This window comes from Monodelphis domestica, chromosome 3 (assembly GCF_027887165.1).
Source record: "Monodelphis domestica isolate mMonDom1 chromosome 3, mMonDom1.pri, whole genome shotgun sequence".
NCBI classification, from domain to species: Eukaryota; Metazoa; Chordata; class Mammalia; order Didelphimorphia; family Didelphidae; genus Monodelphis; species Monodelphis domestica.
Window position 1 is genome coordinate 415,223,930 of NC_077229.1, and position 144,179 is coordinate 415,368,108.

Genomic DNA, 144,179 nt, shown 5'->3' on the forward strand with positions numbered 1-144,179 from the left:
GGGAGATTAAGAGACAAATCCAAGGTCACATAGCTAATCAGTGTTATTTAAAGAATTCAAACCAGGTCTTCCTTCCTTATCACTAAGTGTAATATTTTATCTACATAGATCTACTACCTTTCTATAATCATCTTCTTTGTGGAAAATATATTACTAGGTGCTAGAGTGATACAAAGATAAGGCATTGATGGGAAATTCAAAGAGCTTACAAACAAGCTGGAAAGGGGGTGGGGTGCGGAATAGACATAATGTAAAATGTGAAAGTCCCCAACATGAACACAAGCCCTAATATGAAGGCTATGAAATAAGAAGAGAGAAATCGTTTCTAGCTTGGAGTTGGGAGAAGAGTTATAGCATCAAATAGGAGTTGAAGAAGAAAGGGGAATTTGAACAAGATCCTGAAGGAGAGGTAGGTTTTTATACCACTATTCTTTCTTGATTCTCCTCCAATCTATTTGACCATTCCTTTGACATCATGATGTTCATACACATTATGATATATAGGGTTAGTCCTAAATATTGTCTTAGGCAATATTCTATTCTCCCTCTATATTTTCTTTCCCCTTGGTGATTTAATCAGCTCTCATGGATCAATTATTATCCATATGCTGATGATTCTCAAATTTACCTCTCCATCCCAAATCACTTAGCTAATCTCATTTCATATGCTTATTGTACTGCCTATTTGACATTTCAAACTAAATGTCCTCGTTTAGAACCTTAACTTTAACATACTGAATAACTGATCTCATCATTTCTCTCAAATTTTTCCACCTCCCACTTCTAAACTTCCCTCTTTTTCTTAAAGACACCATCATCATCTTAATATTACAGAGGGAAAGAGGATCCCTTCATCACATCACCTAAGAAACATCCTCGATCAGCTATCTCATGGATGTTGCACATGATCTAAGCCCTGGATTCTCATGTGCAAAACTATGTCTTACCTTTGTCTATTTATGATTCTTCCTCAGGAGGTAGACATATAATAGTTATTCTTCATACAATATTTCTCTTGATATACATAATATTCTCTTGGTTCTTGTTTCACTCCTCATAATTTCATATAGGTCTTTTCATTAAAAAAATTAACCTGGACTTCATTTCTTTTTTCTTTCTATTTTATTCTTTAGAATATTTTTCCATGGTTACATGATTCATAATTCCCACCTCCTACCCCCTTTCCTTTCCACTCCAGGCGCTAGCAAGCAGTTCCACTGAGTTATATGTGTATCATTGTTCAAAACCTATTTCCATGTTATTCATATTTGCAATTGAGTTATCTTTTAACATGAAAAAACTAATAATATCCCTATTGAACCCTGTGATCACGCATATGATTTTCTTCTATGTTTCTGCTCCCACAGTTCTTTCTCTGGATGTAGATAGTGTTCTTTCTCATAAGTTCCTCTTGATTGTCCTGGGTCAGTGCTTTGCTGCTAGTAGAGAAATCCATTACACTTGATTGTGCCACAGGGTGTCAGTCTTTGTGTACAGTGTTCTTTTTTTGCTCCTTTTGCTCTGCATCAATTCCTAGAGATCTTTCCAGTTCACATGGAATTCCCTCCAGTTCATTATTCCTTTCAGCATGATAATATTCCATTATCATCAGATACCAAATTTGTTCAGCCATTCCCCAATAGATGGATATCTCCTCAGTTTCTAATTTTTTCTGGCTGTCATTTTTTAAGGTGCAGTAGTATTCCATCATGATCACATATCTCAATTGTTTAGCCATTTGCCAATTAATGAGCATCCTTTCAATGTCCAGTTCTTTGCCACCAAATAGAGAGTGGCTATAAATATTTTAGAACATATGGGTTCTTTTCCTTTTTTCCTGATAATCTTGGGAAATGAGCCTAATAGTGATATTGCTAGGTCGAAAGGCATACACAGTTTTATAACTCTATAATTCCAGATTGGTCTCCAAAATAATTCTATCAGATCATTGTTCTGTACAGTTATTATACATTGTCATGAACTAAGGATAAACCTGGGCAGAGGCCTATACCCCTATTTCAGAACTGTTATTTGTATCAGAAAATGTGGACATGGGCCAGAAATCAGTGATAAAATAAGTTTCATTTAGTAACTTATTTGGATCCACTGTCAGGAATTAATATTCCAGGTGGCGACTAGATTGTCAGAATACAAATTCCAAAATAAAATTTAGGAGGCTGCAGTTAGGGAAAAAATCATCTTTGAAATTGAGTATAGCATGTAGTGAAGATACTGTTTCCTGCATGCAAGGAAATGTCTGTCCATTAGTCACAGTGTGTTAAGAAGTAAGTATGGTGGAACAATTTCTTTGTAGCAGCTTCCTTAAATTTGAGCCCACTCTCCCCAGAAACAAGTGTGGTAGAGAGAAATGTACCCCAGTTTAGGGGGGATAGTTCTGTATTTTCATCCTTTCTATAGCTTCCTGGTAAATATCCCTTAAAAAGGTTAATCAAACTTAATTGATTATTCATGATATTTAGGAGAAATTTAAAGGTCAAATGATCAGTGGGATTCTAATCGCAGGTTTAAGGAGGTAACTAGTCAATCAATGTGGGGGAAATGTGGTATGTTGGATGGGAAACTCACCATCTAATGGTAAGATTAGAAAGAAAACCTATTCCCACATAAGAATGCACCTAGGATCCAAAAGTGAAGATGTAGACAGCTAAACTCTGAAAATGTAATCTTTTAGTGCAAAATGAACTGGGAGAATAATTCCAAGAACGTGCTATGTAAGTGAATGTGAAGAGTAGTTGTAATCAATTACAATACATTTTGTAGCTGAATTTTGCTTTTATAAGTGTATAATTTAAAGCTTCAATCATATTTTCCCATCCAAATTATATAGGGAATAATGTTTTAATTTGAAGACTAAATCATAATACCTTGTTTAACAATGATTTAGCTGTCCAAGTCTAGTAAAATCCCGTATAAGTATCCCTTCAGACTCTAATTTTGCTGAGTATAAGCAGAATTTGAAAAAAAATCAGAGAATGTTTCCTACTCTATTGATGGCCAGTTCTTCATACAGAAAGGATATTTGAGATAGAACTTCTTGATAGTTATGTAATTTGAGTTAGAAAAAATGTAAAAACAAATATATATATACACATACTGGTGGTTATGGTGGTGATGTGTGTGCATGTGGGTGTGTGTGTCCCAGTATTTGATACTGGGTGTTCCTTTAACTATAAGTGTGAAAGGGGGAAATGATTTTAACCTTGATCACCCACTTCCTGAGCAAATAACAAACTCTGAAAGTCCCCACTCAGCAGATAAATCTCATGGCAGTGATCAGAGGGACTTGAGGGATTGCTAGGGCTTGAAGAACATTTTCTCTGAGCAGAAAATGTCTGCTGTTAAAGACTTTGAAAATAGTTGAAGTGAGCAGATTGAAGAAGTCACCATGATGGGGCCCTTATAAAGCCACAGAAAGGCCCCTGAATCAGATTGTGAAGATGCCCTTCTAAATAGTTGCTTTTCACAAAGAAACTTTGTCTTTCTTGCTGAAGCTTAAAACAAAAAACAAAAATCCCTGCCCCCTTTAACCATTTTCTATGTGCATTTCATTTTAGTCAAATGACTTACAAACAGATAAGTAATTCCATAGGACTTAAGTAACACCTCTTCTGAGATATTTCCCTAATTAAAAATGACTGGTATAGGAGAATACTGCAATATTCTTGGCATGTGATGATGAGAGACTTCATAAGAGTGATTATTGTTTGAGTTGAGAAAAGGTGGGTATTAGGGTGTGTAGAATAGACAAAATTTATCAACTTATTGGATATCTGGGATGAAAGAGAGGAAAGGATATAAGATAAATCTGAGACCGTGAAACTGGGTGACTAGAATTATGATGGTGTACTAAGAACAACAGTGGGAGAATAGAACAGAGAAAGATTATGGGGTGGTGAGTGAGAAAAAAGAGAGAGAAAGAGAAAGAGAGGAGAGAGAGAGAGAGAGAAAGACAGGGGAGAGAGGGGGGAGATTGGAAAGTAGATTGGGTTTGGTTTGGGAAAAGTTCAGTTTGAGATGCCTTCACAGAGCTTGGAGGAACACTTTTTCCCCCCAATTTCTTATATAAGCCTTTATTTTAAATCTTCTTTCCCTCAAATTAAAAGTATTTAAATTTTCTCCTGCTTTAGTCCCCTCTCCAAGAAGGAAAAAAAGAAAAAGAAAGAAAGAAAGAAAGAAAGAAAGAAAGAAAGAAAGAAAGAAAGAAAGAAAGAAAGAAAGAAAGAAAGAAAGAAAGAAAGAAAGAAAGAAAGAAAGAAAGAAAGAAAGAAAGAAAGAAAGAAAGAAAAGAAAGAAAGAAAGAAAGAAAGAAAGAAAGAAAGAAAGAAAGAAAGAAAGAAAGAAAGAAAGAAAGAAAGAAAGAAAGAAAGGAACTCAGTATAGTCATTTTGGAGAGCAATTTATTTCTACATCCCAAGATTCACTAACCTATACATGCTCTTTGTTTTTTGTGTTTTTTATATATTTTACTGGAGACAGCTATGTGGCTTTGGGGATTGAGAGCCAGGCAGAGGAGAAAGAGAAAGGGAGAGAGGTTTTCTGGAAAAATAGATTGTGTTTGGTCTGGGATATGTTCTGATCAAAATTCCTTCATGGTGCTTGAAAGATACTAGGAAGAACATTGACCCTGGAATCCTGTAAGACCTAAGTTTTAATATGTGTTAGTGACAATCTATCTGAAAGTTGACACATTGGTGATGAGGGAGAGGATTCATGACAGTGACTAGCAATTTATATACAACCATATGCAGAAAATAAGAGTATAATCATAACTATCCCCATTTTTCAAATAATGTAACTGAGGATCAGAACAGTTAAATGATATCCTTATGGTTGCACAGTGTATGTGTCATGTACAGGATTTTTAAATCTGCAAGCCCAGCATTCTTTTCACTATCCCATGCTGCTCTGATAGCTATCTTGATCACTGAAGATGAGAAAAGGTCACTTTAAAAATGCTGGCAGATCTGTTCCTTATCACGCCTATTTACTATCTGCCTCCCAATTTCAGCTATAATGACAATTGGAAAGATCTAGTCATATTTTAGTTGTGGCCCACACCAGGCTTTCTATAAGGCTGAATTCTTCTCTCTCATTTTCTCTGCAATTTTGTAAAACTATCCTATTTGTATTCTATAGTGCTTTCAAATAATATTTTATGAAGTCAAGATGCTGGAAAAAGTTATGGAGTCAATTGAGCTCCCCCAAATTCCTCTCCAAACAACTTTATTTAAAATAAGACCTCAAAACAATTCTGATGTATAACCTATATCATATTACCTGCCATCTCAGGGAGTGAGGAGAGAAGGAAGGTGGGAAGACAGAGAACATAGTTTGCAAAATGTCAAGAAAAATTATTAAAAGTTATATCTAAATGCAATTCAAAATATAATTTTAAGATGATTCTGGAGAAACAGAACCCACAAAAGGACAAGTTAAAATAATTTTTCAGCCCATGGCAACTCAGAAGATCAAAAGGAAAAGTCTGTCACAGGCAGAAAAAGGTCTTTTAAACTACATGAGAGTGGAGTATAGTCCAGGGCAGGCAAGATCTTGGAAAGATAGCATCAGGCCATTCCTAGACAAGCCAGCAGCAGGTGTTTGGGGCAACTGAGTTCTCATCAATTTCTTATGGGATGCTCAGCCCACAGATAGTTAGTGGGACAACTGGTCAGAAAGAGTTTACAGAGATCCCTTTCCTGGTTCTAGTTGCAGGACTCATTTGCATTACCCACATGTGATGGTGGATCTGTCTGTCTCAATTCTCTTATTCCATTCCAATTTAATCCTCCCTTCTTCCACTAAAATGATCTTCCTAAAAGGCAGATCCAATCATGTAAGCCCCCTACTTAATAAACTCCAGTGATTCCCCATTTCTTCCAAGAAAAAAATGCAAAATTCTGTTTTGCATTCAAAGCCCCTCATAACCTAGCCTCCTACTTTTCCAGTCTTCTTCTTCAATCCAATGACACCGTCATCCTTGTTCTGAAAACCAGAACAGCTCTGGACATTTCCTCTTTGGTTGTTCCCCATACCTGAAATGCTCTCCCCACTTCATTGCAACTACTGATCTTCTTGAATCCCAACCAAAATTTTACCTTCAACCTGCCAACTCTTCTTAATTCTTGTCCTTTCCCTACATTAAATATTTCCTGTTTATTCAGTGTATAGTTTGGTATGTATATATTTCTTAGAACATTGTCTTCCTCATTGGATTGTAAGCTTCTGAAAGAAAGGAACTAACTTTCTTTTGCTTCTTTTTGCATCTCCAGATCTTTGGACAGAGCCTGAAACATAAGAGGAACTTCATAAATGTTTATATATTGATTGATAGATTTAAACATGAATTCCTTGAGAATGAGGCCCCTGTATTTGCCTTTCTGTGCATCTCTAGAGATGGGTATAGTATTTGGTACAAAGGTAGTTATTAATAAATGTTTATTGACTAATTTATTGACTCTATCCTGTTTATGAAAATCTTTATAAGGACTTTCCTTACACTTATGTACTTATTGTCAATACAAGGAAAATTGTAAACTATGAGAAGAATCGTGTCACCTATCACATAAATAATTGCTAGGAATGGATCATAACAATGAAATGATGATTTTGAAGATGATAGTATTAGAAGTTGGAGTAGGGAAAATAAATCAGCTCATCGGGCCTTCTTGGAAGTTAAACAATAGGACAGGGCTTTACCCAGTGGTAGCCCTTTCAAACCTAATATCTCAGTTAGGAAAGTATTTATAGGAAAAGGGGCACTCAAAGGCCATATCAATAGTCAGCCACAAGTGAAGAAATGGAACTCCAGTAGGTCTGTGGATGCCAATACTCATTTCGATGAGGTCATCCATAACTTAAGAAGATAAAGGTAAGAGAGTCTGACCTGTTGAACCAGTGACCAAAGTTATTAATGATAAAAGGAAAATGAGAAAAGAGACTGTTCATTTTGACAGATGAAGTTTGTTAATGATATATAGCTATATATATTATATATAGCTATATTTTATGACCTTATTTTGTATTATACTTTATTGAAGCTCTTTTTGTTAATTCTTTCAAGTTTATTTAGTAAATCATATCATCTAGAAAGATATTTTTGCCACTTCTTTGCAAGCATTTTTTCTTTTCATTTTTTTCTTGTTCTATTGTCATTGCTAAGCATTTCTAGAACCATATTAAACAACAATGGCAATATTAGGTATCCTGACTTTATGCCCTAAGCTTATTGGGAAAGACATTAGAATTTCTCAATTAAACACAATGGTAGGGACAGGTAGGTAGCTCAGTGGAGTGAGAAGTCAGGTCCAGAGATGGAAGGTCTTAATTTCAAATCTGACCTCAGACACTTCCTAGCTGTGTGACCCTAGGCAAGTCATTTAATCCCCATTGCCTAGCCCTTGCCACTCTTATACCTTGGAAGTAATATACAGTACAGATCCTAAGATGGAAGGTAAGGATTTAAAAAATCCTAATTCCTAATTTGAGAGAAAAACTTTGAAATTTTCTGAGAAAGAATCCTCAAACTGATGCATATTACTATTTTTATTTTTTAATTTATTTTTTGGATTTTGATACATTTTATTTATTTTATTTATTTTTAAGTAATTTATTTAGTCAATTTAGAACATTATTAATTAGTTACAATAATCATATTCTTTCCTTTCCTGCCCTCCCTCCACACTTCCCATATCCAAACCACAATTCCACTGGGTGTATTACATGTGTCCTTGATCAAAATCTATTTCCCTGTTGTTGGTGTTTGCATTAGGATGGTCATTTAGAATCTACATCCCCAACCATACCCCCTCAACCCATGTATTCAAGCAGTTGTTTTTCTTCTGTGTTTCTACTCACAGTTTTTCCTCTGAATGTGAATAGTGTTTTTTTTTAGATCCCTCCAAGTTGTTCAGGATCACTGCTTTGCTGCTAGCACAGAAGTCCATTACATTCGATTATACCACAGCGTATCGGTCCTTTCACTCCTTTCACATCAGTTCCTGGAGGTCATTCCACTTCCCATGGAATTCCTCTACTTTATTATTCCTTTGAACACAATAGTATTCCATCACCAACATATACCACAATTTGTTCAACCATTCCCCAATTGGAGGGCATCCCCTCATTTTCCAATTTTTTGCCACCACAAAGAGCTCAGCTATGAATATTCTTGCACAAGTCTTTTTCCATATTATCTCTTTGGAATACAAACCCAGCAGTGCTATGGCTGGATCAAAGGGCAGACAGTCTTTTAGTGCTCTTTGGGCATAGTTGCAAATTGCCCTCCAGAATGGTTGGATCAATTCACAACTCCACCAGCAATGCATTAATATCCCAACTTTGCCACATCCCCTCCAGCATTCATTACTTTTCATTGCTGTCATGTTAGCCAGTCTGCTAGGTATGAGGTGGTACCTCAGAGTTCTTTTGATTTGCATATCTCTGATTATAAGAGATTTAGAACACTTTTTCATGTGCTTATGAATAGTTTTGATTTCTTTAACTGAAAATTGAATAATCATGTCCCTTGCCCATTTATAAATAGAAGAATAGCTTGATTTTTTGTACAATTGATTTAGCTATTTATAAATTTGAATAATTAGACATTTAGTAGAGTTTTTTTAATGAAGATTGTTTCCAAATTTGTTGCTTCCATTCTAATTTTGGTTGCACTGGTTTTGTTTGTACAAAAACTTTTTATTTTGATGTAATTAAAATTATTTATTTTACATTTTGTGATTTTTTTCTAGCTCTTGCTTGGTTTTAAAGTCTTTCCTTTTCCACAGATCTGACATGTATATTATTCTGTGTTAACCTAATTTACTTATAGCTCCCTCCTTTATATTCAAGTCATTCACCTATTCTGAGTTTATCTTGGTTTAGGGTGTGAGATGTTGATGCAAATCTAATCTCTCCCATACTGTCTTCCAATTTTCGAAGCAGTTATCAAATAGTGGATTTTGGTCTTAAAAGCTAGGATCTTTGGGCTTATCATAGACTGTATTGCTGAGGTCACTTACCCCAAGTCTTTTACACTGATCATTCTTTACGACTCTTAGCCAGTACCAAATTGTTTTGATGACCACTTTATAGTATAGTTTGAGATCTGGTACTACAAGTCCTTCCTTTGTGTTTTTTTTTAATGATTTCCCTGGATATCATTGATCTTTTGTTCTTCCAAATGAACTTTTTGTTGTTGTTTTTTTTTTCTAATTCAGTAAAAAAAAGTTTTTTGGTAGTTAAATGGGTATGGCATTAAATAATACATTAATTTGGGTAGGATTGTAGTTTTTATTATGTTAGCTCATCCTACCCATGAGCAATTGATGCTTTTCCAATTGTTTAGGTCTAGTTTTAATTGTGCAGAGAGTGTTTTGTAGTTGTGTTCATATGGTTCCTGTGTTTGTCTTAGCAAATAGATTCCCAAGTATTTTATATTGTCTAGGGTGATTTTAAATCGAATTTCTCTTTCTAATTCTTGCTGCTGAGATGTGCTGGAGATAAATAGAAATGTTGATGACTTATGTGGGTTTATTTTTTATCCTGAAATTTTGCTAAAGTTGTTGATTATTTAGACTAGCTTTTTATTTGATTTCTAGAATTCTTTAAATAGATCATCATATCATCTGCTCTCCTCATTGCCTATTTTAATACCTTCAATTTCTTTTTCTTCTCTAATTGCTACAGTGAATGTTTACAGTACAATGTTAAATAAAAAAGGTGATAATGGGCATCCTTGTTTCACTCCTGATCTTATTGGGAAGGCTTCTAGTTAATCACCAGTGTAGATGATGTTTGCTGAGGGTTTTAGATATAAACTGTTTATTATTTTTAGTAGAGGTCCTTCTATTCCTATGCTTTCTAGTGTTTTCAATAAGAATGAGTGTTGTATTTTGTCAAAGGCTTTTTCTGCATCTATTGACATAATCATGTGAGTTTTGTCAGTTTGCTTGTTAATATGGTCAATTACGTGGATGGTTTTCCTAATATTAAACCATACTTGAATTCCTGGTATGAATCCTACCTGGTCATAGTGAATAACCCTCATGACCACTTGCTGGAGTCTTTTTGCTAGTATCCTATTTAAGATTTTTTGCATCCATATTCATTAAGGAGATTGGTCTATAGTTTTCTTTCTCTGTTTTTGACCTGCCTGGCTTTAGGATTAGTACCATGTTTGTGTCATAAAATGAATTTGGTACAACTCCTTCTTTGCTTATTCTGTCAAATAGTTTGTATAATATTGGAATTAGTCATTCTTTGAATTTTGATAGAATTCATTTGTGAATCCATCTGGACCTGGGAATTTTTTCTTAAGGAATTCTTTGATGGCTTGTTCAAGTTCTTTTTCTGATATGGCGTTGTTTAGGTCATCTATTTCTTCCTGTGTTAGTCTAGGGAATTCATATTTTTGTAAGTATTCATCCATATCACCTAGATTGCCATATAATTGGGCATAATGGTTTTTAATGATTGCCTTAATTTCCTCTTCGTTAGAGGTGAGGTCTCCCTTTTCATTTTGGATACTGTCAATTTGGATTTCCTCTTTCCTTTTATAAATTAGATTGACCTGTACTTCGTCTATTTTATTCGTTTTTTCAAAGTACCAGCTTCTAGTCTTATTTATTAAATCAATAGTTCTTTGACTTTCAATTTTATTAATTACTCCTTTGATTTTTAGGATCTCTAATTTAGTCTTTATCTGAGGGTTTTTAATTTGTTCACTTTCTAGTTTTTTTAATTTTCATGCCCAACTCATTAACCTCTGCCCTCTTGAATTTGTTAATATATGAACTCAAGTATATAAATTTCCCCCTGAGTATTGCTTTGGCTGCATCCCATTGATTTTGAAAGGCTGTCTCATCATTGTCATTTTCTTCAATGAAATTATTAATTTTTTCTATGATTTGTTCTTTAACTGATTTTGGAGAATTGTATAGTTTAATTTCCAATTAATTTTTTTATTTCCCTCTCCATGTAACCTTATTACTTTCATTTCATTGTGATCTGAGAAGGTTGCATTTATTATTTCTGCTCTTTTATACTTATTTGCAATGTATTCATGCCCTAGTGCAAGGTCAATCTTTGTGAACGTACCATGTGCTGCTGAAAACAGTGTATATTCCTTTTTGTCCCTATTTATTTTTCTCCACATACCTACTAACTCTAATTCTTCTAAGATTTTATTCACTTCTCTTACTTCTTTCTCATTTATTTTTTTGGTTTGATTTATCTAGTTCTGATAGAGGAAGGTTCAGGTCTTTCACTAGTATAGCTTTTGTATCTATTTCATCCTTTAGCTCCACTATTTTCTCCTTTAGAAATTTGGATGCTATGCCATTTGGTAAATAAATGTTGAGTATTGATATTTCCTCATTGTCTATAATTCATTTTATCAGGATGTAATTACTTTCCCTATCTCTTTTCACTAGGTCTATTTTTAATTTTTCTTTGTCAGATATCATAATTGCAACTACTGTCTTCTTTTTATCAGTTGATGCCCAATAGATTTGGCTCCATTCTCTTACTTTTACCCTATGTGTGGCTACCTTCCTCATGTGTGTTTCTTGTAGAGAGCATATGGTAGGGTTTTGGTTTCTAATCTACTCTGCTATATACTTACATTTAATGGGTGGTTCATTCCAGTCACTATCAGAGGTATGATTACCAGCTGTGTATTTACCAGCATTTTGATTTCCACTCCTAATCCTGTCTTTTCTTCTTTCACTATTTCCTTCTACACCAATGTTTTCTTTTTAATCAGTCTCCCTAATTCCACCCTTATTTTACTTCCCTTTCTATTCCCCCTCCCTTCTTATTCCCCTCTTATTTTCTTTACAGTCTTTTTAAACTACCCCCCCCCCCGTGCTCTTCCTCCCTTGTACTGCTTCCCTCCCCACCAGTGTGTTTGTTACCCTTCTACTTTGCTATAGGGAACAAATCAATTCTCTTCTCCAATGTATTTGGTTGTATTTCCCTCATTGAGTCCATTTCAATGCACATAAGAATCGAGGATTTCCTATCTCCAATCTTTTTACCCTTCTAGTGTTTTGATGTTCTCCACCCCTCCTGCCATGTGTTTCTTTGTGACATATAAATTCATCCCATTTTGTTTCTTTTCCCACTTCTTTTAATATTAACCTCTCTTTTGAACTCTAATTGTATATACATATATATATGTATTTATGCATATATATATATATATTTATCTATATACATATTTGTCTTGGCATTTCATCCTATACAGTTTGTCACTGTTCCCTCTAAGTGTAATTTTTCTAGCTGCTCAGATGATAATAACAATTTTTAAGAGTTACCTGTGACGTCATTTCTTATAGGGATACATATCATTTTAAGTTATTGGGTATCTTTAAAAAAGGGGTTTTTTTGTTGTTTTGTTTTTCCTTTTTTCCCTCTTTCTTAATTACCTTTTGATGATTCTTTTGAGTTTTGTGCTTGGGCATCAAATTTTCTGTTCAGGTGTGGTTTTTTCTTTACAAATGCTTGGAATTCTTCCATTTTGTTAAATGACCATACTTTCCCCTGTAAAAATATAGTCAGTTTTGCTGGGTAGTTGATTCTTTGTTGTAGACCTAGTTCCCTTGTTTTCCAGAATATCATATTCCATGACTTTTGGTTCTTCAGTGTAGATGCAGCCAGATCCTGTGTTATCCTCACTATGGTTCCATGGTATCTGAATGACTTCTTCCCAGTTTGTAATATTTTTCCTTGCTCTAATAGTTCTTGAATTTTGCTATAACATTCCTGGGTGTTGTCAGTTGGGGATTAAATAAATTAGGTGATCTGTGGATTCTTTCAATTCCCACTTTTACCTCTTGTTCTATAATATCAGGGCAGTTTTATTGGATAATTTCCTGTAGTATGTTGTTTAGGCTTTTTCTTTGTTATGGTCTTCTGGTAGACCAATGATTCTTAAGTTATCTCTCCTGGAACAATTTTCTAAATCTTTTGTTTTGTGAATGAGGTGCTTCCAGTTTCCTCAACTTTTTCATTCTTTTGATTTTGTTTTCTAGTGTCCTGCTGCCTTGTGAAGTTGTTTGCTTCTAGTTGTTGCATTCTGATTTTTAAAGACTGGATTTCATCCCTGGCTTTTTGGTTATCTTTCTTCTGGTCTGATTTTCATTGGAAGTCATCTTTTATCTTCTCTCCCTCATCTCCTTTGACTCATTTTCATGCTTATTGATTTTGGCTTTCAAGACATTGTTTCATGTTTCCAGATGACTTATCTTGTTTTTTAAGTTCTTTTCCCAGATGTCTTCAGACTCTTTTTTTTTAAACCCTTACCTTCTATATTGGAGTCAATACCATGTATTGGCTCCAAGGCAAAAGAGTGATAAGGGCCAGGCAATGGGGGTCAAGTGACTTTCCCAGGGTCACACAGCTGGGAAGTGTCTGAGGCCAGATTTGAACCTAGGACCTCCCGTCTCTAGGCCTGGCTCTCAATCCACTGAGCTATCCAGCTTCCCCCTTTCAGACTCTCTTAATTGTATTTTAAATTGTATTTTGCATTCTTCCAAAGTCTGTATACAATTTGGTGGGGTTTCTGTTTTTTATTTTGGTGTTCCCTCATCTTTCTCTGTTCCATTTGCTCTTTGTTCATCACAAGTATAGAAGCTATCAATTATAATTTCTTTTTTCTTTTTCTGTTGTTTGCTCATATTTACCCCTTCTTTACTCCCTGCAGTTGCCTGCCATCTTGTTCCTCTCATTTTTTATTGGATTTGTGGTTTTTGAGCTTTTCTGTCAACCTTCATCCTTGGAGCAAATCATCCTTGTCAGCAAATCTCTCAGTGCAGTCTGTAGGGAAAGGGTGTTGGATCTTGAGCTTCCCTGCCCTCTGAAGGATTTGATGGTATTAAGTCCAGCTGAGTTGAGCTGGATATTCCCTGAGGCCAAAACCTCAGGGTGGGGGGGGGCAATATGGAGTGTATCTTCTGCTGCAATTAGGCTGCCCGCTTTACTCTTCTTCTCCAACTGCTTACCCACCACCAGTTTACAACAATCTGAACATGGCACAGCTTTGCCCACACAGTACTCCCTCCAGACCAACACCCTTGTCCTCCCAGAAGTTCTAGCTACCACTGGAGATTTAGTGCTTTAGGTGTGGTAGGAGTCCTGGGACCTTCCTTCTTCTTCCCCTTAAACTCAAGAATTCTCAAATTTATGCTTTTGGGGGGCATACCTTTTAAATTGATTCCAGCAGGAGGGTTCCTTGGCTCTGTCTTGTTGTTAGTTTGATTTTCAGTCTCCTAGGAGCATTTAGTTTGTAGTCAGTAAGGAAGGGTTTTCAGACGTCTGAACTTTCACTGCCTCTATGACGCCATCTTGACTCTGACTCCTCAATAATTTTAAAAATAATATTAATAAAGATAATAATTTATAGCATATAACTAACATTACTTTAATTTTTTTTATTTTTCAAAGTGTTTTTTCACTAAAGGTTTACTATTTATCACTCAAATCTATTGAGTTAATCATGTATTTCTCATTAATTTAAGTTTTTTTGAGATTTGTTGGTTTTGATTAATAATCTGAGACCTATGGCTCTATGAATTGCTAGACTGTCTAGTGCTTATTTTGAAATATCTTCTAAGTTACAACATTGTTGTAACAGATTGGACCAAAAAAGAAATGGGGCAATTATTTCCCACTGTGTCCAAGTTATTTTTATTTTAGTGGATATTTGTCCATTTCTTCCTATGCTGTTTTACTGATAACTTATTTTTAAAAAATATAATTGCCTTTAAGTTCTATTCTTTTGTTATTTCATCTTTTATTTTGGTAATTTGCTTATCCTCTGTATATTAAAAAAATTAAATTGGCTCATGGTTTACTAATTTTATCTATATTTTCAAAGATACAGCTAATTATTTTATTTATTCAATTAGATTTTGTTTTCAATCATGTTTATTTTGCCCACAGTTTTTCAGAATTTTGCTTCATTGTCATTGTTTTGATCTTATTAATTTAATGTTTTCCTAACTTTTAAATTGCATTTTTAAATCATTTTCCCCCACCAATGTTTTTCTCTTTTGTCAATATCACCAATCTGAAATAGAATCCTTAGTTTCCTTCCATACTTTATTCATGAAGGTGTCACCATATCTAGGAAGCTTTCAACATTCCAAAAGTTAAGCTACCCAACCCTCCACATCGAGGATATTTTTATGTTTCTTGACTTAAAATGCACCTCTAAAATGTTCCTTAATAGTAGAGACTTTTTCATTTACTTAATATTTTATTAATACCTATAGAATACCAATTTTCCTCAAGACCATTTTACCTATAGCCCAATTATTTTGGTATGTGGCATATATATTATTATTGAATTTAATATATGTTATTATTTCTTTGTTTGTGACAAGTATATTATTTTTGAAATAATATTTTTCTGCTTCCATTTTTATATACTTATTTATACTTCCTTGATAACTATTTTTATATTGTGTTTAGTTTTTTTTTAATATTTAGGATTTCTTTACTTATAAAGGAGTTTGTTATGATCTAAAATAAATATATATTTATATATTTGTAAATCTCATGAAATCTGAAGAAGAAAATAAGCTGTTTAATACTTCTATTAAGTTTTCTGCATGTGCAAATCATTATTTTAGCTTTCTATTAATATCCTCAAATTCTCTCTTATTTATCTTTCATATTGAATTTTAAGGGAAGACAAAGAATATATTCTATCTAGAATGTTTACATTTCAATATCCTTTTTACACTTTGTTAACTTTTCCTTTAATTACTTAGATTCTAGGATGCTAAGTTTAGGTATGTTTAATATTTTTTATTTCATTTTCTATGTTGCCCCGTGTGTGCTACAGTTGTTTTACTTACTATATTGATATTCTGAGCTTTTACTTCCATTTTGTCAAAATAATCACTTGATAATTTTACTTGATATTTTAAAGTGTCCTGAGTTATAACACTTTTTATTCCCATTTCTCACTCTAAATCTGTAAGTGTTTTCAAGTATGTTTTTTGTAGGTAACATTGGATCATTTTTAAAATCCTTTACGAGCTTCTTTTCTGTTTGATGATGAATTCAATCATTTATATTCCCAAATATAATTTACAAAATTGTTTCTTCCAAACAGTGGCATTACCTTTTCAGTGACTACACTGTGGGAGAGATTAAGAGAGAGGGCAGTATGATAAACACATTTTCATTGGTTCAAACTCTCAGACCTCACAGAATGCTTTCAGTGAATAACTAAAAACTAATTCCTCAAAATCAGTCTTCCAGTAATCAGAAGTGGATAGAGTTCCCATGAATGATAGTGACTTGTCCTTCAGTTGGGTTTGCCCAGAATGTTTGAATAATCACCTCCTTGATTATTTAATAATAATAATTCTCATTCAGCTACTGTTTAGACTAAATGATCTTTGAGGTTGCTTGCAAATATTAAATTGGTGAAGTATTATTTCTTCCAGAAATTTTTCCATGACTACTCCAGCAGAAACTGTTCTTATCTTTCCTTGAGTTCCTTTTGCTCTTACTGTCATAGCACAGAGACTAATACCCTTATAAAATATTATGTTACTAATATTTTCATGTGTACATATCTGAGGTCAATAACTGTATAAGCTACACAGCCCTTATCACACAGTAAAGTCAATAATTTGTTACTGACAGATTATATAGTGTTAGTCCATTTTAATATGTGAGTGATTAGATGGGGTTTAATCAGTTTGAACCTGTTGGGTTAAAATTAGAGTTAACAAATTTCAATATATTTTTGTTTATATAAACCAAACAAGACCTAACTAAATGTTTCTGTTTGTGGTTTTTGTTTTGGCATTATATAGTGCAAGTTGGATAACTATTGAAAGTTCATTTGCTGCTGTGATAATTATACTTTAATTGTGAGGAATTGAATAAATTGAATAAATGAGGAAGAACAGTTTTTGAGTATTAAAAGTATTATGAAGAAAGTATTTGCTAGATTTTAAAAAGCAGTTGATAATTTGCCTGTCAGAAAAATTACTCATTATTTATGACTTGCTGATCAGAAGATAAGAGTGGTTAAAAGGATGCATTTTTTTTGGCAATATATTGTAACTTGTTACACTATTCCAGCCAAAGGCCTCATCTAAGCCTGAATGCTATAAGTGATGTACCCTGCAATTTTTGTTGGGAAATAGTCCTAGCTGAGCAGTTGACCAAACAGAAGAATTGATGCAGCAGCACAGAGTTTTGTTTCATCCACTGATGCTGTACCTACTGAGGTGCTATTTCAGCACATCAAGGGGGTAGCTTATCATAGCAATGGAAGTATTTGTTCACACAGAAGTGATTCTAATTAAGGAACTTTTGTGGATAGTTCCTGAGACAGAAAGAGGATAGGTACAGATTTGTGAGTTCTTCTAACCACATGTTTTCCCTATATATGAGTCTTACTACTTTGGGACTTAATGCACAAATCCAATGTCTTCATGGGTATTATTTGGGTTGGTAGGAAAGTATTTCCAGATTTATAAGTTGAATATTATGTTAATATTATGTGTTTATTCTGCATTTAAATGTTTTGTTAATGTTAATTGAGTATTGATAGTCAAATTATTCATGGGCAATTCACTAGTGGGGACTCATGAGCTATAATTAATAGTTACTCTAAAAGGCATCCCTAGGGTCCAGAGAATATTGAAATGTAACAGCCACTCTTCCTTAAGGGAAATATTTAGGTAGGTGAAGGGTAAAAGAGCCATAGAGAAAGAGTGAATATTCCAGGAAGAAGGGGAGAAGAAGAGAAATTGAGAATATGCTCATTCTATTATGAGTTGGCTCTACCAGACAAATAACTACTATAGTAGACATGTCTTAAGTGCCAAAACCTTTAAGATTTGTGCTGCCCCAAGAATCAGAAAGAACCTGACTTCCTCCTGCCTAGAGCCATCACCTTTGCCTTAGAAATGTTTCATGCTGCCTCCTTTAGAAGTCCTGTCAGTGTAAAATGAACTGGAACTCTGCCTGCTCCAGGCTGCTGACTGTTCTCAGAGATTGACTATCCAGAGTGTGTCTCCTAGAGCCTACAAAAGGGATGTTATATGATGGTCATTCTCCCATGCCTGTCAAAAAAAAAAGTGAGCCACCCACCTCAGGGGACTAGAGCCCTTAGAGTATGACATTCAGTACAATTATATAAATGAGTACTATAATGGGACTTGTGGCAGATTATCTAACAAGGCCATCACAATTTATCTCCTGCCCTCCTCAAGAGACTAGAAATGATTTACACCAGCCCAAGTAGTTTGTGAGGGATAGCAGATTTAAACAAGTACCTTCCCTTTCAACAAATTCAAGAACAAAAATGCCAAAAGACAAAGATCCCTTTAATCATGATGTTAGCAATAATAATGGAAGGGGGGAAATGGGGAGCAGTGAGGAATTCCTTGCCATTCAAAGAGATGTTATTTTGCCACACATACCCCAAAGATCTTCAAATTACAATCAGCAAGCCTTAGTCCATAGTTTGTGGGCAAGAAGTGGGGTGAGAATCTAGAATCGTCTTTGCTGGCACATCTGGTAAGTTTGAATGGCATTCACTGGCAAGGGTTTGCAAAATTAATTACATTCTGATGCTTTGTCACAAACAATAACTTGGCGTGCCAAACCCTGATCCTTTGCACTCTGCCAGATGTAGTGCATCTGCTTCTTTTTATGGCCTTTAATCTCATTTGGCAAAGGACTGCTTGGAAAGAATGGGGCTGAGATGGGGGAAGCAATGGCAAAAAGAGATACAAGACTTGGGGTGGAGGGTTGGGTTATCAGTGAGAGGGGGATGGGGATTTTTCAGGTTTGAGAATGGTAAAGCTTCCACCCTTTCCCAAGAAAGGAAAGAGAGGATGCCATTTCTTTTAAATTATTACAATCAGTCCTTAGCAAGACCATTCTAACACCCTGTTGTTCTTGGCCTCTGCAATTCAACATGCTCTCTTTTAATGGAATCAGCCCCATATAAATTATATTCATATATTTCTGGAAACTGCAAGCTAACAGGCCCCAGTTCTAGTCCTGGTTCTACCACTAATTTGATAAATGACCTTTATCATGTCTTTTCACTTTTCTTTTTCTTACCTATAAAAAGAATTGGACTAGATGACCTGTAAGGTCCCTTCCAGCTATAGCATTCTATGATTCTATAAATCCATGGTCTATCCTTTTATGAATTTCCCAAACAACTGACTGTTGAATGATGCTCTTTGGGAGATCACAGGGATTTTCTTTTTGCTGTGATCTTCTGGGCCCCAGTAGTATCCTCTTACTAAACTCAAAGCCAGCTCTTCTATTAATCCCCACAACGGGGAGGTGACATGCATATTGTAAATCCCCTTCTGAAATAAAGCTGTTCTAAAAATATCTAAAATGTGACCAGCAAGATTCTGAGAACATATTAGGGAAAGTAGACTTCTTGGGATTCATGTAAAACCTCCTCCTCTTTTGAGTTCCCCAGCACCAGGGTACAACAAATTAGTCGACTTAATGATGTGGATTATTGGTTTTGATAAATTACACACTTTATAAGTTCATAAATATCAATTGAAAAATACATATTGAATCAATTTCTGTATAATATCCTTCATATAACACTGTATTTTAAATCTTCCCCAAAATAATTAATTACCCCAAATTTCCTTAATCTCTCTCTCCTGCCTCCTCTCTCTCCTTCTGCCTCTGCCTCTCTGTATTTGTCTGTCTCCCCCTTTCCCCATCCTCTCCTCTTTTTCTCTGTTGCTCTCTATTTGCCTCTCTCCCTCTCTCCCCTCCCTCCTCTCTCTCTTTTCCTCTCTCTCTGTCTCTCTACCTCTCTGTTCCATCTCTTTCGCTCTATCTCTGTCTTTGTCTGTCTCTGTCCCTCTCCCTATCTCCCCATCCTCTCTCCTCTTTTTCTTTCTGTCTCTATCTCCCCTCTCTCCTCTCTCTCTCTCTTTCCCTCTCTCTACTCCCTCCTCTCTGTCTCTGCCTCTCTGTTTCTATCTCACTGTGTTTCTCTGTCTCTGTCTATCTGTGTCTGTGTCTATCTGTCTGTCTGTTTCTCTCCCTTCCAAATTAAATAACTTTTTCTCTGACCTCTTCCTATTTAACCATTGAAACTTTGGACTTTCTCCCCCTTCTCTGGGCTCTTCTCTTTGGTTTGTTGTTTTTTTTTACATATCTCTCTATTTCTTTGCCTAGATACAAACTGACTCATCTTTCTCCACCCACCCCTTAACAGTAGATGCCTCACCCAGGGCCGAAGCTGTTGGATTTCTTGAGCTCAGGGTTTCTGAGCATAAATGTCCTAAGCCAATCAATCAAGTGTCCACACTAATTTCAGAATTAATATGGTAATCACTTAGAAGTAGGAAGTCATTGAATTTACCTAACTATGGAAAAATCAGTCCAAGCTGGAAATCAAATAGATCAAAGATTCCATAAGAAATAGCAGTAAGAGACAGCTATCCTTCCAACCTCAGATAGGCTGGGAAACAGGGTTTCAAAAAAAAAAAAAAAGACTAGGTGTCCATCAATGCTCTTTCCTCAGACTTCTTTTATCTCTGCTCTCTTTCCCTTGGTGATTTAAAGCATATCTATCTCTCTCCTTGGATGTACATTCATATATTTCCAATGGCTCACTGCACACATCCACCTAGTAGTTCTGCTGGCTCCTCAAACTCAATACACTCCAAATTGCACCACTCTTCCCCTTCTCCTTTCCCTGGCTTATATCTTTCTGCTAATGGCATTAGCATCCTTCTATTCATCTAGGATCAAAACTTCAAGTTCCTCTTTCTGCTTATTCCCGTTCCCCACACCCAGCCACCAGCTAATGTCTTCAAATTTTATTTACATAATAGGTTTCACATGTACCTTTTGTCTTCTATCCATGCAGTTATCAACCTGATTCTGCCCTTCATCACTTCTTACCTAGATTATAATAACGAAACAGCCTCTCTGGTTCCTGCTTCATATTTCTCCAACCCACTCCTCAAACATTTGCCCAAATACACAGGTTTTACTTCCCTGATGAAAAAAGAAAAACTTTGGGGGCTCTTCCTTTTCGGCAATGGTGAAAACCAAAATTCTCCAGCCAGCTTTAAATTTGACCATAATCTGCCTCCAATTTAGGTATTCACACTATTTTCACTGGAGAGCTCAGTATTCCAGTGAATGGAAGTATTTTCTCATCTCATTCTGCCCTCTCACACTGCCAAGATTTCCTGTCAACTTTCCCTATTCCTGACTGACTCTTCACTGAATAGCATCCTTTTCTCCCTTCATGGCCCAGGTCAGGAACTGTCTCATCTGGTAAATATTGCGATTATCTATATGTTGTTCCCTTCTCCCTATTAGATTATGTTTATCAAAGGAAGAATCTATTCAATTTTTCAGCTTTCAATTCCTATTAGCTAGCCTAGGACCTAGCACATAATTGGTTCTTAATATGTTTCTTCAATTTTAAATATGAATACAGCTTGTTGCTGTTTTAATATTTTTGCCCATTTTCCAAAATAGGCACATCATATGATTGTAAGCTTGTGCTGAGCCAGACCAATTCTTAGAAAAATAGTGCAGAAGGTTAAATTTATCTCCCCTTTTCTTGTCCTTTGTCTCTTTTTCTATTTCCTTGTATCCTTTCTAGGCCCCTACTGTTCTTATACCACACCCCTGGATGCCTGCTGACTCCCAATCCATTGTCTGCATTCATACTTCCTCCCCACCTCAAAGTTCCTAAATCCTGAACTCTAGAGAGTTATCGATATTCCAAATGCAAGCTTCCCCTACCTTACCAAAATTCAACTAACTGCCAAGAGTAGAGGAATTGAAAAACTTATTTACATTAAAGTGACAATGTCCCAGGATAGTATAATATTTTATCTTTTCTAGGAGAATTCTCATTTATTTCACTGTGATCTCCTCAAAATACCTCTGTTTTAACCTGACTGAATTTCTCATAGCGTAATTTGATAGACTGAAATAGGTATAAATGCAGAAGCCCATGATGAGAAGAGGTCAGCAAGGCAGCAAATTGGCCTTAGGCAAGTCACTAGTCTCTCTGAATCATTGATTCCTATAATTTCAAACAATGAGTTTTTTTTTTTTATTAGAAGATTACTTGTTTCTCTTCCTACTTTAAGATTCTTCCCAATCTATGAGCAATTTGAGAGGCAGGGAGGCTTTCCTTTACCACATAACTCTGCTTCTACACAAGAAGCTATCCCTTGTGGGAATGCTTTATTAAACACAGTTATATTTTTTCTAAGCTGAGCTCTTCCATATTGAAAGCACTAAAGCCCAAAAGTCAATATTGGTATTAATCTGAGGATTAGTGATCTCCTGAGGGATGAGGATGTAATACAGTAATTAAAAATGATCTCACCAGGCCCTTTTCCCATCCAGTCTTTATGTTGAGAATCTATGGTGTCTCTTTGCCTTGACCCCCTCTCCCCCAGGCTCAGTGTTTTCCACTTCATCTCAGGTCTCCCCAGAGATATTTACATATAAAACAAACAAGAGCAAAAATACACTCAAGTTCTTATTTGTGCAAAATACCTATGAAATTGGGGCCAAACACTACACTAAGACATTCTCTGCCTCCCCCGCCAAAGCATCCATCAAGGCACAAAAACTGGAGCTATGCAATTGAGTCTTACATTTATATCTACATGACATTTAAGAAAATTGAAGACTGGAAACTACACATACAAGTAAAACTAGTGATTAGAGACAATGAGATGCAGTCTGAGAAAAACAGTGATATTATTAAAGAGACACTGTCAAGTCCTGTGGGCCCCAAATATAGATTCCACCAAAAACGAAATGGTTTTAGAATTCATCAGAAATGTTAGCATGAATTTTTTAATCAACAAAAACATGTTTTCTTCTTTCCTAATTCTATTTTCTCACAGAAGCATTTAGAAGTGAAGTACTTGTAATATAATTTAGACTTTCTCCCCAGTGACTAACTCATGTACATTGCTGGGGAGGATGGGACTCCACATAACTGAATTTTCTATAAACTTGAAATTTATCCCTTCAAAAGAAAGTACTCTCCTTTGTTTTGTTTTGTTTTTAACAATGAGCATTTTTCTATAAAGGCATTATTCGCTTCCTACCTTCTTAAACAGAAGATATGGAACATAATTTTAAAAATAATATTTCAGGGTCATTATTATGGGTCTCAATCACTGTAGATTATAACCTAGACATGAGGTGTCCAAGCTCTGGGATATACAAAACTAAGTACAGCTCAACCCAGATTGAAACGTCATTGGGAAATGTTTAACAAAATTAATAAAAATTAAAATTAAAACAAAGATAATGTTAACTTGTGGTTTTCTTAGTCAATATGCAATCTTTTTCTGTTTGAGTTAGCTTTCACTGGACAAGACAAGATTTGACTGGACTATAATATAATGAAATGCCCAATGATCACCATTGATAGGATCTCTGTTCCTACTCATTTCATACTACTATGCGTTTGTTGTTCCTGTATCTTATTATTAAGGTTTTTCTGTTTCCTTCCTCTCAGTCGGGGAGTTACTCCTTACTATTTTCAGGACACCAAATTCTTTCACCTTCTAATAGGTACTTACTTCTATGCTGATTTGGCCTACTTAATCCAATAACCAGTACTGTTAGAGTTAGGGAAAGGAAAAGGAAAAAGGCTAACAAAGGGCACTCCCAAGAGAGATAAGTATATGTTTTAGCCTATGGTTCCAATCACTTCAAGGACATAGGACCATTTATTTACTTATTCCCCCCATACTAATGAAAACATAGATCTGTTCAGTATGTCTGAGAGTAAGAAAATCATTCCTAAAATGTGGACCAAAGACAACTAGAAGTCTGAGAGTTTTTTCTCAAAACCATGGGTTGGTTTCTTAATATGTCAATCAATCTCTGAATATGGATTTCTTAATTATTAAGTATGGACCAAGAACTTGGACTGTTACCAAGAACTCAAAAGTTAAACAGTACTTATCCTCCAGGAGACTTAGTCTATCCCATAAATAATTGGGTAAAGGAAAAGAAGATCATTAGTAGCTGAAGGAATCAAAAAAGCTTCCTGTGAGAAAAGGTACTTGAGATCACTTTGAAAGAAGCTAAAATTGCAAAGGGGGTAGGTGGGGGGGAGTGAATTTTAAGTATCATACACCTATAAAATTACACTGAATTTGGAGACAGAAATTTGTTTTGTAGGTAGCAGTCTGTAGGCCATTCTGTCTGAACTGTAGAATATATGAAGTAGTGTATTATTTTTTGTCGAAATGAGCTGGAACTAGAGTTTGAAAGGTTGTAGATGCCAAACATGGGAATTGATAATGTTCCCAGAGTCAATAGGGAGCCAATAGCATTTCTGATTAGAGAACAACATTGTTTTGTTTTGTTTTTGCAAAATCGCTTTGGCATCATCCACCTTTGGTGTCCACCTGGAACTCAACAGTCCCTGGTAGCTCCAAGAAGCTGTAGCATCAGCAGCCCTGGTTGCACCCTGGTAAAACCATCTCAGAAGATGGGATAAATCAGATTGATGGTAACAATCATGCCTGAAACCAGCTGATGAGTTAGAGGTATGGCTATTCTAAGCATGAGAAGACTTTCCAAGGCAGATGAAAATTAATTCCAATGGCCATGAAGAGTGCTGAAGTAGGGACTGTGGAGTTCATAGAGTTTGGTCAGACTTTGAAAATACCAAAGTCTTCTACTGCATTCCAAATCATTGCCAATTGTCTTGACTTTTGTTCTGCCACTGGACTTCAATAACTCTGGAAGAGAGAGTGAAGTTGAAAACTGCAAAATCCAGCTCATGGGCAAGTCAAGACATTACTCTTGTGATTCCACTGGTCTTCAAAAAGGAAAGATGAAAAACAGCATCATTAGTTATTAATTATTAATATAATCTTCTTCAATTAGTATATTATCAAAAATGTACCAAATTTTTGATTCATATTATTGTCTTTCTTTTATTTTAAATCAAAGGCAAACTAGGATTACTAAAGCAAAGTATCCAAAACCTTTTGCCTTTTCATACTCAATTCAAGTCAATAAGTAAGGTATGTACTTTGCCTTCTGAGAGGTATTGTGAAGGGAAGCAGAAAAAGAGAAAATATGACATCTGCCCTCAAGAACAGTATGGTAGGGAAATAAGAGTAATATATACAAAAATGAATGAATAAAGTTCTGTTCTTAAACTTAATCCCTCATTTAATAATACAAGACTAGCTAAAACAAGCAACCAAAATGAATATCAAATAAATAATCCAGAATGGAAACCAGAGAGCCAAGAAGGGCTATTATACATTTGTCCTTCTAGCAGCCTGCTAAGTGGCATAGTTGACAGAGTGTTGTCTAAGGGTCTTCTCTCAGATAGTCACCCTCCATACATTCTATGCCTCCACTAAACTAGAATTCTCTTTGCTCCTTTCATGAACATGTATTAATTCTGGGCCCTCCTACCTTCATTCCTTTGCTTACATCCCTATCTAGAATAGCCTTCATTAGATATTAATACTTCAAGGGGCAGGTAAGTGGTTCAGTGATTTGAAATCCAGGCCTGGGGATGGGAGGGCCTGAGTTTGTAACTGGCCTCAGTCTTAGCTGTGTGACCCTGGGCAAGTCACTTAACCCCAATTGCCTAGACCTTCCTGCTCTTCTGCTTTGGAATTGATATTTAGCATCAATTCTAAGACAGAATGTAAAGATTTCATAAAAAAAAATATATATATATATATTTACACTATAAATCTATAAATATCCATCTGTCTCTATCTCTATCTATCTACTTAACTAGCAAAATTTTTATCTTTTACTTTTATACCACAGTCATTTTTCTTTAACTTCCCCATTTCTTCCAAGATAACTTCCAAACAACCAACACTGAACATTTTCTTGAAAAATAGAAAAGGATTTAAGCAAAGCCAATTGACATGACAATTTGCTGACAATACGTCACATTTCACATTCATAGTTCCCATATTTTTCCTATGATTATATCTCCTTATCGGTTTTCCAGGAATAAGACTACTTATTACAATTTAGGGTCTAATTATTTTTTTATTTTTGTATTTTACCATTTATGTTTTTGTGTATATTGATCTTCAGTTCTATTTACTTCACTCTAAATCACTGTTTCTCTGAATTCTTCATATAGTACCTAAGAATACTCATTCACTTACCTGTGTTCCGTCTCCAGACCTACTACCCAGATACAAAATGCTTTGTGGGCTCACATCTGCTCAAAATCCATTCCTCATAAGTCTCTACCAGTGTGTTCAGGTCTCTGTTCACACATTAGAGGCTAAAGCAATATTGTTGGGTGCCTGGACAAAGACCAAACAAACCTCCATATCTCAATAAAATATTTTAAAGGACATTGCCTCTCTAAATAACTCATAAGTCATAAAGCAAACTTCCTAACATTCCTTTGTCCTAGGAGATTGACAGTACTTGAAGATGTTTAAAAAAGAGAAACAAAGAAATGAAGTAATTTTCAACAGGTCACAGCTCTTTTAGCAAAAATAAAATGTATCAAAAGCTCAGAGTATTCCTATGCCTTCATTTAGCCTGTCTATTAATGAGAACTAAAAAAATAATAGCTCGATACACATAGATTTTATCTATCCTGGGGAAATAATTAGAAGAAATGAGCTTATTAAATATTAAACCACAAACATCCAGAGATAAAAGAGCTAGCTAAGATAGCATCATAGTGCTTTTTTCTTTATTCATTAGAAGTTGTTGGAAAGGATCAAATCCACCTCAATAGCCTATATGAGATTCCTCTGTTTTCTTTGGTCCCTGTTTGCCTAACAGAAAGATCTTAGAAATAATGATTCTTGAAGTATGAAGGCTAATTATGTGATCCAGTCCCATGCTTTTGGACCTACAAACATTTAATTAGTAGTTTCTCAACATCACATCAGACAGCCCTCTTCTGTGTTGCATCAGGAAGAATAAACAGTTTGGGAGGAAAGGACTCCCTTACTTCCACAATACATTAGACATTTGTTGGGCAGTAGTTGCCATTTTATTGGGATGGGATGAGCCTATTCCCATATTTCCTGGTTGGCCCTAATGTTTTGACAGCCAGCCCTGATTAGGAAGTTGCTTCATGAGACCTTAGGATCTACATATGTGGGAAGGGCCTTGGAGATCATTTATCAACACCCTCATCCCATATGTGGAAATTAAAATTGATGCATCAAGTTATTCTTCCAAAACTGTACAGTTATAAATAGCAGAGCAAACATTCAAATGCAGGTCCTCCAACTCCATCTACAAATCTGGCTACTATGCCTCCCATCCTTGTCTAAACCAGAGATGAACAAATCATCTAGTCACAAGGTGAGCTCCTTACGGACTTGTCCCAGGACAGTTTGTTTTATTTTGCTTTTTAAATCATCAAATACCCTGCACCTAGCATAGTGCTTTGGACATAGTGGCTGCTTAATTAAGGCTTATTGGTTTGAACTAAAGAGAACCTATGTGCCTCAGGTCCCATATGAGTCTGTGAAGACATTTTTAATAGCTGGCATTAAAAAACTGTTTACAGTAAATGTCTCTATAGATGTAAAAGATACAATTAAATGAATAGTCACAAGAAAGCATGCTTATAAGAACTTGGAATTGAGATCTGAAGAGAACTATGAAAATTCCATGTTGGTTACCTATGGGACAATAGTATCATGTTTTAAACATTTTGTTTTACAAAATAGGATTTGTTTTACACACGAGGAAACTGAGATTTGCTAGTGTTATTCCCTCGGTATTTTCTCCCTGTTCTCCAGGGTATATGGCTGGCTACTCACAGGGACTGAAGTGATGGCCAGGGGCAAGATGCCTGTCAGAGAAAGCTTATACAGTCTCAGTGGCAGCCCTGCCAACCAATATGGCTAGAGGGTTATTGAAGAAAAGAGGAAACCCAATGGTTGTCCTGGCTTTCCTGCATTAGGCGCTGTACCCATTCCTCCTAACTGCTGAGGAAGAGTTACTTTTACTGGGAGTTCTTAAGTTGAGACCTCAAAGGGAAAAAAAGACAAAGGGACACCAAATGCTAAAAGATCCAGAAAGATTCATCCCTGATCTGGGACTCTGAATTGCTGATGACCAGAGACCAGTGGTGTCCAGGAAGTTAAATATTATATCCTCACCCAATTACAAATTACAGAGAACAAAAAGACTGCTTCCAATTACAGCTTGCAGCAGTGGAAGAGGAAAAGCAGAGTTAAAGTCCTAATGAGGTGTGTGGGAGGAAACTCTTGATGCAGTTTACAGCCTTTGGTTTCCCAAGTGTCATCAGGCAGGCTCTGAAGCAAAAAAGAAGTGAAGGAGATTGAGTATGGGAATGGGAAGGAGGAGAGATTTCTTTGGACTAACCTAAAAGGGGGGGGGGGAGACTGTAGGTTAATTGGTTTTATTCAATAAAGACTAACTCTACTGGCCTGACAAAAAGGTGCTGTGGTTTGGAGGTTTGTTATAAAACTTTTAAAAGTGATATTCAATATCAACATTTCTACAAGAAGAAATAGTAAAAAATACTTGGTATTTAATGCCAGTTGCTTGCCTTTACAAAGCTCTTCTATTGCAATACTTAGTATAAATTCTAAGACAAAAGAAAAGGGAAAGAAAGAAAGAAAGAAAGAAAGAAAGAAAGAAAGAAAGAAAGAAAGAAAGAAAGAAAGAAAGAAAGAAAGAAAGAAAGAAAGAAAGAAAGAAAGAAAGAAAGAAAGAAAGAAAGAAAGAAAGAAAGAAAGGAAGGAAGGAAGGAAGGAAGGAAGGAAGGAAGGAAGGAAGGAAGGAAGGAAGGAAGGAAGGAAGGAAGGAAGGAAGGAAGGAAGGAAGATCCATAATATTGACTTTTTTTCAGTCACTGATTCACAGAATAAAATCCTGAGCAAACATATATGGATATAAATGTTAAGCTATTTAAAGACAATTATGAGGGGAGGGATGGCAGCTAGGTGATTCAATGGATTGAGAGCTAGGCACAGTGACAGGATATCCTGGGTTTAAAACTGGCCTCAGACCGTATTTAGGTTCGTGATCCCCGACAAGTCTCTTAACCCTTATTGCCTAAGCCTTTCTACTCTTCTGCATTGGAACCAAAACACAATATTTATTCTAAGACACAAGGTAAGAGTTAAAAAAAATTAAAGACAACCCAGCATAGTGGATGACCTCTGGAGTGGGAGGCAGGAAGACATAGATCTAAAACCCACCTTCAGCATGTATTTCCTGTATAATCGTGGACAAGTCAGAATTATAAAGAGAGTTCAAGCTAACTTCACATGTCCTCCATTTTTTCAGTATCATTAAAAATTCCTGTAAGAACTCTCTCACAATAGTATTATAGGTTCAAATGACTTTATGTATGTCAAATGTTTAATAAAGTTTTAAAGTCTCTCTAATTGTCAGTTGTTAGTACATTACAGCGTAAATAATATGCCCATCACCTTTAAAAGTGTGAATTTTTAGACCAGAAAAGCTTATGATGGCCATCTATTAAAGGGTAGGAGGATTAACTATCTGTTGTGATAGTAAGATATTGGTTGGTATACATCTACAGGTATGATGGAGCCCAGAATGGCATAAGACAAAGATTTCTAGATATTTTTATCTTTAGTCCCACCATCATGATAATTGGTTGCGGAGTACCACTTTAGCTTTCTTGGTCTGAATATCTGCATTTCTTCATCAGCTTTCAGATCTCAGACTTTTTGTAAAGATAAAAAATGTAGTTTAATAAATCAAAATAAATATATGAAAGTGAACAAGGAGCAAATATGCACAGTTGGATAAACTTATATAACCCACCTCTCTGCTACAACTATCTCGACAGTTATTTAGAAAGAGAGCTGAACCAAATGATATTAAGAAATCCAAGGAGAAACATATTGGATCTTTTTTTTTTTTTTACCTGAGACCAGGAATTCAGTTTTCAGGCAAGTAAGACAGGTAGGAACTATGAAATAGGCATGGGCCCATACTTCTATTACTCTGACTTAAGAGCAGGATCATGGATTTATTCCAGGGTGTAGACAAAGGGTAAACAGGGAGCATTATCATTCTGACTGAGAGAAGCACAATAGTGGATTCAAACTGCTGACACAAACTAGAGGTAAGTCTATAGAAATCATAGATTTAAGTCACAGGAAAGTGATAAGGTGAGATAGTAAAGTATGGCAGGGGAAAGGGGACCCTCTGAACCTATTGAGCCTTCCAGCTAGCTGAGAGGGGTCAGCATTTACATCCATCTCCTAAATGTCCACTTGCCAGTAAACCTGTAGTTTTACTGGTAAGATATAAACAGATGCACCCTACAAAGCTCAGGCCGGAAGGCGGTAATCAGACCTTGGCTTAGTTCAGACCACTTAGGGCATACTAAAAAAATTTACAGATATTTGGTTTCAGCAAATCCTGAGATCCTTGAAGGACAGACACATCACTTAATATCTGTGAAATACAGGAGATTGATTTGAGTTAAAAAAGGACAGGATCATGCAAAGTTCAAACACTTTTTCACAAAGTATACAGAGGTTGGCACTAATACACCCTTCCAGTTCAGAAAATAAGTCTACAATATAAGTAATTAATAGGAAGTAAATAATAAAGAACTCATCTGGAGACGGAGACACCTGAGAAACAAAACTAGAAGAATATAATAATTTCAAAACATCTATAAGAAAACTCTTAAAGGAAAACACATCAGTCCACAACAATTAAAATTCCTAGAAAGTTCAAGCAAGGAATTAAAAGAATATTAAAACGATATTATAAATTAAATATCAAGTGTATATTTTTGGTGGGAGGTAAGGAGGAGAGCATCAGGGGAAAATATTTGAAAGAATTACTAAGAAACAAGAATAAGAGCTACAAAACCTTACCCAAGTAGCAGACTTATTACTATTTATAATTTTACAATGAAATTGACTGTATGAAGAAACCAGAAATATTAAAACAAGGTCAATAGACTAAAAAATGATAGCAAATATAAGGTATCTCATATTAAAAACAACTGACATGAAAAATAGATCAAGTCAAGGTAATTTAAGAATTATCAGACTACTTAAAAGCTAAGAATAAAAAATAACATTGAGGTATTATTCCAAGAATTAATTAAAAAAATGTCTAGATAGATTATAACAAGAGAACATGGTGAAAAGAAAAAGAATCTATGAATGACTACTTGAAAGTAACCCCAAAATGAAAGCAATAATATCATAGTCATGTAGAGTTTACAGATCAAACTAAAATATTTCAGGCAACTACAATGAAAATTTTTTTAAAAGATTAGACATTAAAATGTTTAGATTACAATGAAATATAATGTGCCCAACAAAACTAAGAAGGCATTGAATGGAAAATGAACCTTTAATAGACAAAAAGTCTTCAAGAAGTTCTTGAAGAAAAGAACAGAGCTGAATTGTATTTTGAAATACAAATATAGGAGTCAAGAGGAACATAGAGCTAAATATGAGTGAGCAAACAAGGTTGAAGTGATGACATTTAAATAGAAAAATTGATTCAAGTGCTCACATAGAATTCCCTGTTCTTAGGAATCAAAGGAAGAGTTTAAAAGAAAAGGCAGGAAGTCTGAAAGAGGTTGTAATTTTTATAGATCTTTTTTTATGAGCTTAAAGGAATAAAGGGAAGGAAAAGGGAGGGGGGGACAATGTGCCAGTGAAGAAAGGGAAAACAGATAAGAATAAAGAGCTAGTTATGTTACATAATATATATTTATATACATACATACATATATATACACATATACATATAATATATATATATAAGGAATTATATATTGGAAATTATATATTGGAAAAATATTATAATTTAAACAGTTAAAGAGGAGCCGAACACATACACACAGAGTTTGTTATAGAAATAGATTTTTGTCCTGATATGACAAAAAGAAAGAACAAGAAAGAGGAAAAAGGAGAATAAAAGAGAGAGTAAACTCAGGGAGAATTCATTATAAACCAACCTCAAACTCTGAAAAGAATAACATGAAGAGGGATTTTAAAAGGATATGAAGAAAAAGTTAAAAAGTCTGAATGGATTCTAGTTATATGCTGTTTAAAAGAAACAAACCTGAAGTTTAGAAATCCACAAAGACACAAAATAAGTATCTGGAGCAAAGTCAATTATGCTGCAGCAGAACTAAAAAAATGCAAGAGTTAACAATCATAATCTCAAAGAAGACAACAGTAAAAACAGATTTGACTAAAAGTGATAAAACAGAGGAAATATGCTGAAAGGTATTGACAATAAATTAACATACATACTTCACATATATGCATTTATTGGCATTAAATCTACAAAACTTAAAAAAACTAAGTGAGCTATAGGAAGAAACAGAAAATAAAATATGACAGTTGAAGACAAGATTCACCTTTGAGAAAAATAACATTAGTAAAACTAACAGAACAAACAACAACAACAACAAACCTAAGAGTGTGACTAAAATTAAAAATAATAATAATAATTACATATGATAGATCCCTGACCAATATTGATGGGAAATAGGAATGAGTATACATATTCTTAGCTATTTATAACAAGTCTATAAAAATAGAACCTTAATTAGAATATTAAAGAAAAAAACTAAGAATAGCAAAAACACTGACCACATATAAATTAAAATAATATTCAATAATTAGATTAGAAACTCATTGATAGAAGAGACTAGTTTTGCATATTTTCCCTTAGCATTAAGTGACACACATAGTAGGCACTTATGAAGTGTTTATTGAATGAATGATTGATTCACCTAACTGCCATTGAAGTAAGGATTAAAAATTAATAATTCATTTAATAACTTAATTCTAAGGAACGAGCTGACCAAATCCTAAAGGGGGAAGCTGGGTAGCTTAGATTGCTTACACTATAGATAAACTCCAGGAAGAAATAAAATGAAAAGTGGTATGTTTCAATCTTCATTTCAACTCCTTCTATTCTTTTATGGCATTGGATAGCCTTTTTCATCATGAATCCCTTGGAGGTATCCTGGATTGTTGCCTTATTGAAAATAGCTAAATCATTCACATTTGATCATCACACATTATTTTTTGTAACTGTGTACAAAATTCTCCTAATTCTGCTCACTTCAATTTGTGTTAACTTCATGTAAGTCTTTACAGTTTTTTTTGTGATCACCTTGTTTGTCATTTCTTATGATACATTAGTGTTTCATTACAATCAAATACCATAACTTGTTCAACCATTTCTCAGTTGATGGGCATCCCAGTTCTTTGCCACCACAAAAAGAGTTACAATAAATATTTTAAAACATAGGGTTTCTTTTTTTCTTTGATCACTTTAGGAAATAAACCTAATTACTGGGTCAAAAATATGCACAGTTTTAGAACTTTTAAAAATAAAATTCTAAACTACTCTCTAAAATGGTTAGATCAGTTCACAGAATTTATCTAAAGCCATGAGTCAGAATTATATGTAATACAGAAAGAACTATTTCCAATACAGTCAGAGGTGAAGCAAATATTTCTTTTATCACTACTGTATTTTATACTTCTATTGATTTTATACCTATAACAATAACAACTATATAGGGAAAGATATTAAGAGAATATATAGGCAAATAGAAAAAATTAATTATTACCTTTTGAAAATATAAAGTTTTACTTAATGAAGCCACTAAAAATTAATGAAACAAAAACATGAGGAAAGTTAAAGCATATAAAATAAATCCATATAAATCATCATCTTATATAACCAACAATAGTCAATAGGAAGAGATAAAAAGTGAAATTCAGTTTAAAATAAATTCAAAATGTATATAAAATTTAGAACTCCATCTACCGAAGAATTATATAATTATAACTACAATGCATTTATCATAATTAAGACATTTAATCTTTGGAGAGATTGCTCATAGGTAGGTTGAATAAATGAAGTTAAATAACAATTAGCAAATAAATTGATTCATCCACTGCCATATCAATCACATTATCAAAGATTTGCTTTAGTGAGCTAGGAAAAAAATTTTTTAATTCAGAAATAATTAAAACCCCAGAATCTCAAAGGGAAAATAAATAGAAGAATATGGGCAGTATCATATTCCAAATCGGTGCATTTTGGTACTAGTTTAAGTAAATACTGTTTTTTTTCTTTTCTTTTGTTTTGTTTTTTTAATAGGGAGATTAATCAGAGGAACAGATTAGATATACAGATTGTAGAATCAAACAAACCTAATAGCCTAGTGTTTGATGAGACCAAAGATATTAGCTATGGAGTAAGGACAAAATTGCCATAATGATTTGACAAAATTTCTGGGAAAACTGGAAGGCAATCTAGCAGAAATGGGGTTATTTTAGAGCAATACCACACACTATATGCCAAGATAAAGTCCAAGCAGATATTCGGCTTCAATTTAAAGGTCATATAGAGAAGACATTACCTTTCAGATTGATAGATAGGGAAGAAGTTCACAACCAAACTAAGAGATAGAGTGGCTCATAGAAAATCAAATGGACATTGGATTACTTAAAATCTTTAAAAAAGGGATTTTTTTTTTACACAAACAAAACCATATAGCTAAGATTGTAAGGGAAACAAACCACACAAAATATCTTTGTCAAAACTTTTCCTGACAAAGTACCCATTTCCAAGATATAAAAGAAATTGATTCAAATGAAAAGAAAGAGTCATTGTCCAATTGATAAAGGGTAATTGGATATGAACAGTCTATTTTTAAGGGAGGACATCCAACCTGTTATAAGTCATGTACAAATGATTTAATCAGTACTAATTAGATAGGTTCAAATTAAAGTAACTCTGAGGTTACACCTAAACCCAATCAAAATGGCAAATTTAACAGAAAAAAAGGGGGTGAAATGTTGATAGAAATGTAGGAAATCAGTCATGTTTGATGTACTATTGTTCAGATGGGAGGAGAATAATTGTCTTGATTTTCAAAATAAAATTCTTAAAACTATATTGTGATTGAATTAGTCTTCAATTCCTTAAATGCTAAAGTTCACAGAATTTTTTATTATTGATATCTGTTATCAAAGTAACAGATTGCCCTTTACTGACCCTTCAAGCAAATATTGGATGATCATCCCCTGATTTTTTTTAATAAATTTTTATAAATTTTTAAGTTTTAGTCACCTAGGAGTTAGCCATCTAGTTTCCATAGTCTCTTTCAACTCTAAGCTTTTGAGATTCTGTGAATCAGAACATTTGGCTCTCAGTTCTATTTTGACCATACATATAGCAATACGCAATCATTTAACTGTTAATCATATTTAAAGAAGATATAAAACGTCTGCCATTGTCTACCCCACAATTCAATTTTAAAGCAAAACCATAAAACAGCATTCTAAATGTTACAGAATTCAATAAATATGACCTGTTTTGGAAATTGCAGTTATTCATGAGGTAAAATTACTGTGAGGATGTAGCATGGGAGAGTCACTACCATATATATGCATAGTACATATATATGCTTGTGTGTATATAGAATACATAAGTACACTCCCACTGTGGTTATATTTGAAATTGTGTATTATATTCTTCATATTCAGTCAATAACTTCTCTCTTAGGAGGTAGTTAACAGTCTTTTTTATCAATATTCTTCCAGAATCTTGGTTAGTAATTGCATTGATAAAATTTCTTAAGTCTCTGAATGTTAGTTTTTGCAGTATTGTTAGAGTAAAAATTATTTTCCTGATTCTCCTCTTTCCATTATGTATTTAATCATACCTGTCTAATCAGGTTTCTCTGAAAGCCTTTATTTCATCTTGTCTTGTGGTTCTATAGTTTGCTATTAAATTAAAATATTATCTTTCCTTCAATCACTTCACAAGTGATGCCCACACCCCCAGTTTCTAGTTAATTGTCACTAAAAAAGAATTACTATTAATTTTTATAGTTTCCTTTTTCTTTGATCTCTTAAGAAGTATAGGTCTAGTAAAATGTTTTTTCCACTATCCAAAGCAGCATATGTGTATATATATTTTCAACTTTTTCCATTTTATTAATATTTGCATCAGAGTGATCTTTTAGATTCTACTTTCCCAGTCATAGCCCCTAGAATCCATGTGATCAAGCAATTGTTTTTCTTCTCTGTTTCTTTTCCCACAGTTCTTCTTATGGATGTGGCTAGTGCTCTTTCTCATAAGTCCCTCCAATTAGTTCTGGATCATTGCATTGCTACTAGTAGAGAAGCCCATCACATTTGATTTTACCACAGTGTATCAGTCTCTGTGTACAATGTTCTCCTGGTTCTGCTCCTCTCACTCTGCATCAATTCCTGGAGGTTGTTCCAGTCTCCATGGAATTCCTCCACTTTATTTTAGCACAATAGTATTCCATCACCAACATATACCACAATGTGTTCAGCCATTCCCCAATTGAAGGGCATCCCCCTCATTTTCCAATTTTTGGCCACCACAAAAAGCACAGCTATGAATATTCTTATACAAGCCTTTTTCCTTATTATCTCTTTAGGGTACAAACCCAGCAGTGCTATGGCTGAATCAAAGGACAGACAGACTTTTAGTGCCCTTTGGGCATAGTTCTAAGTTGTCTTCCAGAATGATTGGATCATATATATGTTAATATATTTTATATATTTTAATAAAATCACACATATATTTCTCTATATTTATGTGTATGTCTATGTATCTGTTACTGAAGTTGATGACCACAGAAGGAACATAGAAGAAGAAAATGAGTCAGAAGGAAATATTATTGAATAGAGGTAATGTAGTAAGAGTGATCTAAAATTAATGGGATTAGCAGGGAAGAAGATATATAACATCACCTCCTCTTGACCCTGCAATTTGAAAGAGGTAGAAATAGTAATGACTTCCTATAAAAAGGGAATTACTTTTATGGGATTCTCATGAAAAATTAGTTAGTTTGTAGAATTGAATTAAAAGGAAGAATATGAGGTAAGATAGATCAATTGTCCCCAAAAAATAAATCAAAGATGTAGAGATATTTGTTAAGAAGTTGTCTGGGGCACCAAAGGATACTTTAAGGAGTGACCTTTAAAAGAGACATATGTAATTATAGTGATTATGAGAAGAAACAGTACCAATTTGAGGGAGGATAACTGAGTGGTAAGAATAATAACAAATAGCATATCATTCTGTAAATCTGGAGATGAAAAAATTAATATAAGTAGCAAATGGATAATGTTATAAGCTTCATAAGGAGGTGAGGTTGTTTAACTATGGCAACAATATGAGAATATGGGTTATACGAGTGTTTCTGATGATTACTTATTGGTTCTTGAATATGAAAGAGTGGAAAAGATCAGTATTGTAATATTTATAGAGAAAGATGAGTGGATATGAAAACCAGGGGATATAGAAGGTTTGTAGCAGGGAATGGAGGAGTTGAAGGGAGAGAGGGAATATGGCTGCTGGTGAGGCAAAAGGAGAGAGATTTTCCCTGTCAAGAGGCTATTTTGGAACAAAGTGGGATGTCTGAGAAATGGGCCACTTATTATAGCTTGCAGGGATGTCTTCTCTATGGATTGATGCCAAAGATGCCCCAGAGCAGGTAAACATGGACCCTCCAGAGGGACAACCCCTCCCCCAGACTTTGGTCACCCAGAAGGGGTCTGATAAAGACCATTTGTAGTTGAATGACTGAACTGAGGCTCTGCTCCTTTTATTTCCCCTGAAAAGATAGTCCTCTTATCTGATTGTGATATTCAAATAAGATAAATTTTAATAACCAGTTCAGATTGGAGAGGTATCAGGGAAGAGGGAAGAAGGATCTCCCTAGATATGGTTTGAGTCTCTCTCAGCTTTGAAGCTGAGGCCAGGCCTCACAGGCTGGTGGAGGGTTTCTTTTATTCCTGTCTACGCTATATTTTTGCCAGTTTTCTTAATCTCAAAATCTTAGCAGTAGACAGCAAGCAACAAGAAAAATTCTGATCTTCAGAGCTGTTTGGGCCTGTCTCTGAGCTAAAGAAAATAGAGGCACTTCTATCCAGAGACTCAGAAGAAAAGCTCCACACACTTCCCATACCAGGAAGGAAGTGCTTGTCCAAGACCAACTGCCAATCCCAGTTTCCCCTTCCCCCACCAACTGTCAGTCTTGTCAATTTCTTCTCTCTCTAATAATCCCACTGTTGCTTGTTCGAACACAGTGGCAGAAAGTCTAGAGCTTGTTTTAGTTTCCTTTCCACAGTATTCATTGCAGCAATTTTCTAGAAATGTGTTATCATTGAGAGAAATAGGGGTTTTAGCTAGAATAAGGAGGTGAAAGGAGTCTCAGGAAAAAAAAAAAACCCAGAATGAAGTGGAATCATTTCCCAAAAGAATGGGAATTCTATTTGTATCTGACCCCAGATACTTACTAGTTGCATGAACCTGAACAAATCACTTAACATTGGTCTTCCTCAATTTCTTCAAATGTAATATGGAGATAATAATAGCACCTACTTCAATATTTTTGTAAGGACAGAAGTAAATAATGTAATGTGCTTAGCACAGTGCCCGGTACATACTAGGGCTTAAGAAATGCTTATTTCCTTCCCCTACTTCTAAGGAAAACAGTGAAATAAGCCTGTAGAAGAATATAAAAATTCCAAAAATACCTATTATGTACTGTATGCAGAATATTATGTGTAAGCGATATAGTTTGGATAAATGTATGTTTCTTGACTTCAGAGAGCTTATTCTCTAGTAAGGTGATAAGAATTAAGTGGATGCAGTGATGGTGAACCTTTTAGAGGGGGAGATGATATGAGAAATGACCTCAGGTGCCTATGGAGAGGGAAAGGGGAGTATCCTGGCCCCATGTCTCTTTGGCTTTCTAATAATGAATTCTGGCAAACTCTGTGCTGGGACAACAATTGTGTGCCCAAGACAAACTTCTGAGTGCCCCCTCTGGCACACATGCCATAGGTTCACCGCCACAGTAATGAGCATATAGTAGCCGAACTTGTTTGATTTGAGAATAGTAGAGAATGAATGTCTTTGAAGGGGGCACTGTTTATTCATTGGGATTTGGAAGGGAAAAAATTTAAACATGTATATGTAAATTTAAATCAGATGAACATAGTAGTAATAGCAGAGGAAGGAAGTAAAGGAAGAGAACATATTGAGGAATTAGAACATAATAAATTGCATTTTCCAATAGGATCACATTATAATGCTGGGAAAAGATACACAATTGCAAGCCTCTCAAATTAGAAAAATTATCAAAGAATAAGCCTATAGCCAGGCTTATGGCTAAACAACAACTAGGGTTGTCCCAGCTTAGAAATAACTTTATTATGGTACTCCCTCAAACATGGTAGAGATAGAGCCTAAGAATTTTCAGATCTCAATAATACTACTTAATGACAAAATGATATTTGACAGGTCAGTTATCCTTGATGACCATCAAGGGAAGAGGTTGGATTGGGTGGCTTCTGATGTCCTTGCCAGCTCCAAATTTATGAGTCTATGAGTTGGAAGAGACATACCAGAACTATTCATTAACTTCAATTCTATAGAGGTGACTATTAAGCCTTTCTTTGAAATCACTTTTAATTTGGAAAATATGACATCACGGACCCATTTAAGGTTAAGATAGCTCTGATTTCTCGGAAGTTCTTTATGTTGAGTTGAAACTAATTTCCCATAATGTCCATCCATTGAGCCTAGTTCTGCCTTCTGAGACCAATGCAAAAATGCCTTAAATGTCTTTCATGTAACAACATTCCAAACAGATTAAGACATCCAGAATCTTTTTCTAGCCTCAACATTCCTAGTTTCTTCTTTCAGGCCTCAGGTTGCAGGGTTTCTAATTCTCTCTCCATTCTGTTAACCAATCTCTCAATCTCTTCCAATTTCTTAATTTCTCTACTGAAATTTGGCACCCCAAACTGAATGTAGATGTATTCTGACCAAGACAGATAATAGTGGAACTAACTTAGCCAGAGAATATATTCTTTATTCTAGATATCATATTTTGATCAATATGTCCTAAGATTTATGTGAAACTTTTGGCTATTATATCATATTAAAAATTCATTCTGAATTTAAAACCCACCAAAAATCCTCAAGTTTTTATATACAGATTTTTAAACATTTTCCTTATCCTGCCATTTATAATTTGAAATTTTATTTTATTGTCATGCAAAACAGACTTCCATATTGTAATTGTTGTAAGAGAACACTTATACATGCCCCAAATGTCACCAGTAGTTCTTCCTCTGGAGGTGGATAGCATTCCCCGTCATGTCTTTTAGGATTGTCCTAGGTCATTGTATTTATCAGTAAAGTTTTCACAGATGATCACCTTCCAATATCCAATTATTGTGTGTAATGTTCTCCCAGTTCTGTTTATTTCACTCAGCATCAGTTCCTACAGATTTTTCCAGATTTTCTGAAATTTTCTTGCTTATTACTTCTCCTAGAACAATAGTATTCTATCACTTAACTTGTGCCATAATTTGTTCAGCCATTCGCCTGTGGGGATATAATTAATCCTCTTTGTCTATTTCTAGTTAAGCAAATCAAGAACCCCTACTTAGTAGCTAGCTAACCATTAAGTAAGCGAGCTCACAAGTTACTTACTAGTTCATACCCCCAAAAGGCCACAAGCATTGCCTTGCCTTGGGCAATGCTAGGCAAATTGAAAGACTGCAATTGGTTTCTGTGAAGAGGGGGAGAGACAGGAAATAACATGAAAAAAGGGAGTATAAAAGAAGGGACCAATATGGTCTGGTTTCTCTTTCCTTCCTTTGTTTTTGAAGAGACTCTTCCCTTGGATTCTGTGGTGGTGAGTAGATCTGAAGAGAGAAACTTTTCCTTGGAATCATTCTGAGTTTGATGGAACTCTGGCCAAAGACACCACGTTTTCCCAGTGCCTTTGGTATGCTGAAACATAATCTATATGCCTCAGAAAATGAGAACAGCAAACTACAATCAACTTGGGAATAGACTCTAACCTTTAACAAGCCAATAAGGACCAGTTTTAGCCAAACTTGAAAAGCTTCTCAAAGGATTCCAGCCTACACCAGGTCTTTTCAATCCACTATGCTTCCTTTTGTTGCAGCAAGGATAGAACAGCATGGAAAATACAAGGTAATATCCTTCTCCAGATGTATACAAGTTCTTCTCTTTGGATACACCCCAATTTACAGACATTCCCTCAATTTTCAATTCTTTGTCACTACCAAACGAGCTACTATAAATATTTTTGTACAAGGAGGTCCTTTCCCCTTTTTCATAATCTCTTTGAGAGATAGACCCAAAGGTGGTATTATCAGATCAAAGGTTATGTGCAGTTTTATAATGTTTGGGGAATAGATAGTTCCAAATTCCCTGCCAGAATGGTTGGAACTGTTCACAACTCCAACAAAGTTTTAGTGTCCAAATTTTAACACATTCCCTCCAACATTTATTACTTTACTGCCATATTGATCAATCTGATTGGTGTGAGGTGATACCTCAGCATTGTTATAATTTGTATTATTCTAAACAAGAGTGATTTAGAACATTTTTTTCATATGGCTATTAATGGTTTCAATTTCTTCATCTGAAAATTTCTTGTTTATATCCTTTGCCCATTTGTCATTTAGGGAATGGCTTGTATTCTTGTAAATTTGACTTAATTCTCTATAAATTTGAGAAATGAGACCTTTAATCAGAGAAATTTGTTATAAAATTTTTCCTAGTTTGATGTTTCCTTTCTAATCTCAGCTATATTAGTTTTGTTTCTACAAAAGCTTTTAAATTTAATATAATCAAAATTATTCAATTTACATATCATAATATTATTTCTCTCTTGTTTGGTCATGAAGTTTTCCCTTCTCCATAGATCTACCTTATAGATTATTCTGTTTTCCCATAATTTAATTATGGTCTCATCTTTATATCTAAATCATATATCCATTTTGACCTTATTTTGGTATAGGGTAAGAGACTGTTCCATAACTAGCTTCTGCCATATCATTTTCAAATTTTCCCAGCAGTTTTTGTTAAATAGTGAGTTCTAATTCCAAAAGTTGGAATCTTTGAGTTTATCAAATTGTAGTTTGCCAAGGTCATTTACCACTGTACATTATGTATCTAATTTATTCCACTGATCTACCATTCTATTTCTTAGCCAGCACCAGATTGTTTTGATGATTTCTGCCTTATGGTAGGGTTTGAGAGCAGGCAGAGCTCGACCTCCTTTATTCATATTGTTTTTCTATTAGTTCCTTTAATATTCTGGACCTTTTGTTTTTCTGGATGAATTTTATTATTTTTTCTAGCTCTGCAAAATAATAATTAAGTAGAGTGATTGGTATTGCACTAAATAAATATAAGTAGAATTGTCATTTTTATTATATTAGATGGCCTACCCATGAACAATTAATATTTTTCAATTGTTTAGATCTGATTTTATTTGTGTGAAAAGTGTTTTATAATTGTGTTCATATGATTCCTTTTTTTTTTTTTTTTGATCTTGGTAAGTAGAGTCCTAGATATATTGTTTAGATTAATTTTAAGTGGAATTTTTCTTTCTAACTCTTGCTGCTGGACTTTTTTGGTAATATATAGAAATACTAATGACTTATGTGGATTTATTTTGTATCCTGAAACTTTACTAAAATTATTAATTATTTCAACTAGTTTTTTAATTGATTTTCTATAATTCTCTAAGTATAACAAATCATATGCAAAGAGAGATAGTTTAGTTTCCTCTTGTTATTAGTGATTTGGAATTTTTTTTCATCTTCATTAATACATCTATCTCTTATTTATTATAAATGCATCTCTTATCCATAGCTATGAAAAGTACATGATTTGCTTCTCATCTATTTTTTTTTAAAAATTGACCTTCAATAAGTTTATTTATCAACTTTTACAACTACATTAAGTTGATAAACTTAATAATGATAGTGTTGTAAAAGTTTGAGTTTGACTAATTTTTGCCAGACTGCTTTCCAGTTTTCTTAGCAGTTTTTATCAGAAAATTATTCCCTGAGTTTTCCTCTTTATCGAACACTATAGTTTTAAGTTGTAGTTTTTCTGAATCTCCCTTGTATAGTCATTCCATTGATCTATCTCTCTATTTTTAACCAATACCAGATGGCTTTGATGATGGCTATTTCATAATATAGTCAAAGGTCTGTAAGCACTATTTCTATTTCATCCTTAGTTCTTTTCATTATTTTCCTTGATATTCTAGATATTTTGCTTTTCCAAGTGAATTTTGTTACTATTTTATCAAGTTATGTGAAACATCCTTTTCGTAATTTGAGTACACAAAATTAAAAGAGTAAATTAATTTATTAGCCTTGTCATTTTTATTTTATTGGTATAGCCTATTCATGATCAATTAATATTTGTTCATTAATTCTTTAAAGAATTCTTCTTAATTGTGTTTATAGAAACCTTTTGCCTGCTTCAAGAGGTTGATAGTCAGATATATGATGTACTTTGTAATATTTTGTAATAGCATTTCAATTTATATTATTGCTCTTTGTAATTTTTTTTTCATTATATAGAAAAGCTATAGCTTATAGTGGATGTATTTTATAGACTAGAACTTTGCTGAATCTATAAATTGTCTCAGTTTTCATATTTGCTGATTCCCTGAAATTTTCCAAGTAAATCATCATATCATCAACAGACAGGGATGGTTTTATTTCTTCTTTATCAATCTTTATTTCTTTAATTCTTTTTGCTTGCCTTATTTCAATTTTTGCCATTTCTAGAACAATATAAAAAATAATAGGGAAAATGGACATCCAGCTTCACTCTTCTATCTTTTGGAAAGGATTCTAGTGTATCTGCATTGCATATAATTGCTAATTTTTAGTTTTAGAGAGATACATTTAAAATAATACTAGAAAATGCCCTGTGTGTTTCTATTTTATAAAGATTTTAGCATAAAAGTATTTGTAAAAGATATTGTATATAGTTATTGAGTTGATCATGCAATTTTTGATGTTTTGGTTTTTAATATGATTAATTAAGATGGTTTTCCTCATACTGAACTATCATTGCATTTCTAGTATAAATTCCATTGGATTATAATAAGTGATTATTTGGAAAAATCACTGTAATCTGTCTGATAACATTTTGTTTAAAAATTTTGAGTCAACATTCATTAATGATATAGGCATATAGTTTTCTTCATGTGTTTTATCTTTTCTTGGTTTAGGTATTAAGATTATATTTGCCTCAAAAAAGGATTTTGGCAGTATGAGAGATGAGGGAGGGATACAGAGTGAACTTAGAGTCAATAAACATCAGTTTCTGGGTTTGGATATTGCTTTTTAAATTCTTTTGGATTCTTGGCATCTTAGACAATGGAAAGAGTTGAATTTATTTTTTCATTGGCATATAATTTCTATTTAGTGTAGGTTTGAGTGGTCATGGAGATCAGAGAAAATGTTAATCTTGAAGAAAATGTGCTACCTTGTTGCTCCCAAAAGTCCCATATAATGTCTGTTAATGTTTTAATTTTTTGGGACTTCAGAAAGCCCAACATAATTTATCTCATCCACAGGCACTGACATATATCATAGAAAGAATTTGTGATGAATCATTGGCAATTCTTGCTTAATTGCTTCATTATGAGAAGATGTATTTATCTCCCAAATGGTTCTTTGGAACTTGGCAGATTTGTCATTAAATAAACCAAAGAATTTGATCAATTAACAAAATTAGAAATAATAACAAGAAGACCCTAATGGCCACCTAAGCCATTCAATATAATTAAATATTTCTATGCTGAAAGAAATTATATACATATATATATGTATGTGTGTGTGTGTGGGTGAATATACATATATTACAAATGTAAATAAGCATATAATAATTAATATGATGATGCAAGGTGGAGTAAGTGGAACAAAGAAAACAATATATAAATGGACCAAAGACATAATAATCAAAACTGAAGGCTATAAAATTATGATGATGAAATTTGGTCTCAAAGAGGAAAGAGAGGAGCATACTTTTTACCTTATTATTTTAAGAAGCAGAGTGCAATGGATTTGGAACACTATGTTGTATGGATTTAGAACACTATATTGTTGTTCAGTCAATAATGTCTAACTCTTCTTGATCTCATATACCATAGCATGTCAATACTGTCCATGGGGTTTCCTTGGCAAGGATACTGTAGTGGTTTGCCATTTCCTTCTCCACTTCATTTTACAGATAAGGAAACTGAAGCAAACAGGGTTGTCTTTTTTCAGGTTTACAATAACTAGTATCTGAGACCAGATTTGACTTTAGGTCTTTCTAACTCTAGGTCCAATGATCTAACCACTAAGACCCCTAGCTGTTTCTATCTATCATATATGTGTGTGTGTGTATATGTATATAATAACACTATTATTTATATAAATATATTCATAGAATATGTATACACACATACACTAAATGTCTATGTATATATGTATATATAGAGAGAGTAAGCAATTAAATTAAAGGTTTGACTAAATGTATGAGAATTCTAAGATACTGTGGTCAGCAATTTAAAAATATTATAGTTGAAGTCAAATTGACTTTCAGTAGCTTTATTTACAAAGAGGTAGAAAGAGTGAACGTAGAGAAATATAAAAGAGGTTAGAGTAAGAAGTCTAGCTTATCACCCTAAATGTTGGGTCCCTGGCTCAACTCACAGCAAGACTCATTAACTCCTCAGCCTGAAGACTCTGTGGTGAATTAAGCAAGGGTTCAACCCACAAAGCCTTCTCTAAGAAGGGGGAGGCCTCTCTGGAACTAATTTCTCCAGAAGCCAGGAAAGGAAGGTCAGCTTTTAACTCACCTACATAGAAGCAGGGAGAAAATCCAGAAGCAGTCCAAGAACCAGAGTCCCAGGCTGAAGTCCCAATTCATAGCTCCAAGTGGTAGTTCCAGTCCAAGATACTCCAAGCCCCAGCTTCAGGCTGAAGTCTTCTTAGACAGGAAGTTCAGAACTCTATAGTCTTTTTTCCCTTATCATTTCCTGTCCCTTCCTCCACTTTATGGGAGCCAATTGAAGTCTTTAAATTTTCTTAGCACTGCCCAGGGGGTGGTCAGTCATCTCTGGGTTTTCACCCACTTTTAATAAGTGGCTTGTGAACCTCCCCTATTTAGTGTTAAGTAAAGGTGTTTTCAGTTTTTGCTGATTAATTTAAAAATAGGCAAGGGAAGAATTAATCCTATCTTCACTTTCAGAATATTCATTTTGCTGAACTTTTCAATTTATTTTAAAATTTGGCTCTCTAGGAGGAGTTGAGGAAAGGGATGTAGTCAGAATCATCTCCAAAGTAAAATGAAGACCTCAGCAATGGGTTATTTTTTAAAAATCTAGTCAAGATAACCTATTGCTTACCATACATCACCCAAAGATAGTTTTAATCCTCCTAGTCCCTGTAAACCTTAAAATTTCTTAGACTTATGAATGTTGGAAATTTCCCCATTGGGAAATTTCATACTTGAAAAAATTTCCTACTGATAGTAAGAACTCTATTGGAATATGAAACTCCTTGGCATGGGAGGATCCTTCTCCTCCCTACTTAAGACTACTTTAGGACAGAAACCTTTTGCTAAACAATGGAAAGGGCTTTGACCTATGCTTAAGCATAGAACAGGAAGTTCTTTGAGTCATGATTGATTTTAGAATTGATACAATAGAGATACTTGGAATGACAGAACCAGGTCTTGGAAACTACAATCTCCACCCTACTCAGAGTAACAGGATTTAGGAAGGGCTGCAGCAAAGATCAAGATTTAACTATTTGAGAATATGACCTTTAACAGACATGTGCAAAGGGGGCAGACCTCTGGGCGGTCCTGGGTTAAGCTAGAGCCACCATTGGCAGAGGGGAGAGATCGTCAGTGATTGGTAGATGGGAGAACTGAGGGGAGGGAACTTAGATATTTGGCTTAAAGATAGCAGGATCTGAGGACTGAGGAGTTTTTGCTCTGAAGGAGGATGCTCTGAGGAGTTTTTGCTCTGAAGGAGGATGCTGAGAGGGAGAGTTTTTGCTCTGAAGGAGGTCTGAGAGGAGAGAGGTCCTGGAGGGGGAGCTCCTGGAGAGGTCTTGAGGGAGGCAGTGGAAGGAGAACTCAGGAGGAGTCAGGAGGAGAATTCTCTGGAAACATTTCTTGAAAGGAGGCTCTCTTGAAGATGGAGCCTGAGGATGACATGAGAAGGCCTTACCTAGAGAGATCTTGGGTGAGTGATAAAACCAACTGACTGATTTATCTCTTAGGACTGAGGTCTAGGCCTTATTGGCTTGAGACCCTTCATTCTTATTCCTTTCTTACTTTCTCTCTTTTTCTATTGATTAATCAGTGTATTATAAATTAAATTTCTCTATAAAACCCAGTTGGCTTGGGCATATTCATAAATTGGGAATATATTCCCTGGTGACCATCTTATATTTATATAAAACCAAGACACAGAAGAAAACATATTTCAGCAGTCATAATTGTTATATATTTCCCTTGCTCCCAAACATTTTAATTATCACAGTTTATGGCTCCCACTCTCTTATCTACAACTATTTAACACTCAAAACTAATTTAAATCTAACATCCCTCAGGCTTTCAACTTGGCTCTCACCATTGACTTCTCACTATAACTCACCTACTGTACCTAATGTATTGCCAAGGTTGGTCAGTTTGACCTTTGCAACATCACTTCAATCTATATTCTTTCCTTTGATACTGCTATAACCCTAGGGTAGCCCCTGATCCCCTCCTTCCTGGATTATTTTGACAGTATTTTGGCGGGTCAGCCTGCCATAATTCTTGCCCCACTCCAGTTCATTTTCCACTCAGCCACCAAAAAATTTTCTTAAAGGACAAATCTGACCATATTATTCTTCTACTAAATAAACTTCTGTGACTACCTGTCACTTCCAAGATGAAATAGAGAAATTTCAAAGCTTTACAAAGCCAACTCTCACCAACCTTTTCAATCTACTTCTAGCTTTCATCCGCTTCCTATATACTCTGTCATCCAATAAACTGGGCTTCTTGCTATTCTTCCAACAAGACACTCCACCTCTCAGTTCTTGATATTTTTATTAATTGCCCCCCATGCCTGGTATCCTTTCATGTACTTATTCTACATCTCCTGGTTTTCTTAAAAATTCAGCAAAAATCCTACCTTCTATAAGAAGGTTTTCTCAATCTCTTTTAGTTCTATTATTTTCCCTCTGTTAATTATTTCCTATTTATCCCAGCAATAACTTGCTATATCCCCCAATAGACAATGAGCTCCTTGAGGGGAAGGACTTGATTTTTGCTTTTTTTTAAATATCCCCCATGTTTAGCACAGTATGTTAGCTTTTCATCAGTGCTTATTTATTGACTAATGTAATTTTATTGTCTCCAACTATGAGAACTTTTTTGAGTCCGTAGGGAAAATGTTCTAAGATCTCCTACTTTTGAAATTCCTTTTCTTAATTATTTTTTTCTTTTTTCTGGGGGACTAAAGTCTATTTACAATATTTTTCCATCTAACACTCATTGTAGCTATTTTGCTATTGCTATTAAAAAAAATGACTCAGGTTCTTCCCCTACTCTCTTCCTTAAGCAAATAAAGAGTACCTAAAAAGTATTCCTTAAAACATTTATTATTAATATTGTTACTAAATTAATAGCTAACTATACAGTACACCTACTATGAGCCAGGAACTCTGCTAAGCACTTTACAAATAGAATCTCAAATTATCTCAAATTTCATTTCCATTAATTTTTCCTTATAAAAGAAAATCTAGTTCCAAATGTTTCTTTGTGAGATTTCCTCCTCCTCTGCGTATGCACTGCAATGTTGTTGTTAATGCTATTTGGTATGTGTATGGATTTTTTTGAGGGATGTTAGTGGTTCAACAATTGCTGACAAACACTATCATGAATTAAGCATGGGGTGGTGCCTTGTCCTCTAGTCTACCTTTGTGATATGCTGTCTACCCTACTTATTTACAAAATCTCTTTGGAAGAGAAAAGCCCAGAGCAAGAAATGAATAGACAAGCTTTGGTAGTTGCTTCATAATGACTTATTACTCACACAATGAGGGGTGTGGGCACCTCAGCGGACAGAGCAATTTCACCAAGCAAGCTCAACTCTTAAGGAAGTGCCATCTCTCCTTCATGAATTATTGATCAACTCACTGTGCAGGAAAAACAACAGATGTGATAAACAATGTAACCAATGCTACAAAGAGGGAGTTTATAGTTTATTATTTTACTGCCTATTATTTCCCCATTTGTGATGATGCCAAAAGCACACTTGCCCAATCTCTGCTTAGGGATATAAACATTGTGACAGGCAAAAAATAATTAAACAATTTAACCCTGACTACATATCTCTGAAATGGTCCCTTTGGATTATGCAGAAAATGAGAGTTTCTAAGAGAATACACAGACCCTGTTCCCCAATGGAAATAATCCTCAGTGTTCTATACTGATTATGCCTCATCTGCAGTATTGTGTTCATTTCTGGTCACCATGCTTTAAAAGGATCTTTAAAGAGTTACAAAATGTCCAGATTAGGGTAATCAGAAGGGAGAGTTAGCTCCAGAACATCACAGGAGAAACTGCTAAAGAAACGAGTTGGGGTGGGGGGAGTCCCAGGGGTCTAAGTAAATGGTTTGATAATTATATTCAAATAATTTAATCATAAAATTTTTGTTTTACAATCAAAGAAAATTGCTGTGGTTTGATCTTATGCTTCCTATCAAATCTTCAGTGTGACCAATTTTTTTCCAAGAGCCAAAATTGTTTATCTATTCTCCTGCCTCCTTGCTAGACAATTTTGCTGAAAGTTATTTCATTTTGAGTCTTAGAACATCTGGCTCCCTAATAGACACAAAATAGTGATTGTCAGACCAGGTAAAGATATAGTAGGATTGTCACAGCAGGTAAAGATATAATAGGATGCCCTCTTATGGCCTCTCCCTGGAGTAGCTGGCTAAGCTTAGTAAGATGGCTAAGAAAATCAGAGTTCAAATACTGAGTCAGAAACTTATTAGTAGTGAGGTCTTGGGTAGCATAATAACTTATATATATTGGTTTTCATATCTTCAAATCAAGTTCTTTTAAAAAAACTAACTTTTGAATCAATACTGAGTATCAGTCCTAAAGAAGAAAGGCAAGTGGGGTTAAGTGACTTTTCCAGGTTCATATAGATAGGAAGTATCTGAGGGCAAATTTGAAGCAGGACTTACAATCTCTAGGCTTGGCTTTCTATCCACTGAATCATATATATATAGCTGTCCCTCAAGTTCTTTGAGTTGAAGAATGCATTAACAATCCATCATCTTGCCTGGGATGGGAACATTATTTTCCCTTTGCACTGGAGACCATTATCTATCTTATCTCTAAGAGTAATATACCTTGGTACTATTCTTCAGAGCAAATTTTTTCAAACTATAAAATCCTTTTTTCTGTAATCACTGCAGATGTGCAGTACCCTGAGAAAGATCACATAGCTATTCAGCCTTGAAGGTAGAGAGCAGTATCTTCCCATTTGCATTATTACTGAGGTGGTATCCCAAATTTCTAGGCAAGAGCAATGACAAAAAACTGTGGCCCTTATATAGCTGCCAGGTCATTATGCTCAAAGCATCACTCTCATGATGTAGCATCTGTTCAAAGACTTCTCATTATTTAGGAGATAGCATCCAAAACTTGAGCCTGAGATTTAAGAACCTCCAGAATCTGGCACTAAACTATCTTTCCAATTCTATCTATAACTCCTCCCTTAAATAATATTTCCACTCTAGTCAGATTTTTCTCTTCATAAAAATCCCAGGACACAGCTTTTGCTGTCCTGTTTTTTGACCATTATGTCTTCTCCTCTATCTCCTTCATTTCTGCCTACTGATATCTTATCTATAATATATGGTATTAAAGTCTAGAGACCCCTCAGAAGGCAAATCCATAAATTATTTTTGGATAAGGAAACTGAGACCCAGAAAAAATGACTTGCCTGTGTTTGTGCAGAAGGCAAGTGGCATAATGATGATTTGAACCTGTCCTCTTACCTCAAATAGTGTTCTTTCTAGTACACACTACTACTCTTTCTAAGAAGAGCTTTATCAAGATTTCACCTCTTCTGGGAAGGCTCTCCACCCTAGCCAAAAGTGGTTGCTCCTACCTTAACTCTGAAATCATTTAAAATGTTTGCCATTTCTGTGATATATGGCATAAACTGCCTTATGTAAATATGTGTGTGTCTGTGTGTGTGCATGGGTGGGGTGCAAAAATTTCTTGATGGCAAAGGTCTGTCTTAGCATTCTTTGCAACCTAAAGAATGCCCAAAAGGGTTCTTTATACCCAGAGTAGGCACTTAATAAATATTTGCTGATTGTTCTCCAATAACAGAAATAAACACACTCTCACCCTCATCCCTCCACCCCCCACTAAGAAAAATAAATGCAAAAGCAGGGAGAGATCACAGACATACTGGGAGAACCCTTGGCAGGAGACACAGTAAAAGAGCTGGCAAGATGATTAGCAAAGCACACTTGTTCCCTTTACAAGATGTCTGTGCATCCTGATTGTAATAAGTGAGCTTGGAAGCCTAGACAGACTCTTTAATCTTGGAAATGACATTGTGAACTCCAGTTCACCTGCTCGATTTATTTACATTGCTTTTGCCCGCTAACAAATCCAACTCTCTATCAGATTAATCAACATTTATCAGCCAGCGGCTGGAGCATCATTTCATAACGTAAGTAAAATAGAGCGGGAGTGAAATGGAATGGAGAGAGAATAAAACTCCCATTACTCTCTGGTTATTTTATTCTCTATGTATTTTACTCACATAATGAATGATGTACTTCTGGCTCTAAAGCATAGCAACTCTGGGTTATATTTGGTGTCTCCCTCCTCCTTTCCCCAAGGACAGATGCATTCCAATAATGTATGCATAGCAGAAGAAAATGTAGGCGAATGAGGTGGCCCAGGCTCGTTGGCCTAGCTATAACTCAATGGCTGGAACTTTAGCATTGCCCAAGGAGATTGTTGGTAATATTGCCTATTTATTTATGTTCAATGTTGCTAACTGAGTGTATATTGACTGCAAAGCACTGTGCCAGGCACTTGGGGAGGGGACTAAAAATTAATAAGTTATGGTTGCCTGTTTCAAAGAGTTTAGTATGAAAGATATGCAAGCAAATGATTAGAGGTAAGGTAGGCTACTGATAAGAATAATGACCTTGGAATCAAAACATCATTTTCAATTCCTATCTCTGCCATTTAGTATCTTTGTGACTTTAGACAGGTCACTTAACCTCCCTAAGTCACTGTTCATAACCTATAAATTGGAGATAGTGATAGCTGTAGTATTACATCACAGGGATCTTGTAAAAAAAGTTTCTGGTAAACTATGAAGTGCTATGTAAATGTCATTTATTATCATACATGTAATACTATAGGTATATAATCTAAGATCATATCTGTAGGAGGGGCCTAGAGGTCATTTAGTCCAACAGCCTCTTTTTGCAGATAAGAAAATTGAGGTTCAGCAAGATGAATTGACTTGCCTATTATCACAACACTGATATATGGCAACGATAGGATTTGACCCAAGATCTTCTAACTAATAACAATAATAGCTAGTATTTATATAGCACATAAACATTTGCAAAGTGTGTTACAAACATTTTCTCATTTGAGCCTCACAAGAGCCCTGGGAAGTAGGCATTATTATTATTATCCTTCATTTACAAATAGAGAAATTGAGGCAGAGAGAGGTTATATGATGTGCCCACATACCTCTCCTAGGCAGTGTCTGAAGATATAATTGAACTTTGGTGTTTCCAGTTCTAGCAATTTATCTATTTAGCTGGCTATTTGCTTCTACTCTCTTTCCACTACACAGGGATATCCTTTAGCCTAAACCACACACCATGGAATTTCAGAGGAAGGAAAGTCCCTTTCTACTGAAGAACATGAGGGAAGGCTTCATTGAGGAACTGGCATTTGTTAAGACCTAAAAGATGAATAGGATTTCAACAGAGAAGTTGGTAGAAGCCTAAGAAAGGGTTTTTTAAGCACTGGGAAGAGTATGAACAAAGATAGGGGCATGTTTGAGGGAAGTATATCATCTATTTTATCTAGAACATTGTTCTAGAGTCGGTGTTCTTGGTTTACTCACATGAATAGTAATACAAAAACAGTGTGCTTCAAACACCTCAACGAAAGAAGTGATCAAGGTTCAAACAGACCCTTGATTACTCAAGCATACAAATTGCTCCTAAACATTAGGAAAACCCAATATAATCTTGGCTTCAGTGCCGCTGGAATTGATGTCCAGAAGCAATGGTCTCAGGAGGAATTTTCAGGAGGCACTGTTTATGTCTGCAGCTCAGGCAGATATGTGCATTGTCACTGAACAGTGACTATATGATGACCAAGCTACAGTGGGCTATCAGTGGACCTCTACTTATATCTAAATTCTAACAAGGTTATACCATACTTTTATTACATGGGTCATTTTATAATGAGAACAGTTTCCAAAGATCAATTGTCCCAAAGCTTATATCCTAATACCTTCTTGTCATAGTGGTCATTTCCCTAAGACTTCGTTTACATAGCTATCATGTTTTCTTTAAACCCCTTTAACTCCAGATATCCCCACGTTCACCTGAATGCCCCTGACAAGAATTTTAAAAAATGTGTTCCTATGATGAACTTTGGGAGACAGAGAAAAGAGGCAGGCAGAGTAGAAAGGTACGGCAGTGCCATAGGAGAGCACAGAGGATGTCAAACTAAGGAATATGTACTTTCTTTGGTTGGCAATGAGTTACTGTTGATGAACAGAAAAAAAAATGATCAGACTTCAGAATTAAGAAATTAAACTTGTCAACACTGGGTAGACTTGGGACTTCCCAACAGTTGGGAAAATGACTGAAAGCAGGGAGGTTAGGCAGGAAGGTATTTAAGTATCATGGTATGATATTTAAGCACACTTGATTTGGTATAAGAAGGGAACTGGATTATTTACTATGTCACTTTAGATAAGTGACTTTGTATCTCTGGGTCTTTGTTTTTTGTCTACTGTAAAATAAGATGGTTGGTCTAAAACAGTGAGGGAGAACCTTTTTGGACTTTTTAGGGACCCTGTGCCATGCCCCACCCACCCTCCAGACTGTGTGCCCATGCCAGTCCCCAATTGCATGCCCTATCCCCTTGACTGTTTGCAGTGCCTCACCTACCCCTGCATTTGGGGATGGGGCCAGGGGGAGGGACCAAGCTCTGTGGGAAGGCTCTAGTACCCTATACCCTTCCCTTGCATTTTGGGGGTAGGACTAGGCTACGAGCCCTGAGCCAGCTGTGCCCCTCAGCTCCAGGGGTCAGAGGGGTGTGGCCACAACCCTAGTCACTGCCCCTCAGCTGGGGGAAATTGGGGGGTGGAGAAGATGGGCGTGGTCATGCCCAGGGCTGAGCAAAGCTCAGCTGTGCTCAGTCCCTGTGATGGTGGAGAAAGGCTAGAATGCCCCACCCTCTGCATTTGGGGGTGGGAGCCAGGCTTCCAGCTGGCCAAGCCAGAGGCCTAAAGGTGCCCATAGAGTTGTCTGCATGCCATTGGTTCACCACAACAGGTCTAGAATGATCTCTGAGATCCTCTTAAACTCTAACATCTTATGATATTTTGTTAAGTACCATCACATCTAAATCCCATAATTATAGCCAAGAGGTTTCAATTAGGGTGGTGTTAAGCAGAAAAGAAAAGGGACGGGGCACAAACACAAATAAGATTGTTAAGATAGAACTGAACTGGATGGGATGAGTGATTGTGTGGGGAGGTGCCAAAGGAAAGAAGTCAAAGAAAATGACTAGGTTTCAAAACAGAGTATCTCAGGGAAAGGTGCTAAGATCAGTAGTAGGCTGACCTCAGGTCAGTGGGGAGAGGACATGACAGGTTCATATGCTTGTGTGTATGTGTGTGTGTGTGTGTGTGTGTGTGTGTGTGTGTGTGTGTGTGATTGAGAGAGACAGACAGACAGAGACTCAGAGTCAGAGAGATTAGGGATGATTCACTTCTGCTGGAGGGAATATATTCTATGGACCTTCTACAACAAACAATGATGATGTTCCAGCCTTTGATATCATTGTTACCAGTACTACCAAGATGCTAGTCTTGCTGATGGGGAAGGAAGATATCCATGGGTGAATGATCAGTGAGAAATGAAGAAATGAGAAATGAAATCAGTGAGAAATAATCATTATGAAATGACTTTCCACTGTTGATACTCTCAGTACTGATCCTCCCTGCCCTGTCTCTTCCCAAGACTTCTATACCATTTCCTTAATCATTAATTTTTTTTGGGGGGGGGCATTCCCCTGCCCATTTGTTACTGCCAAAACTGTACCTGGCGGGTGCGAGGTAGGGGGCAGAATGTCAGGCTAGATGGACAGGCTTGCCCTTCAACTTCTGCTTTTTTAAACCTCTTTCCTTTTTGTAATTAGGAAATTTTGTTTTGTTTTTGAAATTGTTTTTTCCTGGAAATTTATTCTGGAATATGAATAAAAGATTCTACTAATAAATAGATACATCATGACTTTCCTCAATGCAGTTTCACTAACATGTGGGAGGCATAAGAAACTAAATAAGAATTTCTTGGGAGTTTTGTGGAAGCTGCAGACAACACAGAAGGTTTAGCAGATGACAAAGAAAAAGTTTAGAAACTCGTAAATGCATAAAATGTATGTATAGTATTTTATAATATCAACATAGTTTGTCTTTTATTACAATAAATATCCATAATTTATTTTACTGTAAATACCCCATAAAAGAAAAAAAATCAGACTTTTCCCTCTGGTACAAAGGGAGGGCCAAAAAATTTACATGGATTTTCCAGATCCCAGGAACACTGTGAACCTAACACCTGCAATGTGGATGGGGTATCTGTATGGAATTCATATATATGAACCCATCATGACCCCTCTCGCCTAGGTTGAGGCCAGTCTGTATATACTGATCTTGAGGAAAACTGGGGAGTGTCAGTGAGTCACTGTAAGAAATGAAGGAGGGATGGATGAATGAGTGAATGAATGAATGTAATATATTAAGCATATTTATTAAATCTTAAGAAAGATTTATGTGGTAATCTATGTTCTTAAAGAGTTTATCCATGCCCTTAACTTTACAATCTAATAGAAAGAGATAACCCATAAGGAGCCGTGCTAAGGAAGGACATTTTTTTCTGGGAATACACAGGGATTGTAAGTAGAATAATAGCATAATCCACTGATGTAGGCTTTCTAAAGGCAACTCTGGGGAAGAGGTATAAATAGGAGAGTCAGACCAGTTAGACTGAAATTGTTGGGATAAAGATGAGGATTCCATGATCTCAGGGAGTTCAGAGTTCAGTCTCTTAGTCCCTCCAAATACTGATCTCTTTAAGTTCCACTTGAAGGACAGAGTATAGAACAGTAGCAGCTGCTGCAGTTGCAGGTTAGAAATGATGCACTAATATGTTATACAGATAAAAACCACCTCAGCCTTCCTGACAATCTGACATTGTTGCATTAATCACTACTGTGGCTTTCATCAGTAGAGACACTCCTTACTGATTTAGAAATCATCTGCCTAGAGGTGATCATTAAAACCATAGGCGATAATTAGAAACATGGGTCACCAAGGCATGCACCAAGTTGTCAACATTCAGCCCAATTGAATTCTCTGTAACAATCAAAACAATTAGAGAATACCTAGTCATTTGGTTCTTAAAATGGAAGAATACATTTTCCTTCTCTTATGCTTAGCCTCACCCAATCAGATTTTAAATCCCTCTAGGGCAAGAGCTCTATCTTAAAGGTTTTCTTATCTCAAGTTCCTTAGTTCTTACTCACAGTAGATTCCCATCAGGTGTTTGTGGCTTATACCATCAACCATTTAGCAAATGCTAGGGCACTATACAAGCAGGCAGGGACTAAAAGAAATTACATGACCTCAGAATAAAGGGAAATTAATATATGAAGCTAATTAATAACTTTAAATCATTCAACTCATTTATTGAATCTTCAGTTTCACTACATTCAAGTAGAGTTGAAAAGTATCTGGCCCAACAACCACATTTTGTGAGAAAAAATTGGTTCTCATATATTAATTTATTTGACTTCTGCTTACAAAGTAAATACAAAATCATTTAATCACAGATTTCTAAGGGATCCTAATGGTTATTTTATTTAACCATTTCATGTGGGGCCCAAGCCATGCTCACATTTGTCCCAATTTGACTTTTTCCCCCACCTCCTCCACATCAGTCTTGCCTCTACTCAGTTAGTTGGTGATCTCCACCTCACCCTCTATAAGTTCCCCTTTATATTTTTACCCTCAGAATGTATCACAGGGTCTAGCTTACTTAGCAAATATTCTGTCTATCTATCCATCTATCTAGCTGGCTGTCTCTGTCTAACTAGTCCCTTCACTATGACTCAGGTCTTCTCTTCCCCTTACAACCCATCAAATCAATCATCAAAGGCTGGGTTATTACACTCACCAGCTACATAACATTGATCATTTCAACTCTCTGACTCAGTTTTCTTATCTATAAAATAAACAGCCTTGATGATGTCTAACATCTCTTCCAATTTTAAATCTCTGAAACACTAATGTGTTGAGCATGTTCTGGGTTGAACCAGATAATTTTTTAAAGATTCCTTCCAGATCAAATGACATAATATTTGTAAAGAGCTTAGCCTAGTCCCTGGCACTTAATAGGTGATATATAAATGCTTAAAGTACTGACGTCCTGAGTATAAGTTTTTGACCTTGAAATAACCATTGAGTTGAGCATCCTGAAACTCAGGAAAGTTAAAATTAACAAGGTGAAGCACCAGGATTTGAACTTAAGTCTTTGGAATCCACATCCAGAGTTCTTCCCATAACTCTGCATATTATTTGGATTTATTAGTACATATTACTTAACCTAACTTTGACCTAAGCTTGTCTGATGGACTGCTACTGAGATGTGATCAATCAGGTAACATTCAAGAGTGCAAAACAGGGGGGCTGATCATAATTGCTAATTGATAAATTAAATTTAAATGATAAACAATGGTGGATAAATGAATTCTAGGAAATTAGTATAAGGCTAAAAGCTAAGGCCAGGCCACCAAGGAGAAGGAAATAACCAGGTACTAATATGTTGTAATGAAACAAATTAAATGGCCCCACCTCATGCTCCTGGCACTGTTGAGTTAATTCTTACTGAGGCTTTCATTCTGAGCAGCCACCTTGACCCATCGGCATAATGGACAGTGGAAAGAATTACATATTACATTTAATTGTCACACTTAGGAGTCCTGCAATGCAGGCTTTCTAGAATTTTAATAGAGTGACCTGCCAAGTTTGCCAGCTAATATACAATCAGCTTCCTAACTACTTTCTTTACTGCTGTCTTGATGACCTCAAATGATAAACTCATATGACCCTCCTCCCTTTAATTCAATTTGTTAGACATTTCAAATAGAAATAAAATCTTTTCCCCCCACAAATTGATGGCAATTGAGAGATTTCTCCCCCTTCCCCCCCTTTTTTTTCCCTCCAGGAGAAATTACCACACAGTGAATTGGAAAATAACTTGTTTAAACAGCATGGGTTTTCAGGCCTGACTCAGTGAAGGAAGTGAGCAATGTCATAGAGCAGTGCCCTAAAATATTTGTGAATCTGGCTCATAGGATGATAGACATAGAAGAAAAAGGAACCTTAGAGGGCATATTGTCCAAATCTCTAATTTTACAGATGTACAAACTGAAGCTTAAGAAGATTAAGTGATTTGGTCACCCAGATAATTTATCAGAGGCAAAATTTGAACCCAAGTCTTTCAGAATCCATGTTCAACACTCAATTTACTATAACTGAATAAACAACAATAAAATATGTTAATAAGAAGGTGAGGCACAACCCACAACCAGGGAATCCATCATCCAGTTCTATTCTATAGTTAAAATAAAAGAATCAGGTCTATATTGGACAGTGATTTCCAGTGTGGTGCCAGGCTTAACTCAGTATAAAACCCCATGATCAAAAGAATCTCCCTATGCATCAGCAGAATAGGGAGAACAGCGAGTGGAACTCATCAGTCGAAGAAATTGATGAATGTGTATGATGTGCCAAAAAAACTGTCCCAGGATCATTCTGCCATCAAACCACTGGAGAAGACATCTGGAATAAATTGGATAATTGTGTTGGTGCCTCTGCCTTTGGCATCTAGTGTCAAGATATTTAAGGGATGCATAGAAAATGGAGCAGGTAGATGTTTGAGCCAAATGCATCATTACAATTCTGTCACTTGCAGATTTCATGTGAGAGATAATCCAGTTAAGGTTTTTAAGTGTAGTAAGTAATGTAGTAAGGTAGCATTTGTAATAGTAAGGTAGTAAGGTAACAAAGCAGTAAATGTAGTAAGGTAGCAATGGCATGGAGGGAAGATCCAGGCTTGTCCTGTGTGTTTGTATGCATATATGTATTTGTGTACATCTGTGTGTATCTATGTGCTCTGTTAATTGTTCTCCCCTTGGTAGTTAATTGACAAGGGAGGTTTGGTGTTGTAAGAATAGACTTGAATCCAGGACTTCAGTCCCCAGAAATCCTAGCTCCACTTCCCCCAAATGCATTGTAATCTCATTGAATTCTCACCTGGGCCGAGAACAAATCTTTATTTAAAGGTTCTCCACCCACGGTAGGGTTTTCTTCTTTCTTTGTTTCCACTTGCAAGCAGACGGGTCTTTCATGATGTAGGTGAGGTTGTGTCTAGGCCTCTCTGGGCCTATACATGTGCTTTCTTATTCTGTAATTTTCTTTAAACCTTAACCTTTAATAAACCTCAAAAAATATAATACTCCTTGCAGAGAGAAACTAATTTCTATCTGCCTCAGTTTCCCTAAAATTTAACTGTTACAGTTGGCTTACCACTTCGGGAAAATGAAATATCTCAATCTTCTGATTCTTTTCTCTACTTTAGTTCAGCATTTAATAGCTACTGCCTAGATTTTTTTTAAGCCACATTTCCCCACGATGCTTTTTTAGAAAACCATCTTGATCAGCTCCTGCCGGCAGCCATCCACTTCGGACTTTCTTGAGCCCTTCCCTCCCACCGGCTTGGCCTCTTCTCCCTGCCTGCCTGCCTGCCTGCCTGCCTGTTTCTCCTGCTGCTGCTCCTGACCTCTCTCCGTCCTCACCTGGTCTCGGCACTGCCCACCCCGGTGGCCCACTCGGGCTCTGGCTCCTGCTTCTGGCCTCTCACCTGGAGCACACTCTCCCAGCCCTGCTTGCCTGCGTTCCTGTCATTCATGGCCTACCCCGGTGCTCTCTCTAGCTCACCCGGTCCTTGTTCAATTCAGATCTTTGGAGCAGATCACTCAGGACTCATTTCTACCAGCTAGTAATAAACAGGGGGTATTGGCTCCACGTGGACAGATTGGGTTCCACGTGGGTGGATTGGAGGTAGGAGGGAGAGAGACAAGGGGGAAAGAAGAAAGGTTTTTTCAAGCAAGAACTTAAAAGCATGGCTGTTTTACAAGGATATCTTTTAATTGCATTGATCCTTTTATTGACTTCACCTGCGTGTGTCAGGGAAAATATTCAGCTCTGTACAACCTTTTAGCTATAAGAGCCAGGACCAGAGACAGGAGGTCTCTGGTTAAAATCTGGCCTGAGACACTTCATGGCCATGTGGCCCTGAGCAGATCGCTTGGACCTCATTGCTTACCCCTTATCAATTTGCCTTCGGACAATAGACATTTAAATGGATAATTAATCATTTTAAAAACACAGCTAAGGAACTTTATTATATATATATAATATATTTTAAGGCATTTCAGACTCCAATGGTTTATACAAATCTCTGTATTCTATTGCATTTTACCGTTTTGTTTAAGGTTTAATTTTGTGATTTTAAATTCATATATTACTGCATTCAATATTATTCTGTTATACTGAAGGTTGATTGAATTTATTTTGAATGTACTGAGTTTTGACTACTGTCAAATTCTGTTGCTTTTCCCCTATAACCACATTGAAAAAAATATTATTGTAATTAAGCCCATATATGAAAAAACAGCTTTTATATTTTTTGCCTTTGTAAATTGTCACTTAGAGGATAGATGGACTTCAGAACTGGTTACAATTGTATTAACAACATTTGGAAATTTTAATGTGCTAAATATCTCAACTGATTTTAAGAATTTTTTAAATATGATTTTTGGAATTTTTTTTTAACAATCTCTAGTCATTTTTGCCTGCCCCTACCATGGGGTAAGGCCCATAGCTGAAGCGAAATACAATTATATTCCCCAACCTTCCTGCATTTCTAAATATGTGAATGGAAGTTGGGGCAGTTAATCTCAGGGCATTTGTTCCCCTAAAAAAAGCCTTTAAAAAAAGAGCATCTCTCATTTATACTCTTCAGATCACCATTTTACTTCCACCAGAATGATATTTCTTCATGATGTTCTAAATCCAAGATGAGTTTTACTTTGTTTAAAAATATGTTTATTACCAAGGTTGAAAGATTGCTATGTTTGTAAAAAAATTGTGACAAATATCCATCAATTCATAGGTTTTAAAAATACCATACAGTGTCTTATGTGAAATATGATAGTATTTGTTTGCTATTGTAATTAATTGGGCTATTGAGAATTTTGGGGATTTTGATATCTACATATTTGTACTACTGTTCTTTAAAAATGAAAAATGTTACCTTGCTCAATTCATTTGCCTTATTCTCACAGTGGAGCATGGCCAGACATGAAGAAGAAATGGATCTCATTTTTGGTGAGAAAGTCTTGCATTCTATACTTTCTTAGCTGACACAGTGTGTCATTGATTATAAGCTATATTTTTGAATTTTTAAAAACTCTTTTATCATATTTTTCTTGCATATGCAATATACTATTTCAGTATTTTTTTTATTTTTCTCTCCTTTTTTATATTTGAAGCACATGTCACCAGCATTAAGATTTTCTTTAACCTTTTGACTTTTGAGCACTATACATTTGCTAATGCATGCTCAAAAAGCTAGAGACTATAAAAATGATGCCACTAATTATTTTTAAAAAATTATGGGACTTTGCTTAATGATTCTATACGATTCCAGGACAAGATATACACAAAAGAGCCATTGCATAGGACCAATGATAAGCCAATCCAGGATGGATTGATGTCCTTCTAAGCGAATACAAAGGTCTTGAACCTAGTGTGAAGACTTGAGGTTACTGTGTTTATTATTGCTCAACATAGGCTTTCCTTGTGTCCACACTCACTCTGAAAATACTCACAGATCAGTATCCCTGAAACCTTGACTCATATAATCTGGTTCCTTTTCTGTCTTTCATAGTGTGGTACCTTTCTGTAGTCCTGGCTACTGACTGGGTAAATGCATCATTGCTTCAATCATTTTAATTGGGCCCTGATTCAAAGACCTGTTATAGACTTATTTTTCTTTTTACTTGGAATTTTTACACATAAGACTTTGATAGTCTATATTTTCATGCAGAGGTTTTTCTTTTTTATTTGAATTTTTCTGATAGATTTTTAATATCTCTTGCCAATTGATTCATATACCTCATACCTCAGCCATGCATCCCTAAGTAATCCTGTATTTTTCAATCACCCACAACATGGGGGAATGTAAAAAATATTATTATTTAAATTGCAAAGTTTAAATTCCCTTTGAGAAGAATTTTAGGTAAAGAAAGATGATACTTCCCTGAATCCAGAAACTGAACTGTTGGAGAAGACACCATGAAGAAGCCTCCAGATCACAAGCTGCACAAAAATGAACTTTGGGTATAGGTGATTGAACATTTATTTGCATGTATACTTTCATGCCAGAAAGGGGACTGCCCTCTAACTGACTTTTTGTCAATGCGTCCAGCAGTTATTGGTTTTGTTTGTTTTTTTTTTCCCCTCTTATCCTCAAATTATGGTAATCTTTAAATTGATTATGTTTTTATGATCCTTTGGGGAAGTCCTTCTTCCCAGAGGATCAAACGGAGGGATGTAAAAATGGACTCAAATCCAGGACTTCAATCCCCAGAAATCCTTGCTCCACTTCCCCCAAATGCTTTGTAATCTCACTGAATTTTCACCTGGGATGAGAGCAAATCTTTATTTAAAGGCTCTCCACCCACGGCAGGGTTTTCTTCTTTCTTTGTTTCCACTTGCAAGCAGACGGGTCTTTCATGATGTAGGTGAGGTTGTGTCTAGGTCTCTCTGGGCCTATACACGTGCTTTCTTACTCTGTAATTTTCTTTAATCCTTAACCTTTAATAAACCTCAAAAAATATAATACTCCTTGAAGAGAGAAAGTAATTTCTATCTGCCTCAGTTTCCCTAAAATTTAACTGTTACAGTGTCTATACTGAAAGATTCATAGGTGGTACTAAGTGGTTAAGTGGATTGAGAGCCAGGCCTAGAGACAGGAATTCCTAGGTTCAAATCTGGCCTAAAAAATTTCCTACATGTGTGACCCCGGGCAAATCACTTTGCCTAGCCCTTAACACTATTCTGCTTTGAAACCGATATACAGTATTGATTCTAAGACAGAAAGAAAGAAAGAAAGAAAGAAAGAAAGAAAGAAAGAAAGAAAGAAAGAAAGAAAGAAAGAAAGAAAGAAAGAAAGAAAGAAAGAAAGAAAGAAAGAAAGAAAGAAAGAAAGAAAGAAAGAAAGAAAGAAAGAAAGAAAGAAAGAAAGAAAGAAAGAAAGAAAGAAAGAAAGAAAGAAAGAAAGAAAAAGAGAAAAAAAGAAAGAAAGAAAGAGTTATTGCACCCATTAACATCCATTGCCTATGATTTGACATGCATTGCCTTGGAGGGGATATTGAAAGATTTTTCCCAGGTCAGCAGGAGAAATATTCCTAAGGATGCTTTCTCTGACACCATCTTCTAATCTTGAACATGTCTACACTAATATTCAAGGGACAATGCCAATAAATGCTCAAAGGACTGGCAATTTTATATCAATAAAATAGAACTAGCTTCTCTACTTGTCACTCTGAAAGGTTTAGAGGGGGAGCTACAGAGCCTAGGGGAACAATTGGAAGAATTATAGCAAAAACAAGTGCTAGCTATAGTAATAATTGCTCAACAAGAATGGCTAGCTATCCTCTTCCTTGTCTCCCTCATCAGCATTCCTGCTGTGATTATACCTCTTTGATACTTTCCCAGCTCACCTTCTAGAGACACTGAGGAGGATCAATTAATATCTTTCCTCAATCAAAGCAATATGGTCTTCAAATCCTCAACTTTAAACCTCTTTAACAGATCATGCACATGCAATATTTATCACTGGGAAATTTGTAGGAGATTGTACCTGATAGGACTAGCTTTTCTAGAGGACTAACATTATATTACAGTTGAATAGCTGGTAAATATCCTCAAAAGAAGTGAGAAGCCATATCTTCATTTTTAGGATGACAGCTGAGAAGGAGCTGGTTGTTCATATACGTTAACAGGTCATGGTAACTGAGGACCATTCTGAAATGTAAAGAGCTAGTGTTGGTAGAAAACTTTAAGAACATTTAAGAGAGATTTTTGAGAACTTCCAAGACCCATTTGACTCCAACCCCTCATTTTATTATAAGGGGCAATGCTGAAGGACATACTTGTCCACCTTGATTCATTATTTAGAATACTGAGTACAGGAGGAGATGAGCTCATGATCAAGGGAAGTGGAACAGGACAGAGATATCTGAGCCCACCAAACTGATGCTCTGCTGGTGACTCCTGACCCTTGCCTTATCAGCATCATATAGTGATTTTGTAAAAAATCAACTGAAATTATACATGGAAAAGTATATTGTCAAATATAGCTAAACAGTCCTGATCAGTCTTCTACCAGTCAGCCATTGCATCACTTTGCTTTTTCCCCTTCTAAGCACATTATCATAAGATTAGAGGTTTAGACATGGAAAGAAACCTGAAAGATTACCTCATTTAACAGTTAACAAAGTGAGGCATAGGTAGATTAATTTAGTTACTCAAAGGACAAGAAAAAACACTTGTTCAACCAAATCTTCTGAACCCCAGGTTAGTGTTGTTTCCACATTATCATAATATCTATTGTGCATTATAGTTGCTATATAGAATTATATGATTGTAGAGTTAGGGTTGAAAGGTATACTAAAGGTCACTAAATCCATTTTACAGATGATGAAACTGAGGCACAAAGAATTTGAGTGATTTGTCACAAATATAGATGCAAAGTGGCAGAGCTGAGATAGTGACCCAGAACTTCTGGCTTCAAATCTAATACTCTTTTCCATGGTACCAAAATGCCTCCATTAGTAAGAGATTCAACAAATCAGACACAGGCAAAACTGCTCAATAGGAAATTTGTGGCAGTGCATCTGATAGGCTTCTCTTCCTAGAGGACAGTTGTATTACAGAGTAAATGTCCTCAGAAGAATTAGAAAACTACATCATCATTCTAGGGTGATAGGTAAGAATAAGACTGCTATTCCCATATGTAAGCAAGTTATGGTAGCTATGGATCATGTCTCCTTTGAGGTACAAATTGAATGCTATCATGGTACCTGCATATGGGAAGCAGTAGGAGATAGTAGGTGGATGACTGGTCTCAGAGCCAGTAAGACATGGATTCAAGTCCCTCCCACCTAGGATGATTACTGAGCCAATTATTCCAATGATCTGTTATGTTACTTCTAGGATCAAATCTCAACTCCTTTGGTTTTTAAGTCCTTTCTAATCTGATTCCACTCTTTCTTTCTAGGCTTATTTCACATATAGTACTCTGTCAAGTACTACAAGGGCCAGTCAAACTGGCCTTATTGTTCCTCACACTTAACATTCCATCTCTCTTACTAAATGTATTATCTTCTAATTTCTACTTCTTAGAATCTATGATTTTCTTTAAAATTCAACTCAAAGACCATCTTTCACTTTGGACTTCCTGGCCCTCTAGCTGCCTTTGGCTGCCCCCACATCCTGTATTTATTTTGTATAAGTAATGGATGATACAATCCTCCACATAGGAAAGTCTAGAAATCCTGCTTTTGAAGAAGCATGACGATGTTTCAAAGGATTTCCTTGAATATATTTGCAGAATATCAAGAAATATTGTGACTGATTCTGTTCTGCTAACCATATGTTAATTGACTATAAAGATAGAATTGGGGTAAATTTAGGTCAGCCAAGCACTTTGGATCTGACTTCTTCTTGACTGGTTGCAATCCAATAAGAAAAGAGAGATGGTGCTCTAAGGGTTCTGGGAGGCCGTAGACTCTCCTGTTCTGAGGCAGACATGAATAGTATCACCTCAGTGTTTATCCATTCTTGTTTTAGTTGAAAGAGATTAGGAATGGCTACAATCTCATGAAATTCAGAGGATTAACAGAGAAAGAAAGAGAGAGAATCACTAGGAGAACCAGAGGTGGAGGCAATATTAGGTTTTGCAGCAAAGAAATCTAGCATACCCAACACAACAGCAGAACCCCTATAACCCTGAAAAGGAAGTTGGCTAGAGAAGACTAGGGCCAAAGAATCACTTACATATGTTTTTAATATATTTACATGTATACAACAATGTTTTCTTCAATAGGATACAAACATCTGAAATGCAGAGACAATTTGACTTTTGGCTTGGTGACTTGCGCATAATAGGTGCTTAGTAAATGCTTAAACATTTTTTGATTGACAAATTATTGACAACCTATCAATGGCTAATGTCCTCAGGTTTTAAATTACAGAGATATTGCCAATCTTCACTGGGAGAGGAAATTGACTCATTAATAATTTCCTACAATTATTAAGTTGCATGTTTGAACAAAATAATAAAATAATCATCATCTGAAATTAACATAATATTGAGAACCAGATGATATCATTCAACAGATAAAGAAACTAAAGTCCACAGAAGGAAGTGATTTGCCTAAGAGTGTACAAATACTCAGTTAGTGACAGTGCTACATCTGAAATCCATCTGAAATCCCTATTTCTAGAGTAATGTTCTTTCTTCTATTCAACATTATCTCACCAAGTATCTAACATGATGTCTTATACATGGAAGGAAATTAATAATTTTTTTAAATTATGAATCAATTGCTTTGTTGTTGAGGCTGTTCAATCATTTTAGTAATGCCAAACTCTTTGTGATGGCATTTGAGGTTTTCTTGGCAAAGATACTGGAGTGGTTTGCTATTTCTTTCTCCAGCTTATTTTATACATGAGGAAACTAAAACAAATGGGGTTAAATGACTTCCCCACAGTCACGTAACTAGTAAGTCTCTAAGACCAGATTTGAACTCAGGAAGATGAACCTTCTTGACTCCAGACCAGGTGGTCCATCTACTGCACCACTTAGTTGGTCTTATCAAGTACTATAGAAACATTTATTTTCCTTGTTGTTTAAACTGTTCCCCTTCAACTGACACTCCCATTCTTATGTGACTATTGTTCTCCTTAAAATGGAGCCTGAGATGACTGTTGCAGTCCCTCTGTGTTCCCTACTGAAGATCACAGACACATAAACTACCTAATTCCCCATTGCCACTAATGGAATTCCAGCTTCAGAGATTTTAACAGTTATCCTCTGGGCTATCCAAGTCACTGAAACGTCTCCTACTTAGCCAGCCCATAGAGCCATTACTTGGGAAATATTACAGCTCAACATTTTTTTCCAGTTGTTTGCTTTTTTTATTATTTGCAGTTCAGCAGCTATTAAGATCGTGGTCACAAAAAACAACAACAAAAAAGGGGCAGCCTAATAACCAAACTTAAAAACTAAACTACTCAGCAGTGAACAATGCCATGTCAACATTTCTAAATGGAGCAGAAAAAAGGCGAGCCAAAAGGACAGAAGAGAGGGCGGATGTGAGGAAGGGATGGTTTCTGATGGATGAGTGTGCATAAGCTTTCCGTGTAATGGCTAAGAATTATAGAGCTGCAGTGCATTAAAGAGAAGGAGAAGAAAGGGTAAAAAATAGATGAGATTCTGCAGATAGATACAATAGATACACTCTGCAATATAAGTGAATGTCTGGCTCCAACCTTTACAAATTAGAGAAGGTGGGGAAGTTTGTCCCTGGCACCATTCCATCTCTCCTTTTTCTATTCTCTGTCTTTCTAGTACTTGTCTGCCTCAGTTGTCTCAACCATAAAGTGGAGATCATAATTATCACCAATATCACTGAATTGTTGTGAGGTTCAAATGGGAAAATGTTTATAAAGTACTCACTGCAGTGCCCAGAATAGAATAGGCACTTAACAAATGATTGCTCCTCTCCTTCTTCCTTTCTTTCCCTGTTCTGAACTTGTGTCTCAATTTTGTACTTTATTGTAATTTCAGTGTTATAATCTCCCCACTAACATGTGCCATGCCTTGGTGCTTGACTTGCCACTATTTCCTTGGGTCCTGACAGCTTTTCCACTTCCAAAAATCTCCTATAACAATGAAAATACATCTCTTGCAGCAAACACCGCTAGAGCAAAACCATCCTTTTACAGATTTCAAGAACTGTGTTACAGTTCTCATAATAGGGTTGATCATCATAATCCTTCTATGGCATTTTAGAATTTGCAAAACAATTTCTTTGTACATAACCCTGAGAAGTAGATAATGCATGCTATATTTTCCCCATGTTACAAATGAGATTCAAAGTGGTCATAGGATCAAAAGATTTAGAGGTTAGAGGTAGCTTAGAAATCAGCGAGTCCAACCCTCTCATTTTCCAGAGGAGAACAATGAGGTTCAAGTGAGTCAAAGGGACTTCTCCAAGGTCACACCATTGATTATCAGCAGAGCTTGGAGTCTGGAGATGATTCCAAATCTATCACTCTTTCTCCTATATCTATAATTGTTGTTTTGCCTGTGGTCACAAATAAATGGCAGAGTCATAAATTCAACCAAGGTCATTGTACTTTAAAGAGTAACTCTACTTTGGCCTCAGACACTTCCAAGATGTGTGACCCTGGACAAGTCACTTAACCCCCATTGCCTAGCCCTTACCACTCTTCTGCCTTGGAGCCAGTACACAGTATTGACTCCAAGAGGAAGGTAAGGGTTTAAAAAAAAAGATTAACTATACTATTACTTCTTTTTATTCAAACACCCAAAGAACTCCCTTCCTCCCTATCTTGCCTTCATTAGAGAAGACATCATTTGACAAAAAGGTATATGTATAATAAAACTCTCTTATTTATTTCTGTTTATCAGTTATTTTCTATACTATTATTTCTTGATATCCCTGGAATGAAAGTTACTAGTTCTATTTGCATTCTCATGGCAGGTGGAAAGGAGGCAGAGACTTTGGAAAGAGAAAAGGCCATGTCAAGTAGGAAAACATAAATTTCTCATCTTTAAATTGGTCTAATGGTACACTTCCTACTTCACAGGTTGTTATGAAGGAAGTGTTTTGTGAATAACCAAGTTATATTAGGCTTTAAATAGCTATAAAATGCACCAAGACCTATGGCCTGCCTTGTGAAAATTTTGGCTCTGATACAGTAATGTGCCCCTCGTTCACACTATTATGAGGATAATAGTATCCAGGAAGTGAAGATCACACACATGCTAGATTCCTTCAGTGACAAACAGATTTTGTAATAATGTGAAAAAAAATAGAAAGTGATACTTTTAATCCATCTTCAAAAGAGAATGACTTTTGGGTTGTTTCTCTACTTATGTATATTGTTTCACAGTGAGTCATCCATACTCTCTCAAACAGTCCTCCACCACTACATCCACCCCATGACCAGCTTATGGCATTTATGTCTATGATGTACTAGGCAGGTAGAGAGTACAGTGAATAAAGGGATTAACTTGGATTAAAGAAGATTTGTGTTCTCATATACTTACTAGCCATATGACCCTAAAGAAGTCATTTAACTCTTATCTGCCTCAGTTTCCTCATATGTAAAATGGGGATGAAAACAATACTTAGCTCTCGGTATTATTATGAGGACATGAAGAGATAATGTAGGTTAAGTTCTTTGCAGACCTTGAATTGCCATATGAATACTAGCTATTTTTTATATCAAAGGATTTTGAAATGCTAAGGATCCTTTGAGATATTTTAATCTTACCTTTTCCTTTTGCCAATGGGGAAACCAAGACTCAGAATATTGAAGCAGTTTGTCTAAAGTCACACAAGATTGTGGTAGAGGCAGAAACAGAACTCAGGACTCCTGACAATATATAGCTAAAAGGTGTATTCCATGGCTACAGGGTTGTTTACACATAGTGGATGATTAATAAATACTTATTGAATTGAATTTGTTGAATCTAGAAGAGAAAAAAGGGTCTTGTCCAAGAAGTAATCCAAGCTAAGATATTCTATCCCTTCAATTAGCTAAAAATGTCAGGCAGCAACCCAAACTAGGCAAATCTGTGCACACAGCTAATTGTTGAAACCAAAATTTGAACTCTTGGGATTTTGAAACACAGGATAAGATAATGCTTAAAAAGCCCAGCATCTGTGGCCTGTGCTATCTGACAACATCAGTAGGTGGAGCTCTAGTATCTAATTGCATATAGCAATTTTTCATAGTGCTGGAAAAGGGCTTAGAGATCACAGAATGATGAACCTTAAAATGGGAAGAGATCTTAAGAGAACGCTAATCAGCACTACACTGACAATATATCCCAAAGTTCTCATTTCACAAAGAGAGAAATTGAGGACACAGAGTTGAAAATCACACCACATTAATGTTCTCCTTTCTAAATTATTTCTATTACTTTAAATGAACTAATATTTACTGAACACCAATTGTGAAGCAGAACCCTGTGCTAAGTTCTGGGAACTATACAAAGATTCAATTAGTCTTTGTTCCCATGTGTTATATTTAAAAGAGTGGGAGCCATAAACTGTAATAGTTTAAATGGTTGGGTGTCTCAAACTGTGGTGAGTTAAAATAGTGGAAGATATAAATTGTGATAGATATAAGAGTAGGTGAGTAAATTGTGACTGCAGTAAATATGTTTTCACTACAGTGTCTTGGTTTTAAATCAAATATAAGGTGGTCGCCAGGGAAGTATTCCCAATTATGAATATACCCAAGTCAATTGGGTTTTATAGAGAATTTAATTAATAATACAATGAGGAATGAAAGAAAAGGATAGAAAGAGAGAAAAAAGGAAAAATGAGAAAAAGATAGGCTGGCCCAGGGTAGCCCTGGCCAACCCAGGCCTATGCCTTAAGAGAAAGATCAGTCAGTCCTTAATCACTCACCACAAGATCTGTCCAAGCAAAGGATTCTAGTGACACCAAGCCAGCTTCATCTCAGCTGACTCCACCAGCTCAATGCCTGAATCTGAATCTCCATGAATGAATCTGAGCTCCTATTTAAAGGGCATTTTTTCCTTTCTCACCTCCCCTAAATTATTACATCTACCAATCACAGTAGATGGTTTTCAAAGGACAGACCATTCTTAGTCCACACCTAAGAAGGTATGGATTTTTGAGTAATTCACACTAGGAAAATTCTGAATAAGTTTCTCAACTCTTTGTTCCTTGTAATTTCACAAGTTGCTTGACCTTTATAGGTCCTTAGCTTAAGAACTTTTTGCCTTATTATAAGTATGGGTTTAAGTACTTTTCATTGTTCAGAAAAGAGTTTACAACTTTATCTTCCCCCAGGGCAGACTTAAGTAGATGAAGTAGAGTTCTCACATTCCTGATCTAAGTAGAGTTCTCACTTTCCAAATGGGGAATGGTCCCAGTAGGGAATTGTTCCAATGGAGAATTCCCCAATGGGGAATTTTTTTAACATTCACAAGTCTGAGAAATTTCAAGATTCACACATGGAACTTAGGAAGGGAACATGGTACAAGTGTTTAAAATACATAACAAGGTGGGTCAGCTGGGTGGTTCAGTGGATTGAGAGTCAGTCCTAGAGGTGGAAGGTCCTGGGTTCAAATCTGGCATCAGACCCTTTCTAGCTGTGTGACCCTTGGCAAGTCACTTGACCCCCATTGCCTAGCCCTTACCACTCTTCTTCCTTGGAACCCATACATAGTATTGATTCTAAGATGGAAGGTAAGGGTTTTTTTTTTTTTTTAATACATAACAAGGCATGACCAGGGTCCAAAGAAGGTATAAGCAACATGCATACAAGCAAATTGGGTAGAGATAGGAAGAATATCATGAACTGAGGAATCAAGGAAGAATGTTTCATTTCATGTGGATATTAAAAGATGTATCAAATTTTACAAGGTCTCAAAGACATAGAGAGAAAGGGGAAGAGGTTCCAAAACTAGCGAATAGGGTAAGTAATAGCATCAGGGCGGGAATGCTCAGGAAATTTATAAAGGGCTATGATTAATCCAGTGTGGCGTTGAAAGGAATACATCTCAGTATATAGCTACCTCCCAAGGGAGAAGAGGCATAGATAAACTGGAATCCTAAGTAATTCAATAGTCATTTCTGTGACTTAATGTGTTTGAGGGTTTATAGTCAATATAAATGCATATGATAGTTGAGTATTATTGTACTTTGGAGTCTGGGCATTTGATAGGATTTTTCTAAAGACCTAAAGAAAGTAGATAAAAGAACATAAAGTCAGAAGTATCAGGTTGCAGGTCTTGGAATTTTTAAAATAAGATACTTCGCCTACTGCCAGAACTAGACAGCAGTTTCCTGAACTAAGTAGCCTCACTCCCATCTAACAATAGTTTGGCTCTGTCCAGTCTCACCATGAAAGGAGACACCATTCCTTCCTAGTGTGTAACTTTTCAAACCTCCAAGCCCACCCCTGCTTCATTCTCACTGCATTCTTGGTACCTTTTCTGATGCTCTCTACCTTCTCCTATGCTCAGGGGCTTCTTGACATCATTTCACCTACAAATTTACAAGGCTCCATCCTCCTACCACTCTAAATTGAAATGGACAAAAAGGATTCCTGCCTCCCTACCCACAAGTGGTTCACTCAGAGACTCTTTCAAATGACAGTGCTACGCACATACACAGGAGCAATCACATCCTGTGCCAGTGAAGACTTTAAATGGTCACCTCAACATAAAGGAGTTGGATTGGAATAGTCATAGAAGAAGAAAGAAGTTTTTGCCCGATGGAGCAAAAGTACAACATGTATTCAGTAAAAAGTGTGAAAAGCATTTATGTTAGAGAAGAATATTTTACTAGAAGTGTAGAGCAAGTACAGGATGGTAGATTAGATTGGTGTTAGATTATAGATTCTTAAATTCCAGGCCAAAGATATTATAATTTTCTTTTAAGCACCTTAGAGTCATTGAAGAAGTATTTGACAGTGAGGGAAAAGGGGAGCAATGAACTTAGAGCAGAAGACCTGAATTCAAATTCTGACTCTGCCACTTAGGGCCTGCTTGGACTTATTCAAGTTATTGGACCTCTCTGGACCTCAACATTCCCTATCTATAAGATAAGGGAGTGAAACTAGGTTACCCTTAAGATTCCTTCTAACTCTACACTGATGATCCTGTAGTTCTATGAACTGATCTTGGAAACATAAAAAGATTCACTAAGATAGAGAACAGAGATCTGATTTAATCCTAGAATACTAAATAATGTTAATTGTAATAATTTTTTTGAGTAAGTAAGGGAAAAGAGAAGAGCAACTTCTGCATGGAGAGAGCAAGAGGGAAATCAGAGGTTCTGCTTATATTGAGATGCAGATCATGGAGCCTGGAGGATATCTGGTGCATATTAAATAGTGACAAATGCATAATCACCTTCATCATCATTGTCTCAGGAGGAAATTTAACTTTGTTTGAATAAATTTGAATTAAAATGGACATGAGTAATACATTCTAGGAAATCTATTCTGGTGCTCATTATGAAGGTTGCAGAATTTCCTTTTCTATAAACTTAAAGAAAGGGAATAATGAAAAGACAACTGGAATTCTGGTTCTGCTACTTACAAGATGGGTGAACTTGGACAAGTCAACTGACTTTTGAAAAACTGAATTTCCTTGTCTATGAAATGAAGTGATAAGTAATGAGCTTTAAAAAAATACTTATTCATTTTCATAAGCATTCATTAATTCTCCTCCATTCTAATTGAATAATTTAAAAAATCTTCATGATAAATATGCATAGGCTAATAAAACAACTCTCTACATTGGCCATATTAAAGATAAAAGGTTCATTTCTTTATTTTAATACCATCACCTCCCTAGATGAAATAGGTAGCATGTTTATCTTCAATACTCTGGAGTACTGGTTTATCATTGTATTTATCAGATTTCTTAAGCCTTTCAAAGTTGTTTTCCTTTACAATACATTTCACTAAAATACAATATTCTCTAAATATCTTTGTGCGTATGTGTGTGTATGTCATAGATGTACATATGTATGTACTTATGAATGAGGACATCTCTTGATCCTCCTAGGTTTGAAATTCATTGAATTTCTTCATTAGCTTATTCCATACCTGTCTTGAAACAAAATGAGGGATAGTTTTATTGTTTCTCAAAACAAAACAATAGTAAACATATAAGTTTTTCACAGTAGAAAGACCATTTCTTTTCTGCAAGTTTGGCTGTAAGGATCACGGTTTAGGTTCTTGCTGGCCAACAAGGTAGGCAGGGATGTTGTACTGGAAAATAGTTAGAAGGGAGAAGAAGACACAAGAGTTAGGTAGGACTTATCAAATTTTTAATATTGTTTATTGGTTAGTTTTTGAAATTTAGAAGTATAGCCCATAGGAAGACAGTAATTCAAAACATCATAATAGGTGAGCCAACTTCCCACAGGAAAATAAGACCCTTACGGAAAAAAGTTACAAATGTATATTCATATGTACAATGTTAATATAGAATTTCTCAACTTTATACAGCCATTTTGTTATAATGTATCAGATGTTATTGAAAAATAGCATTGATTAGGTCAATATGTTCTGAGTGCCTATATTTATAACTTCAATGGGAAAAGGATTACAGACCTGTAAAATATATTATAAACCCTGGTATTCTACAGACAAACAATCCTGCATTTGATGAATTTTGGAGATTTTGAGAACTACAAACAATAACATGCTGGAGCTGGCTTATAGCGGTTCATGAGGGCCTATTGTGAAATTTTCATTGTGAGCAGGTAAACCTTAGAAATTGGCAAAGGCCTGTAAGAGTTAAAATAGTTGGTTGTCATAAACTGTAGTGATTAAAATAGTGGAAGTTATAAATTGTAGTAGATATAAGAATGGATGAGTAAATTTGTGACCGCAGAAAATATGTTTCACTACAGTGTCTTGTTTTACATCAATATATAAGGTGGTCGCCAGGGAAATATTCCCAATTATGAAATATACCCAAGTCAACTGGGTTTTATAGAGAGTTTAATTAATACAATGAGGAATTAAGAAAGAGAGAAAGAGTAAGAAAGGAATAAGTATGAAGGGCCTTAAGCCAACATGGCCTAGACCTGAGTCTTAAGAGAGAGAAATCAGCCAGTCCTTAATCACTCAAGTTGTGGAGATCTATCCAAGCAATAATATAGACACCAGTTCAGCCAGCCATCCTTCTCCAGAGAGGGATTCTTCTGACTGTTTTCAAGAGATTGTCCTCAAAAGCCTCTCCCAAGAGACTCCTTAGAGACTCTTTTTTATTTAGCAGACTGTCATCTCCTTATATAGGGAATTTTCTCCTATGTCACCTCCCCTAAGTCCTTATATCTACCAATCACAGTAGGCATTTTTCAAAGGACAGACCATTCTTAGTTCACACCTGAGTAGACTAATCTTTTGAGTAATTCACACCTGAGTAGGCTAGAATCTCTGAGTAAGATTTCACCTCTTTGCTCCTTGTAAGTTCACAAGTTGCCTGACCTTTATAGGTACTTAGCACCCCTTTGTATCAGTCCTAAAAATAAGCACAGCCTAAGAACATTTTGTCTTACTATAAGTATGGGTTTAAGTATTGTTCATTGTTCAGCAAAGAGTTTACAACTTTATCTTCCCATAGGGCAGACTTAAGTAGGGGTGGAGTAGAGGTCCCACATTCCTGATCCAAGTAGAGTTCTCACATTCCTGATCTAAGTACCTTCACTGCCCAAATGGAGAATGGTCCCAATGGGGAATGGTTCCAATGGGGAATGGTCTTAACCCAACCTTATGAAGTAGGGTCTGAGAATTTTTTAAGGTTTACAATCCTAACCTTATGAAGTAGTGTCTGAGAATTTTTAAGGTTCACAGGTCACATATTGGGCCAGATTTATTGTTTTGTTGATTAAAGGAAAGTAATAGGAAAAAAATGTTAATTATTCAAATTATATTTAAAAGGGTTGCATATATACTTTTCTGAGATCTAGTTATTAAACATATACACAGCACACCCTAACAACCTGATTGGGATTTTTTTTTTAATGTGTCTCCCTAGTTATACAACATTCATTCACTAGATGTTCCCTTACAAAGAGGTGATTATTATTTCTTTTTAAGCAAAAGAATAATGAAGATACATTCTGAAAAGATCATCTCTCTTGAATATGTCAAAAAACCTGTATTTTTCTCCATCTGAATACTTCTACTGACACATTTCACAGTCCCTCCATGTTTCAAAAAATTGGCTTTATGAATTGTTCTTGATAAATATGGGGTGATTTATATATATATGTATATATAAATGTATATGTGTATATGCATTATGTATATATTTAACTATATATATCATGTACACATATGCATATATAAAATAATATATTTATATAGACACATGTGCATATTATATATATGTCACCTTCTTGTGAGGAGTTATTCTAATAAATTACAAAAATAATTCCTAACTAATTTTCTGGGGATAGAATCAGATGTCTGCAGTCCCAGGCTTTAGAGTCATCATTTTCTCCAACTTTCCAATGAAAAAGTGACTTAAGGAACAGCAACATTTCTACTCTCCTTAAAGACCACCACAGTATTCCCCAGTGATTCCCTTAATTTAACTAGAATGTTCTGTAAGACTATATTGGGAGTGTGAAAAGAAGTTGGAATGAAGAAGAAATGGAAGGCTGGATAATTTTTTAAATGATCTAATTGTCCTCTGCTCTTGCAGGTGGTTCTTGGCTATAAATTCTAAGTCTCTTAAGGGGAGGGATAGTACTTATGTGGTTCTCTCTCTTTGTTGATTCTAGAATTGTACTTGATTAGACATTTAATAATATTTTACTTCAACTAAAGCATTTAGGGCTGAAAGGAACCTTGACTATCATTTAATTCCAATATTCCAGTTTTACCCCAAAGGAAATTAAAATCCAAAGAAATGACATTACTCGGACTTCCGGGTGATCATGGCTGCAATCTAGACGCCACGCTCTTCCTCTCCCCAGCCCCGACTGGAATAGACTACATCAAAGGAGCATAAAAATCACCTTTGGAGGAACAGAAGGACACCCCAGTACACCACAGAGGTGAAGATACTTGGGGTTTGAATATTTCCACACTATAAAAAAAAAGGAGGAAAAGCTTACACAGAAATGTGAACTGAGCCACCCTTACCCCCCCCAATTCCCCCACGAAACCAGAGTGAGCTACCAGAGCACTCACTGGGACAGCAAGTGAGTGGGGAACGTCTCTGTCTGGGTGGGTGTGGGGGCACTCCAGGGTCCTTGGGATCTGGGGACTGCCAGGAAAAAACATCTCAGGGTGGTTTCACAGGAGTACAGGACGCTGAGCACGGGGGTCCGCAGAGCTGTACTGGGGGGGGGGGGTTGTGCAGAACATCTGGGTGGAGCTAAACACCAGGGGCAGACTACATGCTGATTATCTTGGCAGAGCTGAACACCTGGGCAGTTTGGCTGTGATCAGGGCCCCAGCATTCTAAGAAACCACGGAGCCTGGGAAGAACTAGTCTGAGGCAAACTAAATTCACAGAAAACCCGCCCATATCACCCAGACCCCAGACCAAAAAGGAAAAGGGAATAAAACCACCAAAGGGATGGCTCACATGGCCCAAAATCAAGCCTCCAGGAAGAAAGGGAAAAAGTGACTATTGAAAACTTTTATGGTGGAAGTACCCAAAGAAAAGAAGAGAATGAGGAGGAAATCCAAAAAAAATCAGAACATGCCTCCCAAAATGGAAACTATCAACAAGCTCTGGAAGATCTCAAACTGGAACTTACCCAAAAGATGGAAACCTGGAAAGAAAAATGGGAGAAGAGATCAGCAGTCTGACAGATAAGACTGCTCAATTGGAAAAAAGAGCTCAAAGCATCCAATAGAAGGGCAGACCAAGGTGAAAAGCAAAACCAGTCCCTAATGACCAGAATTAAGCAACTCGAAGAAAGTGAGGTCATAAAACAGCAAGAATCAATAAAGCAAACCCAAAAAAATTAATGAATTAGAAGAAAACATAAAATATCTCACTGAGAAGGTCACAGATTTGGAAAACAGAGGGAGAAGAGACAACCTCCAAATTATCGGTCTCCCAGAAAAACCAGAGATAAATAATAAACTCAATATTATTCTATAAGAGATTATAAAAGAAAATTGCCCAAATGTTCTAGAGCAAGGGGGCAAAATAGAAATAGAAAGGGTTCATAGAACACCCTCTACACTAAATCCTGAAAAGACAACCCCTAGGAATGTAATTGCCAAATTCAAGAGCTTCCAAGAAAAGGAGAAAATCCTACAAGAAGCCAAGAAGAGGAGCTTCAGATATAAGGGGGCTCCCATAAGGATCACACACGACTTAGCGGCTAACACACTAAGAGACCACAAATAATGGAACACGATATTTAGAAAGGCAAGAGAGCTGGGTCTCCAACCAAGAATCAACTACCCAGCAAAACTGACTATATACTTCCAGGGGAAAGTATGGACATTCAACAAAATAGAAGATTTCCAAGCATTTGCTAAGAAAAGACCAGAACTTAGTGGAAAATGTGATATCCGAGCACAGAAAGAAAGAGAAACATGAAAAGGTAAATATGAAAGAAAGGGAAAAGGAGATAAATCTTATCTTTTTCTTTAAGTCAAACTCTCTTCTATAAGGACTACATTTACATCAAATTATGTATATTAATATGTGGGGAAAATGTTTTGTGTAACTCTCAAAAATTGTAGCATCATAAGAGTAGTTAGAAGAAACATGCATAGGGAAAGATTGGGGCATTAAGAAGATTTGGTGAAAGTGGGGGCAAAGAAAGGAAAAGGGAGGGGGGAACCATTGATAACACTAAGATTTACTTCAAGAAATAGGGGGGGACTTAATAGAATAATCTTTCCCATATAAAGATACACATGGGAATAGGAGGGGAAGAACTCTCATATGAGAAGGAGAGGAAGAGAGCTTGAAGTGGAATTACTTAAACCTTACTCTCAGTGAAATCAAATCTGAGAGGGAAGAACATCTAGATCCAGTGGGATCCAGAATTCTATCCTATCCATTAGGGCAAGAAAGAAAGGAAAATTAAGGAGGGGGAGGGGGAATGGAGTATAAAAAGGGAGGGAAGGAGAGGGGGGAGGAGAAGGGAGCATAAAAAGGGAGGGGCTAGAAAGGGAAGCATCGCAAGGGAGGGGACTAGGGGGACTGACCTAAAGTAAATCACTGGTTCAAAAGGAGATAGCTAAAAAAGAAAGGTCAGAACTATGGGAAGATATCAAAATGCCAGGGAATCCACAAATGACAATCATAACTTTGAACATGAATGGGATGAACTCACCCATGAAACATAGACAAATAGCAGATTGGATTGGAACCCAAAACCCTACCATTTGTTGTCTTCAAGAAACTCATATGAGACAGGTTAACATTCACAAGGTTAGAAGTAAAGGTTGGAGTAAGACCTTTTGGGCCTCAACTGATAGAAAGAAGGCAGGAGTTGCAATCATGATATCTGACAAAGCCAAAGCAAAAATAGACCTGATCAAAAGGGATAGGGAAGGTATATATATTCTATTAAAAGGGAGTATAGACAATGAGGAAATATCACTAATCAACATGTATGCACCAAAAGTTATAACATCCAAATTTTTAATAGACAAACTAGGAGAATTGAAGGAGGAAATAGACAGTAAAACCATATTAGTGGGAGACTTGAACCAACCACTCTCAAATTTAGATAAATCAAACCAAAAAATAAACAAAAAAGAGGTAAAAGAGGTGAATGAAATCTTAGAAAAATTAGAGTTAATAGACATATGGAGAAAAATAAATAGGGACAAAAAGGAATACACCTTCTTTTCAGCACCACATGGCACATTCACAAAAATAGATTATACACTAGGTCACAGAAATATGGCACTCAAATTCAGAAAAGCAGAAATAATAACTGCAGCCTTTTCAGATCACAAGGCAATAAAAATATTGATCAGTAAGGGTACATGGAGAGCCAAATCAAAAATTAATTGGAAATTAAATAATATGATACTCCAAAATCAGATAGTTAGAGAAGAAATCATAGAAACAATTAATAATTTCATTGAAGAAAATGACAACGGCGAGACATCCTTTCAAACCTTATGGGATGCAGCCAAGGCAGTACTTAGAGGAAAATTCATATCCCTGATTGCATATATTAACAAATTAGGCAGGACAGAGATCAAGGAATTGGAAATGCAAATCAAAAAACTTGAGAATGAACAAATTAAAACCCCCCAGAAGAAAACCAAACTAGATATCCTAAAAATTAAGGGAGAAATTAATAAAATCAAAAGTGACAGAACTATTGAGCTAATAAACAAGACTAGAAGCTGGTACTTTGAAAAAACAGACAAAATAGACAAAGTACTGGTTAATCTAATTTAAAAAAGGAAAGAAGAAAGGCAAATTAACAGAATCAAGGATGAAAAGGGGAATCTCACCTCCAATGAAGAGGAAATTAAGGCAATCATTAAAAACTACTTTGCCAAGCTATATGGCAATAAATATACCAACCTAGGTGATATGGATGAATATTTACAAAAATATAAGTCACCTAGACTAACAGAAGAAGAAATAGATTTCTTAAATAATCCAATATCATAAAAAGAATTCCAACAGGCCATCAAAAACTTCCTAAGAAAAAATCCCCAGGGCCTGACGGATTCACCAGTGAATTCTATCAAACATTCAAAGAACAGCTAACTCCAATACTATACAAACTATTTGACATAATAAGCAAAGAGGGAGTTCTACCAAACTCCTTTTATGACACAAACATGGTACTAATTCCAAAGCCAGGCAGACCAAAAACAGAGAAAGAAAATTATAGACCAATCTCCCTAATGAATATAGATGCAAAAATCTTAAATAGGATACTAGCAAAAAGACTCCAGCAAGTGATCAGAAGGGTCATCCACCATGATCAAGTAGGATTTATACCAGGGATGCAGGGCTGGTTCAATATTAGGAAAACTATCCACATAATTGACCACATCAACAAGCAAACCAACAAGAACCACATGATTATCTCAATAGATGCAGAAAAAGCCTTTGATAAAATACAACACCCATTCCTAATAAAAACACTAGAAAGCATAGGAATAGAAGGGTCATTCCTAAAAATAATAAACAGTATATATCTAAAACCATCAGCTAATATCATCTGCAATGGGGATAAACTAAATCCATTCCCATTAAGATCAGGAGTGAAACAAGGATGCCCATTATCACCTCTATTATTTGACATTGTATTAGAAACACTAACAGTAGCAATTAGAGAAGAAAAAGAAATTGAAGGCATTGAAATAGGCAAGGAGGAGACCAAATTATCACTCTTTGCAGATGACATGATGGTCTACGTAAAGAATCTTAGAGATTCAACCAAAAAGCTAATCAAAATAATCAACAACTTTAGCAAAGTTGCAGGATACAAAATAAACCCACATAAGTCATCAGCATTTCTATATAATTCCAACACAGCTCAGCAGCAAGAACTAGAAAGAGAAATCCCATCCAAAATAACCTTAGACAAAATAAATTACTTAGGAATCTATCTCCCGTGACAAACACACGATCTATATGAACACAACTACAAAACACTTTTCACACAACTAAAACTAGACTTGAAGAATTGGAAGAACATTAACTTCTCATGGGTAGGATGAGCCAATATAATAAAAATGACCATCCTACCCAAACTCATCTATCTATTTAGTGCCATAGCATGGAACTTCCAAAAAATTTTTTTACTGATTTAGAAAAAACCATAACAAAGGTCATTTGGAAGAACAAAAATCAAGGATATCCAGGGAATTAATGAAAAAATATACAATGGAAGGGGGTCTTGCAGTCCCAGATCTCAGACTATATTATAAAGCAGCAGTCATCAAAACAATTTGGTACTGGCTAAGACAGAAAGGAGGATCAGTGGAATAGACTGGGGGCAAGCAACCTCAGCAAGACAGTATATGACAAACCCAAAGATCCCAGCTTTTGGGACAAAAATCCACTATTTCATAAAAACTGCTGGGAAAATTGGAGGACAGTGTGGGAAAGATTAGGTTTAGATCAACACCTCACACCCTACACCAAGATAAATTCAAAATGGGTGAATGACTTGAACATAAAGAAGGAAACTATAAGAAAATTAGGAGAACACAGAATAGTATACATGTCAGACCTTTGGGAAGGGAAAGACTTCAAAACCAAGCAAGATTTAGAAAGAGTTACAAAATGCAAAATCAATAATCTGGAATACATCAAATTAAAAAGTTTTTGTACAAACAAAACCAATGTAACCAAAATCAGAAGTGTAGCAACAAATTGGGAAGCAAACTTCATAAAAACCTCTGATAAAGGTTTAATTACTCAAATTTACAAAGAACTAAATCAATTGTACAAAAAAATCAAGCCATTCTCCAATTGACAAATGGGCAAGGGACATGAACAGGCAGTTCTCAGCCAAAGAAATCAAAACTATTAATAAGCACATGAAAAAGTGCTCTACATCTCTTATAATCAGAGAGATGCAAATCAAAACAACTCTGAGGTATCACCTCACACCTAGCATATTGGCTAACATGACAGCTATGGAAAGTAATGAATGCTGGAGGGGATGTGGCAAAGTGGGGACACTAGTTCATTGCTGGTGGAGTTGTGAATTGATCCAGCCATTCTGGAGGGCAATTTGGAACTATGCCCAAAGGGTGATAAAAGACTGTCTGCCCTTTGATCCAGCTATAGCACTGCTGGGATTGTACCCCAAAGAGATAATAAGGAAAAAGACTTGTACAAGAATATTCATAGCTGCACTCTTTGTGGTGGCCAAAAATTGGAAAACGAGGGGATGCCCATCAATTGGGGAATGGCTGAACAAATTGTGGTATATGTTGGTGATGGAATATTATTGTGCTAATAGGAATACTAAAGTAGAGGAATTCCATGGAGACTGGAACAACCTCCAGGAAGTGATGCAGAGTGAGAGGAGCAGAACCAGGAAAACATTGTACACAGAGACTGATACATTGTGGTACAATCGAAGGTGATGGACTTCTCCATTAGTGGCAATGCAATGTCCCTGAACAATCTGCAGGAATCTAAAAAACACTATCCACAAGCAGAGAATAAACTGTGGGAGTAAAAACACCGATGAAAAGCAACTGCTTGACTACAGGGATTGAGAGGATATGACTGAGGAGAGACTCTAAATGAACACTCTAATGCAAATACCAACAACAGGGAAATGGGTTTGAGTCAAGAACATATGTGATAACCAGTGGAATCGTGTGTCGGCTATGGGAGAGGGAAAGATGGTGGGAGGGGAGTCGGGGGGGGGGGGGAGGGGAAGAACATGATCTTTGTTTCCAGTGAATAATGTTTGGAAATGACCAAATAAAATAATGTTTAAAATTAAAAAAAATTTTTTTAAATCTTTAGACAATTTTTACATCCCTAGTACTTAGCTCAATGCCTTTAAAGAGTCCTTGCTGATTTGATTTGACTAACTTTGTCTTCTGTCTTATTTGCTGCGGTATGAGTCATGTGGTGAACCCTAAGTATAGTTATACTCTAAAGCTCTGTCTGACTCTTAATTTTTCTTTCTACACATGCACAATCTTGATCAACTCATCAGCTCTCATGGGGTTAGCTGTCATGAGCTTTCATATCTATGTCCAATTGTAGTATCTCTCTTGAGTCTGAATTTTGCAAGCACTAGTTATTTCTTGGACATTTTCAAATTGAAAGTTGTATAAGAATCTTACTTTACATTTCCAAAACAAAATTCATTATTATTCTCACTCTTCTGAACATATCACTTGAAGAAATACTCATCCTTGCACTCATCCAAATTCACAACTTTGTGTTATATTTGACAGCTCACTCTGACAAGCTTGACACTCAGTCACTCTATATTTCTAATCAGTTGACAAATAATGTTTTTTTATATCTCACTCAATAAGTATTAAGTTCCTTTCTCCACATCTTTTACATATAGACTTTCTCTCCATTAATATGAACAATTCCCTTATTTAAAAACCTCATCAATCTTTATAATCTACCTCCATTCTATGTGTCCAGGATTACTCCCCACAAATTCTATGGTTGTAAAAAACTGCCCTTCTTAATCAATCTCATACATAGGATTCAGTCTCCCTTCTCCATCAGTGATAATTCCCTCTCTAGTATGATCTTCTGCTTCTTAGCTTTAAATTTTGTTATTCTGCACTATTATATTTACCATTTATATTATGGTGCCTGATTGTTTCATTTTTTATTTTTGGTTTTGTTTATTTTAATTTGCATGATCATTTCATTGAGTTTTGTTTTTCTCTTTTATTAATGTGTTTAGAGATACTAAATTTCATTTAAAGATTCTGAGACTGCATGCCACAAATGTTGTTGGTTAAGTCATTTTGTTTTTATTTTTAATGAAAATTTGATGAATGAAAAATGAAATTTAATGAATTTTTTGCCTACCCATTCATGAGTTATTTATAAAAAAAGATTTCATCTTTACTTTAATGAAGACTTTTTTTCCCCTTTGACCCAGAACATGTTTTTATTTCTCATATCCTGGAAATTCTCATTCACTTTTTTTTCTTTAGGGAAACATGAGATTCTCTCATTTTTACTTTTCCCTTTGGTTATTTTATAGATCTGGATATTTTCATTCAAGATTTCTTGTAATATATTTTTTTTTTGGCTTAAAGATTTCAGAAAGTCCCACGTTTCTTAAAACATCTCTTAGTTGTTATCTTTTCAGGTTGGTTATTTTTGATATGAGATACATTACTTTAAAAGAATCACTTTGTTGACTTTGTTTTAATATTTTGTGTTTTCCCATGGAGTTACCAGTCAATCAATATCAGGTACAATTTAGACAGACACCCTAATCTTTGTTGACTCTGATACTCCACTATTTGATTTGAAGCATTATTTTAAAGTTGCTTTGAAGAGAGTGTTGGCTCCACTTTCTACTTATCCTTCATAAACATGAAATATTTAATATTTTTAAATGGGTTTTGCTATGATGGGCTTATAGTAAAGGGGATGTTTAGCAAAGATACAACCTGTCTGGGGGACTTGGAATAGTGCTAAATATAGTTTCCTAAAATATTAGAAGGTCTACCATTTGAATGAACACATCAGACTTGCTTTTCTTGGAATTGGAGGATCAAGTTAGACAGTATAAATTGCAGAAAGGTACGTTTTTGACTTGAGGCAAAGAAAAAAAAATCCCAATAGCTAAATCTTATCAAAGGTGGAATGAATTACTTCATGAAATGAGTTTCCTTCTCATCTGAGGCCTTTGTGCAAACTTCAGATGACTAAGGTGAGTCATGCCAAAGAAAGGATTTTTGGTCATAAATGCATTAAATTATCTAACCTCTGAGAGTTCTTTCAAATTTGAGATTCTTTTGATATTGTGAGTTTCCAATACATCATTCTATAAACATGTAGTGCATGCTATATGCAAGAACTGATAATGCTCTGAAGGTACCTACAAAGTGTTGACCCATGCATGAAGCCAAGAGGAAGAGTGCTATGTGATACATACATATATATATATATATATATACATATATATATATGCATGTCATATTCTCATGTGTTTCTATGGGCAAGTAATTTTATACTTCCTTCATCTGTAAAGTGGTAGATAATATTATTTGCCTTTTAGGGTATTTGAGAAGATGTTTTTTATAAGCCATACACAGGTTATCCTTTCCACATCTTGACCTTCCCCATTTTGTTATCAATTTAGCATGGGTCTGCATAAGAAATTAAATGGAAATTTTGGGAGAGTTTTGCAGAAGCCACAGATGACATGTGAAGATCAACAGACTCAGAAAAAGTTTTGAAATTTAGAAATGCATAAAATATATGTATAATATTATATAATATTAACATTTTATCTTATAACATCATAAAAGAATAATTAAAAATTCAGATTTCTTCTGTGCTACAAAGGGAGGGCCAAAAATCTTATGTGAATTTTCCATATCCTGAAAGATCCACTCCCCAAACCCCTCACAATGTGGAAGTTATACCTGTATTATCTTTGTATGATCCAGGTTACTTAGAATAAGCCTGTGAACCCAGTGGGCATCATCAATAAATGTTTTTATGATTGATTAGTTTTTTTGGGTTCCAAACATGTAAGCCACTTTCTTTAACCATACCAAAAAAAGGAGAAGTGTACAAATGAACAACAATTTAGAAATCCAAATTGATTCTGTCATCCAAGACAGAGAAATTCTTTTGGAAGCTTGAGACAATATTAGTAGGGTAATATTTGAGAGGTTGAACTGCTGTCATCTTATAACTATATAAAGACCACCTGGGTCAGCAAATGAAGAGTACTTCAGGGGGAATACCAAAAGGAGAATGAGAAGTAGGATTCTTTGTATTTCTCTGAGTCTCTGGCTCAGAATCTTCAAGATGAGATATTTGGGGCTCAATGGTCCTCGAGGCTGCTTCTAGCTCCAAGTCCCATTATCACATACATCCCTCAGACCCCATGATCATATAAACTCCTCACTCATAAACTAAGGAAGAACATTAACTTCAAGAAGTTTTAATACTCCTCTCACCTACTTTGTGCAAAAATAGGTTTTTGTTTTCATAGGAAAAATACAAAAAAAAGCCCCATATCTCAAACAAGGCCTAAGAGAAAGTAGGGAATCCTTTAAGGGGTACTTACTATAGTTAAAACTAGAAGTCTTAGATTTGAGTCTTGATTCTGCTACTTAGTAATTGTGATAATAGTGATAGAAAGATAATAATATTATTTATTTTACACAAGTTTTATAAACAACTTTAAAAATATTACCTCATTTTATCTTCACAACAACCTTTAGAAGTAGGTGTTATTATTATCCCTATTTTATATAAAAGGAAACTGAGACAGGTAGAAGTTAAATAACTTGGTATAGTTAATTTTCTGAAGCCGGACTTGAACTCAGATCTTCGTGATTCCAGACCTAGTACCATATAGAATATCTGCCTCTATCTTTCCCTCTAGAGGTTTTGCTTTTCTTATTTATAAAATTATAAGGATATACTACATGATCTTTTCTACATTTAAAACTCATACCTCTTTTTTTTGAAATTGTACAGAAAATTTTCCATATCCATAAAATTAAATTTTTATTCAGCATGCATAAAGATCTCTTGAAACAATACTTTTAAAATTCCATCAACATAGGATAACTTTCCTCCATTCTAACATAAAAATATAAATGAAATGTTAGTATGGGGACCAACAACGATGGACCAAGATACCTGAATTATTCACATTCAAAGGTTTCCAGTTTGGATGGTTTGTAAGCTCATTTGCAGCTGGGTTACAGCAGGCTCCATCTACGTCTGTCTAATGAAACTCATGCTGAAAAGCTCAGTTGGAAGTTCAGGGAATCAGGGCTGTTCATCAAACCTAGTCATAATTATTTAATAAGCAACATTAAATGTTCAGTCAAGTCTTTAACTCATCAGTTCAGTTATCACAGTTTAGTGCACGCAAACATCATTTACTGGGTTTCCTGCTGAATGTTATAGGATACAAATAAACCCCATAAATTAAGAAGGCCTATGAAACGACCTTCTCTGGCATCCCTTGCTCTGCATTCAAGGGACTCCAGAAATAACTCTCCACCCCTACCCCAAACCATCTTGGACAGAATTTTGCTGTTGTCAGTTTCAGAGGTTGGAATGAGGAGAAATCTAGTGCATTGAAGCTTCAGTGAATCTCTCTGTTTCTGTCTCTGTCTCTGTTTCTCTGTCTCTCTCTCTCTGTATCTGTCTCTATCTGTCTGTCTCTGTCTCTGTCTCTGTCTCTCTCTGTCTCTCTCTCTCTGTCTCTCTCTGTCTCTCTCTGTCTCTCTCTCTCTCTCTCTCTCTCTCTCTCTCTCTCCCTCTCTCTCTGTCTTGCTCTCTGTTTCTGTCTATCTGTCTCTGTTCATGTCTCTCTCACTATTAAAGAAACTGTGTCTGCCCTACTTTGTCCTTGCCCCATGAATCCCTCTGAAGTTCAATGGCTTGCTGGAAACCTCTGAGGAAATTGTTAGCTGATTTCTCATGCTAGCCAGGATAGCTAACCCAAAGGAAAGGGACTCTAGAGCTCATGGACTCCAGGGTGTCAGGTTTTAAAGAAAAGGGAATGTAGGAGGAATTACAGAATTTTAAATTTGGATGGAGAACTAGATGCAATGTAACTTAACTCTACTCCCATTGTATAAATTAATTAAGAAATTAAGTAGTTCATTCCTTTTCTTTCTTTTTTTTTCTTTTTGGTTAGTTTATAAGAAGCAGGAAAAACTCAAGAATAACAGAAATAGCTACCATCAAAGTAAAGAAAAAAGTCATAATGGTTTCTATAACTAAGGCCTCCCACAGTGTTAATTTTAGAATCTCAAGGTCCCTTACTTTTGGTCTTGCTCCTGAGGATACCTATGTCTTGCTAAATGAGAACTTCATGGATAAATAGGATTTAAATAAAGGAGAAAAGCAAAGAAGTAGAGGAGAAGAGGGCAGTAGATATTCAAGTCCTTAGGAGACAAAGGAGATAGTAGATTTCTCAGATTTATATTGCTGAGCTCTGGAGTGATATATTATGACATGAGAATCAGTAGGTTGGCCAAAGTTAATTGGGTTCCCATTTCTTCTCAGTGTCGTAGAATGGACATTGAACAAGGAAGTCAGAGACTTGGCTTCTAACCACTAGCTAGCTGTATGACCTTATTCATGTCAACTAATTTCTTGTCTCAAAATGAGGTTAATAATGTCAGTTCTACCTTCCTCAGAGGAATGTTGTACAGAATAAATGATAAACTTTATGTAAAATCCACTGGAGTGTCAAAATATTGAAGTGTCCGTTCTCTCTCTAAAAATACTCAATAGAGCATTTTTTAGTAATTGATTTTAGTATGAGATGTTTTGTTGCCATATAATGTTAAAAAAGGAGACTTTGTTAGTCTTAGGTTGTGGGTTTGGTTTTTTTTTTGTTTTGTTTTGTTTTGTTTTGTTTTGTTTTTCTTTTTTTTAAGGTAACTAAAAGTTTATGGCTGTGAATCACTATTTTAGACCCCTCAAAAAGCACAATAAGTAAAATATTAAATCACCCACATTTCCACCACTGTAATTGCAGTATAATTACTTTTTCTAGAAAGATAACCAATTCAAGATGATCTGGTAATGGAAAATAACTACTCTAGATTCTGAGACTAATTAGCTAAGTGACCTTGAAAAGCCATTTGGCTTCTTGGGTTCTCTCTTTCTATGTTACAGTAAGATAAGAATGCCTCAATAATGCCTCAACAAATAAGGAAAGAGGTAAGACAAGATCTTGAGGGCCCATTAATCTATAGTATTTCTACTTTTATGATTATCTTGCTGAGTTAGTTGAGTTGTAGAAGTATCTAAAGCAAGAAGATAAACTAGATGGTTTCTGGAAAGGTTTAATGAGTCTCAGAATTTCAAGAAATCATGATTCTCTGCCAAGATGGCTGATATGTGTTCTTTTTCTTTCTCAGACTCATCAAAGTCATCACTGTATCTGAATATCACTTCTTGGGCAAATGACTATTGAACTCAGTTATTCTGCAAAATTGTGATAGCAACATCTAACTACTTGAAGGTGGATTGACTAGATGACAGCTGGCTTGGGAATCAGGGAAGATCTGAGTTAAAATATTTTCCCAGACATTAGCTGTGTGACCCTGGGTAAGTTACATGGTTTCTTGACTTCAATTTCTTCAGGTTTAAGGGTAAAAATAGCATTTATCTTACAGAATTGCTATGAGGATCAAATGAGCTAGCACATACATTTACATATATGGAGGGAGAGAGGAAGAGAGATTAAGAGAGAGAAAACTTTGAAAACTTCAAATGCTAGCAATGATGGTGATAATGATCTTCTGAGATCTCATCAACAGTTCCATCTCTAATAATTCTGGAAGTTAATAAACAATTATTTCAAGGTTAGGTAAAAGCAACTTCTTGGAAAGTAGAAAATTTAGTCTTAACAGTTATTTGGCAAAATTTTAAACAAAATAAGGACACTGACAGATTAGTTGACCGAATTATTATTGCTGTTATTGTTTTTATTATTATAAATTATATATTTTATCATAAAATATATATTTTATTATATTTAATATAATAAGACTGGATTATATGTAGTCATGGAAAATAATTATTCCTTCCCTTACCCCCAAGAGATTCTAAATTAGAATCAAAATATAGAAGGTAATTTAGTTTCTTGACTCTGAAGTTCTTTTATGAATACCTAGAAAAGTATGGAGACAGAATCCCAAAATAAATATGGAGTTCTGAAGTAAAAGACAGTTAAAATTCATGGGTTCTGGGAATTAGAAGGTAGAACTACAGCTAAGGCAACTCCTATGAAGCCTACTGCAGATTTAATGTTGGAAGCTTCACTATAAATCTCAATAAAAATTATCTCCTGAAGATAGAGGGGTGAGATAGAGAAATGAGGCAGAAGAGTGAGGCATGTGAAAAATGTCCTCAGGCACTGTTGAGAGGGGTAACAGAGCAGTCACCTCTGGCATGCTGGGGCACACATGCCATGCCTTCACCAACAATATAATTTTACTGGTTTCAAGTGATTCTTGATATTTCTCTGATTTTAGAAGGGGTTCAATGGCTCATTCATACATAACAATTTTATCTCCAAATTGATCCTAGAAGGATGTATGTAGGCTATAGTGCTAGTATTTAAAACTGAGATTTCATTTGTATAGGAAATGCATGGGTGAAGAAAATCTCTATCAATGTAAGTAGGTACCTTCTCTGCAATTTAGAGTCTTCGAGAATTGTTTAGAGACATTAAGCAATTTGATGAGTAGCATACACCCTGCAAAAGGCAGAGATAGGAATTGATCCTAAAGATAACGTGATATAGTGGATATGCAGTTGAGGCTGCATATCCACTATATCATGTTACCTCTGTGAGATGTCTTTGTGTGGGTCAAAGGACTAGCACCTGAGACATTAAATTGGGCCAATTTTATAGACAGTCACCAAATGAATTATTTTGGAATTATTTCCTTCCTCAGTCCTCTGAACCCCCACCTAACACCAGTTTATTTAAAAAGAAAAGTTTTGTTTCACTTTTCCATTCAGTTGTGCCTTTAATTAATTGGGGCTTAGTAGGATATATAATCAGTCATCTGATTCATCCAATCTAGTGATAAGTTACTCTAGCTGTATGATATTGATGACTTTATAATTCTGGATGTTCTTTCAACTGTTATACCTCATAATCCTTCCATGTCTTTGTAGTTTCATATGTTATATGTCACTAATCCTATTTTGCTCTTAACTTCCAACAACAATCACATGAATGAATGCACAAATAAAAATGAGAGTAAAATCAGCCCTGGGAACCCAATGAGCTCATGAGGAAACTTTCTAAACTTAACTAGGCCATTCCTCAGGTAAGATATACCAGGATCATATTTGAAATCTGACCAGCTTGACCTACCTGAGCCTTGGCTGTGCTTGACATAGTCTTCAAAAACTCATGATTGATGACTTCTGGGTAAACATGGCAGCAATCTAGACGTGAATTGCTTCCTCTCCCCCTCACCGAATGAAATAGACTACCTCAAAAGAGCATAAAAATCATCTCTGAAAGATTGGAGGGATGCTCCAGTAGGCCACAGCAACAAAGGCATGTGGGGTTTGAACATTTCCACACTATAAAAGGGAGAGAAAGCTCACAGGCAAGCATGAGATGAGCTGACCTCCCCCACTTCACCTACGGTACCAGAGTAGGGACTAGTACACTCACTGGAGACATCGAGTGAGTGAGAAAAGTCTCTGCAGTGAGTGGGGAGCACTCTAGGGTCCTTGGGATCTAATGAGGACTCCCAGAGAACTACCCCTCAGAGCAGTTTCACTAGAGAGCACACAGACAGTGGGGGCTCTGGCAAACTGTGAACTCTAGAAATATCCTAAGGCAAAATCTCCCCCACTCCTCACTGTAGTGGCGGGGGGGAGGGGACACGTCAGGGTCCTAGGGAATCGACAAGGTCTACCAGGGAACCACCCCACAGAGCAGTTTTACAGGGGAAGCCTGCATGCACAGGAGAGAAGAGACTACAGACTGTGTGGGTGGGCTCCCTAACAAACTGAGGTGCTTGGGAAGAACCAGCCTGAGGCAAAAACTTCAAAATTCACCCATCTCATTCAGATTTCTGACTAAAAAGGAAAGGGAAAATCACCAAAGGGATGGCTCAGAGTGCCCAAGATCAACCCTCCAAGAAGAAAGGGGGAAAAGTGACTATTGAAAACTTTTACAGAGAGAAAATGCAGGCTACAGGGGAAAAAGAGGATGAAATGCAAACAAAATCAAAACACACGTCCCAAAATGGAAATTATCCACAAGCTCTGGAAGAACTCAAAATGGAGCTTATCCAAAAGATGGAAACCTTCTGGCTAGAAAAATGGGAAACAATTCAGAAAGAGGTCTTCAGCCTGACAGACAAAACCTCACAATTGGAGAAATAGCTGGAAGCCTCAAACAGAAGGGCAGACCAAACTGAAAAGCAAAACCAGTCCTTAAAGACCAGAATTAAGCAACTGGAAGACAATGATCTTGCAAAACAGCAAGAATTAATAAAGCAAAGTAAAAAAAAATTAATGAATTAGAAGAAAACATAAAACAGCTCACTGACAAGGTGACAGACCAGGAAAACAGAGGAAGGAGAGACAATTTGAGAATCATTGGTCTTCCTGAAAAACCAGAGATTAACAAAAACCTCGATGCCATATTACAAGAAATCATCGAAGAGAATTGCTGATTTTCTCAAACAAGGGGGAAAATAGAAATCAAAAGAGTTCATAGAACACCCTCTATACTAAATCCCCAAAAGACAATCCCCAGGAATGTAATTGCCAAATACAAGAGCTTCCAAGCTAAGGAGAAAATATTACAAGAAGCTAGGAAGAGAAACTTCAGATACAGAGGAGCTTCAATTAGGATCACACAAGACCTAGCAGTGAACATACTAAGAGACTGTAAAGCCTGGAACATGATATTCTGAAAAGCAAGAGACCTGGGTCTTCAACCAAGAATCAGCTACCAATAAAAACTAACTATATAATTCTAGGGTAATGTATGGGAATTTGACAAAATAGAAGATTTCAAAATATTCATGAAGAAAAGACCAGAACTCAGTTGAAAGTTTGACATCCAAACACAAAGAGCAAGAGAAACATGAAAAGGTAAATATGAAACAAAGAGAAAAGGATAAAAGTGCTTTTTTCCCCCTTTATTCAAACTCTCCTCTATAAGGGACACAATTAGATCAAATTGTATATTCCAACATATGGGGTAAATGTTATGTGCAACTTTCAAAAATTATATACATTAATAGAGCAATCAGAAGAATCACTCCTAGGGAAAGATTGGGGCATTAACATGATTAGGAGGGGGGGAAACAAAAAGAAAGAAAAAGGAAGGGGAAATCAATGATGGTACTGAGAAGTACTTGAAGAAATAGAAATAAATTAAATATAACAATCTTTGTCACACAAAAATCCACACGGGAAGGAGAGGGGAATAATTCTCTTATGAGAAGGAGAAGGAAAGAGTGCTAATTGTTATAACTTAAACCTTACTCTCAATGAAACCAACTCTGAGAGGGAAGAGCATCTAGATCCATTGGAATCTTGAATACTCTCTTATTGAACAGGTTAAGGGAGAAGGGAAAACCAAGGGGTATAGGGAGGTACAAAAAGGGAGGGAAGGAAAGGAGGGAGGGGAAGGGAACAAAAAGGGAGGGGCTAGAAAGGGAAGTATAACAAGGGAGGGGACTAGGGGGACTGATTTAAAATAAACTACTGGTTTAAAAGGTAATAGCAAAAGAAGAAAGGTCAGAAATAGGGGAGAATATCAAAATGCAGGGTAATTCACAAATAATAATCATAACATTGAACGTGAATGGGATGAACTCACACATAAAACATAGACAAATAGCAGAATGGATTAGAATCCAAAACCCTACCATATGTTGTCTTCAGGAAACACACATGAGGGGGGTAGATAATCACAAAGTCAGAATTAAAGGTTGGAGTAAGACCTATTGGGTCTCAACTGACAGAAAGAAGGCAAGATTAGCAATCATGATATCTGACAAAGCCAAAGGAAAAATAGACCTGATTAAAAGGGATAAGGAAAGTAAATACATCCTGATAACAGGGAGTATAGACAAGGAGGAAATATCACTAATCAACATGTATGTGTCAAATGGTATAGCACCCACATTTCTAATGGAGAAACTAGGAGAATTGAAGAAGGAAATAGATAATAAAACTATACTAGTGGAAGATCTAAACCAACCACTATCAAATTTAGATAAATCAAATAAATAAATAAATAAAAAAGAGGTAAAAGAGGTAAATGAAATCTTAGGAAAATTAGAGTTGATAGATATATGGAGAAAAATAAATAGGGAACAAAAGGAATACACCTTCATTTCAGCAGCACATGGTACATTCACAAAGATTGACCATACACTAGGTCATAAAAACATAGCATACAAATGTAGAAAAGCAGAAATAATTAATGCAAACTTTTCAGGTCATAAGGCAATAAAAATAATGATCAGTAAGGGTACATGGAAATCAAAATAAAAAATCAATTGGAATATAAATAATATGATGCTCCAAAATTGGTTAGTTAGAGAACAAATCATAGAAACAATTAATAATTTCATTAAAGAAAAGGACAATGGTGAGACATCCTTTCAAACCTTATGGAATGCAGCCTAAGCAGTACTCAAAGGAAAATTCATATCCCTGAGTGCATATATTAACAAATTAGGGAGAGCAGAGATCAATGAATTGGACATGCAAATCAAAAAAACTCAAAAGTGAACAAAATAAACCCCCGCCCCAGAAGAAAACCAAATTAGAAATCCTAAAACTTAAGGGAGAAAGTAATAAAATTTAGAGTGATAGAACTATTGAACTAATAAATAAGGCAAGAAGCTGACTTTGTAAAAACAAACAAAATAGACAAAGTACTGGTCAATCTAATTAAAAAAAGGAGAGAAGAAAAGAAATTAACAGTATCATAGATGAAAAGGGAGACCTTACCTCCAATGAAGAGGAAATTAAGTCAATCATTAAAAACTTCTTTGCCCACTTTTATGGCAATAAATATGCCAATATAGGCAATATGGATGAATATTTACAAAAATATAAATTGCCTAGACTAATAGAAGAAGAAATAGATTTCTTAAATAATCCCATATCAGAAAATGAAATCCAATAGGCCATCAAAGAGCTCCCTAAGAAAAAATCCCCAGAGCCTCATGGATTCATTAGTGAATTCTATCAAACATTCAAAGAACAATAACGCCAATACTATATAAACTATTTGACATAATAAGAAAAGAGGGAGTTCTACCAAATTCTTTTTATGACACAAACATGGTACTGATTCAAAAGCCAGGTAGATCAAAAGCAGAGAAAGAAAACTACAGACCAATCTCCCTAATGAACATAGATGCAAAAATCTTAAATAGGATACTAGCAAAAAGACTCCAGCAAGTGATCAGGAAGGTCATTCATTATGACCAAGTAGGATTTATACCACGAATGCAAGGCTGGTTCAATATTAGGAAAACCATCCAAAAAATTGACCACATCAACAAGCAAACCAACAAGAATCACATGATTATCTCAATAGACACAGAAAAAGCCTTTGAAAAATACAACACCCATTCCTACTAAAAACACTAGAAAGCATAGGAATAGAAGGGTCGTTCCTAAAAATAATAAACAGTATATATCTGAAACCATCAACTAATATCATCTGCAATGGGGATAAACTAGATGCATTCCCAATAAGATCAGGAGTGAAACAAGGATGCCCATTATCACCTCTATTATTTAACATTGTACTAGAAACACTAGCAGTAGCAATTAGAGAAGAAAAGAAAATGAAGGTATTAAAATAGGCAATGAGGAGACCAAGTTATCACTCTTTGTGGATGATATGATGGTCTACGTAAAGAATCATAGAGAATCAACAAAAAGCTAATCAAAATAATCAACAACTTTAGCAAAGTTGCAGGATACAAAATAAACCCACATAAGTCATCAGTATTCCTATATATTTCCAACACAGCTCAGCAGCAAGAATTAGAAAGAGAAATCCCATTCAAAATCACCTTAGACAAAATAAAATGCTTAGGAATCTATCTCCCGAGACAAACATAGGAACTATATAAACACAACTACAAAACACTCTCCACACAATTAAAACTAGACTTGAGCAATTGAAAAAAAAAAAAACCATTAACTGCTCATGGGTAGGATGAGCCAATATAATAAAAATGAACATCTTACCGAAATTTATCTATTTAGTGCCATATCTATTGAACTTCCAAATTTTTTTTTTTTGCTGAATTAGAAAAAAACATAACAAAATTCATTTGGAAGGACAAAGGATCAAGGATATCCAGGGAAATAATGAAAAAAATGCAAAGGAAGGTGCCCTTGCAGTCCCTGATCTCAAATTATGCTATAAAGCAGTGGTCATCAAAACAATTTGGTACTGGCTAAGAGACAGAAAGGAGACTCAGTAGAATAGACTTGGGGTAAGTGACCTCAGCAAGACAGTCTATGACATACCCAATGACCCCAGCTTTTGAGATAAAAATCCACTATTTGACAAAAACTTCTGGGAAAACTGGAAGACAGTGTGGGAGATATTAGGTCTGGATCAATACCTCACACCCTACACCCAGATAAACTCAGAATAGATGAATGACTTGAACATAAAGAAGGAAAGTATAAGTAAATTAGGTGAACACAGAATAGTATACCTGTCAGACCTTTGGGAAGGGAAAGACTTTAAAACCAAGCAAGAATTAGAAAGAGTTACAAAATGCAAAATAAATAATTTTGATTACATCAAATTAAAAAGTTTTTGTACAAACAAAACCAATGTAACCAAAATTAGAAGGGAAGCAACAAATTGGGAAACAATCTTCATAACAAAAACCTCTGACAAAGGTCTAATTACTCAAAATTATAGAGCTAAAGCAATTGTACAAAAAACTAAACCATTCGCCACTTGATAAATGGGCAAGGGACATGAATAGGCAGTTTTCAGCCAAAGAAATCAAAACTATTAATAAGCACATGAAAACGTGTTCTAAATCTCTTATAATCAGAGATACAAATCAAAACAACTCTGAGGTATCACTTCACACCTAGCAGATTGGCTAGCATGACAGCGAAAGAAAGTAATGAATGCTGGAGGGGATGTGGCAAAGTAGGGACATTCATTCATTGCTGGTGGAGTTGTGAATTGATCCAACCATTCTGGAGGGCAATTTGGAACTATGCACAAAGGGCGATAAAAGACTGTCTGCCCTTTGATCCAGCCATAGCACTGCTGGGTTTGTATGCCAAATAGACAATTAGGAAAAAGAATTGTACAAAATTATTCATAGCTGCGCTCTTTGTGGTGGCTAAATAACTGGAAAATGAGGGGATGCCCTTCATTTAGGGAATGGATGAACAAATTATATTATATGTTGGTGATGGAATACTATTGTGCTAAAAGGAATAATAAAGTGGAGGAATTCCATGGAGACTGGAAAGACTTCCAGGAAGTGATGCAGAGTGAGAGCAGAAGGGCCAGGAGAACATTGTACACAGAGACTGATACACTGTGGTACAATCGAAAGTAATGGACTTCTCCATTAGTCTCAATGCAATGTCCCTGAACAACCTGCAGGGATCAAGGGAAAAAAAACACTACCCACAAGCAGAGGACAAACAGTGGGAGTAAAATCTCTGAGGAAGGACAATAGCTTGACTACAGGTGTGGAGGTGATATGATCGAGGAAAGACTCTGAATGGACATCCTAATACAGAAACCAATAGCATGGAAATGGGCTTGGGATGAGGACACATGTGATACCCAGAGGAATCACGCATTGCAAATGGGAGGGGTGGGGGGATGGAGGGGCGGATGAAAAGGTGTTCTTTGTTTCTAATCAATAATGTTTGAAAATGACAAAATAAAATTTTAAAATAAAAAAAAAACTCATCACTTGGACCCATGATCACTCAAGAGAGGATGTTTTAGTAGATATTGACATCATATGAACATAATTAGCCATTGCTTCTATTTATTACTGTTTACCTTTCTGGAGCACTTTTTTTCTGGCAATCAAAGCTTTAGGTAGTCAAAAGTATCTATTTTTACATTTTTGGATTTTTTTTATGCCCTAGTATATGGTCAATATTTGTATATGTAGCATGAGCTGCTGAAAAAGGTTTATTCTTTCTTATCCCAATGCAATTTTCTCCATGTATTTATTAAATCTAACTTTTCTAGAATTTCATTCACTTCCCTTACTACTTTCTTATTCATTCTTTCATTCATTCATTTCTTTGCTCATTTATTTATGTCTAGATTTATCTAGTTCTGATAGAAGAAGTTTGAGGTCCCCCACCAATATAGTTTTACTATTTCTTCCTTAAGCTCCTTTAGTTACTCCTTTAAATATCTGGATGATATACCATTTAGTACATATATTAAGTATAAATATTTCTTCATTGTTTATATTACCATTTATCAAATCTAATTAACTTGCTTTTTTTGTTTAATCAGATCTATTTTTGCTTTAGCTTTGTATGAGATTGAGATTGCTACTCCTGCTTTGTTTTTTCTCAGTTGAAGTCCAATCGATTCTGCTCCAACCTATTATTTTTACAGAATATGTCTACTTGACTCAGATAACATGTTTCTTATAAACAATATATGGTAGGTTCTGTTTTTTTAATCCATTCTTCTATTTGCTTCTCTTTTATAGGAGAGTTCCTCCCATTTACATTCACAGTTATGATTACCATCTATGTGCTCCTCTCCATCTTGATTTCCTCTTTCAATTCAGCCCTTTCTTCTTTCACTCATTCTCTCCTCACCAGTGTTTTTTTTGGAATTACTCCCTTTTTCTCATCCCTTTTATTACTCACTTTCCACCACCATCCATCTTATTCTACTCCTACTTCTCTATAGGGTCTTTTAATCACCACTTCCCTAACTTCTTCCTCCCTCATATTACTTTGCTCCTCGCTATCACCTTTCTGATTCCCCTTTTACTTCTCTATAGGGTGAAAAAGAATTCTATACTCCAATGAATCTGGCTGTTTTTCCTTCTCTGACCCAATTCCAATGAGAGTAAGGGTTAAGTATCACCACCCTTAACCTCCCCTCAGTAATAGTATTCTCTCCCCCCATGCCTCTTTGTGATATAATTTACCCCTTTTCACTTCTCTCTTCCCATTTCTCTTACTACAATCCTGTTTTTGATCCCTAGTTTTTTTATACCACACCCTCTGACTTTGTGTACTTTTTTTTTAACTACTATGATAAGGATATCAATTTTTAAGAGTTACACATACCATCTTTCCATATATTAATATAAACAATTTGGCCTTATTGAAGCCCTTAATTTTTTTCTTTCCTGGTTACCTTTTTATGCTTTACTCATATGATATCAATTTTTTTTAAGTCTGGTCTTTTCTTCAGGAATGCTTGAAAATCTTCTCTTTTATTTAATAACCATACTTTCCCCCAGAAAGAATATAGTCAGTCTTGATGGGTAGGTGATTCTTGATTATAAAACCAGTTTCCTTGCTTTCCAGAATATCATATTCCCAGAATTGAGGACCTTCAATGTGGAAGCTTCCAGATTCTCTGTAATCCTGACTAGGGCTCAATGATATTTGAATTGTTTCTTTCTCGCTGCTTGCATTATTTTCTTCTTGGCCTGGGAGTGCCTGAACTTGGCTATAACATTCCTCGAAGTTGTAATTTGGGAATTTATTGCAAGAGGTGATCTGTGGATTCTTTCAATTTCTATTTTATACTCTTGTTCAAGAATATCAGGGACATTTTGTAGGATAATTTCTTGTAATATTATGTGTAGGCTTTATTTTTTGTGGTCATGACTTTCAGGTAGTTCAATAATTTTTAAATTGTCTCTCCTGGATTTAATTTTCATGCCAGTTGTTTTTTCAATGAGATATTTCATGTTTTCTTCCATTTTTTCATACTTTTGATTTCATTTTATTGTTTCTTGATGTCTCATGAAATCATTAACTTTTATTTGCCCAATTCTACTTTTTAAAGACTGAATTTATTCCATGGCCTTATAAGCCTCCTATTCCATTGAGTCCATCCTACTTTTCATGGCAATCTTTTCTTCATTGGATTTTTTTTGCCTCTTTTCCCACTAGTTTTTTGGGGAATTACTGTTTGTTTTTTGGGAAATGATTTTCTTCACTGGACTTTTTTGCCTCTTTTTCTAGTTGTCTAATTTTGCTTTCTAAGTTGTTATTTTCTTTTTCCATTACTTTGATTTCCCAACTATTTTTCATGGACCTGTATTACTTGATTTTTTAATTCCTTTTTTAGTTCTTCAAGAACTTGAGACCAATTCAATTTTTTCCTTGAAGTTTTATATTTGGTTGCTTGGATCTCATCATCCCTTGATGGTTCTGTACTTTGTTCTTTGTACCCATAGATATTTCTGAGTTATATGTTTGTTTTGGTGTTTAATCATTTTCACAGCTTTTTAATTTATTTATTTATTCTGCCCATGTACTGGTAATTCTAAAAGCTGCTTGCTGATTCTGTTTCCTCTGCTGCTGTCTTGCAGGGGTAAGCACCATGGGAAATTTTGCCCTGGGGCTAGGTCTTTACTGCAGTAGCACACAGTTGAAAGGGCCTAGCTTTATGGACTTCCAGGCTTACTACTAGCTGGTGCCAGGGCCTGGGACTTCAAGGGGGGGGTGGGTCTGAGGTACCCAGTGTAGCTTGCATCCCAAGATCCTGATGTTAACCTATGACTAGTCATGGAACCTGGTAGAGTAGGTGGTGGTAGGGATGGTGGTGGTTGTCCAGTACTCCTCTTCATGCAGCTTTGCTTCTGGTTCCTCCTTATCCCATGAAAATTAACTCTTGCTACCTTCCTTTCAAGTTGGGTTCATCAAGAGAGTTCCCTCACTCCATCTTGCTCTTAGTTTTTGATTCCTGTCATTTTGAGCTGCTTTTTAATATTTGATTTGGAAGGATTGTCAGAGCATATTCAGCTTTCACTGCTACAAGATCAGCCCCTCCAAATTTGTACAGAAGAAACACAGTATTTCCCCAATTGGCACTTAATTCATATGAATTTGTCTTTCAATGAGGTAGCATGTGGTAGTGTAAAAGGATGAAATCAGAGTTATTCAGTCAATTAACATTTGTCAAGTGCCTACTACATGCCAGGTAATATGCTAAGTATGGGGGATACAAACATTAAAAAGAAAAACAATCTCTTTCTTCAAGGAGCTTATAATCTGAAGGTAAAGACAAGAAACAAAAGGAAACTTATATGAGGAAGTGAGAACTCAAGGGTGGGGAGTGAGATGATAGAGAAATCAGAGAAGTCATATAACGTGGTAGGAAATGAGAAGATGTCCATTCCAAGCTCCCTCCCTAAAGGGAACTTTTGAACTTCATGTTTCAATTCTCTGATCAGAGGAACAGAGTTCAGTGATGATATGTGTGTACCAGAGCTGATTGGCTCTTGTAGGATGAGGAGATTTTCTTAGAATGAGCTTCCTAAGGCATGGTAGATAAATCTGAGAAGCCTCAAAGTACTAGAGCCAGGTGAAAAATGAAGAAGAATTGGATTTGAGTTCTACACCTGGTACTTTCTCAGAGGAAGCTAATTGACACAATGGAAAAAGTATTGGATAGGAGTTAGCAAGACTTGAGTGCAAATATGACCATGACAAATATCATGATTGCAACTCCTGCCTTCTTTCTATCAGTTGAGGCTCAAAAGGTCTTACTCCAACCTTTAATTCTAACCTTGTGAGTGTCAACCCACCTCATATATGTTTCTTGAAGACAACAAACAGTAAAGTTTTGGGTTCTAATCCATTCTGCTATTTGTCTACATTTTATGGGTGAGTTCATCCCACGCATGTTCAAAGTTATGATTGTCATTTGTGGATTCCCTGGCATTTTGATATCTTCCCATAGTTCTGACCTTTCTTCTTTAGCTATCTCCTTTTGAACCAGTGATTTACTTTAGGTCAGTCACCCTAGTCCCCTCCCTTGAGATGCTTCCCTTTCTAGCCCCTCCCTTTTTATGCTCCCTTCCCCTCCCCCTCTCCTTCCCTCCCTTTTTATACTCCCTCACCGCTCCCCCTCCTTAATTTTCCTTTCTTTCTTGCCCTAATGGATAATATAGAATTCAGGATCCCACTGGATCTAGACGTTCTTCCCTCTCAGATTTGATTTCACTGAGAGTAAGGTTTAAGTAATTCCACTTCACGCTCTCTTCCTCTCCTTCTCATATGAGAGTTCTTCCCCTCCTATTCCCATGTGTATCTTTATATGGGAAAGATTATTCTATTAAGTCCCCCCCTATTTCTTGAAGTAAATCTTAGTGTTATCAATGGTTCCCCCCTCCCTTTTCCTTTCTTTGCCCCCACTTTCACCAAATCTTCTTAATGCCCCAATCTTTCCCTATGCATGTTTCTTCTAACTTTTCTTATGATGCTACAATTTTTGAGAGTCACACAAAACATTTTCCCCACATATTAATATATATAATTTGATGTAAATGTAGTCCTTATAGAAGAGAGTTTGACTTAAAGAAAAAGATAAGATTTATCTCCTTTTCCCTTTCTTTCATATTTACCTTTTCATGTTTCTCTTGCTTTCTGTGCTCGGATATCACATTTTCCACTAAATTCTGGCCTTTTCTTAGCAAATTCTTGGAAATCTTCTATTTTGTTGAATGCCCATACTTTCCCCTGGAAGTATATAGTCAGTTTTGCTGGGTAGTTGATTCTTGGTTGGAGACCCAGCTCTCTTGCCTTTCTAAATATCGTGTTCCATGCTTTGCGGTCTCTTAGTGTGTTAGCCGCTAAGTCGTGTGTGATCCTTATGGGAGCCCCCTTATATCTGAAGCTCCTCTTCTTGGCTTCGTGTAGGATTTTCTCCTTTTCTTGGAAGCTCTTGAATTTGGCAATTACATTCCTAGGGGTTGTCTTTTCAGGATTTAGTATAGAGGGTGTTCTATGAACCTTTTCTATTTCTATTTTGCCGCCTTGCTCCAGAACGTGTGGGCAATTTTCTTTTATAATCTTCTGTAGAATAATATCAAGTTTATTGTTTATCTCTGGTTTTTCTGGGAGACCGATAATTCGGAGGTTGTCTCTTCTCCCTCTGTTTTCCAAATCTGTGACCTTCTCAGTGCGATATTTTATGTTTTCTTCTAATTCATTAATTTTTTCGGTTTGCTTTATTGATTCTTTCTGTTTTATGATCTCACTTTCTTTGAGTTGCTTAATTCTGGTCGTTAGGGACTGGTATTGCTTTTCAGCTTTGTCTGCCCTTCTATTGGATGCTTCCAGCTCTTTTTCAAATTGAGTAGTCTTATCTGTCAGACTACTGATCTCTTTCTCCCATTTTTCTTTCCAGGTTTCCATCTTTTGGATAAGTTCCAGAGCTTGTTGATAGTTTCCATTTTGGGGGGCATGTTCTGATTTTTTTTGGATTTCCTCCTCATTCTCTTCTTTTCTTTGGGTACTTCCACCATAAAAGTTTTCAATAGTCACCTTTTTCCCTTTCTTCCTGGAGGCTTGATTTTGGGCCATGTGAGCCATCCCTTTGGTGGTTTTATTCCCTTTTCCTTTTTGGTCTGGGGTCTGGGTGATATGGGTGGATTTTCTGTGAATTTAGGTTGTCTCAGACTAGTTCTTCCCAGCCTCCGAGGTTTCTTAGAGTGCTGGAGCCCTGATCACAGCCAAACTGCCCAGGTGTTCAGCTCCGCCCAGATAATCAGCACGTGGTCTGCCCCTGGTGTTTAGCTCTGCCCAGATGTTCAGCAAAACCGCCCCAAGTGCAGCTCCACGGACCCCCGTGCTCAGCTCTGGGTTCTCCCGTGAAACCTCCCTGAGACGTTTTTTTCCTGGCAGTCCCCAGATCCCAAGGACCCTGGAGTGCCCCCCCCCACCCAGACAGAGACATTCCCCACTCACTTGCTGTCCCAGTAAGTGCTCTGGTAGCTCACTCTGGTTTGGTGGGGGAACTGGGGGGGAGGGTAAGTGTGGCTCAGTTCACGTTTCTGTGCAAGCTTTTCCTCCTTTTTATTATAGTGTGGAAATGTTCAAACCCCACGTACCTTCACCTCTGTGGTGTACTGGGGAGTACTGGGGCGTCCTTCTGTTCCTCCAAATGTGATTTTTATGCTCCTTTGATGTAGTCTATTTCATTTGGTGCCGGGGAGAGGAAGCGTGTAGCATCTAGATTGTAGCTATGATTACCCGGAAGTCTTCTAAAAAATCTTTTAAAATAATATTTAAATTTAAATGATAGAAAAAATAAATAAATAGTTAAAAAATCAAGGAGCTAACATATAGATGATGTGTGCATAATAACTATATATACAATACAATTAAAACATGTATAGAACAAATTAGAGATAATCTCAGAGATACGGTATGACATTAAGGGGGAATCAGGAAATATTTTTCCTAAAAGGTAAGGTTTTAGATGAAAATTAAAAGACCTCAGAAGGCAGAGATGAAGAGGAAGGAGAAAAATCTAGGTACAAACCAATGAAAAATGAATAAGGTCAAGAAACAGAATATTTCATGGAAAGAACATCAAAGAGACCAATGTCACTGAATCATAGAGTATGAGACAAGAGGGGCTGAGGGAAATTCATAAGATTTAAAAGGTAAGAAGATGACATGTTATCAGGCTTTAAACGTCAATCTAAAGACTGCATGTTTGATCCTGGAGTTACTAGGGAGCCACTAATGGGGACAGAAAAGTCATTAAGTCATATCTGCACATTAGGAAGATCCAGGACTTATATTTTCCTGACATTCATTGGGTGGATAATGAGTTAGAACCAGAAGAAACTTGTGACAAGATCAAGGAAAGAAAGAACAAGTAGGAGCCATACTTTGATAATAGCATTGGTGGCAATATCCCACAATACTCTGGGAGTCTGTTTTTGTTCTGTAAATTAAAAATAATAATACCTTTCCTTCACAACTCACAGAATGGTCCTCAAGTCCAAATGTATGGAAAAAATGTCTTGTAAGTAGTTAAGAATTATGTAAATATAATGTGCAGCTGATGGTGTGCCCTTGAGATTAGGAAGACCTAGATTCATTTCCTGTCATGAAACACACTGACTATATGACCCTAGGAGAGTCACTTACCCTCTAAGTGCTCCTGACAACTCTTTAAGTCTATAAGTGGTAGCCTGAAGATTGGATTAGGCTCTCCCCTGATTATAACAATGAAGGAATTTAGCTCTTGCTTGATTGTAAAAATTAAATTGTAACCCCCCCCTTGTCTATTTTTAGATTTAATCCCCAGAGTGTAAACACAGTACTTAAAGTTGAGTGTTGAGATCTGCCCATTTTGGATTTAATCAAAAAAGGTATGAACACCCATCTCACACACTGAATGGGAGATCTGTGACCCATGTGTGAAAGATTAGGTGACTCATCAGAATCAACTGACTGCCTTCTGAGTGGTACTAGAGGGAAGCATCTGTGATTTGTAGACATAAAGATTAAGGGAAGTGACTCAAGAAAAAGGTCTTTAAAAGAAAGAGGCAAGGGCCTGAACTCAGTTCTTCTGGAAGTTCAACTTGGGCTTCCACTCCCATTGGAGTTCTACTGGAAGTTCTACTGAAGTGGAGAATAATTCTTCATTCAGAAGTCCTAACTTCTCTCCACATGCAGAGTGGAGATTCTGCCCTGTGCTTCTATGAGGGAAATCAGACCTCTGACAAACGCAGTCTAAATAGATTATAAATATTGGGGGGAAAGGAAGGAAACTTTAAAAAAGATCTGGAAGTTTATTGGTAACTATTTTGAATTTATTCTCCTCCTATAATATTGAACAAGTCTATTGGGATTGGTAAAAAAGGATTTTGACTTCAGTGCCTGCATCTTCTCGTTTGTTTATATTATTGTATTTACTCATTGCTTTACAGTTTAATTTTTTTAAGTTTATCTTTATTAATATAGTCAATAACTTTTTGTAATGCTAAATCATTTTAAGCTACTATGTTTTGCCTAAACTGATCTTTAATTTGTACCTTTACCTCTGCTGAAAAACAAAATTTCACTGTATAAACCCATGACCATCTTGCCTAAAACCCTTATCACTAGATCCATTGAAGATCACATGTTGTGAGATGATGATGGATGGATTTCAACAAAACTGGTTAAATTGTTTGCAAACTATGGAGAATTTAATGAGCTAAGAATTTAAATGGTAATTCTAATGGGTCTTCAGAAATAATTATAGTAACTAGTAGTTTCTGAATGGATGATTTTTATATATTTATATATATATATGTATGTATGTATGTATGTATATATATATACATATATATATATTATAAAGAATATTGTATTAAAGGTAGAGAAATAAAGAAATGTTCTTACCAAGGTGTTTCTATGAATCAGGAAGCTGAAAAAAAGAGATCTTGCAAAACTCTTCATTTTAATTTATTTCCAGCAGAAAAAATCTAGATTTCTTGATGATGTTCTATACCCAAATAAGTTTCACTTTGTTTAAAAATATGTTTGCCAAGATTTAAATATTTGCTACATCTGTAAAAATTGTGATAAATATTTATCAGTTCATAGAGGTTTTTTATGTCATACAGCAACTTCTGTGAAATATAATAGTGGGTTTGTTTGCTATGATAATTAACTGGATTGCTGTAAATTTAGGAAACTTTGAATACTTTGTGCATTATCTACTATGTTACTGTTTTATTCTGAAAATCATTTTGTATTCGCACATGACTGACACAGTGTGTCACTGACTTTATGCTATGTGTACCAATATGCAATATCATGCTCTTATCATTAGTCAACACACAGGAACAAACTGTGGTCATGTAAAAATACACAGTGTGCCACTGCCATTATGCAACAGCACACTGTCATAATATTATAACACACTGTCATCATATGATAACACACTATTGCCATATGACAATAGACTGACACTATCATGTTCTAATAACAGAGTATGGTCACATAATAGCACACAACTACATTCTATCATGAAGTGCAACACACAACACATTCTCCTGGAAACTATCACATGACAACATGGATGGACATTCTACTATCACTTAGCAACATGCTACCATCATAAGATAATACATAGCAACATGGTGCTCTATCATGTGACAGCACCCAGTTAACTGATGCTGTCAGGCATACTACCTACTAAACTACTATAGTGCTGTACATCATACAAACATCACATAACAACACATTACTGTCATGTGATAAACCATTGATATAATCCTGTGTTATGACAACATATTATCATCACATAACAGCACTTATGCAATGACACACTGCTTTTATGTGACAACACACAACAGTGCTGTTATGTGCCAACATGTAACTAACCTATGCCAATACATAAAACAAGTGTCGTGTAACATCCTTGTTTTTCTAATAACATGTTATCATCAGGGGTGACATATGACAACACCATAACATCATATAACATGATACCATCATGTGTTGGCATAGAATGTCATTGTCATCATGCAAGATTCAATGAAATATTATTGCCCTAACAACATCATGTGATAGTATGCACCTATATGTTCCTATCATGGAATATCATTGCTTTTGTATAACACATAGCAATACACTATCATTATGCTGTAATATGCAACAATACACTACCATCATGCAACATTACAAAGCATGCTATAGTCTTTGCAACATACTACTATCATATAACCACCTACACAGTGCATTCTTCTGATAACATGCTACCACCATGCAATAATGGGCAGCAACATGTTGCCATCATTTGACAAAAGGCAAAAAAACGCTGATCTGTATCAGAGTGGTTGGAGTGTCTAAATAAAGAAAGAGTACAAGTGTGGGATGCTATGAAGGGAGAGTCTATAATACCTGATAATAGATTGGGAATGTGGCATGAGGGGATGGAGAAATCACAGATGACACCTAGGCTGAGAGCCTTCATGACTGTAAGGATGGTAGCACTTTCAACAATAATTAAGGAATTTGGAAGAGACAAGTTTTTGCTGGGAATGATAATTGGTTACTTTTGGGCCATGTTGATTTTAAGATGACTAAAGGTTATCTAGTTCAAGGTGTCAATTATGAAGTTGGAAATAAAGCCTTGCTGTCAGTAGTGTGGGAAATGAGGGAATCCAAGGAAAAGGATAAAGATAAAGAGATTAGTATTGAATAAATAGATCTGAAAATCACTCACATAGCGGTAATATTTTAACTTATAGGAATTTATGAGATCTCCAAATGAAATAATAGAGAAGGACTTCCAGGTCACTGGAGCAACAGGTTGGTATTTATTATCTCTGATCCTCAAGGCTTCTCAAACCTCTCCAAAATATAAATTATGGAATAAAGACAAAGGAACTTCAGCTATTTCTATGGCCTACTATACCAAGAATCTAAAGAAGGTTTTAAATAATTTTTTTAACTAAAAACCAGGAACCATTGCTTTCTGACTCTGACCTCCCCTAGCACCTTTGTCTCATTTCCTATGCTATTGACAGCAAGGATTCATCAACCAATACAAGGACAGGAAAGAGTCCTACCCATTCCTACAAACCAATCCCCAATCCCTCCTCCTAGTTCCATAGAGACTCTGACTCCTCTGTGGAAAGGACCATAAGCCTCAACAGTCAGCTTGGCCAAAGTCCTCCAGGAGGAAAAGCCTGATTTGGGGCTGCCGTACCACCGCACCAATAGCAAAAAGTTCAGAACTTCTGGCAGCTTTGACTTGCAGGTGATGAATTCAAAGAAGTATGAAAAGACCTATATGAACTAATGCAGAGTTAATTAAACAGGTCTAAGAAATCAGTATACACAGTAACTATAAGAATGTAAATGGAAAGACTACACACCAAAGAAAAATTAAGTAAATGTAACAAAATCAGAAAGATCAAGTGGGACTGAAATGAAGAGACATGAAAAGGTACTCCTGCCATTCCCCTTGGTGGAGGTGTGAGATCCATAGATATTATGCATTGTATGTTTTCAAACTTTCTCAAAAGATTGATCAGTTATGGTTATTTTTACACACACACACACAATTTGTCAAATGGGATGGCTCTTAGGGTGGGGGAGGAGAGGAATATATAAAACACTATATTACTATATAAAAGAGAAAACATAGATAAATTATTTTAAATTAAAAATTAATAATGTATTTAGAGCTATAAATGTGGCCTCCACAACTAATTTGGGTGATGTAAGAAACAGAAAATATCAATTAAAATATTTTAAAACTAGTAATGAGGGAGAAGACAAGAGGGTCCAGGGCAGAGTCAGAGTCAGAGGAAACCAACCCTTAGTGGGCATTATCTGGAGGGAGATCCAGCAAAGGACACTGAGGCATAGTCTTCCAGGCAGGAGGAAAACCTGGAGAATGGTATTCTGAAAACATAAAGAGAAAAAAGTTATCAAGGAGAAAAGAGTGGCCAGCAAAATCAGAAGCTACAGAGAAGTAAAAAACCATGATAACTGATGAAATTCCACTAGGTTTTGTCAATTATTCTTAATAATTGTCACTAGGGAAAGCAGTTACAGTTAAATGATGGGTTGGAAATAAGTTTGCAGAAAGTTAATAAAAAAGTGAGAAAAAGGAAAGGGGAAGCATCTATTATAGATATCTTTCTCAAGGAGATAGCCACAGAAAGGAAGAGAGATATAGAACACAAACTAGTAAGGATGAACAGAATAAATTAGGACTTTTGATACTGATGGAGAAATGGGCATGATTGTATCCGGTAGACAGTGACTAAATACTATAGCGTAAGGGCAGATGAAAGAGCAGACAACCTGTTGTAGAAGACATTGTAGAACAGAATGATTTATGAAGGAAGAGGAGGACTATGAAGGAAGCTTTGGCAAGAAGAAAGTCCTCCTCTTCATTTGAGACAGGAGTGAAGGATTTAATGGGAGAAGGCATTTGAGTGATGTGAGATGAAAAGGAAGGGAAAATGGAGAATTCTCAAAACTGTCCTCAGCTTTTTCAATGAAATATCAGGCAAGATTCTCTTCTTAGGAGAGGGGGAATATTAGAAGAGTGATGAGTGTTTAAGGAGATATATTTTACAGCTATCATTGTATTCACATGCTTCTACCAACTTACTCTCAATATATCTGTCCTTGCCCTTTTGGTAGTCTGTCATTTTGATTTTTTGGAAGCTAATAAAATAATAGATTTGAAGAGATCTGAGTAGTCATCTTCTAATTCTATATTCCCATACCCCATTTTTAAGACAAAGAAAATGAGGTTAGGATTAAGTGTACTAGCAGTGATACAATGACCCAGGACAATCCAGAGGAATTTAGGAGAAAGAATGCTATTGACATCCAGAGAAAGAACTATGGAAACAGAAATGCATTTGAAAAAAATATATGATCGAACATGTAGTATGATAGGGATGTGATTAGGGTTTTGATGTAAAAGGATCATTCTATTGCAAATATGAATAACATGGAAATAGGTTTTGAACAATGATACATGTATAACCCAGTGGAACTGCTTGTCAGCTTTGGGAGGGGGGAGGAAAAAATAGGGGGGGTATCATGAATCATGTAACCATGGAAAAATATTCTAAATAAAAAAAGGAAAAAAGAAAGATTAAGTGATTTGCTCAAGATCGCCGAGTTAATAAGTAGCATAGCAGCTCTGGGATTTGAATTCAGGTCCTCCTTTAATTCCAAATCTATTGTTCTTCCCACTATATCATGAGAATCCAGAAGTAGTGGGAATGGATGCACATGGGATACTTCATGATTCATAGCTATCTAATAACATCACTGGAAGATTTGTGTTTTTAAAAAATGGATTTTGTTTCAAGGATAAGCTTGGGTTCACTGAAAGTACTCCATGACTCAATGCAATCCATCCAGTTCTCCTCATCCCATCTCATTGATTATTCATCTACCAGTGTCTGTCCAAGAAATACATCTCCTGATGAATCAGCTAGATTGGCTGTCCATCAAACATCCTATCACAATCTAGACAAGCATTTTTTCAAAACTTTGGGGTGAATAGTTTAAGCAAAATCATTCAAGTAATTTTTTATCACCTTTTTCAAGGTGCTTCAGTATCCCAATCTTGATGGAATCAGTCTAACAGATGTATTATCATTTGCTAAGGACTATTTGGAAGACTTAATTGCACATAAGGAACCTTAGTTCCTCTTGGAATATGTGCTGGGCATTCCTCACAGTAGTAAAGATCATTGACAAATATATGTCTCTTTAATTTATGTTTCACTTGAAATGAATAATTAAAGGATCATGGAACAAAGTTATATTTGATAGTGATTTCCTGTCTCCATGTTTTTCAACTTGCCTGAAATGCTCTCTCAGAGCTTCTGACTGAAAGTCCACCTCTGACCAAGCAACACCTGACACCTACATGAAGCCTTTCCTGATTCCCCTCCCTTCTGCATACACATGTCATCTCTGCTTATAGAATGTAACCTCCTTGTGGGCAGGGCCTTTTTTCTTTTAGTTTTTATTGCCCAATTTCTCAAACTTAATCACTGTTTATTGAGCAATTGGTTAATTATCTATAATAACTATGTAAATTAAATGATCAAAGCAAAAGCCTCAAGAAAAAATTTTAGAAAAAATTGGACAGGGAAATCACAAAATGTTAGTGCTGTAATGAACCTTTGTTGTTGTTCAGTTATTTTTTAGTCATATCTAACTAACTCTTTGTGACCCTATTTGGGGATTTCTTTGCAAAGAGACTGGAATGGTTTTCAATAATCTTTTCCAGTTCATTTTATAGATGAGGAAATGGAGGCAAAAAGGATTAAGTGACTTGCCCAGGATAACATAGCTGATAAGTATCTGAGGCCAGATTTGAAAGCAGGAAGATGAGTCTTCCTTAATCCAGACCCAAATCTCTATCCACTTAGCCACATACCTGCCAATTAAGGAACTTTAGAGATCTTCTAATCCAATTTCTCCTTTTGACAGATGAAGAAATTGGGACAAAGTAGAGACAAAGTGACTTGCTCAAGGCAAATAGCTGGTAAATGGTGAAACTAGGATTAGCAACTAGGCCTCCAGAATAAACTCATTCTTCTTTTCTCTGTATCATATAGACTCCTAAAGCCAAATATACAAGCTCTATAATAACAAGCTCTATAAATGCAACTGTAGGAAGTGGCCTGTTGATACTTTGCTATTAGAACAAAGCTGACTCCTCGTCTCCCACCCCAATAAATAGAGTGGCCAGGCAGTAAATTACTTAATTTAAATTATGTTCTCATCTCATTGAGTATGGAACACAATTTTCTTGACTTTTCTGATAAGGCCGATAATGAAGTGATTACTATATAGGGTCCCCATGTGGCAGGGAACCTGCATTTGCATAATGATATTATAGTGTCCCTCAAACATGCTAACAATGACCCATCCATATTTGAGAAATATAGGTCTCAACAGAAAGGAGCAGCAACGAGAAAAGTAAAGCCAGTACCTGGTCAGAGGCAGAATAGTTTGCTCTGTCCTTAGCTGGACAACACAGAAATAAATGTAGCAGAATGTCCCAGGCAATTGCCCTGGCATAATGCTAACTGAAAGTTCAGATGTCATTCTCAATCTACTTAACCCTTTCATTCCCTCTACTTTGTAATGTCCATTTGGTTCTTCGTCTGTCCTGCTAAAATGTTACCCACTTCAGATCCTACTTTTACAAGATTTAGCAGTATTTTAGAGTGGAAAAAATATTGCCCTAAATTTCAGGAAGGTTATGCTTTACTCCCAGTTCCTCCACTGCTAGCTACATAACCTTGAGCAAGTGATACTGACTGATTATCCCTGGTTCTCATTTACTTCATCAGATCCTTAAGGTATAAAGTTGATGAAAACTTCATCTGGTTTTTTTCTTATTGCCCTTATAAGTAAGTCTATGCCACTCATAATAGCTAATAACAGTAGCTGACATGTTTTAAAAGCTTACTACATGCCAACAACTGTTCTAAGTACTTTATAATTATTATCTCATCAAATCCTGACAATAACTTTGGGTAGGTGCTATTTTCATACCCGTTTTACAGATGAGGAAACTGACAAACACAAAGGTTAAGTGACTTGCCCAGGATCATATAGCCAGTAAGTGTCTGCAGCCATATTTGAATTTAGGACTTCCTGAGTCCAGGTCTAGTGCTCTACCAACACTCTCCTTTCTTGTCCTTTGCTTCATATTGTGATTTTTACATACTTGAGGTTTCAAGTTCCTTAAATGGAAGGATGTAGCTTGACATTTTATCTTCTCTAACTCCTGTAGCAACCAATCCAGACATATTATAGACACTGGATAAATACTTCATGAATCAAATTGAATTGAATACCTCATCACCCTCATAATTAATTAAGGCTATAAGAGGCTACTGAAAAATATATCATGCTATGGTATACCTAAAGCTGTCAAAACAAGAATATACAATGTCTCACAACTATTAGAAAGCCCTACAAAGGTAGCACTCTTTCGGGTTGCCATTTGAACCCATCACCTCCTTTCTGCTTCTTTCTCAAACCAATATACCACATCCATGCTTGCTGAATTCATGATGGTCAACAAGTATTTGTTAATGCTTGTTATAAGCTTTATAATGTATTAATTTTCCATATATATGCTTATATATATATGTGCCAGGATACCCAAGTTCCAACAAGCTATGATCGAATGATCTTAAGGAATGTTTAGTTTATAATTGATCCATTGGAGAGTTCCTTAAAAGCACATATATATGGGGAGGTGGGGGAGAGGGGAGACAAAATGAAGAATACATTAGAGAACAGAACTGCTTTCGTAGCATGCAGCCTGTCACCATCATACTTTAAATTCACATAGCAAACTATTCAGAATAGAGATGAATAGAGGAGTTCCAACTGTTTAGATTAAAGTCAACTTGAAGCTTCGGGATAAATTTAGGGTTAATTTCAAATGAAGCTCTTTATTGCCTGTGAGTGATTTCACTGTGATGGTTTTGTGGGAGAGACTGGAATGGGGAGCATTGTTTAGCAACAGAGTTGATTTCAAAGGTAATGAGCTAACCATAAAAACCCAGGTCTTGGCTCCAAGCTACAAGCCTGGTTTAATCTTTACTAGGTTAACTTGTGGCAAAGAAAAGGAAATTGAGGGTTCAATCAGTTCCTATAACTCTGAAAGCTTGGTTAGCCCCAAATGAAAAGTTTGGAGTTCTAAAGGAAAATAAAATAAAATAAAAAAGATTTCATTTCTTTTCTTATTTAGATATCAGCATTCATTCATTCTTTGTTCCTGATTTGTGATCTCAAGGCTTTGGGTTTATCTCCTGCAGCCTCTTCAGCTCTTCAAACTGGGCCTTGGCAGCAGCTGAAATCAATAAAACAAATCCATGAGCCAATGGGATGAGAGCCCAATGCCAGTGTAATCCAAATCACCTCTGTTAAGGGGGGTGGTTGTTCCTTTCTTTCTTAATTATGACTGGAAATTTTGTTGTTGCCTGCCCCACTAACCAAAGGATGAGCTCATTGCCCTGGAATTTTAGCATGAGGGTTTTTTCCTCCCAGGGTCAATTTTTCAACTATGATGGTCAAAGCTTTTTGTACCTTAGTCCACTGAGAAGCCCTTTAGACAGGGAGCCACAGATTGCTGAAAGTGAGCATCAGCAAGGTACTGGATCAAATGTTTTGAGATGTGTCTGGTTTGGGGTTCTCCTTTCCAATGCAGCATGCTTTCAGACTATCTTAGAAACCACAATATGTAATCTAAGTAGCTTTTGTCCCAGTCTGAGTGCCTTGTCTTAAAGAACAAACAGAAAATGGGATTCAAATAAGCATATAACCATCTGTTCATTGATTGACTACAAGATAAAAGCATTTGTCCCAGAATTCTGGAATTTCAGCAATAGAACTAAGAGCTTCCCTGTGGAACACTGCCTAGGGCTTTATCTATTCTGTCAGTTATTGTAGCAACTGAAATCCCACCCACTGTTTTCCTTGGAAGAGTATCAGCTATTAGGGTCATCTGGTTCTGATGTTTTACTATTGTTGTTATTATTATTGTTTCCTTCCATCTGATATTCTTAATTTCTCAGTTTCATCCTATCTCTTTTGAAAATTCTTTATTAGTTGGTTGATGTGAATTAAGTGGAATTAGTTGGTTAACAAGACTTATCTTGGGAAATCTTTTCTGATCATTTCCCTTCCCTCACATTGCCGTCACTCATTCATCACAGTACTGGTGGAACATCTTCCATAGTTTCTCTAAGAGGGATGTGTTCTGATCTTGCCATGGTAATAATGATGTCTTTAGCTGATGTTTATATACTACTTGATAGTTCACAATTATGCAGCCCTTCCAATGATTTTAGCCACTCTTAAAAACAAAAAGCTTATTTTTAATAGAAGGAAGGAAGGAAAGAAAGAAGAAAGGACTTATTAAGTATTTAATATGTACCAGGCACTGTGCTAATCATTTTAGATATTATATCACTTAATCCTCACAGAAACCCATATAAATAGATGAATAAAACTCAGTCAAAGGCTAAGTGATTTGCCCAAAGTCACACAGTTTTAAAATATCTGAGGTTGGATTTGAACCAAGTTCTGGCTCTAGGTCTAACGCTCCTACCCAGGGAGTCAATTAGTTTCTTTTATGTGACCTAAAAGGCAATGGGAACACAGGATGGGCATGTGTGGGTGTTTGTATAGATCAGTAGACACAGGGACGCATTGTGGGTGATCCTTAGCAAGCTTGGTTGCCCTACAAAATTCATCAAACTGATCCAGTTCTTTCATGTCGCCATGACAGGGGAAATCCTATCTGGTGGAGAGACTTCCAATCGCTTCAACATCTCCAATGGCGTGAAACAAGGCTGTGTCCTCCCTCCAGTGCTATTCAACCTATTTTTCACCCAAGTATTACGACATGCTATGATGGATCTAGACCTGGGCATCTACATCAAATACCGACTGGATGGCTCACTATTCGACCTTTGCCACCTGACTGCAAAAACAAAGACAACAGAGAGACTCATGCTGGAAGCTCTCTTTGCAGATGACTGTGCTCTCATGGCCCACCAAGAAAATCATCTTCAAACCATTGTGGACAGGTTCTCCACCGCAACAAAACTGTTTGGCCTGACTATCAGCCTCAGCAAAATGGAGGTGCTGTTCCAACCTGCACAAGGGAGGCCAACGAACCAGCCGTGCATTACAATCCACAGCACGCAGCTTTCTAACATCAACACTTTCAAGTACCTGGGCAGCACCATCGCCAACGACGGGTCCCTAGACCACGAGATTAATGCCAGGATCCAAAAGGCCAGCCAGGCACTCGGGTGGCTGCGCTTCAAAGTCCTCCAACACAGAGGTGTAAGCACTGCAACGAAGCTCAAAGTGTATAATGCAGTGGTCCTCAGCTCGCTCCTGTACGGTTGTGAGACATGGACACTGTACCGGAGGCACATGAAACAGCTGGAGCAATTCAACCAACGCTCCCTCCGGTCAATCATGAGGATCCGATGGCACTACCGAATCACCAACCAGGAAGTCCTCGACAGAGCCAACTCCACCAGCATCAAAGTCATGGTCCTCAAAACCCAGCTACGATGGTCTGGACACATCATCCGCATGGACCCACAGCGAATACCAAGACAGGTATTCTATGGTGAACTGTCAGCTGGACTCAGGAAACAAGGCCGACCAAAGAAAAGATTCAAGGATCAGCTAAAGTCAAACTTGAAGTGGGCTGGCATCACACCAAAGCAACTAGAACTTGCTGCCTCTGACAGAAGCAGCTGGCGAACCCACATTAACCATACCGCCACCACCTTTGAAGATGATCGACGTCGACATCTTGCAGCTGCGCATGAACGCCAACACCAGGCTACTACCGCACCTCCCGTAACAACTGGCGTCCCATGCCCTATGTGCCACAAACTCTGTGCATCAGCCTTTGGACTTTAAAGCCACATGAGGGTACACCATAGATGAAACTGCACAAAGAGAATAGTCATTCTCGATCGCCGAGAGACTACCACTCTACTAAAGGAGCACATGGATCTCTTGAAATAGTAGCTATTTTTCAGTTACAGTACATCCCTCAAACAAATATATTGATGCATTGTTAGTGAATTTGAGAACTGGTCCAGTCAATCTCTAAAACTAAATCAGTAATTGGATCATAGTCCAAAGAAATAATAAATAAAAATTACCCATAAAAAAGCTATACATCTTTTTTAAATGGGCTACAGAGTAGATAAAGCACTAGGTTTACAGTCAGGAAGACCTGATCAAATCTAGCCAAAGACACTTATTAGCTGTGTGACTCTGGGCAAGTAATTTAACCTTAATTTATCTCAGTTTGCTAAAATATAAAATGTGGATTACAATAGCTACTCTCTCATAGGGTTCTTGTTAGGATCAAGTGAGATGATATTTGTATAGTGGATAGCACAGCACCTGGAAAATAGGGGGCACTATACAAATGTGGGTTTCCCCTCCACATTTTTTATTAACCTTCAAAAATAAGAAAACTAAGTGTTCATCGTCTTGTTGAAAAACAACTAAATAATTGTTAGATTTGATAGACTTATTATACCATAAGAAATGACAGAATGGACAGTTTCAGGGAAACTTGAAAATACTGACAGAGTCAAGATAGGAAAAAAGAACAACTGAAGCATCATGAAGCAATGATGATATTATAAGGGGGAAAAATGCTTTCAGACTGATCAATGCAATGATCAGTAAGTACAGAGTTCTGAAGATGAAACTCTACCCTCCTCTCCTGACAGGGAGGTACTAAATATAGGTATATAACATATATTTATACAATATATTCATATATTGTATGTAATATATATTACATATTATATAATATTACATGTTTTGTTACAGTATATAATATGTATTATAGATAGCTAGGTGACAGAGTAGATAGAGTACTGGATCTGGAATCAGGCAGATCTGAATTTAAATTTGGTCTCAAATACTTACTAGCACTGTGTGACCTTGGTCAAGTCACAACCCTATTTGTCTCAGTTTCCTCATCTGTAAATAAGCCAGAGAAGAAAATAGCAAAACCAATCTCTTTTCCCAAGAAAACCCCAAATATGGTCAAAGAGAGTTGGACATGATTGAACTACAACAATATATATTACACTATAATTTTAGGGCTTTAGTGTACTAATGCAAGGGGAAATTAGAAGGAAAAAAAGCTTTTTGAAAGAGGCAGCACTTGAAGTGAACCTTTGATGAGTTATAGGCATTCCAAATGGAGAGGGAGGGAGGAAGAAAAACCATTTTGGGCATCATGGAGGTAACACTAATAGGCAAGTCTGGCTGGAAGGTAGAGTATTTGAAGGGGAGTAATTTGCAGTGGTTCAAAAAGGGACTAGAGCCTTTAAAAAATCATCAGAGGAGTTTGTTTTAAATGAAATGGGGTGACATCCAGGTAAACATGGCTGCAGTTTAGATGCAGGAATCTACCTCTCCTCATTGCCTACCGATATAGAATACCTCAGAAGACCAAAAAAATCCGAATTCATGTGAACGAAGTGACTCCACAGTAGGGTACATCATTGAAAGTACATGGGATTTGGGCATTTCCACACTATAAGGGGGTGAAATACCTTCCACTAAAATGTGAACTGATCTACCCTCCCCCACACCACCTACGAAGCCAGTGTGCTAGACTCAGAGCCAGTGTTAGATAGAATCAGTGAGCGAACGAGGGGCACCTGTAGTTCCATGGCAACTGACTAAGACCACCAAAGACCTACCCCTGAGAGCAGCTAGACTTGAGACCCCAACAAGTGGAAGAGCCCAGACCTTGGGCACAGAGATAGCACAAAGAAGGGCTACAAACAGTAGTAGATGCTTCGGAGACTGGAGGGGTGGCCTCAGGCAAAAAACATTCTCCTTAAACCCATACACAAAGAGCCTGCCTTCCTCACTCAGGCTCCTGACTGGAAAGAGAAGGAAAAACCAGCTTAGCAATGGCAAACAATGCCCAGAAAATACAACTTCCAACCACAAAGAAGATTAAGAATAAGGCTTTGAGCCTGGATAAATTTTATGGAGAAAAAATGCAGACTATATAGGAAACAGGAGAGGAAAACAAACAATTAAATCCATCCAAACCTTCCCCCCCCCCAAAAAAAAAAGAATGGAAATTGGCTACAAATTCTTGAAGAATTTAAATTTGAGATTTTGACAAAAATAGAAGAGTTTTGGCAAGAAAAGTTGGAAATAGATCAAAAAGAAAATAACAGTCTAAGAGACAGGAACTCTCAATTGGAGAAAGAAGCCTAGAAATCAAATGAAATGATAAATAATTTTGAGAACACAATTAAACAGTTGGAAGCCATGAAAAGCAGGAAAGACCAAGCCAAAAAGGAAAATCAAAAGATTATAGTGGAAAACCAAAAGATTACAGTTGAAAACCATTCTTTAAGGACCAGAATTGGGCAGTTGAGAGCCAATGATCTTACAAAACAGCAAGAATTAATAAAGTAAAGTCAAAAGACTGACAAAATAGAAGGAAACATGAAATATCCCACTGAGAAGATAACTGATCATGAAAACTGGTCTAGAAGAGAAAATTTGAAAATCATTGGTATACCTGAAAATACAGAAATAAACAGAAATCTTGACATCATACTACAAGAAGTTATCCAAGAAAACTGCCCTAATATTTTTGAAAAGAGGGTAAAATAGACATTGAAAGATTTCCTAGAACACCCTCTGCACTAAATCCTCAAAAGACAATGCCCAGAAATGTAATTGCCAAATTCAAGAGCTTCCAAGTGTAACAGTTAAAAATTAGGGAAACTGAGGCAGGTAGAAATTAGTTTCTCTCTGCAAGGAGTATTATGTTTTTATGAGGTTTATTGAAGATTAAGGATTAAGGAAAATACAGGATAAGAAAGCATGTGTTGAGGCCCAGGGGCCTAGACAAACTCACCTACATTATGAAAAGAGACACATCTGCTTCAAAACGGAAGTCCAAAAGAGGCCAGGCCTATTCACAACCAGGTTTAAATACCCCATCTGGCTCTCGGCCCAGGTGAGAATTCAGTGATATTACAAAGAATTCTGGGGAAGTGGACCAAGGAATTCTGGGGATTGAAGTCCTGGATTCAAGTCTACTTTTTACACTTCATCGTGTGATCATTTTTGGAAAAAAATAATTTTTTTCCCCAAAAGGATCATGAAAACATAATCAACTTAAAGATTACAATAATGTGAGGATAAGAGGGGGAAAAAACAAAACCAATAATTGCTGGTCGCATTGACATAATGTCAGTTAGTGGGCAGTCCCCTTTGGCATGAAAGTATACATACAAATAAATTTTCAATCAACCACACCCAAAGTTCATTTTTGTGCACTTGTGATCTGGAGGCTTCTTCATGTTATCTTCTTCAACAGTTCAGTTTCTGGATTCAGAGAGGTATCATCTTTCTTTACCTAAAATTCTTCTCAAGAAGAATTTAAACTTTGCAATTTAAATAATAATATTTTTTTTATATTTCCCCGTGTTGTGGGTGATTGAAAAATACAGGATCACTTAGGGATGCATGGCTGATGTATGAGGTATATGAACCAATTGGTAAGAGAAATGAAAAGACATCAGAAAAAATACAAATAAAAAAGAAAATTTTCTGGATGAAAATATAGACTATCAATGTCTTATGTGTAAAAATTCCAAGTAAAGGAAAATAAATCTATAACAGGTCCTTGAATCAGGGCCCACCAAAATGATCTAAGCAATGATGCATTTACCCAGTCAGTAGCCAGGACTACAGAAAGGTACCACACTATGAAAGGCAGAAAAAGGGACCAGATTATAGAAGCCAAGGTTTTGGGGATACTCGTCTGTGAGTATTTTCAGAGTGAGTGTGGACACAAGGAAGGCCTACATCTTAACATAAGTCAAGTGTCACAACCCCAAGTCTCACACTAGGTTCAAAACCTTTGCATTGGCCTAGAAGTGCATCAATCCATCCTGGATTGGGTTTTCTTTGGCTCTGTGCAATGGCTCTTTTGTGTATATCTTGTCCTGGAATAAGACAGAATCATTAAGCGAAGTCCCATAATTTTTAAAATAATTAGTGGCATCATTTTTATAGTCACAAACTTTTTGGGGTATGCATTGGCAAATGTATCTTAAACTTATAGTACTGAAAAGTAAAAAAGTTAAAGAAAATCTTAATGCTGGTGACATGTGCATCAAATATAAAAAGTAGAGAAAAAATTTTTTAAATAGTATATTGCACATGCAAGAAAAATATAATAAAAGTCTTTAAAAATTCAAAAATATAGCTTATAATCATTGACACTCTGTGTCAGCTAAGTAAATATAGAGTACAATGCTTTCTCACCAAAAATGAGATCCATTTCTTCTTCATGCCTGGCCATGATCTACTGTGAGTGAATGCAAATGAATTGAACAAGGTAACAATTTTTCATTTTAAAAAATACAATAGTACAAATATGTAGATATCAATATCCCCAAAATTCTCAATAGCCCAATTAGTTACAATAGCAAACAAACACACAATCATATTTCACATAAGTTGCTGTATCACATTTTTAAAACCTATAAATTCATGGATATTTGTTACAATTTTTACAATCATAGCAAATCTTTCAACCTTGGTAATAAACATATTTTTAAACAAAGTGAAACTCATTTTGGGCTTAGAACATCATGAAATCTATATATCATTCTGGGAGGCTTTTTTAGGAGGACAAATGCCCTGAGATTAACTGCCCCAACTTCCATTCACATATTTAGAAATGCGGGAAGGTTAGGGGTTATAATATGTATTTCACTTCAGCTAGAATTGGCCTTACACCTCGTGGTAGGGGCAGGCAAAAATAACCAGAGATTGCTAAAAAAAATTCCAAAAATCATATTTTAAAAACCCTTCAAATCATTTGAGATATTTAGCACAGTAAATTTTCCAAATGTTGTTATAGCAATTGCAACCAGTTCTGATGAAGTCTATCCATCCTTTAGGTGATCATTTACAAATTCAAAATAGAAAACAGCTGTTTTTATATATGGGATTTTTCAATAATATTTGTTCAGCACAGTTATAGGGGAAAAACAACAGAATTTAACAGTAGTTAACCCTCAGTACATTCAAAATAAACAGTGTAACAGAGTAATATTGAATCCAGTAACATGAATTTAAATTCACAAAGTTAAACCTTAAACAAAACAAACAATAAAATGAGGTAGAATACGGATATTTGTATAAACCATTGGAGTCTGAAATGCCTTAAAATATAGCCTCTAGTCTTTAAAGTTCTTTGGGTTCTTATCCATTTAAATGTCTATTGTCGGAAGGCAAAATGGTAAGGCCTAAGCAATGGGGTTTAAGGGACCCATCCAGGGCCGCACAGCTGGGGAGTATCTGAGGCCAGATTTTAACCCAGGACTGCATGTCTTTAGGCCTGGCTCTCAGTTCACTGAGCCATCCATTTGCAAATTCAAAGTTAAAGTTGAATCTTTTTCCCTGACAGGCTGGTGAAGTCAATAAAATTACCAGAACAGTCAAAAGGTATCCTTTTAAATAGCCCATTGCTTTTTAAGTTCCTGTTTGAAAAGTCTGTTTCTTCTCCTCTACCTTTCTCTCTCCCCTCCTACACTCCGATCCATCCACATAGTCAATACTCCCATTTGTTTGTTACTAGCTGGTAGAAATGAGTCCTGAGTGATGAGTGAATCTTCTCCAAAGCTAGAGTTTGTTGGGCAGGGAGGTCACCAGGTGATTGCAATCTTGGTTGAATCAGGTGGGCCAGGTGACCATCGGGGTGGCCGGAGCAGGCAGCCCGGGTGGGCAGGTGAGCTGCAATCTGCAAACAGGTCTGCAGGCAGGTAGAAGGGGCCTTCTGAAGGGGATGGCGGCAGCAGGCAGACAGGCAGAACTTAGCAGCCAGGGGCCAGGTGGGTGGCAAACGCAACAGGTCCAGAGTGAGCCTGTGAGCTATCTAATGGCTGGAATGAGCAGCAGCTTTGCAAGGGTAAAAAATCTCGGCCAGAGAAAAGTGGATTAAAAAAATTCTAGGCACTAGCTATTAAAAGCTGAACTTAAGATCAGAAAAGAATCAGAAGATTGAGAGTATTTCATTTTCCCAAAGTGGTAAGCCAAAACTGTAACAGTTAAAAATTAGGGAAACTAAGGCACGTAGAAATTAGTTTCTCTCTGCAAGGAATATTATATTTTATGAGGTTTATTGAAGATTAAGGATTAAAGAAAATACAGGATAAGAAAGCATGTGTCTAGGCACAAACTCACCTACATTATGAAAAGAGACATGTCTGCTCCAAAACAGAATTCCAAAAGAGGCCGAGCATATTCACCAGGTTTAAATACCCCATCTCGCTCTTGGCCTAGGTGAGAACTCAGTGATATTACAAAGCATTCAGGGGAAGTGGAGCAAGGAATTCTGTGGATTGAAGTCCTAGATTCAAGTCTATTTTTTACACAAGCTAAGGAGAACATTTTACAAGAAGCCAGAAAGATACAATGCAGATATCAAGGAGCACCAATCAGGATTACACAAGATCTGGCAGCTTCCACACTAAAGGACCTCATGACTTAGAGTATGATATTCAGAAAAATAAGAGAATTGGGTCTCCATCCATAGAACACCTACCTATTAAAACTGACTATATGTTTCAGGGGAAAGTATGGGCATTCAACAAAATAAAAGATTTCAAAGTATTTGTAAAGAAAAGATCAGAAATAAGTGGAAAGTTTGATATCCAAACACAAAAATCAAAAGAAACGTGAAAAAGTAAATAACAAAGAGAAGGGAAAGAAAAAAAAATGTTTTTATTTAAATTTTCTTCTTCAAGGGCTTCAATAAGATCAAATTGCTTATATTAATATATGGAAAAAGGTTATTTGTAACTCTCAAAATTATATTCACCATTATAGTAATTAGAAGAATCATTAATAGAGATTGGGGTAATAAGCAGTCTAAGATTATATGTAAAAAAAAGAAAAAGGGGGAGGGGAATAGAAGATGGCACCAAGAGAAACTTGAAGGAATAAGATAAGTCGGACAAATAGGACTATATCACACAAAGAGGCATATTGGAAGGGGAGGGGAAGAATATTATCATGAGGAGAGGAAGAGAGGACTAATAGGTAATATTTAAGCCTTACTCTCAGTGGAATCAATTCTGAGAGGGAAGAGCATCTAGATCCCTTGGAATATCAAATTCTATCTTACCATACAGGGAGTGATAGAGGTTTCAAGCCCTGGAACTGAAGTTACAGTCTGGGAATTTGATGGAGTCTCGGCCACAGTGGGGCAGGGGCCTCAGGAGATATTTTGGAAGCTTGGGAGAGCAATATTTTCTGTCAGAGAGAGGCAGTTAGCTCTCTCAATCCTGAGACAGTCTAAGGAGAGGTCTGGTTAAGACTTTACTCCTGAGGAAAGACTTACATCTTCTCCTGGTGACTGGACACCCTTCCCCCCTCCAATTCCCAACTGAAGTGGGGAGTGTTTGACAAGACACCAAGCAGCTGACAAGATCACCTGACAGTTGCTGATGTTCTGGGTCTGGACAGTGCCCAGGGGGTCAAGACCAGGGTCATCCAAGCCTGCATCTCTCAGAGAAGAAAGGCTTCCAAGGCCTGGATTCCCCAACTTGAGGAGGGAGATGAGGGTAGCTAGAATAGAGACACCTTTCCCTCTTTCCTAAAAAAATAAAAACCTTCCTGCAGCAATTGCCCTGTGTTATTCCCAAATTGATCAATTAGGATAAAGTTTGTTTTCCCCAACTGACTCTAGTGTGTGTGGAAACCAGTTTCAGCTTGAGGGGTGGGGGGGGGTAACTCTCTTTCTGTCTCTGAGGAAAGTCTTTAGTAATAGAGGGAAGTCAAGAGACAGTTTGGGTTTGAGCAGCCATAGCTGAGGGGAGGCTGAGGGAGGGAACTACTCACTCCCCCTCTCCTCTCCCTTGGCCAAGTTAAACAGCAGCTGTCTTCCCTGAACCCTGCTTTGAGAGGGGAGGTCTCTACTCTTTCTCCCTCTCTCTCTCTCTCTTTACCACCAGATTAACCCTATATTACATCCTGGCACCCCAGGGTTTCAAAAGGACCACCATTATATAAAAACATTAGTGACCAACTGTCACAAACTGACAGAACTCTTCAGGCCAATAGCCATTTTCAGTGGAACTGCCTAAGAGTTACCACACAGGATCAACAAAGACAGCTTGATTCCTGGTGGAGGAGAACAGTGACTACTAGAAGCCTTTCACCAACTGCCACTCTATGACAGTTGGAACACAGGGAAAGAGAATCTATTAAAAAAAAAGGTTCCTTAAGAAAAAGCTACAGGATACTACTGAAACACTTAGGCAGTAAGAGATAGAAGAAGTTAAGAACCTTGCTACATTTAAAATATTCAATGGACAGATCTCACAATACCAGCAGACCCCTCAATATCAACAGAGGGTACAAAGAAACACTAGGAGAGTTTTCTTATGTTCAAGACTAAACCACACAATGAGAAACTGCCCACAGAAATGCTCTTATGAACAAGACTAAAACAAGAGAGAAGGGAGGTATCAGAATTCATATTCACAGGACAGGGTGTATACTAACAAGTTATGGGAATCAAGACTCCAATAACAAACAGTGTTGCTCCCACAGTAGACTTAGAGAAGAAGACACTCCAGATCTAAAATCAATGCAGGAAGCAATTGCCTCTAGAATGAAACCTTGTTATTCAGAGATTATAGCAAGAAATAATCACTATTCAACATGAAGCCATGGCCCAGCTACAGTTAGTACCCCAAAATGGAAAAATTTGGGAGGCACCCGGAGACATAAGGATAAAGTACAAAAAGGGGGATGGCAGAAAGGAGAAAGAAAACTAAAATTTTAGTGGTGAAGGAACAGGCAGTTTGGCAAAATGACAAGGGAAGCAACCTAAATGCAAAGCAGAGGTCTATAATTGAGGTGGAGAGAGAAATTGTACAGCTGATAACAGACATAAAACATGACATTTTTGGTTCACAACACATTAGCATACACATATGCATGGACAAAAGCAAGGAACAATTTAAAATTTTTTGGAGAATTGCTTAGCATGCAAAATGAGCCAAGGAATTAGGAAATCAAACAGGGCTAGCAACTCTTTGAAACAACTTGATTCTCCAGACCACTCTGACAAGGCAGCAAAAAAAGACATTGTTTCAAAGGACCTAAAAGCTGATACATTTGAACATCAAGGAGAAGATGGAAAGAGAACTGAGGTGAGTATTAACTTCAACCCAAAAGCCAAAGACTTTTACCTACAAGATCACATAAAAAATCTTGTACCTCTCAAAATTGATAGTCCTGGGGAAGGATTTAGCACATGTAAGTACCATATATCCACTAACATGCTATGTTCTGAATCACCAGACTAACACTCTATTACAAGGGAAAGTGAGAAGGGGAAAACTAAGGGGGGGGGAGGTAATGGGACAGGGAGGATAAAAAGGGAGGGAAAGAGAGGGAAGAGGGAATTTAATAGACCCTAAAAAATAAGAAGGGAATAAAAATGGAGAGAGTGGAAAGGGAAGTAGAATAAGGGTGGGGATTAGGGGAACTGATTAAAAGTAAAACAGTGTTTTAAAAGGAAATAGCAAAAGAAAAAAGGGAAGAACTAGGAGAAGATATCAAAATGTTGGGAAAAACTGAGGTGGCAATCATAATTCTGAATGTGAATGCCATGAAAGCATCCATAAAACAAAAGCAAATTGCAGAGTGGATAAGAAACCAAAAACCTACCATATATTGTCTACAAGAAACACACATAAGAAGGTAGACAAACACAGAATGGAGCAAAATCTATTGGGCTTCAAATGATAAAAAGAAGGCAGGAGTTCCGATCATGATATCTGACAAAGCCAAAGTAAAAATAGATCTGATAAAAAGAGATAGTAATTACATCCTCATAAAAGGCAGTATAGACAATGAGGAAAAAAAAGCATTCAACATATATATACCAAATTGTATAGCATACAAATTTCTAAAGGAGAAACTAGTGGAGGTGAGGGAGGAAATAGATAGTAAAACTATACTAGTGGGAGACCTGAACCTTCCTCTATCATATCTAGATAAATCAAACCAAAAAAATAAATAAAAAAAGGTAAGAGATATGAATGAAATCTTAGAAATATTAGAGTTAATAGATATATGGAGAAAAATAAATAGGGACAAAAAGGAATACACCTTCTTTTCAGCAGCACATGGTACATTCAAAGACTGACCATGTACTAGGGCATAAAAACATGGCAAACAAGTACAAAAGAGCAGAAATGATGAATATGACCTTTTCAGATCATAAGGAAATAAAAATAATAATTAATAAGGGTTGTTAAGGTTAAAATTTAGGGTTGAGACTAAATATATTATGTAATGGTCACCAGGGAATAAATTCTAAATGCCAATGAAATACTCAAGTCAGAATAAAATTTTATGGTGTTTTATTTACAATAGAAGGAAGAAATTAAGAAGAAGGAGAAAGAGGGAAAAGGGTAAAGATCTACCCTGGCCTGGCCTGAGCCAGGGGGAGTTCAGAGGCCTCTCAGCCAAGGGACCTTCCCAGAAGATTAAATCTAACTTGACTTCTAGCCAGGAGGCCTCCTCCAAGAAGAAGGGCCTCCTTGAAGGCTGGAAGCTTTACAATGGTCAAGGGAAAGGGAAGTCAGCCGCAACACTCACCATGTGGTCGCCTAAGGGAAGTAGTCCCACCTGTGAATTTCAAAAAGCCACAAAAGTCCCTCTCATAGAAGTGACAGGAAATATAAAGGCAGTTCTTTACATCACTTCCTGTGTCTGACATGTACCAATGGTGGCTTAAACTTGGCTTAGGACAGCCCAGGGGGTCAGTCAGTCATCTCTGATTTGTCACCTGCTAGCACATTCAGATCACAGATGTGGAGAAGAGAGAAATTAAAAGAAAATGCAGCAAGACAAGAAGCAGGAGCTTGAACATCTGTCAATCAAAGGAAAATTCCATTTGGAAGGTTATCGGGAAAAGCAGTTTGGAGCCAAGCCAATGGTGACTGTTTTGAAGTCTTTGGGCTGATTGTGGTTACCCTGAAAGAAAAAGCTTTGGGTTTATCTCTGGGACTTGGAATCATCAAGTTGGAGGTGGCCTGGCTGATTTGAAGGCAGAAGAAGAAGGACAATAGTCCATATATCTCTCTCTGACTGGCTCTGCTAGTGACTGAATTGCCATTTCTCTCAATATCCTCCAACCAAACACTCATTGTAGATAATAGGAAAATACCACCCCTCTTACCTTATCCTCCATATTTCCTGTTTTCCCCAATAAACCCTTACTTGAGATAAAGAAGAGAAAAGAGTATTTCTTCTGAAACATCATAGCTCACCTTGAGTGACTTAGAAGGAGGCTGAAGAAAAAGGGGGAAGGGGAAACTCACGGGAAGAAGAGGGGAGGAAGGGAGATTGGAAGAGGGGAGGAAGGGAAGTGTAAAAGGGAGGAGGGTAGGCAAAAAGAAGATAACTACCTGATGCATTAGTTATCTAGTATACCATCAAATATACCCTCCAAATATCATCTATTGTAGTTAATCATTAAGTGGGGGTGTATACAGTGCTGGTTGCTAGAATTCTAAAGACTAAGCAAGGTGGAGTAAATGTAAAATTCATAGGGTACATGAAGAGCCAAATCAAAAATTAATTGGAAATTAACTAATATGATTCTTCAAAACCGATTAAAGAACAAACCATCGAACCAATTAATAATTTCATTGAAGAAAATTACAATGCTGAGACATCCTTTCAAAATCTATGGCATGTAGCCAACACAGTACTCAGGGGAAGTGTATATCCCTGAGTGCACATATTAACAAATTTGGGAGGGCAGAGGTCAGTGATTTGGGCATGCAAATTTAAAAATTTGAAAGTGAACAAATTAAAAATCCAGAGATGAAAACTAAACTAGAGATCCTAAAAATTAGAGGAGAAATTAATAAAATCTAAAGTAAAAGAATTATTGAATTAATAAATAAGACTAGAAGCTAGTATTTTGTAAAAACAAACAAAATAGACAAAGTACTGGTCAATCTAATAAAAAAGGAAAGAAGAAAATGAAATTAATACTATCCAATATGAAAAGGAAGACCTTACCTCTAATGAAAAGGAAATTAAGGCAATCATTAAAAACTATTTTATCCAATTATATGGCAATAAATATGGCAATCTAGGTGATATGGATGAATATTTTTTAAAAATATAAATTGTCTAGATTAACAGAAGAAGAAATAAAATACGTAAAATAACCACATGTCAGAAAAAGAAATTGAACAAGCCATCAAGGAACTCCCTAAGAAAAAATCCCCAGGGACCAGATGGATACACAAATGAATTCTATCAAACATTCAAAGAACAACTAATCCCAATATTATACAAACTTTTTCACAGAATAAGCAAAGATGGAGTTCTACCAAATTCCTTTTATGACACAAATATGGTACTGATTCCAAATCCAGGCAGGTCAAAAACAGAGAAAGACCTATAACTACAGACCAATCTTCCTAATGAAGATATATACAAAAATCTTAAATAGGATACTAACAAAAAGACTCCAGCAAGTGATCATGAGAGTTATTCATTATGATCAGATGGAATTTATACCCTGAATGTAAGGATGGTTCAATATTAGTAAAACCATCCACATAATTGACTATATCAACAAGTAAACCAATAAAAACCACATGATTATCTCAACAGATGCAGAAAAAGTCTTTGACAAAATACAACACTCATTCCTATTGAACACACTAGAAAGTATAGAAATAGAAAGGCCTTTCCTAAGAATAATAAACAGTATATATCTAAAACCATCAGCAAACATCATATGAAATGGGTATAAATTAGAAGCATTCTGTAAAGGGTAAATGGGTAGTTTATGGAGGAAAACTAATTCTCCCCAGAAAATTGTACCAACATCTATGCAATGTGATTAATTTCAAATGTCATTATGGGGTGCAAGCTATTCTAGATGTAGTGCAATGATTCTGGTCAGCCCCAGGGATTACAACAAATGTCATTAGAATTTGTTAGGGTTGTAACACATGATGGAAATTCATTCAATGACATTTTAAGAACATAGCATTGGGAGGCAGATCTTTAAGTTATATGCCTTTCCAATGTCTTTAAATAGACTGAATAAACATGCCTAAAGACAAAGCATTTAAATATGCATTGGTTATTGTGGATAGACTGACAAGATGGGTTGAAGCATATCTAGCTAAGAAAAATGACACAGCCACAGAAATGAAATGAAATGAAAGGTATGGCATTACTGATACCATGGACTCGGATAGGGGGTCTCATTTCACTTCTCAGATTTGCAAGAAATATATAAGGACCTGGGTATTAAAAGCAGTTTCCATGATGGATCTAGGCCACAGAGTTCTGGCCAAGTTGAAGGAATAAATAAAGAATTTAAAACATTAATAGGAAAATTGTTCACAAATACACTTGAAATGGACAGATGTTATTCCACTAGCATTGTTTCAACTAAGAACAAGACCCAGAGGTAACTTGCATATATCCCCATTCAAGATGTTATATGGTCAAACATTATGGCAAGGTAGGACTACAAAACCATCATATTTGTCTATATTAAATGGAGAATGTTTACTTCATCAATACCTAATTGAAATACGAAACAGACTGGAAAAATTAAGGAAGCTAGGATTATTAGTACAGAGAGTACCATTGGATTTCTCATTGCATAAAATAAAACAGGGATATAAAGCATATGTGAAGAATTTTAATAGAGAATCATCTATAGAACCAAGATAGATAGGTCCTCTAGATGTGATTATGGTTACTCTCACATTGGTCAATGTATCTAGGGAAGATAAATGGTACTATGCTTCACATGTCACACTACATTATGCCCATGATATTAACAGTGATACAGAAGAATAAGAATAAATTAAAGAAAATACATAAGAAAATATATGAAATATTGCCAAGAGCCCTAACAATATTTTAACTATTTTTTCCTATAAGTGGAAAGCTATACATGAAAGTACAAGAAGAACAAAAATGAAAGCAATGCATATAATAACTCAAGAACAATAACAACACAAATGAGAGACATGAGACTACAAGTTACAACAGAAATTAACACTGCCAAAGCAATGATGAAATAGCCTCATATATGAAGATTATAGGTCCAATAAGAAATGATCTCTATTTATAACAACAATGAAAATGAAACAAAGTTACTTAACTAAGAAGACATATCTCTGCAGAATACATTACATCATGTATGATTCTATATACACCAACAAGAACATAAAAACCATAGACTAAAGGAAAAATTCTATCTCCAAGAAAAATTGAAAAGTCAAGATAATCTCTTAATAAAAATAACTCAAAGAAGAAGCTAAACATCAACTATTATCAGAAAATATAATATTTCAGAATCATAAAATACATCTTGAAATTTTATACAGTACAACATTCTACATACACCCATACATAAAGATTTTCATACAGAAAAGCATATTTCCATACATGAAGAACCAGCTCATAAAGACTGACAGGCACACATGAAGAATTCAAATTTATTTCCAAGCACAAGCAAACAAAAAAAAAATCTATCTTATATACTCGCATACAAAGAGCTTACATGTATGCATGTTCCTGTATATTAAAGAACACAGGACTTCAATCAAGGTGAGATGACAGACAACACATGTATGCTGCACAGATGAAAAACCCAAGACATGTATGTTTCTACAATAAACAATAAAGACATGGAAAGACTTTGAAATCTAGGACTGATGGTGATGAGGTCATATAAGAATGGATCATACATGTTAACTTCACACATAGGCACATGCACATATACAATTACACATAAGCACAATATGGAAAGGAATCTCATGGATTGGGCGAGTATGTAACATTTAATAATTAGAACACACAGAAAATGATATAATTGTGAGGATCTGTGGAAAATTAAAACAAAGAAAATTTCTTATCTGCATGACTGAACAGAATTCACATACAAAATGTATCATAATTGTACACATGCAATCTTTGTACAGACAAAACTATGTACATTTGTAAAATATTAATGAAACTAACAGTCTAACAGGATAATGTTAAGTTACTGACTTTCTAACAACTAATACACAGGGCAAGATTTAGGGAAATTATTTAAAATTCTAAATGTATTAGTGACACATGAATAGTGTATTTAATATAAGTTAAGATACTTGATAATGTTGGGAAGAAATATTGTTTATGAAAACTTTTATTTAGAACAGTCTATAGTTATTAGGAATAGAAATAAAGAAGTTATATTGTTGTTAATAATATTGTTTAAATTTTTGTGTTGGTTATAATCGTGTTTAAAACCATATTTCTGTATTGCATTTCTATGACCTAGACTACTTTCCTTGATCTCAAATCTTAGCATAGGGTTATATAGTTTAGAATAGTGAAGACAGACTAGGATTTTATTGGGGGGGGGGGTAGTGGACTATTTTAAAATAATATAGTTTCAGAGTTTAGATAGTTAAGTAGTATTATTAATAATAATATGAAAGGTAAGTATGAAATGACTGATGCAGAATTCTGGGTGTAAATTCTGCTAAGGGAGAAAATGAGAATTTGTAAAGATGAGATTGCAATACAAAAGAGATTTGCACGAAAAAGGAAGACAGTTTTTGGTGAATTTGGTGAACTGCCAATCAACCAAGTGGAGACAAGATTCCAATAGAATCTTGGAAAGGGGGCAGTTGGGAAGCCCAACAGCTTGAACTGACTTCTTTCCTCTGACTGTGGGAAGGAAGAGAGAAAACCAATTACTCTCTTGGTTAATGATTATTTATATGACTGAGTACTAAGAAGATTTGGAGCTTAGCTCTAAAAAATCTCTGTTAGTTTTTGGTATCAATATCTCCCCATAGAGAAAATAACCTTATTTCCTGAATTGAACACATTGTGAAAATCTTCCATCAACAGGAATCATAGGAAGTTAGGAAAGCCTATTTTCCTCTTTCTCCCTCCCCCTATTTGCTTCCTCTGCCTTAAAGAATAAAAACCCTGTTAGTTAAAAGATCTATATTGTGGGATTAGTTATTGGGGAAATGCTTCAAGTTTACCATTCCTGAGAAGAATCTTTATATCAGTTGAGAAAGGGACAGGAAGTGGTGGGAGAGGGGGGAGTGTAAGATCCAGCCTTTCCTTTAGCTGGCTTCCTGGTGTCTCTGTCCAATTACCATAAACCTCCTAATATTACCATCTATTACAGTTCCCAATAAGATTCGGAATAAAACAAGGATGCCCATTCTCACTTCTATTATTTAACATTATACTAGAAACACTAACAATAGCAATTAGAGAAAAAGAAACTGAGTGTTAAAATAGGCAGAGACCAAGCTATCACTCTTTACAGATGATATGGTGGTCTATTTAAAGAATCCTAGAGAATCAACTAAAAAACTAGTGGAAATAATCAACAACTTTAACAAAGTTGCAGGATACAAAATAAATCGACATAAGTCATCAGCATTTTTATATATTTCCAACACATCTCAGCAGCAAGAGTTAAAAAGAGAAATTCCATTTAAAACCACCCTGGACAATATAAAATACTTAAGAATCTACCTGCCAAGACAAACAGGAACTATATGAAAACAACTACAAAACACTTTCCACACAATTAAAACAAGAACTAAATAGTTTGAAAAACATTAATTATTTATGGGTAGGTTGGGCTAACATAATAAAAATGACAATCCTACCCAAACTAATTTACTTATTTAATGCCATACCCATAAAACTACAAAAAAAAATAATATTTTTACTGAATAAGAAAAAACATAACAAAGTTCATTTGGAAGAAAAAAAGACCAAGAATATCAAGGGAAATAATGAAAAAAATGTGAAGGAAGGTGGTCTAGTAGTACTAGATCTCAAAATGTACAATAAAGCAATGGTCATCAAAATAATATGGTACTGGCTAAAAGACAGGAGGGAGGATCAATGGAATAGATGGGGTAAGTGATCTAAGCAAGACAGTCTATGATAAACCGAAGGATCCCAGCTTTTGGAACAAAAATCCACTATTTGGCCAAAAATTGCTCTGAAAATTAGAAGACAGGGTGGGGAAGATTAGGTTTGGATCAACATCTCACACCCTACACCAAGATAAATTAAGAATTGGTGAATGACTTTGAGTATAAAGAAGGAAACTAAAAGTAAATTAGTTGAACACAGAATAGTATACTTGTCAGATCTTTGGGAAAGGAAAGATGTTAAGACAAAGCAAGAGTTAGAAAAAATTACAAAATGTAAGGTAAATAATTTTGATTACATTAAATTAAAAAGTTTTTGTACAAACAAAACCAATGCAAACAAAATTAGAATGGAAGCCATAAATTGGGAAACAATCTTCATAATAAAAACCTTTAACAAAGTCTAATTACTCAAATTTATTAGGAACTAAATCAATTGTACCAAAAATCACATCAATCTCCAGTTGGTAAATGGGCAAGGGACATGAATAAGCAATTTGCAGATCAAGAAATCAAAACTATTAATAAACACATGAAAAAGTGTTCTAAATATCTTAGGTATCACCTCACTCCTAGCAGATTGGCTAATATTATAACAAAGGAAATTAATAAATGTTGGAGGGGGTGTGGTAAAATTGGGACATTAATGGATTACTGGCGGAGTTGTGAACTGATCCAACCATTCTGGAAGGCAATTTGGAATTATGCCCAAAGGGTACTAAAAGATTATCTGCCCTTTAATCCAACTATAGCACTGATGGGTTTGTACCCAAAAGAGATAATAAGGAAAAAGACCTGTACAATAATATTCATAGCTGTGCTATTTGTGGTAGCAAAAAAAAAAAAGTGGAAAATGAGGGGATGCCCTTCAATTGGGGAATGGCTGAACAAATTGTGGTGTATGTTGGTGATGGAATGCTATTGTGCTCAAAGAAATAATGAACTGGAGGAATTCCATGTGAATTGGAATGACCTCCAGGAATTGATGCAGAGTGAGAGGAGCAGAACCAGGAGAACATTGTACACAGAGTCGAATGTAATGGACTTCTCTACTGGCAGCAATGCAATGATCCAGAACAATTCAGAGGGACTTATGAGAAAGAATGCTATTCACATTCAGAGGAAGAACTATGGGTGCAGAAACACAGAAGAAAAACAACTGCTTGATGACATGGGTCGATGGGGATATGATTGGGTATATAGAATATGAATGATCATCTTAGTGCAAACATCAACACTATGGAAATAGGTTTTGATCAAGGACACATGTAAAACCCAGTGGAATTGTGCATCAACTATGGGAAGGTATTGGTGGCAGGGTAGGGAAAGAATGTGAATCTTGTAGCCATGGAAAAATATTCTAAATGAACTAATTATATAACATTTAAAAATAAAATAAAACAAAATAAAATAAATGCACTGAAGTTTCTGGGAAAAAATAAACAGTTGCATGATCAGATCTGACTTTTATGGTTAGGAATTTGGCAGTCTGTGGAGGTTGGAATCAGGAAGAGAAAGTCTAGAAGCAGAGAGACAAATCTGGATGCTTGCAAGAGGGGCAAGGACCTGGAATGGGATATTTGTTATCTGAGCAGAAAGGAGAGAACATGAGAAATGTTGACTAGGTAGAGATGATAAAATCTAGTAAAAAATGGGATAATGTGGTGGAGAGGAATGCGAACAAAGAGTAAAGTATGAATCTAGGTTGCAGACTTGGGTGATTAGAAGAATGATCCCTTTCTAGAAATAAGGAAGAACACATTGACTTTGGGGTGCTTATGGAGCACCAAGGTTCATCTGTGCAGCAGTAAGATGACTAGAGAAGTAGGAGTAGAACATTGGAGACAGTTGAGGGCTAGAAATGGAGATGTGGGAGTCATCTTCATAGGGATGATAGTTGAATTCTTGAAAACTGATGAGATCGCCAAGTTAGTGTGTACGCAATAGAAGAGAAGAGGCTATAAAACACTTCTAAAGTATGTCCACTAGTGTTCTGTATTTAACAACTGATTCTCTGGAAAAAAAAGAAATGTATACTTAACTCCCTTTTAAGTTTATTCTTCATTATTAAAATTTTCTCCATCATTTTTTTAAATCTAGATGATTTTTTTTCAAAAGTTCTGATTATAATAATTGCTGATTTCTAAAGTAAAAATACTCACACTGAAAATTTAATAATTGGCTCTCAAGATCCTCTAGATGTTGGCACCAGAATATCATTGGACATATTTATATATACAGGGTAGAGTGTGAATCAAAGGAGACTAAAGAGGATCTATCCAGTGAGTGAGTGAAAAAAAAGAAAACACACAACAGAAAAGTGTCATGGAAACCTGGAAGGAGAAAGTATACCAAAAAAATAGAGAATAATTGATAGTATTAAAAGCTGCACAGAGGATAAACATATGAGTCTGAGAATATGCATTGGAATTTAGGACCACAAAAGTCATTTATGAACAAGGAAAAAGCAATTATATTCATGTGGTATTCATGAAAGCCATCACAGGGGTTTCAGGAAAGTATCAGGAGATTTTGTTTTGTTTTAAAATGAAAGCAAACATCTATATAATTTTTTAACCCTTAACTTCTACTACTAAATATTTATTCCAGGCAGAAGAGTGGCAAGATACAGGCAACTGGATTTAACAGCTAGGAAGTATCTGAGGTCAGATTTGAACCTAGGTACTCCTGACTCCTTGTGTTCTATCCATGTGCTACATAACTACACGAACTTCTCCTTTAGTAAAACAGGAAATATGTAGTATTAGATCTATTTCTCTAAGAGAATGCTGTTAATTTTTTCATTCTTTATATCAAATGAGGCTGTTCTAGGAATGCTCAAAATAGCAAGTATTGAATGGAAAAGACAGGCTAAAATTAATATTTGTTAGGATCTTGCATTTATATATCAATGTCATATTTAATGCCTTCAGTATGCAGTAGAGTACCCAGGGATATGTTCTTGGCTCTGTGCTATTTAACATTTTTATCAATAAAGTGAATAAAGATATAGATCCCATTTTCATCTAATTTGCTAATGACACAAAGCTGGAAGAAATAGCTAACATTTTGCATAATAGTCAGAATCTCAAAAGATATTTATAGGCTACTTCAATGATGTTGAACCTTTTAGAAACTGAGTGCCCAAACCACAACCCTCACACCATGTGAACCCACACACACACCTTACCCCAAATGGTTGAGTGAGGAAGTGCTCCTATTAGGCTGCTGTGGGGTGGGAGTATGGGGAAAATGTCCTCAGGTTCACATGGAGAGAGGGAAGGGAGCAGCCACCTCCAACAAGCTCAGGCACACATGCCATAGGTTTGCCAACACAATGCTAGATCATTGTTCCAAATCTAATAAAATGCAATTCAATAGGGATAAATATAAATTCTTATTCTGGTTACAAAAATCAATGTGCCCAGTGTAAGATAGGGGAGCATGGTTAGGCAGTATTTTTTTCTGAAAAAAGCTTTTAATGGGGTTGGTGTGTGTCAAGCTCAAGATGTAACTGTGGTGTAATGGATAGCAACCTTGGTGAAAGACTAGAACTAGTATTTCATGAGGAAGGAGCTCAGAGAAACTCCCTCTAAAATTTCAGTTCAGTACCTTCTCTTCCACTTATCTTCCATAGATTATAGTGCTGCCTAGAATATAGAGAAGTTAAGTGACTTGCCCAAACAGCCAGAGGAATTATAAGCAGAACCTAAATCTAAGTCCTCCTGACTTGGAGGTCAGCCTTCTTTGGAGCAGAATTAAAAAACAAAAACAAAAACAAAACAAACAAAAAAAAAAACCACTTCCTGAGCTGCATTGTCTTCTTGAGGAGGAAGGATTGGTGAGTGGAGACAGGGAAATGAGACATGGATTTTTTTTTTAGCATTACAAATACGTGTTTTATTTGCTATATACTTTTTTTTCCTTTTAAACATTATTTTATTTGGTCATTTTCAAACATTATTCATTGGAAACAAAGATCATTTTCTTTTCCTCCCCCCCCCCCATCCCTCCCATAGCCGACACACGATTCCACTGGGTATCACATGTGTCCTTGATTTGAACCCATTTCCATTTTGTTGGTATTTTCATTAGGGTGTTTGTTTAGAATCTCTCCTCAGTCATATCCCCTCCACCCCTGTAGTAAAGCAGTTGCTTTTCATCGGTGTTTTTACTACCACAGTTTATTCTCTGCTTGTGGATAGTGTTTTTTAGATCCCTGCAGATTGTTCAGGGACATTGCATTGCCACTAATGGAGAAGTCCATCACCTTTGATTGTACCACAATGTATCAGTCTCTGTGTACAATGTTTTCCTGGTTCTGCTCCTCTCACTCTGCATCACTTCCTGGAGGTTGTTCCAGTTTCCATGGAATTCCTCCACTTTATTATTCCTTTTAGCACAATAGTATTCCATCACCAACATATACAATTTGTTCAGCCATTCCCCAATTGAAGGGCATCCCCTCATTTCCCAATTTTTGACCACCACAAAGAGTGCAGTTATGAATATTCTTGTATAAGACTTTTTCCTTATTATCTCTTTGGGATACAAACCCAGCAGTGCTATGGCTGGATCAAAGGGCAGACAGTCTTTTATTGCCCTTTGTGCATAGTTCCAAATTGCCCTCCAGAATGGTTGGATCAATTCACAAACACACCAGCAATGAATTAATGTCCCTACTTTGCCACATCCTCTCCAACATTCATTACTTTCCTTTGCTGCCATGTTAGCCAATCTGCTAGGTGTGAGGTGATACCTCAGAGTTGTTTTGATTTGCATCTCTCTGATTATCAGAGATTTATAACACTTTTTCATATACTTATTAATAGTTTTGATTTCTTTAACTGAAAACTGCCTATTCATGTACCTTGCTCATTTATCAATTGGAAAATGTCTTGATTTTTTTTGTACAATTGATTTAGCTCTTTGTAAATATGAGTAATTAAACCTTTGTCAGAGGTTTTTATGAAGATTGTTTCCCAATTTGTTGCTACCCTTCTGATTTTAGTTACATTGGTTTTTTTTGTACAAAACCTTTTTAATTTGATGTAGTCAAAATTATTTATTTTGCATTTTGTGACTCTAAGTCTTGCTTGGTTTTAAAATCTTTCCCTTCCCAAAGGTCTGATATGTATATTATTCTGTATTCACCTAATTTACTTATAGTTTTTTATTTATGTTCAAGTCATTCACCCATTCTGAATGTATCTTGGTGTAGGGTATGAGGTGTTGATCCAAACCTAATATTTTCCTTTTTTTAATTAGACTGACTAGTACTTTGTCTATTTTATTTGTTTATTCAAAGTACCAGCTTCTAGTCTCATTTATTAAATTAATAGTTCTTTGACTTTCAATTTTATTAATTTCTCTTTTGAGTTTTTGGATCTCTAATTTAGTCTTCATCTGAGGATTTTTTTAATTTGTTCTCTTTCTAATTTTTTTAATTTGCATGCCCAATTCATTGACCTCTGCCTTTCTTAATTTATTAATATATGAACTCAAGGATATAAATATCCCCCTGATTACTATTTTGGCTGCATCCCATAGGTTTTGAAAGGATGTCTTATCATTGTCATTTTTTTAATGAAGTTATTAATTGTTTCTATGATTTGTTCTTTAACTAACTGAGAATCGTATTGTATAATTTCCAATTAATTTTTGATTTACCTCTCCATGTTCCCTTACTAATTATTATTTTCATTGCATTGTGATCTGAGAAATTTGCATTTATTATTTCTGCTCTTTTGCACTTGTTTGCAATGTTTTATGCCCTAACACATGGTCAATTTTTGTGAATGTACCATGTGCTGCTGAAAAGATGGTTTATTCCTTTTTGTCCCTATTTATTTTTCTCCACATGTCTACTAACTCTAATTTTTCTCAGATTTCATTCACTTCTCTTATCTCTTTCTTATTTATTTTTTTATTTGATTTATCTAGTTCGGATAGAGGAAGGTTCAGCTCTTCCACTAGTATAGTGTTTCTATCTATTTCATCCTCAAGATCCTCTGGTTTCTCCTTTAGAAATTTGGATGCTATGCAATTTGGTGCATACATGTTGAGTACCAATATTTCCTCATTGTCTATTTTATCAGAATGTAATTACCTTCCCTATCTCTTTTAACTAGATTTATTTTTACTTTGGCTTTGTCGGATATCATGATTGCGACTCCTGCCTTCTTTTCATCAGTTGATGCCCAATAGATTTGGCTCTACCCTCTTACTTTCACCCTATGCGTATCTACCTTCCTCATGTGTCTTTCTTGTAGACAGCATATGGTAGGGTTTTGGATTCTATTCCACTCTGCTATTCACTTGTGTTTTATGGATGAGTTCATTCCATTCATATTCAGAGTAATGATTACTAGCTGTGTATTTCCCAGCATTTTGATTTCTACTCCTGGTCCTGCCTTTTCTTCTTTCATTATTTCCTTCTACACCAATGTTTGTTTTTAATCAGTCCCCCTAGTTCCCACCCATATTTCACTTCCCTTTCTACCCCCTTCTTTCTTATCCCCGCCTTATTTTCCCTGTAGTCTTTCTAAAATTAAACCCTGCCTCCTCCCTCCCTTGTACTACTTCTCTTCCCACCAGTCCATTTGTTACCCTTCTACTCCCCTTTAGGGTGCAAATCTATTCTCTGTCCCAATGGATTGGATTGTTATTCCCTCTTTGGGCCAATTTCAAAGCACTTAAGAGCTGAGTATTTCCTATCTTCAACCTCTTTACCCTTATAGTGTATTGATTTTCTCTCCCCTCCCACCATGAACTTCTTTGTGACATAAATTTACCCCCATTAGTTTCTTTTCCCATTTCTTTTAATATTAACCTATTTTTTAGTTCTAGTGTTATATATATATTTATAGATATAGATAGATAGATAGATAGATGTATATATATATATATATGCATACACATGTGTATGTATTTATGCATGTATATATCTATATACCTAATTATGTCTTGTCCTTTCATCCTATACAGTTTGTCACTGTTACCTCTAAGTGTACTTCTTTTTGCTCCCCAGGTAATGACAACAGTTTTTAAGTGTTACCAATGATGTCTTTTCTTATAGGGATACATATCATTTTAACTTATTGATTCTCAAAAATTTTTTTTGATTTTGTTTTGTTTTCCTTTTTTCCCTCTTTTTTAATTACCTTTTGATGATTCTCTTGAGTTCTGTGCTTGGGCATCAAATTTTCTTTTCAGGTCTGGTCTTTTCTTTACAAATTCTTGGAATTCTTCTATTTTGTTGAATGACCATTCTTTCCCCTGTAAGAATATAGTCAGTTTTGCGGGGTAGTTGATTCTTGGTTGTAGACCTAGTTCCCTTGCTTTCCAGAATATCATATTCCATGCCTTTCATTTTTTCAGTGTGGATGCAGCCAGATCCTGCATTATCCTCACTGTGGTTCCCTGGTATCTGAATGACTTCTTCTTGGAGCTTGTAATATCTTTTCTTTGGTCTGATAGTTCTTGAATTTGGCTAGAACATTCCTGGGTGTTGTTAGTTGGGGATTAAGTACAGGAGGTGATCTGTGGATTCTTTCAATCTCCACTTTTCCCTTTTGTTCTAGAATGTTGGGGCAGGTTTTTTTGGATAATTTCCTGTAGAATGATGTCTAGGCTTTTTCTTTTGTCATGGTCTTCTGGTAGACCAATGATTCTTAAATTGTCTCCCCTTGAACGATGTTTTAAATCCTTTGTTTTGGGAATGAGATGCTTCATATTTTCCTCAATATTTTTTTCATTCTTTTGGTTTTGTTTTATAGTGTCCTGCTGCCTTGTTAGGTCACTTAATTCTAGTTGTTGTATTCTGGTTCTTAAAGACTGGATTTCATCCCTGGTTTTTTGGTAATCCCTTTCCTTTTGGTCTGTTTTTCTTTGGAGGTCATATTTCATCCTCTTTACCTCGTCTTTCATCTCTTTTTCTCATCTTTCATCTTCTTCACCTCATCTTTCATGTCCTTTGCCTCATTTTCCAGCTGGTTGATTTTGGCTTTCAAGACACTATTTTCTGTTTCCAGATGATTTATCTTAGTTTTTAAGTTCTTTTCCATATTGTCTTCAGTCTCTCTTAATTGTGTTTTGAATTGCATTTTGAGTTCTTCCAAAGCCTGTATCCAATTCACTGGGATTTCTGATTTTTCCTTTGCTGATCCCTCCCCCTCTGTTTTGTTCGCTCTTTGCTCGTTACCTGTACAGAAGCTGTCTATTGTAATTTCTTTCTTCTTTTTCTGTTGTTTGATTGTGTTTGCTCCTTCTTTGCTCCCTATATTTGTCTGTGCTCTTGCTCCTCTCTTTTTTTTTTTTTGGTTTTGGGGCTGTCAGTCTCCCCTCTTGGAGCTTTGTCAGATCTTGTGGTACAGCCTCTGGGGAGGAATATTGGCTTCACTGTCCTCTGGAGGCTTTTGATCAGATTAAGTTCAACTGAGTTGGGCTGTATGTGCTCTGAGGCTGAAGACTCCTGGAAGTCTGGAGCCAAATGGAAGATCTCAGCCGCCCAGTCTCTCTCCAATTCTCCAGATGTTTCTTCACTGCCTGCATTCCATGCTCTGAGCCTGGAACAGCACTGTCCACAAGTTACACCAGTGCCTTTACCCGCCCAGAGGTTCCTGTCCTTGAGGGAGGCCCTGCACTCTAGGGGGGAAAGGGTTCCTGGCCTCCCTGAGCTCTGAGGACTACTGATGGGATTATGTTCAACTGGGTTGGTCTAGAGGTGCCTTGAGGCAAAAACCTCCGGTGAGACTCAAGCCAGATGGAGGGACCCATCCATGGGGCTGCAGGCTCTTTGGTCTCTCTCTGGATGCTTCCCTGCCACCTGTGTTGGATGCTCTGAGCCTGGCCCAGGTTGCTCTCAAGGTACACCCTCCAGACCAGCAACTTTGCCTGCCCAGAGGTTCCCACTGCCACTGAGGGCTCCATGCTCTGGGTTGGGGTGGAGGGGCCCTGGGACCTTCCTTCTGCCTTCCTCCTAGACCTGAGTGTTCTTGAATTCTGGCTTTTTTGGGGGGTGTACATTATGGATTGAGTCCAAAAGGAGGGTTCCTCACCTCTGTCCTGTTGTTAAGTTTGAATTTCAGTCCCCTAGGAGCATTCAGTTTGTGATCAGTAAGGAAGGCTTTTCAGAGGTCTGAACTTTTCTAAGATGGCTTCTAAGCCACAATCTTGACTCCGCCTGAGACATGGATTTTGAACATAGCTAATATGAGAATTTGTTTCTCTTAGATAAGCATATTTATTACAATTTATTATATGTTTATAATTAATTATATATATTATATTATTGTTGTTATACATTGTTACATATAAAAATAAATATATATGTTTAAAAAAATTAAAAGAGCTTCTAGAAATGAAGAATTGAGACTTCCATTCTACTATGACCTCATCAGACCTTTTATATGCAGTTCTAGATTTAAGAGTTTCTTTTCATATTAACTGAAACTATGAGGATAGTAAAGCACCTTGAGTCCATTTTATATAAGAATCAGTTGAAGGAAGTGGGGATTTTAGCCTAAGAGAGAGAAGAGTGGATAGAAATGATAGTTATGATTTTAGGTATTCTAATGGCTCTCATATGAATGATGGTGGTTTCTATCTCCTTAGAGGTCTTCATGTAGAGTATGCTTGAAAACCCGGCAGGAATATTATAAAGGGAACTCCATTTCAGGAACATGTTAGATCAAAT